General features: G+C 35.5%; 2 protein-coding genes across 5 annotated transcripts; one reads left to right on the forward strand and one right to left on the reverse strand.

Moving 5' to 3' along the window:
• Window positions 1-30,773: 30,773 nt before the first annotated feature.
• Window positions 30,774-66,129, reverse strand: MS3_00001809 (uncharacterized protein; the record flags this gene model as incomplete). Of its 2 annotated transcripts, XM_051209301.1 has the most annotated exons (10): window positions 30,774-32,936; window positions 35,899-36,068; window positions 37,052-37,182; window positions 39,340-39,472; window positions 41,983-42,062; window positions 44,177-44,476; window positions 45,857-46,132; window positions 47,033-47,396; window positions 47,439-47,554; window positions 66,045-66,129. In XM_051209301.1, 10 exons carry the CDS (start codon window positions 66,075-66,077, stop codon window positions 32,782-32,784), a joined length of 1,758 nt encoding a protein of 585 aa, XP_051074743.1. In that variant the 3' UTR covers window positions 30,774-32,781. The 2 variants fall into 2 exon arrangements, with proteins under 2 accessions (XP_051074743.1, XP_051074744.1); XM_051209302.1 differs by lacking the exons at window positions 44,177-44,476; window positions 45,857-46,132; window positions 66,045-66,129 and having other exon boundaries at window positions 31,751-32,936.
• Window positions 66,130-74,787: 8,658 nt separating this feature from the next.
• Window positions 74,788-100,713, forward strand: ADD1_5 (Alpha-adducin; the record flags this gene model as incomplete). 3 transcript variants are annotated; one of them, XM_012939770.3, is made up of 11 exons in its annotated part: window positions 74,923-74,977; window positions 75,012-75,260; window positions 80,334-80,488; window positions 82,376-82,475; window positions 86,291-86,421; window positions 89,580-89,882; window positions 90,183-90,613; window positions 90,696-90,951; window positions 92,070-92,529; window positions 93,742-93,836; window positions 95,203-100,713. In XM_012939770.3, the coding sequence occupies 11 exons, from the start codon at window positions 74,923-74,925 to the stop codon at window positions 95,305-95,307; spliced, it is 2,340 nt and encodes a 779-aa protein (XP_012795224.2). In that variant the 3' UTR covers window positions 95,308-100,713. The 3 variants fall into 3 exon arrangements, with proteins under 3 accessions (XP_051074745.1, XP_012795224.2, XP_051074746.1); XM_051209304.1 differs by lacking the exons at window positions 74,923-74,977; window positions 75,012-75,260; window positions 80,334-80,488; window positions 82,376-82,475 and having other exon boundaries at window positions 83,342-86,421; window positions 90,696-92,529; XM_051209303.1 differs by lacking the exons at window positions 86,291-86,421; window positions 89,580-89,882; window positions 90,183-90,613; ... (2 more) ...; window positions 93,742-93,836; window positions 95,203-100,713 and having other exon boundaries at window positions 74,788-74,977; window positions 80,334-83,287.
• Window positions 100,714-144,179: the final 43,466 nt, after the last annotated feature.

The following is a 144,179-nucleotide window of genomic DNA, read 5'->3' on the forward strand; positions in this document are numbered from 1 at the left end:
CATCTTAATAGCCAAATTTGATAGTTGGTCCCCGTCAATATACTCAAAATTCGCAGCACTGAATAAGTCCTCTAGTGTTTCTCGAGCAATTACGTGAGGCTGTCCGAAAAAACGTTTTAAAATCTCCCTTGCTCTTTTATAGCCAGAGGATGTCTCCATCATGACGCAACCTTCAATAGCTGTTTTAGCCTTGCCCTTACAGTAGTGTATCAAATAGAGCAAGCGCTGGCTATCATCCGTGACTCTTGATGCTACATACGTCTCAAATTGCCTTATAAACTTCCAATAACCTCTTGGCTCTCCATCGAAATAACTCAGTTCAACCTTTGGTAGCTCTGGGCCAACAACATGAACTATAGGCGACATGCTCCTTCCTAGTAATTCAGGCCTTTGCTACTCCTTTAAACTAAGATTTTTTACATCATCTGACATCGAATTAAGGCTAGAATCACTGCCATGATAATTAACCCTATTTAAGTCTGAACCATGACCCTTAAAGACGTCAAAAGGCACTTGCTTGACAATAGGGGATTCTTCGTTAACATCAACGAACTTTGAGCATGATCTCCTTCGACGATTAACTGGCATTATAAGCGAAACGATCAATTATTTCCAGAAAATCCGCGAACGATTACCAAAGGATTTCGGCCAAGTAATACTTGTTTAGAACTTTAGGGAAACGACCAAATATTTTCAAGAAGGATAACCAAAATCCACGAAACCATTGCCAAACGAGTTTGACCAATTAATATTTGTTTAGAACTGTAGGATCCAAACCACGTTTGGACTGCTGGACAGCTGCCTGGATAAGTTGGATACGCGCCCTCGCCCGTTTGAAACCAAAACAAGGTAATTGGGTAAGATAGCGGTTCTATAATTTATCATAAATTCAAGTATACATTATTACCTAAACAAATATAACCACACAGCTATCCAACCAATAATTGTTTAATTGATCAAATCTAAACTACAATAAACAAGAAAGTTGATAAAGAATGCAAGAAAAGTACCAATCACCACAAATAAATTTTATTCTATCCTGTCTGGATAGATCACGTACAGATTCGTTCAAAAGGTAATAATTGGTCGCTCTATAACACAGAGTGTTTTCAATTCTGGAAGAGTGCTTCAATTCACAATCAAAATGCACAATTCCAGTCAACACAGGTCAAGCAATCAAAAGCAGGGATAAACCAAAATGGCTGCCGCCCAGACTTAGTATAAAGTAAAACAACATAAGTGCAGTTCGGGAAGAAACACAAACCTAGTGAATGCGTAATAAAAACAAAAACTATAGCAAAAAATACAAATATTAACAGTTCAAATGTAATCAAAATACAACAATGTACAACTAATGTGATCAATAGGAATAAAGTACAAGTATATACATGGAGGGATTTTCACAAACACACAAGGCATTCAAAATGGATCTTACACCCCATAACTGGTCAACTAGTTACTTTTAAAGAGATCCATTTAACAGAAAGAGAAGGATTTCGGCAGTTAGGTTGACGACCTGGGATGACACCACTTATTTACAACTCTGCATCATCATAGATCAAATAGATCATAAGAGGTTCCTACAAATATTACAGTTACACAGTATCAGATAACATGTTCCAGCAAGTGGCGTTTGACTGCTATTACGTCTAAGCCAATTTCACACTTATCGTGATGAACTATTCATCTGAAAATTTTTCTCATCAAATTTCAATAAGTAGCTGAAAAACGAAATAACTTTCGCTTCACATAGAGGATGCGTGGACGTTCACCATTTATTAAAATGTTTCTGTAGTTATAACTTTCTTTTACGTCTACATATTTCAATTAGTATCCGGAAAACCTGATTAAACAACTAGTAAGTAGCTTGTTCGCGATCTCCACACTGATCATTTGGCTCACACGTTTTGACTTTCAGCAAGAATATGAAACGGTAGTCACCAATCAGTTGACAGATGGTATGACATGAAACCTTCATTCTCATGCTTTGCTGACAAACAAACTCAGGAGGATTTTTATATTCAAAAGCTTGTAAAGTGAGTACGTTTCAATTTTCTCATTGTCAAAGTACACTGTAAATAATGCGCATTCATGGTAAATGATTACTGAACTTCATGTTTTTTAGGAGATTTAATTGGTGACCTATCCGAATGAAAAGAATGAATCAAATTCATGTAAAAAGCTCATATATATTTTAACATAAAACGAGCATTACAACTGAACAATAAAGACACTGAAATTGTGAATATTTTAAATTAGCCGAAACGTGTACATTTTCCACAGAAAGTGAATTGAAGTGAGTGAACAATGTTAAGTGACGTTTGAATTTGGTTTGATTATTCTCATGGTAGATCCTTGAGAGTCTCATCTGGTGATGCTTTTCTTCGGGATAATGACAAACTGAACAATTTCAATATAGTCCTCAGCAAAAGAATTTAGGCCTTCAATGATCTACCCAATGGAGAGGGAACTACTATGGAGAGCAACTGCAAAGGGATCAAAGAAGCAATCACTTCAACATATCATGAGGTTCTGGGCTACAAGAAGCACCACCACAAGGAATGGATCACTGTTGATACACTATATAAAATTCAAGAAGGAAGGAACAGGTAGGCAGCAATCAATTCCGGCCGAACAAGAGCAGAGAGAGCCAAGGCACAGGCTGAATACACAGAAGTAACGAAGTAGGTGAAGAGGAGCATCCAAACCGACAAACGTAAATATGTGGAAGATTTAGCAACAACGCCGGAAAAGGCTGCAGGAGAAGGAAATATGAGAGAACTGTATGACATAACAAAGAAACTCTCTGGAAACCACCCTAAACCAGAACGACCAGTGAAAAGCGAGGATGGCAAGATAATGAGCAACACTGAAGAACAACGAAACAGGTGAGTAGAACACTTCAAAGAACTCTTGAATCGACCAGCCCCACTGAACCCACCCAATATCGAAGCAACACCCACGAACCTCTCAATCGATGTTGGCTCACCAACAATTCAAGAGATCAGCATGGCCATCAGACAAATCAAGAGTAGCAAAGCAGCAGAACCAGACAACATTCCATCAGAGTCACTGAAGGCAGACGTAGCGGTAACTGCAAGGATACTCCACATTCTCTTCAATAAGATTTGGGATGAGGAACAAGTACCAACAGACTGGAAAGAAGGACTTCTGATCAAAATACCGAAGAAAGGCGATCTCAGCAACTGTAATAACTACAGGGGCATCACTCTTCTCTCAATACTGGGAAAAGTCTTCAACATGGTATTGTTAAACAGAATGAAGGACTGCGTAGACGCCCAGCTTCGTGACCAACAGGCAGGATTCCGTAAGGACCGATCGTGTATAGACCAAGTCAAAACACTACGGATGGTTGTGGAACAATCAATTGAATGGAATTCATCACTCTACATCAACTTCATTGACTACGAAAAAGCATTTGATAGCGTGGACAGGACAACACTATGGAAGCTTCTCCGACACTACGGCGTGCCTCATAAGATAGTCAATATCATAAGGAATTTTTATGATGGATTTAACATCAAAATCGTTCATGGAGGACAGACAACAGACTAGTTCAAGTAAAAAGCCGTTGTCAGGGAACTTTGCTTACTCCCACCCTTTCTCTTTCCTCTGACGATCGACTGAATCATGAATACGTCAACATCTGGGGGGAAGAATGCGATACAGTGGACAGCTAGGATGCAGCTGTACGATCAAAACTACGCAGGTGATCTGACCCTTTATCGCACACGCAACAACAGGTGCAGGAGAAGACGACCAGTGCAGCAGCAGCCTCAGCAGCAGTCGGTCTCAACATACATATATATTATCATAGTTATTTCACTGTGTTTTGTTGGAACAGTAAAGTATTATGATGAAATACACTTACGCGAAATGATTTGACGAGTCCAATCAAAATACGATAATCTTTCTTGTTTCAAGCATTCTGAATGGAAAAGTGGTAAATACGTCTAAGGTTCCAATCATTCCACTTTTAAATAACGAACAATACATATATTGATCCACTGTTTAGTATCTCAAAGAAATTTGCACTAAGGCACTTAAATATCTACAAAATTATTTACCTTTGTTGAAGGAGAACCTTTTAGTTTTATCATAATCGTAAAGTACGTTTCCTTGATCTATAAGAATTTAAACAAATCGAAATAGAAGTTAGACTTTGTGGATTTGGATATTTAGTTCTGTTTTGTTAAATGTCATCAATGAAGGTTACATTGTAAGTTTTAGTGAATAGTATGACTGATAGTTATGAAGTATCTATTTGTCGTAATGAGAAATAAAACATTCATCTACCAATTTCAAAATCGAACATTTTAACCATTTATTAGTAAGTGGTTCTCACTGTTTTGACGTAAATCTATACACATAGTTCCCATTTCATACTCTATTTCACTATTGTCCTGATTAATCTACTGACAAATCTGGTCAAATCATAAATAAGACAAAAACAACCATCATGAAGTCAACTTAGGAATCGCTCATCTATAGATCATGCTTTATGTTCTCATGAATTGTGTGAATGAGCACACTGTTTTAAAGGTGGTAAAATGTCGTTTGCTCAAAGTTGTATAAATAAAGAGTAAGTTTACTTATATATTAACCACCAAGACACAACATACAGTGTTGACGTTGCGTATCAACTTAGACTTCACGTTATTTATTTAAGTGCTGTTCTACTGATTCTAGAAAAAAAAGGTACTGAGGAGAAGAATATAACAACGAACGTTTGGTTAAGTTGAATAGATACTATGTTTTGTACATATATAAAGATAAGTAATATCCTTTCATTTCAATATCAGAGATATCACGTAGACATTTTTGAGGTGGCTTTGGAATGCGTTTTGTTGTTATATTCTGGAGGTAACGTGTTCAAATATCACTATCAAAATTTGATGTGACTGAATGGAGCTGAGTATTGCAGAGTGTTCTAAGCAAGACCTCTTATTTCCAGTATTTACTATGTGCATTGTTCAACAAACATTAGATCCCAGCATGATGTAGCTTAGCTACGAGCACACATGTCAATGTATGATGTGCCTCCTACCAGTAAACCACAACTGATGATAATTAGTTGTTTTCCCGCTCAACATATTTAAAACCGTGTGTCAAATATCTATCACCAGTAACTTCCTTGTTGTATAAAAACTCAGGCCAGTTCTATATGATATGCTGATTCATCATGGAGCCATGTGTAATGTTGACCTATTAACAAAACTGATAATGTAATTCTAGGACACTCATACAATGTTCGAAAACAAAGAATGTTAGACCAAACAATCACTTCCAGTAACGTCATCATCAGGCTCGACAGTTATGAGTCCATAAGTATTGTATTACAATGATGGAAATAGAGAATTCTGAGGAACTGGTAGTTCGTCGAATTTTCGCTGCATATTAAATCGAATAGTGGCATTTTAAAAGGATGTGATACGTTTAACAGCAAAAGTCAGTGAAGTCAGTAAACAACAAATTAAGTAAGGGAACATTGTATTTTTGACGCTGAGGAAGTGAAGCAAGAGTTACACTACTATCTGTATACTAGGCAGTAGATCAAATTTTTAGTGTTTATTAGCTCGACAGAAGTCACTGAATAACGGATGAAAACACAGATCACATCCCATCATCATAATATCTCCTACATGTTTTCACCTTGACTGATCTGAACACCGCTGGGTGTTATCTTTTAACAGTTATAAGGACGAGCAGTATACGAATTTTAAGAATTCTATCTAATACCGACCGCCACAGAATTTGCGAACACGTCGGGACAAACGCAGCACAGTTTTGTACGATTCTATCGAAATATGAAAATCAACCTAATCCATCTCGATACGTATTATTTCTTTAGGTTACACTTACTATTGTGGATTATTATTATCGTATTTTCATTACATGACAAATATTACGTAAACACTGTCGCAGATATTTTGTTAATATTGACAACCACAAATTTCATGTACATAAATGTTATACTGCTACATTTTAATACGTCTGCTCTGTGTTGTGACATTTACCTTTGTTATTAGCGTTATTACTGTCTATCCAATTTCTTTTCCTTCATATATAAGTTAGTTTATCTTGTGCACTTGTCATTGTGTATAAACATGTCAACAGACAACAACACAATAAGCCTTCCACAAACGCCATCCCTGCAGTCCCTTTATCTTACTATTCCTCCTTTTAGGGTCACCGATTCACAACTTTGGTCTGTAAGGTTTAACAATTATGTTTAGGCTAAGCGTATTCACTTACAACGACACAAATTCGGCCACTCAAGCTCACTGACTGCGGATAAAGTAGCGGACGAGGGGTTTTAGCTGAACCGGATGCCGAAAAGCCAAACGACGCATTAAAAAATGATGGGATAAACCAGTTTTGTTAACCAAATAATAGGACGCCGAGCAGCTTCTTAGTCAAGTGCGAATAAGAGACAGGACTAGATCACAGTCAAGGAATTACTTGAGCAGCATTTTAGGGGACACGAGAGTAGGTAGAAACATGTTTTATCATTCGTGGTTCCGTCAACTCCCACCCAAACAGCAGCAGATCCACGCAGTTGTAGATGGTAATGCCAAAAAGCACAACATAGCTGAACTGACTGATAGGAAAGATGAAAGAATGAAACACACGATTCCGCAAAGGAGTAACACCACAGTAGACGGTAGAATCGATATGTTACAAAATGAGATTATTAGTTTATGCCAAAAACTGACGAAATTGAATCAAGAGAACAAATGAAGGAGATGGTCAGAGGCAGGTCGAGAGAAAGTAACCGACCACGCTGTAGGAGACGCTCAACTTCTACAATGTGTTCGTATCATCAGACGTACGGCGACGGAACTGGGAAATGTAAATCGCAATGTAGATCTAAACGAATACAACAAGGAAACGGTTCCGCTGATTGCCAGTAACGACTGCTACAGCTGACATAGCCTCTAGAAACAGTCGCTCCCTACGAAACCAGCTCATACACGTTTTTAGCTTCACTGAAAATGCAGTAACGGAACAGTATAGACATTATGATCATCTGTCACCGATGGATTTTAAGTTTAATATGATATTCCAGCAAGACTTTTGTTCAGTAAGTAACATGAACATTCCACTTAGGTTGAAATCACTACTTGAAACACTACAAAATGTGAATCTACTCACACGATAATACAAACCAACAGTGTAATAGTAGAAGAATTGTTTCCGTCCTCATTTATGGTGATCGAACTCAAAATAATCAAAATTTCTATGTGTTTTTATAGTGTTTATGGTACCACAATTCTATACAAAATTTCAAATGAAGTTCCAAAATGTCACAAATATTTGTATGATAATGATATAACAATGATATTATAATGTGGAACGACTAATTATTTTGACTACTAATTGAAACGTTCTTTTAATTAAAGATCGGAAATTTCACAAATGACAGCGGAATAGAAAAAATGAGTTTTGTTTTGTGAAGATTTTTTTAAAGCAAAGCACAATTTAATTGGGATGTTTTCTTTGTTGGTAACTGTGTTATGTCTTCTACACGCACATTGCGTCCTAGTGGCCTCATTCAGTAAATAAGAAAAATGTCAGATGCTTTGCTAATAATATAAACTGGGACGTCAGGAACCTCAGTGAATTATAGAGACTTGAATAATCTCAACTCGAATAATAAATGTAAACCATGTGATTTAAAGATGCTTAACCTGCAGAATTATTGCCACTTCGAGGTTCCAGATATTGTCGATAGATTCGTTCATGACTGAGATCAAATTAGTCGTCCGCATTTCAGAACACATTTGTTAACTAGAATGAAAGAGTGTTGTGTTAAATATCAAAACATATTGTGATAAACAATCAAATAAAGGAGTCATCGTCAGACAAACCAGTGATAAAGGATACATTCATACTACGAGCGTTAAGTAGCACTTCGAAATGGATGATCATTTACAATGGTTGAACGAGAATGAAAACTGTTTACAGACTTGCAGAAGCAAAATGTTTTGGAAGTCACCTTATGCAACGAGGTCCAAGGTAGCAAATGACCTAATTATAAAGTTCTCAGTCTGAGGAATGATTTTGACCTTGTTATCATAGACAAAACTGTAGACATACGTAGTCGTATTTTATGGCTTAACATGTATCAAAATCTTCAGTGTTTGTCACAGAATCAATGTTTCCATAAAAATGGCATACACGTATGTTAGCGCGTGAATATCCGCTTGTAGATGATTGTTGAAGATCCTTATGTTTATTTGTCGAGAACCGTATTTTTCTCGCGACGTCTATAGTTGACCACTTCATATAACACGTTCAGTTATTATTAAGTTCCATGTTCCATGAAAATGCGCGAATGATATAATTTGATCATATTTCAGAACAATATCTTATGAATGTAGAATATTCGTCAAAATAAAAATCGGAAACTGCCATTTAGATGATGATTCGAAGTGTTCGAGATGATGAGGTAACTGAGAATCTGCGAATTAGAGCGATTTCAGGCAAGTGGAACTAGATAAGAACAAATGGAATCCGTAAAATGTGGGCGATCAAGTACAAAGGACTCACTATTTCTGACGACACCACAACAGCCACAGCTTAAATGGTAGTCTTGATCTCTCTAATCCATTGTATTTTTTTGTTTAAGATTCATCATGTGTGTGTCTCAGTGTGTATTGGTTGTAGACTCAGCATGATCTAGAATGTACCAGTTTGTTCAGAACTAAAAACGGAAGTTGGATTAGATATGTTCGGTTCCTGGAATTGCACTTGACCAACATGACAGTTGTGTGTACGTAAGATATTGCTATCTAGAATCGGGATCACACATTTTCCAACATACTTCACCACAATCTCCTTCCATGGTCGAAGATCATTTCCACAAAATACGTAAATTCCGCAGACTCTAAACACCTTATGTTCAAACGAAGAGTCCTTTCTTTTAATATTTTTGATGCAATCTCTTTCTTCGCAGAATGTCCAGCATATCATCATTGCAGTAGACATGTATCTACACTCCTCTGCAGCTAATCAAATGTTGAAGCAGAACAGATGTCCACACTTTTAACCATCCACTTCTGTAGCGGAATGAAGGTCACTATCAGTCGCTAATACTATAAGAACTGTTTCGCGGCAAAAAGCGTTTCTCAATGCTCGAATTGCGAAGTCAGAATTGAATGAGGTAGCGAAAAAATGTAAGGACACATAAGCAAGACATTAATCACAATACGTGCATAGTACAGCAACTCACGTGAAGTTGAGTTTGTTCACATTTCGATTAAGTCATTCTGTTAGCTCAATAACGAACTGAGTCATCCATACAACAACAACTCATCTATATCATTGTATCTTTATTATTGTTGCGAATGTATAAACATGTATGCTTGAGCATTGCTTACTGCCCATGCATTTATTCACACTGCTAGCCATACTATTAACCGCTTAATTCATTCGATGAATAATTCATTTCACTATGTATATGTGTGTCCATGTTATTCATGTTGATTGCTCTCTCTCGCTTATCTGTAATCGCTTATTCGTACTCGTATTCATTGACTCAACCACTCGCTTGCTCGCCTGCTTACTTTTCGGCACAACTCATTCATGATTGCTTAACGCACCTGTAATTTTGCATATCTGTGTATGGTCTCATAATAAACGTATTCAACACTTCGTATTCGCCTTCTGATTAATATACCGTTGGGGCGTTATCTGGTGTTGCTTATCAAGGCAAACTCTATGCGAAGTTTAAGGATAATATTGAATACTGACCACTACAGTATTATTGACCAAGAAATGGAATCAATTAGTCTGCAAGAAATCTCTGACAGGTTTCGAGTGACACTTGTCGATGAGTACATTTTAAAGGATGATTTATTGACTGACAACATCTTCCTCAAGTGTTTGCTGCACGACATATATTTGCATTTATATCCAGCCAACAAAATGTGATCCTTTACAAAGAACTTCATTTCACCAACATCTTAATTACGACCATGAAGATCTTTATAGCATATTTACGTAATGAACGATGAATGACAACACTAACTTGATCTCAGTCATGAACGAATCTATCGACAATATCTGGAACCTCGAAGTGGCAATAATTCTGCAGGTTAAGCATCTTTAAATCACATGGTTTACATTTATTATTCGAGTTGAGATTATTCAAGTCTCTATAATTCACTGAGGTTCCTGACGTCCCAGTTTATATTATTAGCAAAGCATCTGACATTTTTCTTATTTACTGAATGAGGCCACTAGGACGCAATGTGCGTGTAGAAGACATAACACAGTTACCAACAAAGAAAACATCCCAATTAAATTGTGCTTTGCTTTAAAAAAATCTTCACAAAACAAAACTCATTTTTTCTATTCCGCTGTCATTTGTGAAATTTCCGATCTTTAATTAAAAGAACGTTTCAATTAGTAGTCAAAATAATTAGTCGTTCCACATTATAATATCATTGTTATATCATTATCATACAAATATTTGTGACATTTTGGAACTTCATTTGAAATTTTGTATAGAATTGTGGTACCATAAACACTATAAAAACACATAGAAATTTTGATTATTTTGAGTTCGATCACCATAAATGAGGACGGAAACAATTCTTCTACTATTACACTGTTGGTTTGTATTATCGTGTGAGTAGATTCACATTTTGTAGTGTTTCAAGTAGTGATTTCAACCTAAGTGGAATGTTCATGTTACTTACTGAACAAAAGTCTTGCTGGAATATCATATTAAACTTAAAATCCATCGGTGACAGATGATCATAATGTCTATACTGTTCCGTTACTGCATTTTCAGTGAAGCTAAAAACGTGTATGAGCTGGTTTCGTAGGGAGCGACTGTTTCTAGAGGCTATGTCAGCTGTAGCAGTCGTTACTGGCAATCAGCGGAACCGTTTCCTTGTTGTATTCGTTTAGATCTACATTGCGATTTACATTTCCCAGTTCCGTCGCCGTACGTCTGATGATACGAACACATTGTAGAAGTTGAGCGTCTCCTACAGCGTGGTCGGTTACTTTCTCTCGACCTGCCTCGTGACCATCTCCTTCATTTGTTCTCTTGATTCAATTTCGTCAGTTTTTGGCATAAACTAATAATCTCATTTTGTAACATATCGATTCTACCGTCTACTGTGGTGTTACTCCTTTGCGGAATCGTTTGTTTCTCTCTCTCTCATACAAATGAGTGAAGGAACAATCCTTCTGTTATTGCACTGTTGGCTTGTGTTTTCCGGTGAGTACATTCATATTGAGTGATGTTTCAGATTTTGATTTTGACATAAGTTAAATAATCTGGTTACATACTGAATAATCTGTTGCTGGAACTTTATGTCAAACATAACATTGGTGGAAGCATCATTTCGCAATCAATAATGAATAGAAGTTGATGGATGACACATGGTCGTAATGTGCATCCTGTTCCGTTACTGCGTATTCAGTGAAGTTGGAAACGTGCAGGGGATATTGTGATGATGAAATTTGACCTGTGTTTTTATCCGTTATTCAGTGACTTCTGTAGAGCTAATAAACACTAAAAATTTGATCTACTGCCTAGTATACAGATAGTAGTGTAACTCTTGCTTCACTTCCTCAGCGTCAAAAATACAATGTTCCCTTACTTAATTTGTTGTTTACTGACTTCACTGACTTTTGTTGTCAAACGTATCACATCCTTTTAAAATGCCACTATTCGATTTCAGGTGTAGCAGAAATCCGCAAATCTTATGGTGAGTATTGAAAATGACTGAATCTATTTTTTCTCTGTTTTCATCTGTTTCGACAAACTACCAGTTCCCCAGAATGCTCTATTTCCATCGTTGTAATACAATACTTATGGACTCATAACTGTTGAGCCTGATGATGACGTTACTGGAAGTGATTGTTTGGTCTAACATTCTTTGTTTTCGAACATTGTATGAGTGTCCTAGAATTACATTATCAGTTTTGTATATAAGTCAACGTTCAATATAGCTTCCTAGTGGATCACCATATCATATAGGACTGTCTTTTGGTGTTATTTAACAAGGAATTTAATACTGGTGGACATTTGACACATGATTGAGCGGAAAATCAAATGAATACCATCAGCTGTGGATTACTGATAGGATGAACAAAATATATTTTCTTGGGTTTTCCTCCATAAACTATTTCATTCTGGATTCTAATGTTTGTTGAGTAATGCACATAGTAAATAATTGAATTAGGTGGTCTTGTTTAGAATATTCAGCAGTACTCAAGTAATAAATATCCCATAGAATCCACCAATTTAAATAGCCCAATATATCAATTTTCATCCAGAAAACTTTAGTTTACATGTTTCAGTTACATTCATTCACATCAAATACAGATCATGATATTTTAAAACGTCACTTGGAGAACGCAACAAGAAAACACATTCCAAAGCCACCCCATAAATTTTAACACCATATCTCTGGCATCGAAATGTTGTATATTACGTATCGTTTATTTATATACAAAACCTAGAATTGCTTCAACGTAACAAGAGATTTATTCTATCTTCCTCTTCTCAATACGTTCTTTTCCAGAATCAGTAAAAGAGCACTTAAATAAATATCGCGAAGCCTATATTGATATATTATATAAACACTGTATGTTGTACTTTTGTGTTTAATGTATGAGTAAACTTATTGTTCATACGATTTTAAGCGAACGAGATTTTACCACTTTTAAAATAACGTGTTTATTCACAGAATTTCATGAGAACATAAAGCATGATCTATGGATGAGCGATTCCTAAGTTGACTTCATGATGGTTGTTTTTGTCTTATTTATGATTTGACCAGATTTGTCAGTAGATTAATCAGGACAATAGTGAAATAGAGTATGAAATGGGAACTATGTGTATAGATTTACGTCAAAACAGTGAGAACCACTTACTAATAAATGGTTAAAATGTTCGATTTTGAAATTGGTAGATGAATGTTTTATTTCTCATTACGACAAATAGATACTTCATAACTATCAGTCATACTATTCACTAAAACTTACAATGTAACCTTCATTGATGACATTTAACAAAACAGAACTAAATATCCAAATCCACAAAGTCTAACTTCTATTTCGATTTGTTTAAATTCTTATAGATCAAGGAAACGTACTTTACGATTATGATAAAACTAAAAGGTTCTCCTTCAACAAAGGTAAATAATTTTGTAGATATTTAAGTGCCTTAGTGCAAATTTCTTTGAGATACTAAACAGTGGATCAATATATGTATTGTTCGTTATTTAAAAGTGGAATGATTGGAACCTTAGACGTATTTACCACTTTTCCATTCAGAATGCTTGAAACAAGAAAGATTATCGTATTTTGATTGGACTCGTCAAATCATTTCGCGTAAGTGTATTTCATCATAATACTTTACTGTTCCAACAAAACACAGTGAAATAACTACGATACTATTTTTGTGAACATTTTACAATACTATGTCACAAATATAAATCATTAGTAAATATGGGAAACAATGTATTCAACCACGTACACCCAGAAAATATGTAATCTCGCTTTATAGCATCATTTTCAAATATAATGGGAATCTACGACTGCACATAGTTTGTCAGTATACATAAACGTTTTAGATTATCAGATTTCGTTTCAAAAGTTTACGAGTTTATAAATTCTCGGTAACACTATCTTTTCTGTATAAACACAACCATGAGGTCTTATGTTGTACATTGATGGACAACTGAGTACTTGCAGCAGGAAAACCACTGTAGTTTTCATTGTGCAAATAAGAAGAGAAATACTTGCAGATAAAATTTCAACTCATCCATGGACTTCAGTCTAAGGTACACAATCTAGTTATTGATTATACATTGCTATGATGATCAGTTAACAAAGATTGTGCACAAGAGAAATGCACAGAATTATTACAAAAATGCATGCTGTATATCATGCTGAATAGGGTTCCAAATAAATCACTACGAAGAACATCATACAAATTAAACGTTACATTGAAATCAAATCGTTGTCATGTTGAGTAGATCATCGCACTATAAACTGGACGGATTTTATTCTAAGAAGGTATCACACTGAATCAGAAGTGCTCTTTATCTAGTAGCTCACTGGATAAAAATGGTGTCCTCAAGTTTATAACCTGTCCTAACACTGAATGTTCCAAATATTGTCTGATGTATTTCGAAATTCCTGAGTAGATATTCGTTTTTGACATCAGTCAATAAACTGAATCTATTTTGCTTTTACAGGTTATGGAATCGAGGATGAACAGGTTGTTCAACGTATTGAACGTGAGTCTCGTGATATAGCTTCCATTAAATTTGCGTCGTCAGCAAATGTAGCGTTTTTAAATAAAAATAAATTTGAAGTCGGTCTAGGAAATGTTTATTATAATCGCCATACATTCACACAAAAATTGCAAACAAATAGTTCAATTAGTCTGCTAACTCAAATGGAGATTATGTAGCCCACAGCGAATTTCCACATTTGTCGACTTCACTTCCAGCGACATAATTCAGCATCAAGTCAAAATACAGTCGGCTAATCACACCTACTTGATCTTTTTATGTTTAGTACCTCACTACTGAATATTACTAACCAAGTAATATCTTCTGAACAGAAATGTGGTTCGAAAGGCTTGACAAAGTTTACGATATGGATTGAATCATGTAACAACAGTATTCCATCACTTGCATTTATCTCCTTGGAAGATCTGTTTGACTCATGGGCATATAAATTAGAATAGTGATTCTCTCAAATTGTTCGTGTGTTATCTTCAATCAACATACCATCATTATTCTAAATACTCTTAATAGTACAATTTTAAATGTTAAATATTGGCAGATCCATACTATTTCAGCTAACTTCGTTGAATCACTGATTAATCTTCATGAATTCCATATACAACCAACCTCAACAAGTAAATTGCGTAGGGAACTGATCGAAAACTAACAAAACCGAATAAATACACGGACTATGGATGTTTAATAGTCAAAAAGAAATTGATCAATAACATGATGGAGAGTTCAGCGTGATAAACAAAAATTGACTGGTAACATTAGGCTTATGTGTTCCAAGGATCAAACGTTTGTCATTGACGGCAATACACTCCTTTGTTAGTCACATCTAATCAACACTTTGTAGTATCACATATAAATCCCATCAAATCTTACCACTTCATTTGAAACCAAAATAATTCGCCTTTACCTAAGTGGTTGCTCGAATCCAATTTGATATGGATTTATTATTCACCAAAACACCTGGAACACAGTGATATGAATGCTTTCTCAGTGTAATGGTTTATATCATTCTCCATTTTTTGTTCGTGTTCACATCCAGTGTCCTTAGAATAATACAAAACTTTAATTCTATTTTGATAACAGATCTCGAACACTCGTTTAAACAAAGTTTACAGTCCACTGTACCACTCGAGAATGATAATAGTATGTTTTGTTTATTTATTATGACATTTATTGAGCTGATGCATAGTGATGTCTTGGTATTTTCTATCATACATTATTTAGGCAAGATTGTTCACCGTGTTATCCATTTATTTCTCAAAATAATTAAGTTAGCAATGATGCCGACATTCTTGTCAAAATAATTTTGCCGACTGAACGTATCAGTCATTTACTCATTCGAAAACCTTGTAAGTAATAAGAAAGTAATTATAAAGTCCAGTTCAAGTTGATAATTGAAAATGCCACTTGCTGCTTTAAATGGTCGGAATTGTCAGTTGTTCATTAGCAGTATTATGCTATTGTAAACACGTTCAGTTGGATGGACTATCAGATATCATTCAATATTCATCAACACTAAACATTGTTAGGATGTACGATTACCATAATCTATAGTTTCATTTCATGCGGTTGATCATACGATTTTTAATCCCAATTATGCACGTAAATACACTTACGATGTAACAGAGTTAATGTTTTCAGTGAAATTACAATTTTGTTTTTGGAATCAGTTAGTATATCTAAAATTGATGACAAACTCAACTTAATATTCAAAATACGGATTCGTAGATATTAGTTTCCATTGAGTGTGAAACCGAAGATAAAGAAAACGACGTCAACAAAACATTTCATTGGAGATAGTTTGGTACAACCCCTTTTAACATGAGCACTCTATTTTCATGTTGATCTACGTCATAACGTAGTAAGTCACCATACGGCTAAATTCTTGGTATTGACAACATAGTAACATGTGTGATGTAGACAGATATTGTTGAACTTTATTTCTTTCTATGTAGTTTGCTGAATATTTATATGTATTCACTACTTTCTGTGGTTTACAGTTCTTCGTAACTTGACTTCATCTATTTCCAAGAAGTGGGAAATCAGGGAGAGACTCGTTGATGCAGAAAGTTAGTGATTTATCCCATTCAGCGTTTATCGCAACTTATGCGCAGGTCATATTTCAGCCACCATATGTTGATTTGTTAATTTATGAAGGTTATATTTTTTGGGTACATGATCATTAACATTCAATAGTTCAGTGACAACTCTCCGTTCAATAGAAACAAACGTTTCCAGCTTGTTTGTATTACGATGTGTGAAGATAATGGACAAGCTGAGAATCAGTTTTTCAATTTAATCCGAAGATTTACTGTAATCAGATATTTAGTTTGTATGTACTATCTGCTCATAGCTAGCTTAACAGAAACTACTATCAGTTGACCGAACGAAACTGAAATATCATAAACTATTCTATATCCACAGGGTGGACATGAAATAAATATCACAGCACCTGATAAAGTTAGTAGTCGGATGATTTTATTTTAGTATTCCACAGAATCGCCAACCAATATTCCATTTTTATTGGGTTTGTGTAAGGCTTTGTGTGGACGTCGATATATATTGTTGAGTTACTAATGTATAAGTCTCAAACATGAAGAAAATAATTGACATTTTGTTTATACGTACAGTATTACACAGAATCTCCAACCACTCTTCCATTATTATTTACTTGTTGTGAGGCTTTGTGGGAAAGTTAAAATCTTGTTAATTTATCAATGTATCAGTCTCAAACATAAATCCAATTAATTGACATTTCGTTTATACCTACATCGCGCGAACGTGACTAGGATTCATAAATCGTGATAATACTCCAGGGTACACAATTGTAAACTAGTCTCCACGACTTCTGACCATCTCGTTATATATTACTCACCATCAACCACAGTTAAAAAACTGGACTACGTTAACCGTGATGAGAAGAGGTCGTTCTATTTGATTCAATGACATATCACAAACTACAAAATTTGTGCATCACTACATTGCTAGAGGCAATAATCATGATCATAACTAGGTATTTATCGACTTCTTGTTCATTTCAAAGTATATTTTACAGGACACTTGAGACACCTGGATATCCACAGTCGCTTGGCGATTATGATCTTATGACAGATTGCATTTTTTAGCTCAGAATATGTATTTCCGCACTTTGACGATTGACGAGAATTGGTACAACTGTTTAAGAAAAAGAGAAATCAGCGGAGAAAATTTACTTTTCGACGAAAACATCTACTTAAGCTGTACATTTGTATATGGAAAATGTATGTCTATAGAAGGATAGAAAGGATTGTATCACAAAATGGACTCGAGAATAAATAACAAATGAGGTTAACGTACTAATCAAGGGGTAAGGGAGAACAGAATTTATAGGTCAGATAATAGTCCAATTGACAGATTGAAGAAAAACGACAAACAACAAAGGTCATAATAATAAACTGAATGATAATCAAGAAAACTTGTATAAGGTAATAATAATAAATGATTAGAGTTTAAAGTGCAAAATAGTGATTAAAAATTTTTTACCGACAATAATTAAATAAAAGTGCAGAAAAAACAACAACAAAAAACACAGTAACATACCCATTAAGGGAATAAGGGCCAAGGAAGGATGAGAGGTTGGACAAATCGTTTCTGCATGCGAAGTTCAGGCTTGTGTTTAAATAAACCAATATTAGGATTTAGATGTTCCACTTTACAATGTTACTCCTCGTTTGTTTTTCACTATTGTAGTTCAGTACCTTAGAGAAATACGAGAAATCCATGAACCAAACCGTGGTATGTTCAACATGAGATTTGCTTCATTGTAATCCATACAACAGTCGTTTATACAATCATGATATCTGGACACTGTTTGAATACAAATTGGTCGATTATTTCGAGTGAATAATTTTACAGTACTCATTTGGATTTATTTCTCCATATATTATAAGTTACACCAAATACACTCTATATCCACGCCACTGATCTCTTAGTGTAAATATAGATCGACTAACCGAAACTGCATTCGGCACATCTACGAATTGAAAAGTCTGAAATGGTTACAGTTTATATCTTTAAACTGAAATCGAATCAAACTTCATAAAATAAGCTTTAGGAACCTCTCAAATTAACTGTATAACATTTATTTCAATTTCGGGAACTAGTAACTCGTATGAAGTGATATTCATACAAATTACTCAAAATCGGGTGGCTGCGGAGCTATCCATCAGACTATATAACTTACACCACCAACAGAACTGTATATCTAGACTCGGAGTAGCACAGGTTTGCATTAACCAATAACGGATAACACTTTTATCTGTCATAAAATGTAAAAAAGAGGTTTCAGTTACCGCTTTGATATACATTTTCAGTGAACGTAAATTTTACATCCAAATGTGTGATCTTATCAACCTCTCATTTGTAGAACTCGAAAGAAAACTGAAGGAAACATCAGTGGTTTTAAGCAATATGATTCGAAACGTAAAAGGTTTGTTGAACTGAATGCAGAATTGTTTTATAACGGATTGCATGTAGAATTTAAACGGTGTTGTTCAAATGAGCGTATGAAGCCGATGGCTTTCATTACAATATTTCATTTCGATTACAGTAACACACAGTTTGCCAATATGTTATCTATCTAACCTGTTCATGATCCCTATAAAATTCGAATGCTCACAACCAACACAAGACAGATAATGTTGCATAGTGGCCCTAATTAAGTGATGTTAAAAAACAAATATACATATTTATGTAAATACAAATACATTGACTATTTGGATAAGAAGCAGTCAATAAGTTGAGACGTGCTACAATGAGAAATAGGTAACAACACGAGTTCACGAAGATGAACATATATTGAATAACTGACCAAAAAATTCAAAAATGGATATATATCTAAATCAATTACCATCTATTTGTTACGGAAAACTAAGCAAATTGAAATGCATTCAGATGCACAAAATCACACAAACTGACAATAAGATATAGCGAAAGAAATTCGAAATAATTGTTCACTTACCACAATGCTAATGTATTAAGTGAACCAATTAAATGACTGAAATAAAATTAATTGAAAAACTAGAAGAAAATGGATGAGACACTCTTCAAAATCTCAGAACAAGAATAAAAAAAGATGTCGAACACTATAAAGCTGGTTTCCGCAGTCAACATCAGTCCACTCAGGGTTATATGTACGTGTTCCTGATACAGATAAATAAGTGGCACAACAACACTGTTTATGGATTTATAAATATTATCGCGAACATCAAACATTTGTTTGTTTGTAACACGTAAACTTGTGGCAATTTATTTCGGTTATTTATTCAATGTGAAGAAACTGCTACATCAAGTCACGAATCGTCAGAAATACAGTTTCTCTACTCATTGAGATATAACAAAAATATATTCATTATTAACTTTCTATCGAATGCTCAAATTATCGACTCAGACCATCGAGCCCGAACATGGCATCGATACATATCAAATGTTTAAAATATTTCCACTATGTTTCATCATCTCGTTTTGCAATAGAATCCACTTTGTCAATCTCTATTAGACCGTTGCTTAGTCAAATAATATTTGTGTTCACTTTTTACATTATTATTGCTTTTATTACGAAGAAAGTTACACCGCGTCGTTAAGAAATACACGTCGACCAGATCAAGGTTGGTAAAATGATTGATATTATTTATTAAACAAATTTACAATGTTTCAGATATCGCGAACGTTTAGTTGTTTTCTATTTTGAGAAGAAATACATCCACGGTTTTTATCACAATTTATCACTGTGACAACAGTTTTGTGAGATGATATTCAAGATTACCGATAAGCGGAAATTGAAATTGTCCTAGTATCTGATTAGTTTGCAAATAGAAAATGACTAGAATATAGCAGTTGTTGTGTGGATCAATCCGAAAACAACTAGTCCATTATCCATGATCAGCCACTTGTAAACATCTCTGTACTACAAGAACAGAGAGATGTTGTCAAACACTATGAAGCTGGTTTCCGCAGTCAACATCAGTCCACTCAGGGTTATATGTACGTGTTCCTGATACAGATAAATAAGTGGCACAACAACACTGTTTATGGATTTATAAATATTATCGCGAACATCAAACATTTGTTTGTTTGTAACACGTAAACTTGTGGCAATTTATTTCGGTTATTTATTCAATGTGAAGAAACTGCTACATCAAGTCACGAATCGTCAGAAATACAGTTTCTCTACTCATTGAGATATAACAAAAATATATTCATTATTAACTTTCTATCGAATGCTCAAATTATCGACTCAGACCATCGAGCCCGAACATGGCATCGATACATATCAAATGTTTAAAATATTTCCACTATGTTTCATCATCTCGTTTTGCAATAGAATCCACTTTGTCAATCTCTATTAGACCGTTGCTTAGTCAAATAATATTTGTGTTCACTTTTTACATTATTATTGCTTTTATTACGAAGAAAGTTACACCGCGTCGTTAAGAAATACACGTCGACCAGATCAAGGTTGGTAAAATGATTGATATTATTTATTAAACAAATTTACAATGTTTCAGATATCGCGAACGTTTAGTTGTTTTCTATTTTGAGAAGAAATACATCCACGGTTTTTATCACAATTTATCACTGTGACAACAGTTTTGTGAGATGATATTCAAGATTACCGATAAGCGGAAATTGAAATTGTCCTAGTATCTGATTAGTTTGCAAATAGAAAATGACTAGAATATAGCAGTTGTTGTGTGGATCAATCCGAAAACAACTAGTCCATTATCCATGATCAGCCACTTGTAAACATCTCTGTACTACAAGAACAGAGAGATGTTGTCAAACACTATGAAGCTGGTTTCCGCAGTCAACATCAGTCCACTCAGGGTTATATGTACGTGTTCCTGATACAGATAAATAAGTGGCACAACAACACTGTTTATGGATTTATAAATATTATCGCGAACATCAAACATTTGTTTGTTTGTAACACGTAAACTTGTGGCAATTTATTTCGGTTATTTATTCAATGTGAAGAAACTGCTACATCAAGTCACGAATCGTCAGAAATACAGTTTCTCTACTCATTGAGATATAACAAAAATATATTCATTATTAACTTTCTATCGAATGCTCAAATTATCGACTCAGACCATCGAGCCCGAACATGGCATCGATACATATCAAATGTTTAAAATATTTCCACTATGTTTCATCATCTCGTTTTGCAATAGAATCCACTTTGTCAATCTCTATTAGACCGTTGCTTAGTCAAATAATATTTGTGTTCACTTTTTACATTAATAATGCTTTCATTAAGCAGGAAGTATTAACAATGGGTTAAGATTTAATCTTCAACCTTATAGAGGTTAGTAAAATGATTGATATTATTTATTAAACAAATTTACAATGTTTCAGATATCGCGAACGTTTAGTTGTTTTCTATTTTGAGAAGAAATACATCCACGGTTTTTATCACAATTTATCACTGTGACAACAGTTTTGTGAGATGATATTCAAGATTACCGATAAGCGGAAATTGAAATTGTCCTAGTATCTGATTAGTTTGCAAATAGAAAATGACTAGAATATAGCAGTTGTTGTGTGGATCAATCCGAAAACAACTAGTCCATTATCCATGATCAGCCACTTGTAAACATCTCTGTACTACAAGAACAGAGAGATGTTGTCAAACACTATGAAGCTGGTTTCCGCAGTCAACATCAGTCCACTCAGGGTTATATGTACGTGTTCCTGATACAGATAAATAAGTGGCACAACAACACTGTTTATGGATTTATAAATATTATCGCGAACATCAAACATTTGTTTGTTTGTAACACGTAAACTTGTGGCAATTTATTTCGGTTATTTATTCAATGTGAAGAAACTGCTACATCAAGTCACGAATCGTCAGAAATACAGTTTCTCTACTCATTGAGATATAACAAAAATATATTCATTATTAACTTTCTATCGAATGCTCAAATTATCGACTCAGACCATCGAGCCCGAACATGGCATCGATACATATCAAATGTTTAAAATATTTCCACTATGTTTCATCATCTCGTTTTGCAATAGAATCCACTTTGTCAATCTCTATTAGACCGTTGCTTAGTCAAATAATATTTGTGTTCACTTTTTACATTATTATTGCTTTTATTACGAAGAAAGTTACACCGCGTCGTTAAGAAATACACGTCGACCAGATCAAGGTTGGTAAAATGATTGATATTATTTATTAAACAAATTTACAATGTTTCAGATATCGCGAACGTTTAGTTGTTTTCTATTTTGAGAAGAAATACATCCACGGTTTTTATCACAATTTATCACTGTGACAACAGTTTTGTGAGATGATATTCAAGATTACCGATAAGCGGAAATTGAAATTGTCCTAGTATCTGATTAGTTTGCAAATAGAAAATGACTAAAAGATAGCAGTTGTTGTGTGGATCAATCCGAAAACAACTAGTCCATTATCCATGATCAGCCACTTGTAAACATCTCTGTACTACAAGAACAGAGAGATGTTGTCAAACACTATGAAGCTGGTTTCCGCAGTCAACATCAGTCCACTCAGGGTTATATGTACGTGTTCCTGATACAGATAAATAAGTGGCACAACAACACTGTTTATGGATTTATAAATATTATCGCGAACATCAAACATTTGTTTGTTTGTAACACGTAAACTTGTGGCAATTTATTTCGGTTATTTATTCAATGTGAAGAAACTGCTACATCAAGTCACGAATCGTCAGAAATACAGTTTCTCTACTCATTGAGATATAACAAAAATATATTCATTATTAACTTTCTATCGAATGCTCAAATTATCGACTCAGACCATCGAGCCCGAACATGGCATCGATACATATCAAATGTTTAAAATATTTCCACTATGTTTCATCATCTCGTTTTGCACTAGAATCCACTTTGTCAATCTCTATTAAACCGTTGCTTTGTCAAATGATTTTGATTTTCAATTTTTCATTTCTACAGTTTATTATTTTCCAGTACCCTCTGATGATTTGTTAAGAACTACACGTCGACCAGATCAAGGTTGGTAAAATGATTGATATTATTTATTAAACAAATTTACAATGTTTCAGATATCGCGAACGTTTAGTTGTTTTCTATTTTGAGAAGAAATACATCCACGGTTTTTATCACAATTTATCACTGTGACAACAGTTTTGTGAGATGATATTCAAGATTACCGATAAGCGGAAATTGAAATTGTCCTAGTATCTGATTAGTTTGCAAATAGAAAATGACTAGAATATAGCAGTTGTTGTGTGGATCAATCCGAAATCATCTAGTCCATTATCTTTATTTGACCATTTCATATCATTTATCAGTCCACAGTTTATCGTCATCTATTGATTTGATTGGTTTCCCGTACTTCATACACTCTTTCAATAATGATCAAAAAATTGCCGATTCTTAATTTTTTATAACGTTTCCCATAAGGCTACTTTCAAATGTTTTTTATGTATTCACACATATCATTATAAAAATTTTTATTATTGGTTTTTGTTTCTTTAGTAAGTACTAACTATCACATAGATCTTTGTACTATTTTCATTATATCTCGACCTATCAATTATCGCCAGACATAAAAACTTTTATTATTCCATCTACAATGCTGTGCAGTCGATCTACTTGAAGAAGATTATTTGAGTTGATTTCTTTCACATTAAAAACTTGTGAGCATCATTACCGTTAATAAACGCTTATTCACTCACTACCGGTTTGTCATATAAAACGTGTTATCATTAAAAACTGATACATTTATCTTATTCTATAGCTCTCCTAGATCACACCAACAGATTTGGAGAAAGTGATAAAGAATTGGAAACCTTGAGACGTAAGTGAGATTTTGTGAGTGAATGTTAAATTCAACATATTGTGCATCGAACAATCCAAAATAAACAGCACTATTACTATCGCACAGATAATAGTAAAACCTCGTGATGTATCGGGATGACAGGACTTCATATGCTTAGATGGATTCAGTATCCATCCACAGTGTGGGTGTATAAGAGTCACTCAGTACTACGATCCGCAAATGTCACTCCTCCAAAATAACCTTGAATATTACTCTTTAAAGTGTCATGAAACGAATTAGTATTTTCCACATGTCTAACAAACCATCGAATCGATACATTGAATGATTACCGTAATTTAACGTTCTCATACAAGTTTCACTGGACATACTCGAAATTACACATGCAATCTGTATTCCGATTCACAGCACACTATATTCACGGCATGTCAACTGTTGTTCATTTCACCAGTGAAATCTCTGTAACAAGATTGTGTGGTATTTTCTCCAATGAATATGTTCTGTTAAATTATCTCACAATAATGGACAAATGTGTAACTGACTGAACAAACGACTCTCCTGGAACGACATTTAGCTATCCAAACTAATTTAATAAGTGCAGCTCATGTGAAATTACACTTAACAACAAACAATGTTTTTTTAATAATCATTGAGGCTTCCTATTAATGTATATATCTGTTGAAATTCGGTTATTTAACATGATAGAATGTCTTAATTTGTGCAGTAGTATAGGTAGATATTTTTCACTTAGTATATAGCTCTTTTACTTACATGCTATGCTTATGTAAATTAGGAACTATATTCATCTACAAAATAACTACAACTTCAAAATACTTTTGTGTATCATGGTAACCGATGGTTTCTGTGTGATTTAAAAGCCAGAATGTTATCGCATAAGTTGTGTAATCCTCCGTACTCATACCCACAGTTTGTTGAAAGTACAATAAATTCAGTCACCGACTTTCAGGTTCACTCACCAATGTGAGTAAAGTTTGTGTGATAAATCAATGTACCTATATAACTTAAATAAACACAGTTACCCAAAATGAATATTCATTTTCAAATTACAGAAAAATTGGGAACTTTGATAAAGGAATGGGAACTTCAGAGGTTCAAGATTATGAATGGTGACTTCATATATCCAATACTAATTTAGGTTTTTAGAACAAGAGTCAAGTAAATGGATACCAGGATTACTGAAGGACTTATATGACGAAATCGAATGTTAATTATGTAAGTAATTTCATACATTTGAAACTCAAATGACACAATTCACCAATTTATAGTCCAACAAATCGAAACTCACACATATATACTTAAAAACAGCAATCACAATGAACAGTACACCGATACAGATTTTTAGAAAACTGCTCTTTAGTTCATTTAGGATTTTCGCAATATATTGGTGAACTTGGAAATAGGAATTTCACCATTTGTAAGACATTTAACAAAGAACATCTCGCTGTGACCAACTCAGCAGTCATCATCGATTTTCACGGACATAGTAGACGTATTCCATTTTAGTAATCTTACAGCGTGCGAAAGGCAAACACATATCGGATGCGAAGTATATCTTGTCGTAAATACAGTGGATTACCTAATTTAGCCCAACAGTTTATCAGAATAGAGTGGCTTAAACATGAGTTTAGATATTCATTTTAACTAAGCTGGATTAGATCTAGTGACCAATAGAATCCACACAAATTAAATGAATTTGTACACATAATTAATATGACTTGGGTTATTTTCTTAAGAAAGTAGAGATTATTCACCTTAAACTTCGAAGACAATCTGAGCATGAAACATCATTTATAATGTGATTTGATCCAACCAGTTTTGAAATACACACAGTACCGATTACAACTATTTAGAGATTTGTTTTCTATTTACAATGTGATAACTGTTTTACTGAACTTATTTTTCTTTCAAGCGATCACCAAATACCCAAACAAGTCTTTGTTGGAGAATACTTATAATTTTGTAGTTTTTAGATGGACAGTAATATAATTTAACTTAACTAACAGTTTAAAATTTTAAAATGTTTTTATTTATATAATAATAACGCTTCTAACAGCATTTCATTCTACTATTTTCCTTAGCATATGCATGGGCATTGTGATTGATAAATGACTTTGTTTACTATAAGACGTTTTGATGTACTTTGTGTTACTCAAACAACTAATCAACCAGTTCTCGTGGACAGACAGATGAGTTTGCTCAAACAGAGTATTCCCACTAGAGACTCATATAACGTTGCTTCAGATTATATCTGCTTGACTGAAAATGTGGAAATTTCCATTCCAGTCTTGTTCCATTTGGCACATATTTTTAAAAGTGGTAGCAAATGTTTCACCTAATAGGCCGTAACGATCAATCATTCGAAAAGATGAAAAAGGTTAGCCCGTATAGAAGATAAATGATACGCTACACTTACAGTGTACATTGACACTACGAAAGGTAAAACGTACTCACTTTACAATCTTTTACATACAAAAATCATCATGAGTGTGTTCGTCATCATATCACGAGAATGAATGTTTCATCTCATTCCATCTACCAGACGACTGATAAGTCTAGTTTCCCACTATTGCTGATAGTCAAAAGGTGTAGTAGTAGTAGTAGTAGTAGTAGTAGTAGTAGTAGTAGTAGTTGTTGTTGTTATTGTTATTGTTGTTGTTGTAACGAAATCAGATATGCCTCTTTTGTCAGAAGCTCCCTCGAAATGCAGCCGTCTAGCACTCATTCTTACCATGTAGACAGATGAATATTAACCGAAATTTGTGTAAATTCCTGTAAACCACAATCACAAATGCAATAGTTCGGCTGATCACAGTAGTTCATGGATGCAGAAATTAACTGGTAGATGTACACTGATTTGTCACAAACCGAGAGTTTATCCTCCAAACCACTACCAATCATAGGCGGACTAGAAAAAGTTAAGATGAACTAAAAAATAATGGAATACTTTTTTCAGTGATCCTAAAAGTATGTTTCTCTGAATTTCTGCCGTACTAACTTCTTTAGGCTACACTACAACAAACTTTCGATTACCCATGTGTTAATATCTTGTATTTTGCTATGACGAAAGTACAACAAAACGTTCACTATAAGTATTCAGATCCTTTCATAATCGGTAAAATAAATTGTCGTCAAACATACAGTAACGAAAAAGAATATCTAGGAATTACACCGTTCCGAATACCTCCAACTCAATAGAAATGATACGTTGAGAAGAGAAATGAGCACTAATTCCACGGAATAGATGTTCTTCACTCGCATTTAATGCATTTGTCATTTCTAATTAGAAAAGATAACCTTCAGTGAAACGTTTACATTCTTTTAAATCCCAGTTAATGTTTCGACATTCGTTGTTCATTTCGTAGACCATATATGTAACGAAATGACCACCAGCAAATGCAGGGCCACGAAGTTTGGACCTCAAAATATTGAGAATAGCAAAACAGGAATTCGTTTAGTTAATGGAGCTAAGCATTATAAGGCTTCCTATCAACTCTCATGTGTTGCCGTTTCACTCGGCCATGAAAACGTACAGAGAAGCCAGGCCTTGGGACGATTATCGATCTCTTAGCATGTAAACGTTAGGTGCTAAATATGTGATAAGACACATCCACGACATCAGCAGCTACTTCATTTGGTTTATATGAATTTCTGCGCATGCCATTCACATTGGCTAATGCAGAGCAAACTTTACACTGGTTTATTGATCAAGCTCTTAAAGGTTTGCTAGGGGTATATACGTATGGTATCTCAATCACCGTTGAGAAGTGTGCCTTTTGAGATAGGTTCTTGCAAATCTGGCGTCAAATCGTAACTTCTCAAAGTATTACAACAGTTCCGGCAGACGTTGCTGCTATTTGCGGCTATCAGTTTACGATTCGCAAAAAATATCGACGGTTTCTGGGGCTAATACATTATTATAGACGATTGTTGTTGTAACCACTGACGGACGTCACACGAGGACATGTCGCGACATTCCATCTTTCAGCAGAGACTATACAGGCATTCGAGAACGCCATGTGACTTCCGAAGAATATCGGCTTTCACTATGATGCATCACAATTCTTCCTTCAACTCGGAGGAAAGATTTTAAATGGTTGAATTTTTTATTGTGATTAGCGTTTTCGTAACAGTTATGTTTTCTACCTGATCGGACTGCCGACACCATGCCCAACCCTCCTCCATTACCCTTCTGCTGATACTCTTTGAACGAATTTTAATATTAATCCAATACACCAACACAAAATACTTTTTTTCGAATGGATGGTAACACTGATCTGCAAACTCAGAATATGATGCCCTATACTATTACCTATGAAGCTGTATAATTGTGTATAAGCATGATTTTGAAGTGATAAAAACCATCAAGAATGTAAACAATAAATCTTAATTATAACTAAATCCTTTATGCAACATTATATGTCGTTTACCATGTGTGTCCACTAGAATAACGAAGACAATTTTTTTGGTTCAAATGCACGACGTACTTTATAATATGAACAATATAATCCGTTGAAATAACTGTATCTGGTTTTTTAAAGTTTAATCAACCGGCGGCCTGCTTGAATATCTGGGCTACCTGTTCCTCCGATCTAGATATTTCATCAAGTTATCTGTTTTGTTGTTTGTTTTAGCACATCACTATGTCTATTGTGCGCACAACCTATTCAGGCGCGTTTATGAAAAGTTTACAACCTTTCGCTGTACGGGATACAAAAAGGTACAATCACCGACATCATGGTGGCTGGCAATATGCATTGAAACAAATGAACAGTAATCAAATATGGATTACCGAACTTCTAACATCTAACTGGTCATCATTCAAAATTTATCGTCACAATCGATCAAGGTATAAGAAAAGGAAACTTGTTGAAATACTTTATGCTGAGAATTCTATGTTGTACCAAAAATATAATGTTGAATAAAGCTTCTAATAATAATACATCTGAATTATAAACAAAATAGATAACATTATGGTACAGTGATGTAATTGCCAAGAAGTTAGTAATTTTATGGGTATATCACCATAGTAAAAAGTTAAAAGAATAATAGGGTTGAGTGTCATTAAACAGTTGATGAGTTACAAGTCCGATGGACTCTACTAAACAATGATCACATCTGTTATGACTGCATCATAGCTGATTGTTATTTCAGAAATACATGTTACTTATACTTGTAAAACGAGGAACCATTCCAGTTACAACGACATGAAGTAAGAACACCAAACCTGGTACAAATGAATATTTATTTACCGCAAAACACGACGACCCTAAACGAAAATACACTCATCTATATATTGAGTGTACAACCATTTGGATTAATAGTTAGGATGAAATCACATAAATACTCAGAGTTATCTGTTTTGAATGGGTTTTGCACCCGTATAGTCTTGTGAGATGTTGCTAATGTTTAGGTTGTTTTCTGATACATCTAATTACCCAAACGTTCTGTTCTGCTTCTGATTATCTACGCTTTCTAAAATGACATTGTTGTTAGATACCTCTTCTGATAATAACATTCCGTATAATCAAAGGCAGAGAACCAGAGGTTTAACTATACAGGTTTTTGATGACATTTCTCCATGGACTGATTGATACTTTCATCCCTAGGTAGTTCTTCAATCTTCCTAGTGGTACTTTCTTTTTACTACCGATGTTATGTAGAAATACACTTAAAAAATCACGATTAAACTATTCATCCAGAGAGACTAACTTCATCAAAATCGTTTTCCTGAGCTGCAAATATATACCACTGTTTAGTGAATTTACGAGTTCTTTAGTAACAAGTACACAGAAAGGACTGAGAACCTATGTTCCTCAAAACTTATATTTTGAGAAAAGCAGTCTTCACAATTAGGACAGCAAGGTATTTCACACATAGTGGAGACATTTGTGAAAATTGTTGAGTTTCCACAGATTACATCGAGTGGGGTTTTCGATAAGCGCTGATTTTGAGTCTTAAATTAGGGAACAAACAGTTGTTCGATACATTTTGTTAGAATTTGTGAAGATAGCGGATATCCCTGTCGTGTTTAAATAAACAAACGCTGTTTTCATTTCATTACTAAAATACCATTGAAATGAAATAACTGCTAATTGATCTATGATAATGGCGAGATATCTTTTTTTCCCTGATAAAAATAATTGTGACAAATAATCTTGACAAAAACAATCCTAAGTATAACAATTAATGCTCTGTTTTGGGTCGTGTTCCTATCCTTTTGAATTTCTGTCTCATTCTATAATCTTAATGCATTTCTTCAATATGCGAGTATATAACATAGGATTATATATATATATATATATATATATATATATATATATATATCCGAGTCCTGGTGTTAACTTCTTGGTTCCATGCTCTGTTTCGTCTGCTTCTAACATGTTATAGGCTCTAACACGATGTGGACTGGAATTACATGACATTACGCCATCGAATTTCCCTCTGAGGAACTTTGAGACTAATCTGTCGATCAAGAAAATACTGCAAAATACTACAAACACTACCTTTCCTATGGCTAAACAAAGTCTAATAATCAATTAAATTTCGGAATCGTTATTTATTACTGGTATCAGTAGTACATCATTACACTGAAACACTAACTATGGGCTACAAAATTGAACTCTGATGTTAATTAGTTTACTTCAAAAAAATTAATGAACCATGGAACATTTCGATGCACTACAGTCCCAAATGGAAATACTGAGGACAAAAACAGTATGAATAAACGAACCGAGCATATTAATCCCTAGACCATTTCATGTATCTTCTAATAGGTAGAATCTCGAATATACCATAACGAAACGTATTTGATGATATATTCATACCACCTTTTTATTATATCTGTTTATGTTATCATTTGTATTTTATTCACTGAAGATATCTCTAGGCTTACGAGATTAATATTCGCCATAGTATCATGTCAACCAATAATGGAGTATTGTGAAGTGGCTTCACTTCTACTTACATGTCATGAAAACATTTCATGTTTTATACTATTAACAATTAAGTCACATAAAGTCAGCTCGAAATAATAACAACTTTCCCAATAATATATCCTTATTTTCATTACCATTGTTTATTAATTCGTATCGACCTATTGTCACCATCTTCCTAAAATGATACTATTGTTTAGTTGTGATATCAGTGATTTATCAATGATTATATACAAAATAGACTGCCTAAATGATAGACATTCTTATGGTGATCTAACAAAATGTTCTCTTCACATTAATCCACATCCATAAGTACGGAGACAGATCTGACTGTAAATCTGTGAAAAACTATTTCTTGCTGAGTTGTGAACTGAAAAGAAAATAGTTTTAGAAATAACATTCGTTGGAACAGACAATGGTCTTGAGTCACTACTGCCGGGCATCCATATTTAAATTCAAGAACAATTAACTTAGCCGTCATATAAACAACAAACGTAGTAAAACCATTTGTATAAATCTTGTACTAAGAGAAATCCAAATACTTGGATTAGGGTAAACACATATGTTTTATTAAATAACTACAAGGTGAATTGAAGGCTACCATGCCACTTACCAATCAACAGATGAGAAAGGCGTTAGTATCTAGCATAACTGAAACACCAATATATATAGTATCCTCTTTATATGTAGAAAAATTAATACATAAAATATACAACCACACAATTTACCAAATTACGTCAGCTAAAATTAGTTAGGAAAAAACAGACAAAAAGATGAGAAAAACAATGAAATCAAGTAGAGGTTCGCAAATATGATGCATTGAAAATAGATTCAGCAGTTAGACATTGAAGCAAATAAATTGTTGAGTGTCATACCTGTTTTTAAAATCATTTTATTGTTCATAAGTGTATGTTGTACAAGAATTAGGGTATACCGTTTTTGAATAAAAGAAAATAATAGAAAACGGAATACATATTAAGCAAACCAAATCTTGCGAAACATCATTATCAACATGTTTCATAAATGAAAAAATAAATAAATGAATACAAGCTTAATGATTACGCAATAATAGGAATGAACAAATCGGATAAATTATATTGGAAATATTAAAGACTAGATGATCAATCAATTAATACCACTAGTTGACTTTTATTTAATGACATTGGAATACAAAATCAAACTGAATGTTAACGATAAGGTGACTTTCGTTTTTAGAAGGTGAACATTATTGAAAAGAAAAACAATGAGATAATACAATCATAACATCAATCAGTAAGTTGCAGTGAATCATGAGTAAAGGCACTAGTGTGTTAAGTGTTCAAGGTGTTATAAATGATTAATGTATTGTACATTTAACATTTATTGTAATATATGTGAAAAGTAACTGGTGTACAGAGGTGGAATTTTCAAATAATTAAGCTGATTGTGTAGACTTAAAGTCAACTATTAGAGAATAAGAATAGTCATACATAACAGTAGTGATAATAATTGAAAATAATAAAGATTAAAGTGTCAATAATTAAGTCAGGGGAGTGAATGTACAAACCAATATATTATTTTCAATATTAATGAAAAGAGGAAAATACTAATTCATTCAACTGGATGAGCTGTAATACTCATATTAACAGTAAATTGAATTGAGAATTAGGGGAAGGTGGAAATGACAAAAATTAACAAATTGATAAAAAGTGACAATTCAATAAAGGGTTAAATTGATGTAACCAGTTGGAACAAAACCTTGACGTGTTCCATCTTCAGATACTACAGCTGTCCATCCAGAATTAGTTGAATCTACTTTTAAAACATAATATAATTCTCCGGGCTTTGTTGCTAAATATGTACTCCCATCACCTGATCGGAGGGAAAATGTGAGAAAATAAAATTTTTCACTACCTTGGGGGTCAGTTGATTAATTGTTTATGATGAAAATATCGAAATGTATATTGAACTCATTCATATGATTTTATGTGGGAATTTTAAACGATTAAGAGAAATACATGTGAGGATTGTATCTTGTATGTTGAAGCCAACATACTGGACTTACTTAAATATCTCTCAGTGGTAGGAAGAGTCATTCTATGCATTTGAACTTATCGCATAGAATCAAAATAGATAGACAGCCAAATCTCATCACATATAGTAAAGCACTATCAACGTGATATGAGATATCGCTTTCCATTAGTAGTCTAAAATGTATTTTAAAGAACCTTGACAAAGAACTACCACAAAGTCATATCGACTTTATATTGGTAGAAATAATCAACACCCGACCGTTGTTGCTACCTTGACGTGGTGGTCGGGCTTGCCTATCGTGATGAAGCAACCGAGCTATACTGGCTGGAACAACCGTTCCTCAAGGTCCTACCATGTCAGACAGGTCGGTTGAAGAGCGGTAAGACTAAAAGCAACAAACCCAAGGTCCGAAGGCGAAGTCGTACTGCTGACTGTACAGAGGTGTGACTGCAGTAAGGTGTTTCCTTCAGACAACCAGCATGACAGCGATGCTGCCTTCCCACAAGGAGGGGTGGGGTTAGAAAAGGTCGACCCTAAAAATGCACACCTCGCCTTACCCCCCGGATATCCGTCTCCGGCGGTAAGATCTCAACAAGTACGGAGCTAACACAAAAATCACCCATAAAAAGGTCGTGTGTGACCGACCTCAAGCAGTTGCCCCTTGGGCACTGTGGTCACGCTCTCAGGTCACTAAGACCACCTCTAATCCAATTTCCTTTTCAGTGTTGAGTCGGCTTCCGGAGAACTTCAACGGAGCCTCTAGAGGCCCAAAAGGAGCCGAAGGGTCCTAGCCAATCAGAGTATGATGGAACGTTCGAGAATTCCAGCGTGGCGTGCTACTATTGGTCGGTAGCATAATATGACGTTAACGGATTGGCTGAAATATGATGTTGATTTAACAGACGCCAACATCTATAAATACCCTTGATTTTCTGTACAAAAATGAACCTTAGGATAAAGTATTTTCTCGCATACTTATGTCTTCTTTCTGGTGTTCAAGTCGCTGTGTAGTTCTAGACTGCGGGTTACCGGAATAGCTTAGGGATCGTATATAGCGTTTCATCGACAAGACGTATCATTCAGGTACCTCCAGAAGAACCCTTCCACGGTGTGGGCAACCGGGAAATCATAACCGCCCTCATACCTCTAACAGCACTCAAGACCACTGTACCTCATCAACAAACAATTAAATTTTGCTTTCAATTTTGGCTTTGAATAGTTTACAAGTAATGCCTCAACAATCGTCACTCATTGTCTAATACGTTGACCTATACGGAGGAACTGTATCAGTATTACCGTTTGATCATAAATTTGTTGTTCTTTTCTTTTGTTACGTTAGAGCTATTGATATAACCCATTTTTGAATCAAGACAATAGGAGCTAAATAACTGCTGAGAATAGTTAGATGAACAATGGATAGCTATCTTAACACATTCCTTTTCAATTATTGCACAACGAAACATGAAACTCGTCAATGCTATGTAGATTTCCGAAAAACAACCTCCATTATATTTGTAGCAATTGCAGCTTTCAATCCACATTATACAGAGTAAAATTTCAATTTTAACAATATATTGTGTGAGATCCATCAAAAGATTTCAGTAATTTTACAAAGACAAACCATACTGACATTTTCTATGCACACAGAAGACATAAGAAGAAAGCACTATCTTGACTAGCCTAATATTAAAATAATATTAGTATTCCTCTGTATACAAATAATTCCGATATCCTTGTGGAAAATCAAAAGGTGGAAATAAAATGGTCGCTTTTGTTATCCACGTTATTGATTTAACAAGCTGATAATCAATGATCGCATGTCAATGGTAAATAGATTAAAATAAGGACTCTAAAAAAGCTGTACAACTAAATGTTCCCGTTTGAAGCACTTACCTAATATCCGATTTCCTCATGGCAATTAGGCAGAAAACCTTTTAATAAACTTTTTATATATTGTTTGAGTATTTCATCTAGCAAGTTCTCAAAAGTATACTTATAAAGGGCACTATTTCAATCCTGCTAGTATGATTTGACCTTAGTTTCCTATTTTGTATGTTAATTTTAGGATGTAACCACCACACTTTTGACTATCGCAATATCAGAATAAACTAAGACATATGATCAGTAATGTATTTACTGCGACTATTTTTATGGAGATTACACGTGTTGACGTTTAATCATAGACATTGTGTCGATAAGTTGAGCAAATTCAAAATCAGATATCTCTTAACAGGGTGGACTTCTTTAAAGCTGTACGAGTGTCTGAGCTAAATTTCCATCAACTACGAGAGTCATTAGGTTGACGTGAGAAATAATTTTCCAGCCACGGACTGACCTATCGGAAAGATGAGAAATTTTGAGTAAATCGTTGCTGATATAATATCTAACTAGTCTTTTTCTAGTTATTACTCATTGAGTGGTAGTTTTCTAACAGATAATCTGCGTGTAACACTGTATTTACGTGTTCTCAAATAGTTATTCATTGTGAATGTAACTGGTTGTACAGTTTCTGAGTTTTTCCTATGGAATATTTTCACGGTGTGAGATAGTGCAAGACGAGTTATCTGTACAGTATAGTAGCAAATATGATTGGATCATTTTGTGTTTTGGAATTTCACAAATACTTATATGATTTTTAAACGACCAAAATCTGAATGGGCATAATTACAATAAACAGACTGGAGAAAACTATTTACAACAACTATAATTACATCATTCAGAACAAATGTGTAATGAATATCGGTATTGTGTAATACATCACAAGTATAAAATGATTTAGATTCCTTAATATTTTATTTACCTTCATATTCGTAAAGAGCAGAAGCATAGCCAACATATCGAGTTCCTGCGTGTAGATCCGAACTGCTGTTTACAGTACTATCATCTTTACTGTTATTCGTAGCAACGTCAGCATCCGAATCAAATGAATGATCACTTTCATCATCATCATCATCTTCATCATCATCAAGACTGTGAATTGAGACAAAATAATGCATTTAAAAGTGAACAGGAAATCAAGTCAATAGAAATAGGATCAATGTTTGCACATAGATAACAATATACAACCTAACGAAAAGCCTATTGCGTTGATGACATTATTAATAATGTATTAACACGGTCAATTTGTTGATGGTCATTTAGTTGCTAGCAGGTGGATGCTCAATCTCAATATGCAAAAGCTTGTTAGATAACGAAAAAATAGGTTATGAGAGTTAACAATCGTGCAACGGCAACTGAGAACAATAGATCGAAGTAACTCAGCAAACTATGAGTACAAGTTTTAATGAAAACCAGTTATATCAAGATTTTGCTTTGATATTTATAAAGAATATTCCATTAAGACTTTCGCCACTCACTTGTCTTTGTAGATTTATTTTATTTTATTACAATGTTAGGCGGTCTAGAGGTATATGGATAGTTAAACATCAATACCAGTGTGTTGGATGCAATTCATTCTTGAAGTATTAAACTTCACAGTGCACTATAGTTACTTAACTACCATATGACATTATTGCAGTCACTATATGTAACACAATGAATTGTATCCATTATATTTTATGTTCAGTTGTTACCAACAAGCAACATATCTTCCAAGTCAAACAAACGGACAGAACTGCTCATTTTTTAAAAAATTCCTATTATAATAAGTTCAAGACTATTTGTGCACTTTTGTAAGAATGTATTTGCTTGTTTTTTAAAAAAAAAAACCACACTGGAGTTAAGAAATAAAAAGTGTTGACCTTGAAACTTCTCAATTAATGTGTAGAGTGAAGAAAGAAATAAACTGATTAAAGTACCATCGTAAAATAAAACAAACAGAATTCATCATATTCTAGAGAAATTGACTAGTTGACAAAGGATTAATAGATAGTTATAGTATAAAATAATTAAAACTAGGTTGGCTAAATACAAAAAAAAGCAAGAGAAATAAAGCAATAGACTGATCAACTTACGATTTAGTATTTACAGATCGAACCTTAGAAGTATTTGTGTTGTTATTGATTACAGCACGTGAACTAAGCTTTTCAGCTATTGATTCAGCTTTTGTATAAGCTAGATCACCACCTAGATTGTTGAATTTCACCTAAAAATGATCACATTTTTTTAATGAGCAACTTAATCATAGTTTCATTATAATTAATGATAGAAACTTAGAGAACTCAACATCTATAATTCAGATCAAAAGGTATCTAGAAACAAGTAATTAGTGGTAGTATTTTCGTATGCTCTAACTCTTAACTAAAATGTTAAAGATGTGAACTGATAAACCAATTAATAGCCTAATCCCACAGATTTCCATTCCCAGTGGTAAAATTTCAAGAAGTAGGGAGCTAACACAAAAATTACTCACGAAAAGCCGTGCTTGACCGGCCTCAAGCAGCTATCCCTTTGGCACTGCAGTCATGCTATCAGGTCACTAGACCAACTCAAACGCGATTTCCTTTCATGGTACCTCTAGAAGAACACTTCTACGGTGTGGGCAACAGGGAAGTGATAACCACACATACTTCCAACAGCACTCAACACCACCAAAACTGAAAAAAACTCGCTTGGCTTCAAAGTTGAAGATCGAATCCACTTAGTCGTGCATTTACACAAGTAAATGTTTAAGAGATATTCGGATGACTTGATTCTCTGTGTCACCAACAATAACAAGGCTAAAATTAACGTTCGGTGTACCTAATATTATTATTAATTTTATTACACTAAAAAACTCAGCATCAATTATCTAGTATTAAAGAAAACTTCCCTTTAATTTACACTCAAACTCTAATTATTCAAAAATATATTTTATGTTTAAATAGTCAGTGTCTGTCATTCATCTTTAATGGAGAAAGCTTTCTACCAGTTCAGCTAAGACAACTATTCACTTTCGTCCACCATACATTAGATGCATGCATTCTAGTGTAACTGACTGGTAGTTTCCTCAAAAGAGAAACAAAGAGGAGAATATTCCATTAAATATGGTGTCAACATTTACGTTTTCCAGCAAGCATCGCGGTAGGTTGTAAGCTTCTTTTTGTAAAAGCACGTGAGTAAGTATGCTCAGCATTCGTAATTATTTGGCCGAAACAAATCTGAGACACGAAGGTTTATTGCAATATTTGAATGTTTTAAGAAACTGGTCTAAACGATTAAGAACCCCTTGAATACTCAGTATCAGGTGGTATTCGTCAAATTTTCTCAGTCACTTGAAGATGCAGACTTTATGGTCGAGATAAGTAGGTAATTCGTAATCCATGGTTAGACGCATTAGGTGAAGTTATAGCTTGACGTTAATCACAGTAGTTTATATCTTTATCTTTTTCTAGATGTTAAATTGGAATGTTAGTTCATAAATGTATTTTGTTCACACATTAACCCGTTATTTTCAAAATAAATGGAATGCTCTCGTTGTGTTTTCATTTCGCCATCATGAATCTTATTATTAATATCATTATTGGGATTCTTATGATCTTTTTATCCTATTGATTTTTTTCTTTTGTCATCACATTCAGATGTGACAACTTGCGTCCATACACATGTGTGTCATATTCTACGTCATTTATGACTGATCACTTGATAGATATACGGTTGAAATATATTTGTTTATAGTTCCCAATCACGGTCTCGAATAAAATGAGCAGATTAAGTAATTACATAAACACTAATGATTTTTTAGCTAGTTTATCAATTTATCTATCGGTTTACATCTTACTTTTTTCGTATGATATATCTATTCAAAGCATGAAACATACAACTTTAACTAACCAAGATTTTTATGTTTTAAAACGTAACTCTTTGTTGATTTCTCATTATCTACCAAGTGTAAGTTTATGGTTCACGCTACAACAAAAGCTGATTTTAGTATTAGTATTAGTTAAACAAAATACGAACTCAAATAATTGTCATGACGAATAGTGAGCTAATATTTGCTAAACCATAATCTAAACAAATATTTACCGATAAATATTATATATCGATATATACACTGATTTCCGAGAGAATAGGAGAGCAAAACTTTAAATAACAACTTCAATAAGACTGTTTTGTTTCTTTGTCATTAATTAAAGATTGAGTGAACTTCTATTTAAGGTATGACAATTTTCTTCTACTTAATTATTCACATTTACAGTTCTACGTATTTCCATACATGTATTTGCAGGTAGAGTAAGGCAGATTAGTATATTTGTCATAACTAATATCTGATATTATTTCTATAACAAAGAAAAACTATTTACATCCACAGGAAGCATGTTACCTCAAGTTCTTTAATGTGTTGCTTTAAAGAATTTAAACGTCTACTGTAAGTAGCACCTGCTCGAACTAAGCATTCCATATCTCCGAATTTAGGATTTGTCCGACAGGATTCAATCATACGATCGGTACTTCGTCTTTAAAAATAAAATAAAAATGTATATATATCCAAGCTTGTAATAAAGCTACAAAATAACTATAGAAAAAAGTAAACATTTTACAGTTAGATAAGTGCGCTAAATAACCTAGATTGTTAATTACACTTCACCAAGGAACTGTTGATACTCGTCTTTGCTACGATGGAACAACTAATTGGTAAATTAATGAAATGACTGCGAGTTCATAATCAACTGACTGACCTGCTAAAGTAAATAGGTGACCTCAGAGGTAACTGCCAAATCTTGAAAAAGAATATCATGAAATAATACGATTGATCAAATGAATATGCGTATTTTGGGAGAAATTATAATGCCACTTATGCGTGAATCAGTCAATCAACGTGTTATAACTATGATTTACTTACCAAATAACAAGAAAGCAATATGAGTTGAAAATGATTACCATTACACAGAATCGTATCAATTGTATGGAACGAGAGTTGAGTAGAAATTACAATGCTGTGATTTTTCATGAATCACAATTAATTCATACTTTAATCACATTTGTATCACTATGATCATGTGAATTCTGATCTAGGTATTCAGGTATGCTATGCGCAAGTATAAATAATACATATCACTATTGTTTCAATTCTATTACATTTCTAAATCCCTTATAGAACGTCATACACTTGAAGATATAGTTTCTTACTTAAAATATAAATCATATTCAAATTGACAGTTTAGCGTGTGTTAGATGGTGAAACAATGGAAAAAAAACAGGATTTGTATTAGTGAAAATGGAATAGAGCCAACAATACAGTGAAATATATTAATACAAATATACGTCAATCTGTGAACTAATAGTTTGAAAGAAATTGGCACTGAGTATAATAAAACACATGGTTTATGAAAAATTATGATTGAAATAACAGTAGCGGTCGAAAGTCAAATAATTCCAATGTTTCATCCAGCAATCTTGTTTGGACTTCTTCAGGGTAATTATCAAAATCAAAATTGTCAAAGAATATATAATGTATAACAACCAAATCTACATTAAAAGCTTATCCGATTATATTAAGATAACGAATTTAGTAAGCAGAAAAATATGAGTCAGTAAAATGTGAATCATGCGAAAATTTCACAAAGTGAAATGAAACTAATGTATGTGTTTGTGTAACCTGATGTTGTTAATAGTCGATAATCGGTGCAAATTTGTTTATTTAAGGTAAAAGTGTAAATTTAAAATGTTTTTGAAACGTCCATGTGTGCGAAATGAGAGAAATCAAATGCATAGTTGAAATAATAAAGAGTTAAAATTAATTTCTATCAGAATAACGGTGTATATGAAATAAACAGGTACTGTAGAGATCAATCACTTGATAATGATCATTTGGCAAGAGATTGAATATATATAGTTACATTATTCTAGTGGTAACCAAAAAATTTCCAATGCTTTACACTATGAAGTGTGGAATATTAAGGCAACTAAAAGGAAAGGTAATTAGTGCTCCTAACATTTCAGATAACTGAATGGTTGACAAAATAATCCTTTATAAGATGGTACGTTTAAACGTTTTTTTATTCTTTAAATGCCTTTACAGATCATAGATCTGTAAAGGAATGACTATCAAGTAAATAAAACTATTACCATTATTTTGCCATTATATTAGGCTTCCTCGGTATACTTAAAGAGAAGGGATTATAACTGATTACTCAGAATCCACTTCATATGATACAATCATTCAAATTAGTGTAATTAGCGAGTTTACAAAAATGGATTTAACAGGTTCCCTGACTGTTTCTTTGTGTTTTCTTATGGTTATAATCAAATAAAAACTACAAAAGCATCTTGAGAGAAAAATAATGGATTTTTTTTAGTTTTCAGGGATTAGAACTACCCTCTAAACCCCTTAATACTTAAAGAAAAAAGACACTTTAAGCAAATGATATGGTAGATTTGGAGAGTTAATAATTGATCGCCTTTGAATATCTAGCATAAGGTGACTACATTACTGATTTTACGCGTCCCAAACTCTCTTCGGTCATATTTTTCAACTTTCCAATATTAACCAGACACTAGAAACGTATTCTTCTTAGTACTTTTAAAGAAAATTATTATAGTTTACATCACGGATTGATCGTCGACAACCTCTGAAAATCACAAAGAACTGGACAACTGCTTTGTCTAACCCAGCATCTTCAGGTTTCGTCGTGAGTGTTTAACCTTTAGATCATTGGATCGGCATCCCATGGTTTACATATCTAACTTCGATATTTGAGAAATTGTCAAGTAAAGCAAACACCTTTAAGATTGGAAAGAGAATTAGTTAGAGTCCATAGATTGACAATTTGATGAAAAAATGTTTTGCAATGGTCTAGAGCATTATTTAATTAAATCATCATATGTGAAGTATCAACTTTAACAACAACTGGATACAATCCAACGAAAATGTTGGAGAACTGAAATATTAAATTTGACTATTTCAATTACCGTTTGAGCATATCACTATTATTTATTCAAAGAATTTTTACAATAAAGTACTTACAGTTCATTATCAGTCTTCATAACCAAGTCCCTTAGTACTTTTATCCGGTCAGCAACTTGTCTGATAGTTAAATCTGTATTCTTGAAATGAAAGTAAAATTACTGAATAAAGATAGTTAACTTACCAAAATTATTTAAGAGATAAAATAAAAAAACATACAATACTTTTCACATGTTTTTATTTGGACTATATAAGTATGTAAATAAAAAACCAGAGCCACGACTTCGTTATTTTATTATGGAAAGGCATAAACCAAAAAACATACTGCAAAGTCTGACAATGATTGTTTGTACAGCTTACGATTTATAAATTACACATCAATTCTTAATTGATATATGTCAATGATTTAATAAGCACTACATTTAAACATCTACGAACATTTCAGACAGAACAATGGTTTGCTGAAAATCTGTTACGCATATTTGTTCATGTCATTTTTAACATAAAATCAGTCAAATGAACGGAATAGTTCATCACCAACCCTAAACTGTTCGAATTTCGCGTGCGGGATCGTAAATGCGCGCTGCTGTGAAGTCCCATACTAAAATGAAACGGCTGTCCAATGCTTCCAGGTTTTCAGTGGTGGTCTAGTTTAGACTGACTCGTGAATTCAACTGTGAAAATATTACAATCTTCACAAATCCCCATAATGAGAGATGAGAGTAAAGTGTTCAAATTACTGACCCATTGTTCAACAATTACATTTAGGAAAGTTATAATTCCACACAAGGTTGATATCATCCATGAACAGATCAGTGTCCACAATTAATAGCATATCAATGAGATTTGGTTACTTTAGCTTCGCCAATTCATGATAACCATATAAACATGTTAACATTCACCAGAAGAACATGAAAATACTAAGAATATTGAAATATCAAAAGCATTTTATTAAATGAACACAAATCATCAAGAACCATATCTTATCTTTGAAAATTTTCCACCCATGCAAATGAGAAATGAAAAGAACATTACGGTTGAAATGAAAATACGTAGAAAAAAGTGTAAAGTAAGCTGAATAAAAGAGTTTCAGGGTGAATATATGTCGAAGTTCGACCAGTCCAGTTTAACACTAGCACCTAATTTGAGTCGCATAGGTAGGTGTGCTGGGGTAATGCCTTTGTATTGATAAACATCAATGGTCAAAGACTAAATGCCAATCAGGATGTTATAGATTCACTTTTACTATATTCAATCATCAGTACACTGGCTTGTCATTTACATGTTCACTACTAGTTACGCCACTTTACCCATGTAAACACATTCCCACAGTTGTAGAAAGTATTGACCAATGCACTTCAGAAACAAATTTCATGTCATTGTATTTGTCTGTGGGTCTATTATGATGACAAACAAAATACTACTGAGGAAATTAATAATCATATATAATGGATGTAATTATACTTCAGATTGTAACTCTATAAAAGTTATATCGTAATTCGATCACTGATTGACGGCTACTTACACCAATTAACATAATCGTTTGTCAAATCTTCAGTTACTCTACAAGTTTTGAGTCAAAACTATTAATGGTGTGGTACAGTGGTCTAGTTCAAACTTTTCTGGCCACATAGATAGATCAATTGTGACCCCTTAAACTTTAAACAACTATTCAGAAAATACCAAGGTGAGAAGCACTACAATTGAAAGAAATTCGACCACATAAATATACTCATTACTCATGACTCATAATAGAGTTATAATATGATTTTCAACGTAGTTACCATTATACAGTGGTATCGTTTTACAAATTTTGAAGACGATGAAGAAACTGATTAATGTCAGTTTAGTTAGTGCCTGGTGAAGTCAGTCGGTCAGCCATATGCAACATAGACGAATGAGTGCATCGGTTCAGGTTGTCACACACCTCATCTGCACGGTGAAATGAAATTCTCAAAGCAAATACTAGAGTGTTAGATGCAGTAGCAATCTTAGAAAGGATAGAAAAGACTAGGCATTGAAGATATTATTCGAGAAAATACAGATTTATGAAATAAAAAAGGAAAAACGTTTTTATGAGGTGATTTGGAAACTTAGAATCCAATATGACAACCAATGAGTGAACTTGTGTTATTGTGAACGATTCTGAATCATGTCGCCCAGTCTCTAACCGCAGTTATCACCCAGATCCGAACCAGGTAGTCTGTACTTGTGGAATAACGTACATTTATAAAAGTACATTTTTTAAACTTACTTTTATACTTTTTACACTAATGCCACAAATAAATGGTGAGCGTAAACTAAGATATTCATCTTTTGAATTCTTGTGAGTAGACCGAATGAGTCCACTCATCATCCCGCTTCCTGAAATAGCACTTCCTGAGTTATTTAACTGATTTGAACATTCTGCTGACTCGACACCAAGTATTAAAGCTCCCAGTTCTGAGACAGAACCATCCAAAATACCTGGAGGACATTTATCCAAATCAAGGAATGGTAAATCAGCAGGAGGTTGTTCATCTGTATGCAACCTCTTTATTACCTTAGCTGAGTCCTGTAAAAGGATAAGTCATGTGAACAACACAAAAGTTTACATAATACACATAGTGAATAGATAATAAGTTTATATATATATATATATATATATATATATATATATATATATATATATATATAACCCAAGTTGTTTACTGTAAACACAGTTCACACAATCAGATACAGGAACCAATCGACTAACCAACATTTACACTTTAAATAAATGTAGGTACTATAACAAATGCCCCCAAATGCCCTGGTACGGCCGAGAGTGAGGAGAGTCCGCTCTCCGTCTCGAAATGCCCCCACATGGCCAGGCGTATATAGCCTCTGCCAGAGAAGTCCTACTCACTGCCTTCTCGTGGCGGGGGTGTTGTTTACGAAAATGAGAGGACGAAAAGTGAATGTCCAGCGCTTTAATTGGATCCCAAACCAAATCAGTGGTGCACATGAGCTCCAGTATCCTGCGGGAACAAATGGCGTATGAACCAATTGTTGGTCACCGGCTTCCATGGGACTGCATCTCCTGACGATGCTCCACTGCCTTGTGGATCAGACCTTCAGGTCGAAGGCTCCGGGTGTGGCCCCCTAAGAAAACCACGTGCTTCGGTTTGGCTACCCGGGCAGTATCACAGCCCTCACACATATCAAATGAGATTTGTGTGGCGCATATGAATTTGGCGCCTCTTTGTACCATTATCTATGTGTTGAAATAGATAAATAAAAACTATAACAAATGTTACTTTTCTAATTATGTGATTTAGTAGTGATAAATTACACGAAAAATACTGTCGTACAAAAAAACCAGAATGTTTAGTTTTAGAAGATTAATTTACATTGGGAACATTCATAAGTAAGCTATCATTGTCTGATATATCCGAGATAAAAACTTTACGATACATTATTATATATTTTATGACATCAGACCATGCATTTCGATAAACATCAAGCACAACTCAAATAATTTTCTAATTTCTTACTGATATAAACATTGTCGTGATTTTTTTATAATTTGTTCTAATGAATCAATTTAACATAAGTTACTAGAAACAGCAGATGCCTATGTAAATCGATTCTAAATTGTTTTAATATACACAGAATAATGTGTAGGAATACTCTGTGCTAACGTTGGCGGAATTTGTAATATTTTTTACAAACTTCCAAATCACAAAATAAATTGCTCCATATATTTACTGAAGATCTTGTAAATGGATGCATAATTTCAAATTCAGATGGCATATTCAATGGATTACGTTAAATAAACCTCGTGAAATTTACAATAAAAAACAAGAATATTTTGTAACAGCGTAGAAAAATTAAAAGACCAAACATTTGCTGGAATTAATAAAAATGTGGTAAACTCACTAAAAGAAACAATTTTTTTAAAAGAAAAACTTACATAGGAGGAATCAAGAGCAGAAACAGCCTCAGAAATCAGCTTGTTGCAGCTAGTAAGTTTGGAAATTGTTTCTTCATTAATGCGGGTGACCATCAGTAAAAGTTCACGAGTACGATTATTTCGCATACGACTTGAACATTCCATATCATCTACAAAAGTCACTATATCTGTGCTGAAGTAACGTCGATTGGCTATATTGTATTTAGCTAATTCATCGACGTAATTTCTACTAGCTTGATCAAAAGACTGCATTTTACTTTGATAAAGAGCTTCAAACTAGACAAAAGTGGTAAGACAACCAATACAGAAATATTGTGAGCTTAAAAATAACTGTTTGGTATTAATATAATCCATACTGTGTTCATAAAATCCATCTAATTGTACACGCTATCCCAGATTAACACTTCTATGTTACTTTCACGTGGCATCAGATTATAATTTACCGATTACCTATTATAATTACGGCATTTCAAAAATGCACTTTAAACGATGTTACAAGGTCATTGTATGTTAATGAAGCAATAATAAATAATGTAACCCATCTGGTAAGTATAGGTTTCTGTTTTTAGCTTTATGCCACATGCTGATGTGAAGACTAACGATACTATCCGGTTGTCCTAGTCAAAGTAGCTAGAAAAGGCTTCGAACCTGTGATCTAATGGTTGAAAGTCGATTATCTTAACCAATAAGCCACTACTAACGAAATATGCAAAACATATATTTAAAGCTTTAACATCCCATTCCGAACAGTAGCATGTGAAAATAAGTCCTACGAAAACTATACAAAGGAACTGACTGCCAGTTACTAGCAATTAACTGAAGTATAGGACATGCATTTGGATGGCTCATGTACCACAAACTGGTGGGTATTCTGATTTTCATGATAGGAAGCAAGGAAATTAAGTCTTTTGATCACGTCACAAACAAAAGATTTACTTACTCGAATGGCCTAAGTGAGGGTCAATTACTCAGCATTTGTCATGGTATTAAACTTATAACATCTATAAGATATTTGTGCTTAGTAATCACTCGAATTTTAAAAATATGTACACACATCACCATGGACTACAACCAACTTTATAGGAAAAAATGAAATATAACACCATACTGACAAAAACAAAACTCTAGAGTGTGGGTCAAATTTACCACCGATGTAACAATAAATAATAAACCCACCTTCTGTTGATCGACCCGCGCTAGTTGGATATCGTTTTGAGCCTTTTCCGAAACCTCATATGCTTTCTGCCTTTCTTTGAAATTGGTTACATACTTTTGCCAGCTTAATTCTAACTGTTTACGCGACTGTTCTATGGTCGCGTTTAGCTTTGACCAATGAGAACGCTGTTTTTCCAAGGATCTCTTCTCATTTTCGACTTGAGTTTTCAATGGATTGACAACAGATTCATTAAGTTTTTTGGAACTAGCCTCATGTGTTACACCCATTTCAAGTATCTGTGGAACGATACTTGAATATGTCAGAACGGAAGATAATTCGTCAACATCGGGTTTCTTCCTCGGTAAATATACAGAAACCGTTTTCCTATAGAAATCGAAAATGAATGGTAATAAAATGTTACTTTACCTTAGTTTCTTTCCAAATTCATGCTGTAACTTTTGGACATCGGAGAAAAGTTTGAAGTAGGACTCAGTTAGCCCGATCTGATCGATTTCATGTTTAAAAAGATTCTCTACTTGATCCTAGAGTTACAAAAAAAAAGCAAGTTCAAGAGCATAGAAACCAACTTTTCGTATAAAATGATATGTTCAACAAGCAAGTATTTTTGAATTTGTACTATAAACATAATATTTTGTGTGATTATATTTCTTTGAATAACCATTCATTGCCATTCCCTGTAAAAACTTAGTTTTATCATTATTATTATTATGTACTGACAATGTGTGGCGCATATATATTTGATGCCTTTTTGTATTAATGTTTATGTTTAAAGAAATATACTCACGATATGAGACTCGCTTTCGAAGGTGAGCATTTTCGACAGATTGATGGCGAAGCTATGGGTAGTCCTTCAGGATCATTGTTGGTCGATATGTGGATAGTCTAGTTAAAGACTCAATTCAAAAGATGTGTTTGTATAAATGGTACGTGGATGACATACTAGTCACAGGTGATAAAAGTGAAGCTGTGAACCGCTTGTTCAAAGAAATCAACACAAGTCAAAAGCATATTCCTCTAAAATGCGAAAAAGAGATGAATAACCTGCTCCCTTTTCTGGACATAATGATTAGTAGAAGAGATGATGGCTTGATCAAACGTTCTGTACATAGAAACTCGACATGGACAGAGCAATCTCTTAACTTCCATAGTTATTGTCCAACCCATTACAAACGTGGATTAATAAAGGGCTTACTAAATGGGATCAATCGTGTTTGTACTAGTGATATTATTGAAGGAGACACGAAGCTCTAAACTGGAAACTTAATAACGGTTATTCATTCGGGTTTACAAACCGTTGGTAGAAATACGATGAGACCCATGACGTTTCCGGCACCCGGAAAACGAGTCTACCACCTAATCATTTAGAGGTGACTCAAATAGTCTCATGTTGAAGCTTAAATTAGCCATCAACGGGACATCCTATGCACTCTAACTCGTCATTATCGAATAATCAAAGTATATGTTTCACTGAAAACCCAAACAACATGTAAGCGACATCATCATATCCCATTGCGTCTATTACTTTACATATATGTGTGGACACATGTAAATAGGGAAGACAGGTCGTGAGCTGCAAGTAAGGGTGATTGAACACATACCCAAGTGACTATAGAAAAAAATGAACTCCAATGGTCAAATAAGATCGCAGGATAGACAAACATCTTCCTTTAATGTGAAAAATTTAATTGAAACCGGTCATAATGTTGATATCAATCCAGCCCTTATAGCTTTGTACAAATGTATTCAGGGACGTACACTGAAGTTTACTGAAGCCTATTATTTATTTATTTGAACACATAAATATTGGTACAAGATGGCATCAAATATATATGCGCCACACAAATCTGTTAATCGAAGCAAGTATAGTATTTTCCGTAAGTATTGTCATTTCATGCTGTGTATGGGGTGTAATACTGCCCGGGTGCCCAAACCGAAGCAGGTGGTTTTCTTAGGGGGCCACGCCCCGAGCCTTTGGCCTAAAGGTCTAACCCACAAGTAAATGTATGATCAGATTTCGAAATATATTGCGCAAATATATCACATAATTTTGACAACCTTGGTTTTCTCATCACAGTATTCGGAAAAATCCTAAATACAATTATTTTTTTAGGATTTCAGTTGTCTCAATTTTATTACATTGCTACAGTTAGTACATATATATAATTTGTGTGAAATGAACTATTTTGTCATTTCGCTAGCTGATAACATGATGAAGAGAGGTATAGATTATGGATAGGAAAACCGCATTTGTGAGAAAATAACTTGATGATCGAGCTGGTTGTTGAAATATGACAAAACTTCTCATCTGCTTAACTATGACTATAATCTAGTTGTTCTCCCAAATTCTAATCTTCTGAATTCTTCATGTCCCTTTTTTCCTCTTTTCAAGTTTATTTCACTGGATTATACTCTTTGAATAACATCTTCAAAGCCTAATCTTTCCGGTTACTGCTTATACTTTTACTACCTCTACCACTACGGGATTCGCATTGACAATTGCGTATCTGTGCTAATGTGGTATGGCAATTCGAACTAATATACGTACGTACGAATTTTTACGTTGTTGATGACTGGCTGACTGATTGTTCAATGCGGAGCAGTTGGCTTACAAGTATTCTTTAATTAAACGTAACTTTCACTACCCACAACCGAAGATTATCCGTTTAAGGTGTACGTCATACACCCAAAAACAAAATGTTGACTTAACCAAAACAAAAAGGATGGGGTTTAAAATACTTTATAAACCTTTGTTTACGGTTAGATTTTAGCATAAAAAGGCAGGTGAAATAAGTATATTAACTGCAATGCTGGGCAGTTATATTTTATTGAGTCAAGTTAAAAACGCAATGATTTCTTATTTAAAATTATAAACAGTGCAGGGTACTCTCTAGGGTAACTGCTCAATTATGGCTTCAGGGTATTTTGATCAACAGCTTGATAATTTTATCAGCATCAAAATCACGAAGTGCAGTTTATCTAACAACCATAAATCTGTAAAACGTAGATTACCCAGATTTACTTTCCGTGAATTACTTTATATTGATCAGCACAATTGAAACTGTCCCATTTTTCACGACGAAAACGTCGAGTAACTTAAAAGCTCCGAAATTCATCCTAAGAGGCCCGGTGATCAGAACATACTAGGCAGCAAAAGTTGGTGCATGTACCCATTAACAGCTGTTCCGGATCACCTAATCTACCAGTAAAAAACTTGAAGCTTCATGAGCTTTATATCTTCCTATCTCTGTGTTTTTATTCCGGCTGTAAAAGGTCGAGTTTACATCACGTTGGTGAAAACAGACCTGCCCTATACTTGTGAAACCTGAACCTGCGAGTTGAGTATTTTTTGAGGTTCTGTGTTTGACCGTTTAGATCCAATAGCAGAACCGTGTCATTAATGCCATTCGGATGGCGACAATAATTCAATCAGTCACCCTCTTGAAACACCGACTTTAGTGGCTTAATCTTGCTTTACAAATGTAGCCCAGCAACTTCCATATTGTGAATTATCGAGACTGTGTATAAAAAAAGAGGTCTGTTTACAACATGGCGAGCGATATAAAGGGTATTTGTGTGGGAATAGCACCTACAGGTCTATCACGACTTGTTGGTTGATTTCCTACACACTGTGCAACTCAGAGGCTTGAGACGTTATCAGGTATGTCTTAAAATACAAACCAGAGGCGGGTCTGCTGAAGTTTTCTATAGAACTATAAAAGTGAAATGAACTCAGTTGAGTTTACTTTTTGCTATGTTTTTAACTGGATCTCATCTCTCAATAAATACTATTATTTATTTGTTTATTTATTCTACCATTCTTCACTGTATTATTCGTTCGCAATATTGCGAGTTTGTTTGAAATGCCCTGGTATGACGGAGAGTGGGGTGTGCCCGCCCTCCTTCTCGAAATACTCTCACACGGCCACGCGTATACAGCCTCTGCCAGAGAAGTCCTACTCACTGCCTTCTCGTGGCGGGGATGTTCTTTACGAAAATGAGAGGACGAAAAGCGAATGTACGACGCTTTAACCGGATCCCAAACCAAATCAGTGGTGCACATGGGCTCCAGTATCCTGCGGGAACAAATGGCGTATGAACCAGTCAGTCAGTAACAACGTAGAACTTCGTACGTACGTACATCAGTTCGAGTTGCCACACAACATTAGCACAGAGATGCAGTGGTCGATTCAAATCCCGTAGTGGTAGAGGTAATAAGAGTATAAGCAGTGATCGGGAAGATTAGTGTTTGGAGATGTTACTTAAAGAGTATAATCCAGTGAAATAAATTTGGAAAGAGAAAAAAAAGAGAAAAGGAGGAATAAGGAGATCAAAATTTGGGAGAACACAAAGAGTGTATGCACCTGCGCCATTGCAAACGATTTTGAGCCATGTCATTCAGGGTCTCTAACCATCGGTTGCTATCATCTCGTGGTCCCCAACCAGGTAGTCTACACCTGCCAACATGACTCAGTCCACTTGTCAGTGACTTCATGGACTTGTGCCATGTTTTGGTTTGGCCGCCCCTAGCTTTCTTCCAATCTACTCCTATACCACTGAACATAGCACGTCGAGGCAGTCGGTCGTTGGGCATACGTAACACGTGTCCCAGCCATCTCAACTGATCAAGTTTCACTACTTCATCAATTGATTTGCCATCCTTACCTAGTACCCGTTTCCTAACAACTGCATTACTTACTCGATGGTCCCAGGATATACGAGCAATATTTCGAAGACACCTATGATCAAATACTAGTAACCTACGAATATCCTCTACTCTTACCGGCCATGTTTCACTGCCATAAAGTAGGACGGAACGAACTGCTGCACAGTAAACACGTCCTTTGGTTGATAGACGGATATCTCGCCTACGCCATAAATGACGCAAGTTGGTAAAAGCTAGTCGAGCCTTCTGTATCCGTGCTGAGATTTCGTCACACACCAAACCACAAGGGTTGATGAGACTTCCAAGATAACTGGTGCGGTCGACACACTCAACTACTTCACTCCCTATCACTAGTTCGGGTGTCAATGCAACCCAATCCTGAAGCAACATTTTGCATTTCGAGGGAGAGAATCGCATCCCGAACATGCTTGCATTGTTGCTTAGAGTGGTCAGAAGACTGTATTTTGTCAGCGTCTTCACCAAATAAAACTATGTCATCTGCATATTCTAAGTCAACAAGTGAACCTCCTGGTAGAAGTTCAACCCTTGGAAATTTAGATGAGGAGAGTGTTATCTCTAAAAGTACGTCGACCACAAAGTTGAACAAGAATGAGGAGAGTGGACAGCCCTGACGAACACCTCTTGAGGTAATCAATTCTGATGACAGTTCGCCATAAGCTGTCACTCTACCAGTTGTGTTCGAGTAGAGAGCCTTTACAAGGTTAATGTACTTCTTTGGTACTCCTTTCAGTGACAAACACTGCCATAGAACCTCACGATCAACAGAGTCGAATGCCGCCTTAAGGTCGAGAAATACTACCATTGTGGGGCGTATGAACCAATTCCTTGGTCACCGGCTACCATGGGACTGCATCTCCTCACGATGCTTCACTGCCTTGTGGGTTAGACCTTTAGGCCAAAGGCTCGGGGCGTGGCCCCCTAAGAAAACCACCTGCTTCGGTTTGGGCACCCGGGCAGTATCTCAGCTCGCACACAAAAACATGATAAACTATCTACTTATGAAAAATATTCCTCTCGCTCCAAATAACAATCAAGTGACTCGCATTATTACTATTATTATTATTATTATTATTATTATTATTATTATTATTATTATTATTTACTACGTCATTATTCACCCTCTGCATATACCTGCATGGCCTAGACCAGAAATTAGTGACTTTATGGACTGATGCCACGTTTCAGTTTGGACGCCCCTAACTTTCTTCCATACGTCTCCAACACTAGTCAGCATTGCGCGTCGTGCTAATCGGAGTTCAGACATATGTAACACATGGATCAACAATCTTAGTCGATGAAGATTTACAACCTCATCAACTGATTAACCATCATTCCCTAATAACCTGTGTCTCACCTCACTAATGCTTACCCGGTGATCCCCAAGCATCCTGACATTGTTGCTCAGTGCCGCCAAAAGACTGCATTTTATCAGCGTCTTCACCAAACAGAACTATGCCATCTGTGTGTTCAAAGTCGATAAGTGGACCTCTTGGTAAGAGATCAATTCCTGAAATTTCAGTCGACGAGAACGTTTTTTCCAGCAGTAGGTTCCCCATAAGCTCTGACTCAACTGGTAACGTTCGAGCAAAGAGCCTTCACAAGGTTTATGTACTTCTGAGGTAAGCCTTTCAATGACAAACACTGCCACAGAACCTCTCGGTCTATATAATCAAATGCTGCTTTTAAGTCAAGAAAGACCACCATTGTCGGATGCCGATGAGTATGCCTATGTTCTAGAACCTGACGAATGGTGAATATGTGGTCGATGCACCCACGACCAGGTCTGAAGCCAGCCTGATAATATTGGTCAACCTAATCGATAAAACTGGACCACCATATTTAAAGACCTCTGGAGTTCATCCATCTGGGCTAGCTGATCTTCCTCATTTCCGATGTGGTAGAGCTAGAGTGGGAGAACCCACTTCAATGCTCCATTCAGGCTGTTTTAGAATGGTGGGTAGCTGTAGAGTATCTGAAGGCCAGCTGAACTGCTTCCTAAAGTATTCCGCCCAGCGTTCTGAACAGTATTTCGCGCACTAGAATCGTTGACCATGGTGACACTTTAGAGTAGATAGTTGAGGTAGGAAGAATAATAGGAATCTAAGAGGGAAATTAATTATAAACACAGTGGTCTTCATTGATGTTAGAGGTATGAGGGGAGCTATCAATCACCATTTGCCCAAACCGTTAAAGGGTTCTTCTGGAAAAACGAAATCGAGCTAGAATTGGTCTTAGTGACCTGAGAGTGTGACCGCGGTGCCCAAGGAACAGCTGCTTGCTGCCTGTTACACATGACTTTTTTGTGTTAGCTCCATACTTGTTGGAACTTTTCCGCCGTAGACGAAAATTCGTGAGATAAGGTGTGCGTCCTTAGGGTCGACGTTTTCTAACCCCACCCTTCCTTTTTGGGAAGACAGCATCGCTGTTATGCTGGTTGTCTGAAGGAAACACCGTACTGCAGTCACACCTCTGTACAACCATTTGCACGAAGTAGAAATCAAAATAAGTAAAACGCCTTCAAATGACATGGTACGGCCGAGGGTGAGGAGCCAGCTCTCCATCTCGAAGTGCTCTCACATGGGCACGCGCATACAGCCACTGACAGGGAAGTCCTACTCACTGCCTTCTCGCGGCAGGGGTGTTGTTTGCGAAATCGGGAGGACGAAAGCGAATGTCCGGCGCTTCAACCAGGTTGGTGGATATGGAGGATCCACCTAGGGTAGTTGGAAAACCCTGATTCCAAACCAACGGTGCACATGGCCTTCAGTATCCTGAGGAAACAAAAGGCGTACGAACCAATCATTGATCACCAGTTACCATGGGACTGCATCTCCTAAAATTGCTCTACTGCCTTGTGGATTAGACTTTCATGTCAAAGGCTCCGGGTGTGGCCCTCTAAGAAGACCGCCTGCTTCGGTTCGGACGCCCGAGCAGTATCACAGCTCTCACACAAATCAATGATAACTACTACTGACCTCATTTTTATTAGGTGGCGCATATGCATTTCGTGCCTCCTTGTACCAACGTTTGTGTTCGAATAAATAGTAAATAAATAAGTAAAACGTCAATATTTTTATAACATTTACGCAAGAATATTCTAGTCTTCTCCACGTATTTGCTAGTACACATTATTTATGAAATGGCTAACCAGCGCGCCGCAGCACAACCCCGCACGGGACATTCTTCAATCCAATTTACAACCGGATAACACAGTCACCACTTGATAGTCGTCATATATGCTCTTTAGGAGTAGAGAACTTATGTTGATTTGGAATAGTTGACTATTCACTTTTGAAAATGCTTAAGGATGTTTGGACCATCAAGAAAATATTACCATGGGTGAGTTTCAGCCCGTCACCATTAGCGTAGAAGTTGGGGTAGATACGCGTTGCTTGAGTTTGTGAAGCTTTATCGACCGAAATTGACTGGAACCCTTAATACGTATTCTTAAACGCTGCATATTCTGACGGACTATGTTGACTTATAAAGGAGTAAAATGGAAGAACCAAAAACCGTCGGATCAAAACACGGGATCAACTAATACAACCGACTTATTTTCAATCATGTTAAGAGGTGCAAGTTGGCGAGGTTAGCGTGGTATTTTATTTATCTACTTGAACACATATTGGTACAAGGGAGCAAAAACTACAGATAGAGGTCTATCTATCTGAAGTTTGTGCTGATGATGTCGTTCAGAAGAACGATAAAAGCTCCATGACCAAACCATCCAGCTCAGAGAACAAAACTTCATCAAAAACGACACCATGTCATAAACTGACCACCTCTCCGCTTCTTCCAACCAGTCCCAGCGTCGGCAAATAATGCACGACGTGGAATTCTCTGGGAAGATATTCGTAGAACATGTCCAAGCCACCGAAGTCGATGTTTCAAGATGGTGACACCAATTGGATTATCGTCACTGAGCCCGAACACATGATGCCAAACCTCTGCATTACTAACATGGTGTTGCCACTGGATGTCAGCAATCCTTCGGAGACAACGATGATCAAACAGAAAGTCGTCTAACATCCTCAACTCGGAAATGTCAGGTTTCACAAGCATAGATCAAGACTGCTCTCACCCACGCGTTGTAGATCCGACCTTTTACAGCCAGACTAACATCACGAAGGCGCCAAAGATGATCTAGATTGGCATAAGCCGCTCTGGCCTATACACATGCGTGTCAGAACTTACTTATTTGCATGCAGTATATACATGTACTTGTTTTTTATTACGGTTATTTTTAGATATATACACTTTTGCAGCAGTTTAAACATAAAATCAAACCGCTAGTAAATGCTGGAAAGTGAGTTGATTCAAGATGTAACAATCCAAGACAGTAAACACCAGCATGACAGCAATGCTGCCTTCCCACAAGGAGGGGTGGGGTTAGAAAAGGTCGACCCTAAAAATGTCACACCTCACCTTACCTCACGGATTTCCGTCTCCGGCGGTAAGGCCCTTTGAAGAACGGAGCTAACACGTCAAAAACCTTCCACGAAAAGGCCGTGCGCGACCGGCCTCAAGCAGTTGTCCCTTGGGCTCTGCGGTCACGCTCCCAGGTCGTCAAGACCAACACTAATCCAATTTCCTTTTCAGGTTCCTCAAGAAATACCCTTCCACGGTGTAGGCAGCCGGGAAGTGACATCAGCCCTCATACCCGTAACAGCACACGAGACCAAGTTGGTCACATTCAAATCCTTCCTACACCTCCTAATACCCCTCTTATCTCCATGACTAACCCTCCTCACGTCTCTTTATCACCTCGCACCGCTAGGGCAAACGATTCGAGTACGTGGAACGCCATTCCTGGTCTCCTGAAACCACGCTCTAAACTACATGTAGGAGCTTTAAACGTACGAACACTTTGCCAAATAGGACAGCAGGCTTCCTTAGCTAAAACTCTAGAATCTCGCGCCATCGATGTGTGCTGCGTCTCCGAAACGCGCATACAGGATCCAAGTAGCGTCATTCATCTGACCTCACCATGCCAAAATAAAGAACCGACTCGATTTACGCTTCGTGTATCTGGAAGCCCTGATTCTGCTTCCCGTGGCCTCGCCGGCGTAGGTATGGCATTGAGTCCTAGGGCAGAACTAGCTCTCTTAGACTGGATCACAGTAGACAGTCGTTTGTGCGCTGTCCGACTGAACGGAACAGTAAGAATCCAGAAAGATAGGGACACTCGTCGTTGCCTCTTCGTCGTCTCTGCCTATTCTCCCACAGACTGCAGCGCAGATGATGTAAAAGATGAGTTTTACAGAAAGCTTTCCGACCTTCTCCGAAAAGCTAGGCACTCTGATGTAGTAATAGTGGCCGGTGACTTTAATGCTCAAGTAGGTAAACTAAGCGATAGGGAAAGACACCTAGGTGGATCTTATGGTGTCGTGCCTCAAAGAACAGATAATGGCGACCGTCTGTTGCAGCTATGCTCAGATAACCGCCTGTTCCTGGCAAATACTAACTTTAAGCATAAGGAAAAACATCTTTTAACGTGGAGACCCCGTAATTCGTCCCAACGTTGAACCCAAATAGATCACATCGCTATCAGCCACCGATGGAGGGGCTCGGTAGAAGACTTTCGCTCATTCTGGAGCACATGCCTAGATTCAGATCATGCTCTAGTGCGAGCGCGTATTTGTTTGCGTCTTACTGGACGTAGGAAAGACGCTGCAAGGAAACCTCTTAGGGGCCTACTTAATGATAGTCAAGCTAAGAGTATATTTCAGGAACAACTAGGAAAACAGTTACGCAGCCATGTATGTGATGCCTACCCCGATGCAGCATGGAATGGTATCCGAAAAGCTGTGGAAACAGCAGTGATATCTGCTAGTAAGGTAAACCAGAAGGTTAGGGAGCAACACTGGATCTCAGCAGCATCTATCGCACTGATAGATGCTCGGAAACTCATTCCACCTGACTCTGAACATAATGAAGAGCGAAGTCAGCTTAAGCGCAAGCTGACAAGAAGTCTACGCAATGATCGCGAACAGTAGTGGGTAGCGAAAGCAAGAGAGATGGAAAAGGCAGCGGCAATAGGTAATAGCAGACAATTGTTCAGACTCGTTAAGGAAACCGGAATTAGGAACCCGACCGTTAGTGCAACAATCTCAGAGAAATATGGACATATTATTCATTCTCAATCCAGGAGATTGGATCGATGGGCAGAACACTTTAGGGATCAGTTCAACTGGCCTTCAGCCACACTTCGGTTTCCCACGATCTCTAGTCAACCTGAATGGCAAGTTAATGTAGGTCCCCGACCGTTGTTGCTACCTTGACGTGGTGGTCGGGCTTGCCTATCGTGATGAAGCAACCGAGCTATACTGGCTGGAACAACCGTTCCTCAAGGTCCTACCATGTCAGACAGGTCGGTTGAAGAGCGGTAAGACTAAAAGCAACAAACCCAAGGTCCGAAGGCGAAGTCGTACTGCTGACTGTACAGAGGTGTGACTGCAGTAAGGTGTTTCCTTCAGACAACCAGCATGACAGCGATGCTGCCTTCCCACAAGGAGGGGTGGGGTTAGAAAAGGTCGACCCTAAAAATGTCACACCTCACCTTACCTCACGGATTTCCGTCTCCGGCGGTAAGGCCCTTTGAAGAACGGAGCTAACACGTCAAAAACCTTCCACGAAAAGGCCGTGCGCGACCGGCCTCAAGCAGTTGTCCCTTGGGCACTGCGGTCACGCTCTCAGGTCACTGAGACCACCTCTAATCCAATTTCCTTTTCAGGTACCTCCAGAAGAACCCTTTCTCGGTGTGGGCAACCGGGAAGTGATAACCGCCCTCATACCTCTAACAGCACTCGAGACCACTGTATTCATAATCAACCTTCCTCTTCAATTCCTATTATTCCTCCTACATCGACTTCATACTCTAAACTTCTTTTTTCGGCTTCCCCCTCAAGTGTCACCATAGCCAACGATTCTAGTGCTCAAAACACTGTCCCAGGTCTACTGAAACCTCGCTCCACACTATACATTGGAGCCTTCAACGTACGCACCCTATGTCAAATCGGTCAGCAGGCTTCCTTGGCTAAAACCCTAGAGTCTCTTTCCATTGATGTATGCTGTGTCTCCGAAACACGCATACAGGATTCCAGTGTGGTCATTCACTTGACCTCACCTCGGCAAAACGGAGAGCCAACGAGATACACCCTACGTGTATCTGGTGACCCGATGGCCAGTTCTCGTGGACTGGCAGGTGTAGGCATAGCACTAAGCATGAGGGCGGAACAAGCACTGCTAGAGTGGATCCCCGTCAACAGTCGTCTATGTGCTGTTCGGTTAAACGGCTCCGTAAGAACTCGGAAGGATAGGGATACACGTCGTTGCCTTTTCGTCGTTTCTGCCTACGCTCCCACTGACTGCAGCTCAGATGATGTGAAAGATGAATTTTACAGAAAGCTTTCTGAACTTCTTCAGAAAGCTAAACGCTCAGACATAGTACTCATAGGGGGTGACTTTAATGCTCAGATAGGTAGCTTAAACCAAACAGAAAGGCATTCAGGTGGATATTTTAGCATTCCGGCACAGCGAACAGATAATGGTGACCGTCTGCTGCAACTGTGCTCAGACAATCGCTTATTTTTAGCAAACACAAATTTTAAGCATAAGGAAAGACATCGTCTAACATAGCGACCCCCTACACCAAACCAACGATGGACTCAAATAGACCATATTGCCATCAGTCATCGTTGGAGAGGGTCGGTAGAAGATTGTCGCTCATTTTGGAGTACCTGCTTGGACTCCGACCACGCCCTAATACCGGCACGCATCTGCTTGCGCCTCACTGGACGCAAAAAAGCCACAGTTAAAAGACCCATTAGAACCGAACTGAGTAGCGAGGAAACCAAAAGTAGGTTCCAGGAACAACTGAGGTCACGATTAGGTAGTTCTGAAGACGAGGTTGACCCAGTTGTTGCTTGGAAAGCCATACAAACAGCTGTGGAAACAGCAGTGACATCTATCAGTGATTTAAACCACAGGGTTACAAAGAACCAGTGGATTTCTTCAAAGTCTATCACACTGATGGATTCTCGCAAACTCGTCCCATCAGGTTCCGAACATGATGAAAAGCAATAACAAATCAGATCTAGGTTAAGAAAAAGTCTAAGAAACGACCGTGAGCAGTGGTGGGCAATGAAAGCAAAAGAGATGGAAAAGGCGGCGACTATAGGTAACACAAGACAGCTTTACAGACTAATAAAAGAAACTGGAATTAATAAGTCAAGTGTAAGTCAGACTATTTCGGAAAAAGACGACACCCTCATCTGCTGTCAGTCCAGACGTTTAGAACGATGGGCGGAACATTTCAGAGAACAGTTCAACTGGCCTTGAGCTACTCTACAACTACCCTCCATTCCCAGACAGTGTGAATGGTACATTGAAGTAGGTCCCCCAACTCTTGCTGAAGTTCAAAAGGCTATAGTTAATCTGAAGCGAGGAAGAGCAGCTGGTCCAGATGGACTGGTTCCAGAGGTCTTTAAGGATGGTGGTCCAATTTTAGCGATTAGGTTGACTAATATTTTAGCTAAGATCTGGGAGTTAGACGTTATCTCACCTAACTGGTCGCAATCGCTTATCGTCCAAATATATAAGAAAGGGTCAAAATCATCCTGTGACAACCATAGAGGGATTAGTTTAACTAATATAGTATCTAAAATACTAGCCTCGATAATTATCGGACGCCTAACTAAGACTCGTGAACTGCAAACACGAGAAAATCAGGCGTGCTTTAGACCTGGTCGTGGGTGCATCGACCACATATTCACCATTCGTCAGATTCTAGAACACAGGCATACTTATCGGCGTCCGACAATGGTGGTCTTTCTCGACTTAAAAGCAGCATTTGACTCGGTAGACCGCGAGATTCTGTGGCAGTGTCTGTCATTGAAAGGCGTACCACAGAAGTACATAAACCTTGTGAAGGCTCTTTACTCAAACACTACTAGTCGAGTGAGAGCTTATGGAGAACTGTCATCTACTTTTGCAACCTCAAGTGGTGTCCGTCAAGGCTGTCCACTTTCCCCATTTTTGTTTAACTTCATCATAGATCTACTGATGGAAATAACTTTCTCGTCCACTGAATTCTCGGGTATTGATCTCCATCCAGGAGGTCCACTTATCGACTTAGAATACGCAGATGATATAGTCCTGTTTGGTGAAGACGCTGACAAAATGCAGAGTCTTTTGGTAGCACTAAGCAACAATGCCAGAATGTTTGGAATGCGCTTCTCTCCCTCTAAATGCAAGTTGTTGCTTCAAGACTGGTCTGCGTCAACACCTGAACTAAGGATAGGGAGTGAAGTAGTCGGACGCGTCGACAACTTCACTTATCTTGGAAGTTTGATCAGCCTTAATGGGTTGGTATCGGACGAAATCTCAGCACGGATTCGAAAAGCTCGTTTGGCTTTTGCCAACTTACATCACCTACGGAGTAGGCGAGATATCCGTCTATCAATAAAAAGACGAGTATACTGCGCGGCAGTCCGTTCTGTTTTACTTTACGGCTGCGAAACATGGCCATTAAGAGTAGAAGACACTCGTAAGCTACTAGTATTTGACCACAGATGCCTTAGAAATATTGCTGGAGTCTGCTGGGATCACCGGGTAAGTAATAGTGAGGTTAAACGCAGGGTATTAGGGAATGATGGCAAATCAGTTGATGAGGTTATGAATCTTCATCGACTGAGATGGTTGGGCCACGTGTTACGTATGCCTGAACACCGACTACCACGACGTGCAATGCTATCCGGTATTGGAGATGGTTGGAAGAAAATTAGGGGCGGCCAAACCAAAACGTGGCATCAGTGCTTGAAGACACTAACTTCTAGTCTGAGCCATGTTGGTAGATGCAGACTACTTGGTTGGGGTCCGCGTGACTTTCGTAACCAATGGTTGGAGACTCTTGGTGACATGGCTCAGAATCGATCACAATGGCGTCGGTGTATACACTCCCTGTCTTCCCTTAAACTAAGAGATTAAAATCACTTCATATCTTTCTTTCTACGAACCAATTCTTTCTTCTTGTACTATATCTCTATATGCAATCTTTCTCTTATATATTACCACCTTTGACCTAACCACTGCTGTGAATCCGGTGTTCATCTTGTTGTGCTGATGCGGTATGGCAACCTGGACCGATGCACATATGTGCCTGGTCCTACGTTGTAGCTGACTGACTGACTAATGTAGGTCCTCCGTCCCTTTACGAAGTTGAAAAAGCCATAGGAAATCTGAAGCGAGGGAGAGCAGCAGGCCCTGACAGGTTTACTCCTGAGATTTTTAAGGATGGTGGTCCAGTATTAGCAGTGAGATTAACTGAGGTCTTAGGTAGAATTTGGGAACTGGACGTAATCTCATCTGACTGGTCTCAATCACTGATTGTGCCAGTCTATAAGAAAGGACAAAAGTCCTCTTGTGACAATCACAGAGGAATCAGTTTGACTAATATAGTGTCTAAAATATTAGCTTCAATAATACTTCGACGCCTAATCAAAGCTCGTGAAGAGCAGATTAGAGAAAACCAGGCCGGTTTTCGACCTGGACGTGGTTGTATAGATCAGATATTCGCACTACGCCAGGTTCTAGAACACAAACACACGTCCAGACGCCCCACAATGGTAGTATTTCTCGACCTTAAGGCGGCATTCGACTCTGTTGATCGTGAGGTTCTATGGCAGTGTTTGTCACTGAAAGGAGTACCAAAGAAGTACATTAACCTTGTAAAGGCTCTCTACTCGAACACAACTGGTAGAGTGACAGCTTATGGCGAACTGTCATCAGAATTGATTACCTCAAGAGGTGTTCGTCAGGGCTGTCCACTCTCCTCATTCTTGTTCAACTTTGTGGTCGACGTACTTTTAGAGATAACACTCTCCTCATCTAAATTTCCAAGGGTTGAACTTCTACCAGGAGGTTCACTTGTTGACTTAGAATATGCAGATGACATAGTTTTATTTGGTGAAGACGCTGACAAAATACAGTCTTCTGACCACTCTAAGCAACAATGCAAGCATGTTCGGGATGCGATTCTCTCCCTCGAAATGCAAAATGTTGCTTCAGGATTGGGTTGCATTGACACCCGAACTAGTGATAGGGAACGAAGTAATTGAGCGTGTCGACCGCATCAGTTATCTTGGAAGTCTCATCAACCCTTGTGGTTTGGTGTGTGACGAAATCTCAGCACGGATACAGAAGGCTCGACTAGCTTTTACCAACTTGCGTCATTTATGGCGTAGGCGAGATATCCGTCTATCAACCAAAGGACGTGTTTACTGTGCAGCAGTTCGTTCCGTCCTACTTTATGGCAGTGAAACATGGCCGGTAAGAGTAGAGGATATTCGTAGGTTACTAGTATTTGATCATAGGTGTCTTCGAAATATTGCTCGTATATCCTGGGACCATCGAGTAAGTAATGCAGTTGTTAGGAAACGGGTACTAGGTAAGGATGGCAAATCAATTGATGAAGTAGTGAAACTTGATCAGTTGAGATGGCTGGGACACGTGTTACATATGCCCAACGACCGACTGCCTCGACGTGCTATGTTCAGTGGTATAGGAGTAGATTGGAAGAAAGCTAGGGGCGGCCAAACCAAAACATGGCACAAGTCCATGAAGTCACTGACAAGTGGACTGAGTCATGTTGGCAGGTGTAGACTACCTGGTTGGGGACCACGAGATGATAGCAACCGATGGTTAGAGACCCTGAATGACATGGCTCAAAATCGTTTGCAATGGCGCAGGTGCATACACTCTTTGTGTTCTCCCAAATTTTGATCTCCTTATTCCTCCTTTTCTCTTTTTTTTCTCTTTCCAAATTTATTTCACTGGATTATACTCTTTAAGTAACATCTCCAAACACTAATCTTCCCGATCACTGCTTATACTCTTATTACCTCTACCACTACGGGATTTGAATCGACCACTGCATCTCTGTGCTAATGTGGTGTGGCAACTCGAACTGATGTACGTACGTACGAAGTTCTACGTTGTTACTGACTGACTGAAGCATTAAGGAAATTAGAGTAGCCAAAACATCTCTCAAGTCAATACAAATGTGTGGACAGGAAAAAAACCATGGATTGATATGAAGTAACAAAGTTTTAAATCTGTTTTTGACAATTGGAAGATAATAAACCACATTCCAACCTAAGGCATATCTAGAGTAACTGAAGTTGTACTAAGGGAGGCAGGAAGCCAATCCTTTGACGGTCTTCACTGCCTTGTAACAACCAGATAGCAGCAAAACCTTCAAAATGCACGTAGTGTTAATCTTACGCATAGTTTATAGACCTCCATTGGTCTCTTTATTGAAGCCAGATAGCATCTAAAATACTGGCCTCAATAATTATCGGAAGCATAAATAAAACTCGTGAACTGCAAATACGAGAAAATCAGGCGTGCTTTAGACCTGGTCGTGGCTGCATCGACCACATATTCACCATTCGTCAGGTTCTAGAACATAGGCATACTCATCGGCATCCGACAATGGTGGTCTTTCTTGACTTAAAAGCAGCATTTGATTATATAGACCGAGAGGTTCTGTGGCAGTGTTTGTCATTGAAAGGCTTACCTCAGAAGTACATAAACCTTGTGAAGGCTCTTTGCTCGAACGTTACCAGTTGAGTCAGAGCTTATGGGGAACCTACTGCTGGAAAAAACGTTCTCGTCGACTGAAATTTCAGGAATTGATCTCTTACCAAGAGGTCCACTTATCGACTTTGAACACACAGATGGCATAGTTCTGTTTGGTGAAGACGCTGATAAAATGCAGTCTTTTGGCGGCACTGAGCAACAATGTCAGGATGCTTGGGGATCACCGGGTAAGCATTAGTGAGGTGAGACACAGGTTATTAGGGAATGATGGTTAATCAGTTGATGAGGTTGTAAATCTTCATCGACTAAGATTGTTGATCCATGTGTTACATATGTCTGAACTCCGATTAGCACGACGCGCAATGCTGACTAGTGTTGGAGACGTATGGAAGAAAGTTAGGGGCGTCCAAACTGAAACGTGGCATCAGTCCATAAAGTCACTAATTTCTGGTCTAGGCCATGCAGGTATATGCAGACTACTTGGTTGGGGTCCGCGCGACTATCGCAACAAGTGGTTGGAGACTCTGTGTGACATGGCTCAGTATCGATTACAATGGTGTAGGTGTATACAGTATGTCTTCCTTTTAGCTATGAGATTAAAATTATTTCATTTCTTTCTTTCTAAGAATTGATTTTTTCTTTCCGTATTATATTCCTACATAAAATCTTTCCTTTATATATTACACCACTGAGTTAACTGCTTCTATGAATCCGGTGTTCGTGTTGCTGTGCTAATGAGGTGTGGCGATTTGGACCGATGCATGTATGCGCCTGGTCTTACGTTGTAGCTGACTGACTGAAGCTAGACAATAGTAGAAGCAATAGGAATGATGTGCACAAAAAATAATCTGAAGATTTGGGTCCACTTAAATAAATAAAACACTAGACTGTGTTACGACTCACTGAAAACCTGGGAAATAATTCGTAAGAAGTCAAAACTGGGGGCTTTACAACCAAATATTGCCAGTATGAAACAGTGCAAGTGGCTCAGTTTAAACACAAACTTACAAGCCCAACTAAAAAAGAGCTAAACCAAAATATTGGTTATCCTGTGGTTAAAACATTGTGTGTAGCATTTTTACTAAGAACAAAAAGGGTCGGCGAGACTCTAATTTAGGGACGAGCCAATCAGAAGCGTTTGAGCAATTTCAATTATTAGTCAATCAGAAGACAGTATAAAGTAAAAATATATTACAAGAAAGTAATGAATTACAGTGGATATTCTTCTTTTACATGATTAAAAAACTTGTTAAGGTTTGATAAAGGCTCAGAAGTTCTGAATTCATAATGCATACGATCTTCTCACCAGTAGACGAAGTTAACGACTGAATGAACCAAATAGGTTGTCGCAAAGGTATTATTATGCGCAGCAACCTAAAGTTATCACAATTTTCCATAGCTTTCAAAATCTGTTAGATTAAGTAGCTTCGTTAATCCTAAATTTAGGATTACCAAGATTATAAGCTTGATAACAACACGAACTGGATCTCAGTTTTTGCGTTAGCCAACATGATTGCTACTAACTTATTTAGTAATATCGTGTGCTGTTGGTGACTTTCCTAAAAGCAAGAGTCTACTACCAAACACACTCCAGTAAATAATTGTCTCACCGATATGTAACCCGTATGGATGTACGCAATAAACGCAAACCATAAGTGTGACTGAATACATGGGAGTGATTATACGGTTCGCAAGGAACTAATTTAACTAGTAAAAAGTCTACGTACCCAAAGTTCAACACCCCAACTGAGTTCATCCATTTCTGTGACGAACAATTTGAAAACACGCGCTCAAGACAAAATCATAGCTTCGAAATAGTGGAACATGGTTCTTCGTGGTGGAAATATACAAATTATGATATCGATTCCTCAGGAGCTTTAAGCAGTAAAGCATTACTCATTAGCAAGACATGAGCGAGACAGTACATAAGAAATAATAAATGGGTATTCTCTTCGGAAATAATAATTTTATTGGATAAAACTAGCTTAAACCACACTGTTGAGCATACACGTCAGCTCTTCCAGTAATAAAAGGCTCATCTTTTAAGCTACACTTGCTACTTCCTAAATTCTGAGTTGTTAACAGAAACCTAATTTGTAAACAATCTTTAACAATGTTCCCGTTTCTCATAGTTTCAAATAATTTGCACATTTACTGTTACCGGCTCCAAAAATGTCGTTTAAAATTGACCACGAACTCCCGTAACTACTTTGTCCTCTGCTCTCATGAATTACTGATTATTCCTCATAAACACACATCTGCACATACAATTCTCGTTCCCACGTGCTAGCTGCCGTGATATCAGACCTCTAATATAATTACTATTTATGTTAACATTCCACACTGATTTCCCCATATGTGATTATCTCGGATACTTACGTATAGGCAAGTATATCCCAAAACTATATAGTTCAGAAAGTCATCGACAATGTTGCTGGCCACATTAATTTACTGGAAATGTCCTAACTGAAGGCAATCGGTCAAGCATCCACACCAAATCATGAGTGGGTACGCTATGCTACGCATCCCTTGTGACTACTAGCTAGCTTAGACCAAACGCTTATTGCAATGTCGACAAATTTGAAAATATATCTTAGAACTTTATCATTTGTGACTTCTGATTTGACTGAGTCGGTATCCTCTGATTACAAAGGTGTTACCGAACAAGCGTTTTCAAACCATTGACATTTCGGCGGTGTATTAGATAATTTACTGTGAGTCTATTCCTTGTTGTAACAGTATATATCACTCATATTTACATATTTTGATAAATCTGTACTCTCAGATTTTTTCACCCACTAATATGTTTTGCCCAACAAAAGCCAATGTGATCCGAAATCAACTCATATTGACAGCATATTAACACGAACATTGGCTTTCTGACTTGAACCAAAGTAAGTACCAGCATTATTATCTCTACAATGTTGATTTTTTATTCATGAGTACAGGATTCTTGTACTGCTCATAAATTAAGTGGCTAACCGACGGTTACTCATTTGCATCGTAATGTGACTTGCTAAAATACCTATGCACTAAGTGATCATTCATTATTATGATCCCTCTTTACTTGACGTTTGATTAATGTTCACGTAGATTTTCATTTTAAGCGTGTTTGGCATAAAACCAAACATTCTGGAATTTTAACACGTATTTCTCGATCAGTTGCTGCCATCTTTTTGATTTATCTCTGAATTTGTTAATACCTGGAGGATTCTTATTATTCCTTTGATAACCTCTGACGCGCAACAATCCTACTCGATTTAGCATCGAACCAACATCATCTTGATTCGGATGGATGGGTAATGTAGTGGTGTTGGTTCCAACCACACTATGCTCAAAGCTGAACATGAGATAAACAAGAAAATTCCCATTCAACATTTAACACGGAGGGAAGGTCAACGATGATGAACACGAGAAGAATTGACTAGGGTGGCATGACTCCGTCTTGCAGGTGTGGTCACCCCACGTGACCTCTCCCTTTTTATGATGAATATATTACTCTCCTCCCGGCCCAAATGTTGTCCTTCAAAAGGGCTAGACATCATATTGTTGAATGTAACGTATGACGAGTCAGGTTAGACTATGATGTGACTTCTACGTAAGATCTTATAAATTAGATAGTGGGATCATAGCAAATCTACAATTTCGAGATAGTAGTAAATGTACTAATATCGAATTGACACAGCTATTCTGCAAGGCATTTGAAAGCAAACTCCAAAAAATGCCTAACAGTTTGTAGCAGAACAAAGATAGGATAGGTTAGCAGATGAAGCTCATACTAGTTGCTATTCTAGAGTGAAATATCATTATAGCCTTCATGTAGAAGAAAACAGTAACGAAGAACAATGAGTTGTAATATGTAACATGGTGGAATGGGTTCAAATGTTGAAATATAATTCTAAATTGGAGTAAGAAAGGATGTTTATTGAAATTCAAACTGAATCGAAAGATCGTAGATTAATAATAAGCAGTAATAACAAGATACATCACGATACTTTAAAGAGGGTGATCCTCGGTCGGTAGAACCTAACCGACAAAGGTTGGACCAGCTTTTCCTCAATGTACAATCGCAACACGGCTCAGCGACAGAGATGTCGTTGCGTACGCAGAAGGTCATTGGTCAACGGACTATAGACGAAGGCACTCTTAGACAATTACTCATAAGTAAGTCTCACCCGACAGGCAGAAGCACTTCTCGACTCATTTCAAAATAACGTTGCAAACAAACTGGCTGCATCTGGAGATCAGCAGAACCCCCTATTGCATCGAAGTTTGTTCTGTCAAAGGAAATCCCCAAACGACACAAAATAACATTGCGTATTTCTATGACACTCAATAGTTGTCATAACACTGATCATAGTCGTTGACCCTCTCGAACTCCTCGAGGAACATCATCACGATAGAGATGTGCCCCCAGACTACGAAATAAAAAACGCTCTTGATTGATGATAATACCACAACAAGTATGGTAGGTTTTCTAGAAATTGCAGGAGACCCTGCAGTTTTCCAAAACTCAAACCCTTCGGTACACAATAAAGGCGTTCGTAACCGGTGGACATAGCCGCCTGTTATACATCACTGATATGATGACAAAACTTCGCTGCCTTGTCGACACTGGTTCAGAAGTAGGCGTCCTTCCCACGAATTCTAACGACTGTCTTCATGGACCGGTTTTAAAACTTAAATGGGGTAAATTAAAAAGTGGTTGCCATATCCGATAAGTGTTGTGTTTATCCTAACATGGATTTACGCAGACCCATTCACTGGATTTTCGTTGTTGCAGATGTTCTTATGCTAGTGAATGGCACAGACCTGTTTCAACACTGCGGTCTACTCACCAACCCCAGAAAACGGAGGTTCATGGAGGGAAATACTAAATTTTCTGCATCTGAAACTTCATCTTCTGGCTGTAGGTTAGGCCTAGTTCCCGTCAAACAAAAGATTGATCAACACTTCCAACAGACATTCCACACGTAGCCAGAAATTCACAAGACACTACCGGAACTGCTGTGTGCGACCTGCAATGTTACACACAGTGTCGTTACTAAAGGCCCACCTGTATTTCTGAAGGCGCACCAACCAGCTCCTGAAGAGCTGAGAAAAACCAAAAACTAATTCGAGCGCATGATGAACTTGGGGATGGTCCGGTCGTCGAACGCCTCATGGGCATCTCTTTCTCCCACTCCTGACCGCTACCCCTTACCATGCATCCATAACCTGACAGAAACCTGGGAAGTTACAACAGCTTCCTCATAAGTCCATCTGGCTAACGCGTATGACCAAACTCTCATGGCTGCAGACGACACCCCTAAGACGGTTGTACATCCTTCTACCTTAGACTCAACAAATATTCACGCTTACCTTACTGACTTATGGAATGATACACAGAGTTTTCAAAGATTCATTGATGATGTATTCAAGGGTTTCAACTTCGTACCCGCATCTGTGGATGACTGCTTGATAACATGTCCCGAAAGAGAATCTAGTTTCCGGCATCTGGACCTTGTTTTCAATCAACTGAAAACGCGGTATTAGTGTAAACATTCAGAAGTGTTAGTTTGAAACAGACTCCCTTGACTTTCTCGGACATACTGTGGACGTGTAGAATTATGGTCTACTTCGTCATTAATTTGAATAATCCTTCCCGCCTTCTTTATTTTGGGTTATTCTCTGCATTAAGCGTTGAACATCTACTCCAGTCGTTTCGTGTTCAACTTTGAGGATTGTTTCGTTAGGGCTCGATTCCACTACGAACGCTCAAACTGTTTTTCCTCTGCAAAAAAGTGGCGGCCAATGTGGATTACCCACAATCGACCCCAGTTATGTAATTACGCACGTTAAACGGCCTGGTAACACCTGAAAACCCTTGAAGCTCTTCTTGTGACAGTTGCAATACACCAAATTGGGGTATGAAACCCTCAGCAGGGAACTCCTATCCACGTGTTGTGCTGTGCGGTACCTCAGACACTTTGTGAAAGGACGAGAATTCAGTCTGTTTACCGACCACAAACCTTTTACTTTCCCTGCAAGCTCATCTTCAGACGGGTATTTCTCTCAAGAATCTCGACAACTGAACTGCACCTCGTAGTTTACTCCAGACGTACAAAACATTTTTGAGGTGAACGGTGTAGTAGCAGACGCCTTGCCTAGTATAATATCCTTAAACAGTTTCCGAAGGATCGCCATACCAGATTCAACTGGATACACTTATCTCAATTTATGTAGACTGTTTCACCCAGTGGCCAGAAGCGGTACCCAGCAGGGACATTACTCTTGAAAAAGTCACACACGCTATCGTCGAACGATCGGTAGCAAACTTCAGATGTCTTTCAACTATCAATACAAACTGTAGACGGCAGTTTGAATCTGGACTTTTCCGTTGTCTGACTACATTATAGGGAATCGCACGATTCTAAAAGGCCGCCCAACGCTTTTATTGGCAGCTTAAAGCTTCACTCTCGGATGCAAACGTTTCACAGCGGACTGACGCTCTTCCATTGGCTTTACTTCTCATTAGCAATGCCGTGAAAGCTGAGGTTGGATAAATTGCAGCACTAGTTTACGGAACGACACTCGGACTTCTGAAAGCATTCATGGATCAATGCATACAAATCCACACTCTTACAGGATCAAGATTACAAAGGCCATGTGTTTAGTTAAACCTGTTTCCATCCAGCAGTAGTCAAATGATAATTTCGTTCAACCTATCCTACAACATAGTACACATGTTTTTGTATGTCACAATCTATTACAACGACCACACGAAACGGCTTACGAAGGACCCTTCAAATTCCTCTTTTGCCAAACCGAATATTATGCCATTGGTAAAAACAAAATCAATGGTAAGGTCAGCATCGAACGTCCCAAAGCCACTTATTTACAAGGAAACATTTATTATACTCTCTTTCCCCCCGAATAGTCGAACAACACATGCTTCATTGCTATGATGTTGCCTACGATAATTAACGAAAGGTAATGTTTCCAGGACACTTGAACGACCACTACATGAAGGATACTGTGTATGTTTTTTTGTTTGCGCTCGCATCCCTTGTCCCACAAAAATATAGCCATATCCTGAATTTCTTTTTATATATTATCGTGTTGAAAACAAAAATGCTGTTTTATTTTAATATGTGCTCATACGTGAATACCATTTTTCACAAGCCAAAGTCAGGTAGCATGGTTGCGCCAAAATGATTCACGGCGTCACATGGCATATATCCACAATTATTCTAGTTTTCATGTTTTTCTTCCTTACGCAAGTAAAAGTGTATTTAGACATTCATTTATATTTTCTTCCTTTTTTGGACGGCTGGGAAAGATTAAAACTCGAAAAAGAATACTATGAATTAAAGTTTCTGTTGTACGTATTTTAATTGTTGCACTGAACCGCATAGCCAAATTATATTAAAGAAACGCGAGCAGATGCTTCTGGAGTAGCAAGCTACCAGAAGTTTGTTAACCAACTTCAAGCTCGTTAGGTCCTAAATTATGACTGGACACATCTCAGGTTCATCGCTACCTTACGTGGGGTCAAAGCGCAAAAATGGTAAATAAATCTACAGAAAATATGGTTCTGTAAGTCTTCGACTGGAATTCAAACTCAAAGTGTCTGCTCTGTAGCTTTGCACACCAGGGCAAAACGAAATTCCAGCTGAGCTGACTGTTTTGAAACCTGATATTGCAGCGCCTGCGAGAATCCTTATTGTTCTGTAACAGCCTGGCTGGCTGGTCAAGAGTTCACCTCAAACAGCTAAGCATATATCAAAACAGTATAGTCCAAGTATTTATTCACTACCTTATTTTGTATAGGAGGTCAGTCTAATCAGCACAGCAGTTAAGGTAGTTGAAAAAACTTTTTCGGGCTACTTTACTACGTCACATAAAACCTTACAATCTGTTAACGCCTGAGCAACGCGAGTTTCTTAGTAAGCATTCGTGCTTAAACAACTTGCTTATTGCAAGAGAAAATTGGACAGCAGCCAATTTAACAGTTTTTCTGTCTGTGTGATATTCATAGATTTTAACAGAGCATTTATTAATAGTTCTCACTCAGGTATTATGCAGAAGCCCTCAAGCTTTGGAACACCAGGTGCCACATATGAATAGATAAAAACGTCACCTAAGGCCGAAGACAGAGAGTTAGTGTAAATGGGACACTTTTTGAATGGAATCCTAATGCATTATCTTATGTTCCTTACTTTTTCTTCTCTACGTCAACGAATTACTGAGACTGGTGAAGCCATCGTCATTATTATTTACAGACGATGTCAAAATCCAGAGACCAAAAAGTAGTAAGACTGATTATTTTCACGTCCTATTATAGATTCTAACACACTTGAGCGTGTTCGGAGGGCGGAAACAAAATTAATAGAGGGTCGTTCCAAACTCCCGAACAATGAGTGCCGAAAAGTCGTGAACCTTTTCTCCCTATCGTGTCGTAGAACTCGAGGTGACCTTAGACCAGCATCCTGCATCGCCGACAACGATTCAGAAGTGATCATCTCTGAGACCATAGCAAAAAGGCCCAAATGCCGCGATCTCAAAATCTTATAGTGGGATTTCGTTTCTCGCGTCGAGTAATTAATAACTGGAACTCCCTAACAGCTGGAAAACAAGCTGTAAAGGTTGACACATGTCCAACAACCTATTGTCCTTATTAAAGATTACCGCAGGCTGAAGACCATAAAATGACTGTGCTACATGCACTACATGACGGCAAATAGGTTTGATGTTGCGTTGCCTTTTAGAGGTAGAGAATGAATTAACAAGTATTTATTGTCAGTTCTGACAGTATACATTACTCCCAACATTCATCGCTTGAATGGTCTGCGTGGCTACTTGTTGGCCATAAACTTCCCTTCATCCCAACAACATGTCTTCAGAAAAGGTCAACCTTGTATAACCAACCTGGACAGATGAACAACCATCACTGATCTTATGCGGAAAGTTGACGTCACATGTCCCGAGTTCTACAAAGCCTTTGATACGGTCAATCATATATGCCTTATCAATAAGGTCAAACGATTAGGCATCAAACCACTATTAGTTGATTAGCTCACTTCATATCTAAAACATCGACATTTCAAGTTCAGGGTCACTATTTAAGGATGTGGTGTCTCACAAGGCTCCACGCTAAGGCCTCCTTTTTTAGTTTACATGAACGATCTTCGACAGCAGGTATCGTCAGATTTATTACTTTTCGCTGATGTAAAACCTTGGAGAGAGATACGCAACCAGGAGGATAGACGGACACTTCAGGAGCATCTGAATCGACTTCAAAGTTGGGCAGACGACAACAGATTTACCTTTGATACTTTAAAGTGTAAAATAGTTCATCTGAGACGTTTCAAATAACAGCTACAAATTAGATCGATCCTCTCTAGAGGCATCCTCAGTTGAGAAAAATCTAGCAGTGTTGGCAGCCCACTATCTGATGTCCTACGCTAGCTGCGAGAAAAATGCCTTTCGAGCAAACTTTGCATCGGGAGCATTGAGGCTCATTTTTGACCTGTTTGACGGTAGAATTTTCCATATAATCTTCAACAGTTTTATTCGTCCGCACATAGAGTACGGAAGCATAGTATTTCCTTCCTCACTCCAAAAGGATAAGAATATTCTTTAAAGTATCCAACAGCGAGCGGCGAAATCAGTTCGGGGAATCAAACTGAAGCCTAATGAAGAGCGCCTTCAATCACTGAATCTATACCCATTAGAGTATAGACGTCTTAGAGGTGACCTAATGATTTACAGCATCCTAGACGCTTTTGGACATCCTCTTAAACACCTACTCAAGTTTAGTTTCGACAAAAACCTTAGCGGTAATACATAGAAATTGGAGACGCAACACAGCAGAACGGACTGTACACAGACATCCTACCCCTTAATAGTAGTAAAATGATGAAATTCGCCCCTGTATGTGCAGGAGTCCTTTAAGAGAAAACTTAACACATTCTTGAGAACGAAAGATAATGTCTTCCTACGATTCGCCATTTTTCCCTTTCCTCTCTTATCAAAAATATACCTATTCCGCTGCTACTAGATACTACCACACAACCCTTAGTGAGAACTAAGCTTTAGTACTGAGTTCAGGCTGCAAGCCCCTATTTAAAAGGTGACTCAGATATCTTAGAAAAAGCACAGAGGGCAGCTACCCGTGTAATTCCGGAACTCTGAGGTTTACCATACAAAGAGCGGCTTGAAAAGCTGAACCTCTTTACTCTGTCCTATCGCAGACCAAGGGGAGATCTAATTTTGATGTACAAAATACTGAGAAATGGTTTTGGACCTAACTTATCCTGTCTTTTTCTTCCCGTTAGATCTGGAAGTCTCAGAGGAAATACCAGGCGAGTAGAAAAGCCAAGAACGAACAAAACACCCATGACATACAGGTTGTCACGCCGAGTCATCAATACTTGGAACCTGTTACACGAAGCGTTGGTGTCCGCACCTTAAATTGACTCTTTCAAGAGAAGACTGGAGACTCACAGAAGCATACTAGAAAAGGAATAAAATGGCCGTAGGCCGTCTGTCCTAACTACACAAACCAGAATCTGAAATCAGAGAGAGCGCTTACATCAGATTATCCGTTACGTTCTTGTGGCTATGGCGGTTGATGTTCATAAAGAGGTTTCGCCTGCAAAATTTATTGATAGAATAGGTACTGTATTTTCTGATTATGCTGAGCGTAGTAGATATAAATAATGAAGACTACATTCGGGAATTATTAAGACCTCCAGATATCAAGGAGGATGTGAAACTAATGCAGGAACGTAGTCGCGTTTCACTCATCTTACGTTCTGCATATTTTCGGAAAGAATTGGAAAAGATCGTGGCATCATCATTAAAATCTGGGTGTCTTAACTCTAATGTTATCGCTCTTAAGCAAATAGTTGAGTATCTGACACCACAAACTCGACTAGGATCTTCTGCTTTCACAAGAGGTACGCCATTGTTTCTACAGTTTTGTGTTGCATGGAAAGTTAGTTTTACACGCAGCTCTTGTATGTACCGTATTTAAGGTATTTATTTTGGACCCTGATTGGATGTTATGTTTGATATGACTGGGAAGTTCCATTCAGTCTTAAGCCAGACTGTCACTACTTAGTAACTCATAAACAAATACCTGATTTGACTGTTTAATATGACAAGCTTTTTACCTGGGACTAATGTGTCAATTAAGGGTGAATGTTTATGATTCAGGGGTTGATTTACTAAGTGTAAGACTTAATGAGTTCTCGACTGACCCCAATTTCGCGAATAATTAACCCTATCTTTATTTTCAGTGTTGTCATTCATGCATGTCTCTTCAAACCAAGAAATATCAAAATACCTAACAACTATAGAGTCACAGCAGAAGGTCGGCAGTAATATCAATCCCGATGAGCGCAACGTTTTTCGAGATCCTGCTTGCAATATGGTATATGTTGGCTCTACTATCCCGATGAAACAAACTTCACGTAATCCTATTTCGTATACTGACCACCGTAGGGTTTTGTCTGAAACTTGTTAGGGCAAGCCTTCTAATTACTTGTTTAGTTATACACAACAGTGGCACATTTATCTGTCCAAGTTTCTATACCACAAGGCTAGCGCGATAAAATTATCATGTAGTAAAAGTATCATCAGTAAGAAAGATTGGGTGTAGAAGATGCAATACGGAAGAAAGAAAGAAATCTGTGGATCCGAAGAGTCTAAGGTATTTTTAAAATTCAGGGTGTAAGGGAATGTAAGAAATAACTGCATCTACGCCATTATTACTAATCCTAAGCTATCTCACCCTTAGTTAAAAGACATAAATACGGTCTTAGGTGAAACTGATCACTTTAGACTTATAATTATCACAGACCTCGTAGAAATCATGACGGTGCATTAAGGGTATGAACCATTTGCTTTACCAACTACACTACTACAAAGATCAAAGTATAACCATGGAAATAGTTGCGTTATGCAGTTAACATCGATTCCGACCGTTGCTGCTATCTTGACGTGGTGGTCAGGCTTGCCTATCGCAGTGAACCAGTTGAGCTATACTGGCTGGAACAATCGCTCCTCAAGGTCTCACCATACCAGACAGGTCGCGTGAAGACTGGTAAGAATAAAAGCATCAAACCCAAGCACCGAGGGGGAAGTTGTACTGCTGATTGTACAGACGTGTGACTGCAGTAAGGTGTTTCCTTCAGACAACCAGCATAACAGCGATGCTGCCTTCCCACAGAGGAAGGGTGGGGTTAGAAAACGTTGATGCCGGGAATGCACACCTTACCTTATCTCACGGATATCCGTCTACAGCGGGAAAGTCTCAAGTATGGAGCTAACACAAAATAGTCCTGTGTAACCGGCCTCAAGCAACTGTCCCTTGGGCACCGCGGTCACACTCTCAGGTCACTAAGACCAATTCTAACTCGATTTCGTTTTTCTAGAATAACTCTTTCACGGTTTGGGCAAATGGTGATAGATAACTCCCCTCATACCCAGCCCTAATGGGTTGGTGTCTGACGAAATCTCAACACGGATTCGAAAAGCTCGTTTGGCTTTTGTCAACTTACGTCACTGACAAAGGTGAGATGTCCGTCTATCAATTAAGAGACGAGTATACTGTGCAGCAGTGCGTTCTGTCCCACTTTAATTTGCGAAACGTGGCAATAAAGGTTGGGGGATCCTCGTAAGTTACTAGTATATGACCAAAGATGCCTTAGAAATATTGCTGGCGTCTGCTGGGATCACCGGGTAAGTAATAGTGAGGTTAGACACAGGTTATTAGGGAATGATGGTTAATCAGTTGATGAGGTTGTAAATCTTCATCGACTAAGATTGTTGATCCATGTGTTACATATGTCTGAACTCCGATTAGCACGACGCGCAATGCTGACTAGTGTTGGAGACGTATGGAAGAAAGTTAGGGGCGTCCAAACTGAAACGTGGCATCAGTCCATAAAGTCACTAATTTCTGGTCTAGGCCATGCAGGTATATGCAGACTACTTGGTTGGGGTCCGCGCGACTATCGCAACAAGTGGTTGGAGACTCTGTGTGACATGGCTCAGTATCGATTACAATGGCGTAAATGTATACGGTCTTTGTCTCCCTAAACTGTGAGATGAAAATCACTGTATACCTCTGTTTCCACGAATTAATTCTTTCTTTCTGTATTATATCCTTATTCACAATCTTTCTTTTATATATTACTACTATTGAGGTAAATACTTCTGTGAATTTGGTGTTCATTCTGTTGTGCTAATGAGGTGTGGTAATGTGGACTGATGCATATGCGTGCTACGTCCTAAGTTGTAGCTGACTGTCTAAGAGGTCTTTTTCTCCCAATTCACGAACTAGCTTTTTCAATTTTTATTCATGAAATGTTCCGTTTCTGTGGCTTATACTTTTCTTACCTTAATTTTAATATTAGCTTGCCGACCAAGTAGCATGTATACTGCAAAGCAGTCCACTCTGTTCTACTGTATTAGTAAATCTATCGCGCGTTGTGAAATAACCGAGTAGACAATTTTGAGGTTAGGAATAGGATAATTGGCAAAGTTTTCAAATCGATTGATAAGGTGGTGAATCTTCAACTGAGGTAATGAGGATATGTGTTACGCATACCTATCCACTCCTTATCCCTTTACACGATGCTTTTTAGTGCTGGAGTAGGTTGGAAGAAAGGTAGGGGTTTAGTCTTTTTTCCTGTCACTGTTACTAGATTATTTTTATCCCTTGTTATTTTCATCTCGTCGTACTAACCATGTATGACAGGTTCTATATTGATGATATATCTAACTCAGCAAATCACTTTTCGTCAGCAGTTCTTAATTTAAAATCAACCTTTGAAAGGGTTTGAGGATAGACACTAATGATTTGCAAATTTTATTTCATAGGTTGTCACTCCTTTTGCCTCTGTTAGAAATAAAAGAAAGTTTTCAACGTCTCATACTGCAGTTGAATATTGAGTAACCGAACAAATCAATTGTTTTATACATCATTGCCTGTTTATATACCTTTTCTCAACTCACTTTTCTTGACTTTGATCGCACAAGTCGCTTTTGAAGCAGTTGTTTTAGTAAACAAAATTAGCTAGTCAGCCGCTGTTTTACCTCAGCGTCCTCATTTTTTTCAGGTATATTTTAAATCGTCACTAAATATTATCGTGTAGCATGAAAGTGCAAATGTTCGGTAGTAATAGTGTTTTATAATTGATTAAATCGACTCATTGTTCGGGTTATATTTTATCTAACCTGACAGTTGTACACAAATTTGTTGGTTAGATTGTGGAACTGATATATATTAGAGGTATATAACTTGTCAAATCGGGGATCGGATTCCATTGTACTGTATGCCAATCTTTCAACCAGTAATAATTAGGTCGAATATATCCACATATACCATACAGCGCCTTTGTACTCATTCATCCAATCAGGTTCAAGATATAATCACATAATAAACCCAATATACTCTACATTATCAAATGAGACTGAAAGTATGTCTTCTGTAATTGTGACTTTAAACAACACAGATGCAAAGTTATCGGTTGGCGAATACTGTTAGTGGTTGCATTGAGTGTTGATCATTTTGTGATATTTATTGTCATCAAAGACAAAAATACGTTTCTGGATTAGGTACGATAAAGACCCTTCTTTAGATAATGAAGCATCCTTCATACCTTAAAATTTTAACATTTCTCAAGTCGGTCACTTTAAATATCAAGTGAATGTTAAATCCTTCAATCCAACATGCTCCTTCATAACAAATTTGGGTTTCTATAACGATACCACATGTTCTGAATAACTGACTACAGTAAGTGACATCAGTATGTTGTGAAATTATTGTTAATACCCTTGGCTCTCAATCACTGAGTTACTTAGTTATCTCACTTAATTTGGGGATTCTAATAGTACTATGATTTACCAAGTACATATAATTGTAATTGTGAGGAATGACAGCACTGTTTGACTGTCTGAACTGAAGTAATTGAGTTGGAGTTTGGACCTACTGTCTATTGTTAAAGGTCGCGTGCTGTAAATACTCGGCCACTGGGACTGCGTAGCGTCACTAACCTTCAGATACTTGTGTCTAAAATCGGAGTACTTGATGAATGAGTCACATTTTCTTATGTAGTGCGCAAGTATCCATTACCTTTAAAGCTGTACTTTATTTCCAATTCTCGCAAAAGTTCTTTATGGTTGGTCAACTGATTAATCGAACTTTTACGTCCTCCACGAAGCGCTTATAGTATGTTTCGAAATCAGTTATAGTTACACAAATGTACCCATTTTATGTCCATCCAAACTAAAATGTAAATACTAGGGAGTCAAAATTGTGGCCTAGGGATTTGACGTATTCTCTATGCCAAGTAAAGTGGCTTCAGTCGAATCTTCACTTTTATTTAGTCAGTCAAATAATTACCTTATTGCTATGGTAAGTGAACACCGGTTAGAAAATACTCACAAGAGAAATAGTCTCCCCTTAGGTAATATACGATATTTGTTTGTGACAACTCAGCAAATGAGCTAGCATTATGAACAACCCTCTTCTTATAATTTTTTTCAACTATTACGAGTTTAATTTTTAAAAAACGTAGTGAAACTATAGATCAACAGTAGAGTAAATCATTTTAAAAGGTCAGCGTCAGTTGTGAACTACTCGAACCAAGTTTTAGGTGGACTTAAGCAAATAATCATTTGGAAAATGTCTTTTGCGCCTGAGATTGTTATGTTGTAAGTAAAAATCAGTTACTAAGCTGCTTTTTTAACATCCAACCAAATACTGAATTACATCGTTTATCTTTATTTTAATTGTTTTACGGAGGACTGTACACTTAGAAATCGTAACTATCATATTCTATAAAAGTTGGCCATATTGATAAAGAGATAGTAGCTCTTTCCTCTAAAACGGTGAAAATAAGACTTACTGATAAAATATTTGGTATATTATTTTTGATAGGTTATTATTTTTATGGATGTATTTTGGGCATTACATTGCAACAAACTATTTTGTTTCATTTATTATCTTTATTAATCTTCAGGTGCCACTGTCCCTGTAGTACCAATTAATGATTTACGCGCTGTTCAACTTGGCAGTTACGTTAAAGGGGAACGCCTTATACGATGTAAATTGGCTTCTGTCTACCGATTAGTTGACATCTTTGGTTGGAATACAGGGATCAATAATCATATTACGGTCAGTTATATTACTTGTCATGATCTCCCCTGTATTGCGAACATTGTATGTTTGTGTAAATGTCTGTATTGAGACGAGACGGAATTGAGTCAAAGTCACTACCTCTGGCAGTTACCGTCCTATGTACTGTAGCAATATAAGCTTTCCATAAGCCATCAATTCAACAATTTTTAAAACAGTTCTTTAGGAACTTAAGTGTAGACACAATTATGTAAACAATTTCGTAGGCAATAATCGGTTACAATATTAGTTTCGAAGGACTTTAATGATGTGAAGTATTAGTAGGTATGTTTATGGTCAATCAATTTCTCATCAGTAGATCTTTCTTTTAAAAATTAATTTGCTTGCCAAAATATCACCGCTTGTAAAGTAATTATGGTTTTAGAAACTAACGGTTGAGTTGAATTTCTGCCTTCGTAGTGGAATTCCTGTTTATTCTTCCATTCCGTAGCAAAAGCGGTTGAGAAATATGAATATGTCGTTTTGTGTTCTCGACACTAGATTTCCATTTACCGTGTCTCTGACCCAATTACCCACCAATATTCTAATAGACTGATATTGTCACGAGTCCTCACAATTATTGTGGCTCATTTCACATACCATAAATTTGTATTTGTTGAGTCGCGCGGCTTTTTTCGTTTTAAACATGCCAGTTAATAGTCGCAAGCTACAATCTTTAGTCTGTCAGTGTACGCTACTTCCGTGACTTTTGATAGATAGTGAAAAAATTGTACATAAAGTGGCTGTGAAAGCTGAACATAAAGCAGTTTATTGGATGGACATTTAAGCTGTACTTTGGGCCTTGGGATGATGTCGCAAACTAGTTTTAATACTACTATATTTTATAAATTGAATAGTTCTGAGATGATATCAAGCTATCTAAAGTTGACATCGAAGATACCTATCGCAAAACATTCTGGTCGTTTTGTTATTTGACTATCGAACGCTTCTTTTTGCTGATGTTTGTATCCATTGTAATTTTTACGAGATGCTTTATTGGGTGTCACCCATACTTTGTAAGCGACTAGATATCGTATAATAATTGTCTTCAATTTATTATATGGTAGTGAAAGCCACTTGTCAGATGATATCTAATGTGTCTAGAATGATTGAATTAGTTTGAATAATGTCGTATCTGAAATGTTAATATACATAACCATCTGATGTTTAGTTGTAGCTGGTTTTAGACTTGGGCATATAAATTAAATATATTCACTCTTCCAGTTTCGGAATGTAAGGATACTTACCGACACTTGAGTATAGTTGTTTTATTTATTTGCTTTCGACTGTTGATAAGTCAGTTTAATATCGGTATTTGTCTCTAAAAGGTCTACCAGGGAAGTACATAAGCCTTTTGAGTACTATCTACTCTAATATTTTAGATTAAACCAAGGCTTATGGAGAAATGTCTGAGCTGGCTGTCTACGTTAAGTGGCGTATGTCAAGGTTGCCCATTATCTCACTTTTTAAAAATTTCGTCGTAGATGTCCTTGAAATCATACGCTGTAAAATATGACTCACTGTAGACAATGTAAAATACGACTCAAGAAGCTAAACCATAATAGATTTAGTACTTTTGTCTTGTATCTGTTGTAAATAGATATGAGAGTTAAGCGACTTCGTCAATGACTTTAAAATATTTATTGAAGTATCATTAACGATTGATATTATGTATATTACGAAGGAATATATGAGTTGTGTTTTCATTTAATCTGTTTAGTTATTGGTAGTTGTTCGAGTAATCTGAATAATCACCTACCAGTCTCCATCGTTTTCTAAGTGAAATATTTATAAACCAAGTTAATAAATGGATTTGATTAGTTTTTTTTTTCTATAAGATGTAAATATCTGATTTCATTAAGTTGTCACTCTAAACTTTTATTCTAGGCTCGGGTTTCTCGAGATGCTGACGAATATCTGATCAATCCCATTGGTTTACTGTACAACGAACTAACCGCCTCTTCTCTCGTAAAAATTAACCTTGAAGGTAAATGATATTAATGAATTTTAGACTGATCATTAAACTACTAACAATTTTAAAGTCATTTTCCTACCATATACTGTGATTCGTTTTACTTAGCCCTTTCAAATATATTTGTGTTTTATATTCTACCTGATTTAAATATGTATTCAGGAGTTATCGTAGGTAATTATGATCAGTAAGTAAAAAACAAACGGAAAGATGCTGCTAGGTTAAGGCGTTAGGTTAAATTGTTAGTTTGTAAGAAAATCTATAAATACTGGAGAAAATTAGCGTTGGTTTCGTTTTCAAGGCAGGTGTCTCTAGTTATGGACTATGAGAGTTATTGACGACTAATATGTAGAAATATTTTATCAGAATTTTACTCCGCCCAAACCATTTCCCTTGTTTTTACAAAAGTTGTGGGGTTTTAATGTCAAAGGTTCACATTCCTCTCGGTTGATTCATAACAGTTTACCGATCGGCACATAACTTATATATCATAAATTATACCTATAATTTTTCAACTTCATCTGTTCTTTTTTATGTTTGGTTCATTACTACTACTCTTCAACTTTTTTGGACTTAATCTCATTAATTTTCCCTCTCCGCTGATATGAAGGGTAGCAACTTGTACAAACAAGAAACTGTTCTATGTCTTAAACTGTTGACGGCTAGACAGATTTGGAACTATTCTTGCTGCTGGTTACAAACTTAAATTATGCGTGCTTCTAGTAAATTTGATTATGTTATAAACTTGAATATGTTATTAATAATATTATGACGTACATATTCACAAATATGCTTGGTCTGTTAATTTCAAGTATTGATTACCTCGTATATATATATATATATATATATATATATATATATATATATATATATATATAATCCCATTTATTGTTATTGTCATCGTAATTCAGTAAAATTAGGTCATTTTCAATTGTTTTTAAATCTGCAAGCTATTTAGCGAACGCAATGTCTTGTTATGTATATATAGTAAGTTCACTTATTCCTTGATTTTTTCGTATTTTTTTATTTGTATCAATAATGTACGCTTCTTATATAGTAATAATTTCGACCTCATCTGAAACATCGGTCAGCCAGTCAGCTGCAACGTAGCTGAAACATGGATGTGATTGTGTTGGCCTTTAGTTAAATTAAAAACAACGGCAGATTTATTTATATGTTGAAAGGAAACATTTACACAGAATTCGGTAAAGCTAGTTTGTTAGTTCCCCGTCCTAAAACAGTATTTTTTAAAAATGAGCTACGATATGTCCAGTAGATATGGTTATGTATGGTCGGATTCAAATTGATGATCCATAAACACAGCGACCAATTGCTCCGTATTCTTCTCTGAAACCAAACCCCTAGCAATTCAGAGATTGTGTAGTCATTCTTCTGAAGTCTGGAACTATGGAACGGTTATATTACAGATATGTTTTGTAACTGCTATGTTTGAAGAGATTACGATATCACCTGAACCGGCGAGCGGAACGAAGATCAGCAACACAACAACAGGACAGGGTAAACTATTCCACTACACTCCAGCGCAGCTAACTAGAGAGAGAAAACCAGATTCAGCCGAGAGGAAATGTACATGTATTCCACAAGCAACTCAGAGGCACGAACGAACAAACAAACAATACATGCGTATATATATAGCACAAAAATGTCACTGGAAAACGTCACAGAATAGCGTACTGAAAAACAAAACGAACCAGTGATACTTAGAGTCCTTCTAAGTAGTTGATACAAACTGCAGGTAAAAGTGGGGCTTTTGGTGTGAAGATGAGAGATTCAAATTTCTGAAATAAAATTACAAAAAATTAGACGTTTACCAAGTGATTTCTGGGGATCTAGCATCACCAACACCGCTTTTTAATAGCGTATGTTCTTAGTGTTCACCTGCATATTTGACCGTTTGTCACTGTTGTCGTAGTGACTACTTTCTGGAACGTAGATCGGTTTTTTGTTGTACTTCTTGCGTAGGGACTGCGGGTGGGTTGAAGGTATTCAGCAAAACTTCGAGCGGGAGACTTCTGTTTCTTCATGTGTGATTTGGGGCAAACTGTCTCCTTAGCTGATTCCAGTGTCGAGTCTACCTGTCTCTTCCCATCTCTACTTCATACATTACTTGGCCTAGCCTTTCGACCACATGTGCTTCAATTCAAAGGTCATAGTTTGGTCTATAATCTTAAGCGAACACCGAACATCCAGCCCTGTACGTTAGCAGCTCCTGCGACTTAGTTTTGAGTAGTGGTGGTCGTTTGATTCTCAGAAGCATCAGGTTTTGGACCATCCTCAGTCTTCTTCATATGAAGATCTCTGCTCTGAACTTCTGTTCTGATAACGTATCATTTGGTGTCGTTCGATAAACAAATAAGAAATCCTGTAGTAATTCGACTGGCATCCCCTCACTTTTTGACTTGAGTAGGGTCTTCTTAAACGTGTCCACAAGCCTTTCTGCTTGGCCATTTGACTGTAAATGGTAAGGGGGAGAGCGGAACTGATTGATGGCTAGCCGTCGGTAGAATTATTTGAACTGGCTGGAAGTGAACTGCGAACCGTTATCCGATGCAATTAAATCCATTCTCCGTCAAGAGCTGTTGAGTTCTGGTCGTCATTGGTGACACGATGGGGAGGATTTCTTGCCTTTTCAGAAACGCATCAACTACAACTAAATAAGTAGTCCCGTTGATTGGGCCAGTGAAGTTGACATATATCGTGCACCAAAGTTATTCAGACTGTGGCCATGAAATTGGCGGCACTTTAGCGTTAAATTTCGCCCCTTGTTAACACTGGTAACATTCCGCGTTGTCTTCTGTCGAAAGCGAGGCGATAACCTTGTCTCCTACCGTAGAGTGTTCACTGACAAGTGACAAAGCGTCTGCCTGACAGAAATGTTGAGGTCAAAACTCAATAGTACTAAGGCCCAACGCTGGAGACGATTTGCAGAATGGAATGGAATAACAGATTTTGAACTGAAAATCATAAGAAGAGGCTTGTGGTCTGTTAGAAGAGTAAATCTTTGACCGTATAAGAACTTATGGAAACGATGAACCGCAAAGACAGGGGCCAGTGCCTCTTTCCCTACTTGGCTGTACTTCATTTCTGCCGGAGTTAACGTTCTTGTTGCATGCATTTTAGCTTTTTCTGTCCCGCCCGGAAATTGATGTGAGACGACGGCACCAAGTCCAAAAGCTGAAGCAACCCAGCCTCAATGATTGGCATGGACGATTTTACTGAAACAACCGACGATGGATATTAACGGTTAGCTGTTCTCTCGATTATTCAGCAACTTCTGCCTGTAAATAAACATCAGCATGGTCCAACTTTACGAACTTCTCACCATTCAGTATAATATTTCCAAAAGGTCACTGGGTTATCGTCCATCTGCATTCCGCATGACTAATGATAACTTGAAGTATTTTGTTTTCCCTTTGTAATTAAGATATTTTTAGGTATTCTTTTATTTATTGTTTATAAGCTTTACGGTTCTGTCTGAATAAATTATGCCTGAATATAATTTTTTTCACATCTCTTTTAAAAGGACAAAATTGAGCTAAACCTAGTTATGTCCTATGTACGATACAGGAAGTGTTGTCATCAATGTAGTCATGCTTTCAGATATATGTTCCTATTTTGGATATTTTACAGTAACACCATGTCATGTGTAGCTGTTCTAAAGTTTGTTGCAATAACCCATGTTTTCACATGATTAGTTATACACTTACCTTTACTAATGATAGTTAAAGGGGAGAAGAATATTCAATGGTCATCTAAGATAAGTCAAAGTTTACTTAGTAGCTAATGTGTAAATATTTTTTTCACCTTAGGATCTATCTTGGTTCAAGGATCTGTTGATCTAGGCATCGATAGGCAGAGTTGGATGTTGCATGCAGCTGTTCACAGTGCCAGACCAGATGTCAGATGTATTATTCATTTAAGTACTTCAGCTGCAGTAGCAGTAAGTTTATTTTTGTTCAACAGTTACAAACACTTCACATTTTTATTTCTACATAACTCAACCTTCTAGGAAGTCGAGGTACTTCTTAGCAATCAGCTTAGCAATGGTATATTATGTGAATTCTTTTTTTATAAGAATGGGAATTTCGAATCCGTTAGGTTCCCATGGTAACATAAATAACTACAAAGCGAACACGAAAACTACTACTGTTAGCAAAATATTTACAAACTTAAGTTGTCGGGGTGTTAGATGTTTGCTGTGCAGTCGGTTTTTTTTCTTGTCATCAGTTATTTGTGCTACTAGTAGTAACTTTTCTTAGACCAAAAAATGCTAGATTCAATTCTATTCTCTTTTCCTATATACATAGGTAAACTGATTCTTGGTAATTGGGTTTATGGACAGGGTTGTACTAGATCATCATGTTTTTTTATTTGGGGTTCGGTAATAAAATTTTAAATTATGTATGTTAATTAGCGATATTTATTGGGTAATTGTCAAGGAAAGGTTCTGAAACTATAATTGTTGGTCGAACTAAAATTATTTTATTGAAATCATGAACCGATGCAGGTTAAACCACCACTGGCAACCTGTAACGACTATTTCATCCTAGTATAGAACTCAGTTGTGCACATCCATGATCCTTCAAGCGGGAGTTGTGAACGCCTAACCACTGAAACGCAATCGTGGATGCGCACTATTGAGTAGTCCTATACTAGGACGAAATGGTCGTCCAGTGTTTCCAGGTTTCCAATGTTTGTGTAACCTAGGTGGGTTCATGATTTTAATAAAATCCAAAATCCTCTGCAACTCCATACTGAAAATCATTTAATCTAAAATACATGAAGTTTCGTACATTTAAATCGGTTCATGATATTCACTTAAATTTGATTGGGTTTTGATTTATATAATCTAATTTACGGAAATTGCACCCAAGAGTATTTTACAATAATTTTCTAAATTTATTTTAATTACACATTATTCTGCTGTCGCGTTTTTTATGTCCTCAGGCAGTTAGTAATGAGCAATGTTGGACCTTGGACAAATATTTATTGGTTCAAGCTGCCACATCACAGCATAACAAGATAGCAGTAATAGTCGTATTCATATTATTAATAGTCATCAAGATTAGAAATATGGTTCAATAAAAACGAATGAAAGTATTACGTAATATTGAAAGTGATATAATGAACTAGGGCTAGTGAAAAATCAGGTGCATTTACACCGCTGACTGATTTTGATCCAACCAGTGATCACGATTATAGTGATTAGGTTAACTAATATTTTATCTAAAATCTGGGAGTTGGACGTAATCCTATCTGACTGGTCACAATCACTGATTGTCCCAATATATAAGAAGGGATCAAAATCATCCTGTGATAACCATAAAGGGGTTAGTTTGGCTAACATAGCATCTAAAATACTGGCCTAAATAAAACTCGTGACCTGCAAACACGAGAAAATCAGGCGTGCTTCAGACCTGGTCGTGGGTGCATCGACCACATATTCACCATTCATCAGGTTCTAGAACATAGGCATACTTATCGGCATCCGACAATAGTGGTCTTTCTTGATATAAAAGCGGCATTTGATTCTGTAGACATCAAGATTCTGTGGCAGTGTCTGTCATTGAAAGGCTTACCTCAGAAGTACATAAACCTTGTGAAGGCTCTTTGCTCGAACGTTACTAGTTGAGTCAGAGCTGATGGCGAACTGTCATCTGACTTCGCAACCTCAAGTGGTGTTCGGCATGACTGTTCGTTATCCCCATTTCTGTTTAACTCCATCATAGACCTACTGCTGGAAAAAACGTTCTCGTCGACTGAAATTTCAGGAATTGATCTCTTACCAGGAGGTCCACTTATCGACTTTGAACACGCAGATGACAGTCCTGTGCCCAACCACTTCACTCCCTATCATTAGTTTAGTCATTGAAATGGAGCAATCTTGCAACAACATTTTATTTTTAGAAGAGTGTGAAACTCATCCCAAACATGTTTACGTTGTTACACAAGGCATTTTAAATGCTCTTCTGACCTTTTTTACTATCATGGTCGATATATATATATATATATATATATATATATATATATATAATGGTCCTCATAGCCCCCAAATGCCCTGTTATGGCCGAGGGTGGGGAGAGTTAGCTTTCCCTCTCGAAATGCTCTCACATGGCCACGCTTATACAGCCACTGACAAGGATGTTCTACTGATTGTCTTCTCGCGGTGGTGGTGTTGTTTAAGAAATTGAGAAGACGAAAAGCGAATGTCCGGAGCTTTAACCGGGTTGGTGGAGACGGAGAGTCCACCTAGGGGAGTTGGAAAACCCTGATTTCAAACCAATGATGCACATGGGCTCCAGTTCTTTATAAGAACTAATTCTTTCTTTCTGTACTATATCCTCACATGCAATCTTTCCTTTATATATTACCACCATTGACTTAACCACTCCTACGAATCCGGTGTTCATCTTGCTGTGCTAGTGCTGTATGGCAACTTGGACCGCTGCATATATGTGCATTGCTCTACGTTGTAGCTGACTGAATGACTGATGGTCTCCAGTATTCTGAAGGAACAAATGGCTTATGAACTGATTGTTGGTCACCGGCTACCATGGGACCGCATCTCCTGACGTTACTCCACTGTCTTCTGTATCACACCTTTAGGTTGAAGGCTCCGGGTGTGGCCTCCTGAAACAACCACCTGCTTCAGTTCGGGCACCCGGACAGTATCCCAGTCCTCACACAAATTGAATGATTTATGTGGCGCATATCTGTTTGGTGCCTCCTTTGTACTAATATTTATGTGTTCGAATAAATAAATGTTTATATAAAACAGTTCGCATATTTTGCCAAGATATTCTGTAATTTTGTATTAAAATACATTGGTTGTCCCCACCTGTTTTCGTTCACTACACTAATACTACTTCTACAAATAATAATAACTAAAAATAGTGGTAATGACTACTACCACTATTGGTAACGATCGTAATAACAGTAATAATAATAATTTTTTCAATTGTGAGATTCCTCCGGTTGCGGCTGTTTATATAAATAATTTATGAATTCTGTTCAGGAAACATTTTCTTTATATAATTGTTTATTGCGTGAATAAAATTTATGGTATAACGATTGAAATTTTACACTCAATCTTTTCAGGTATCATGTACAAATGCAGGTCTTTTACCAATCAGTCAAGAAGCCATGATTTTGGGTGAGACACCTGTTTACGACCCGTTAATTGTTTTGAATAATCTTCAGCAAAATGGGGAAGAAGACTTAGACTCTCGTAAAGAGCGTCATTTTGATGCACAAAAAGCAGAAATATCTCGGATATTTTCGGAAAAATCTCCCAGTTGTATGGTTTTATTGGTTCGTAGTTATGGTCTCTTAGCTTTGGGACAATCGATTGAGGAAGCATGGTTTATTGCATTTACATCCATGTTAGCGTGTGAAGCACAGGTCGGTTTGAAATAATATTGGGGGATTGTTAGAATCTCATCGCTTACTCTTTAGTATTTATCAACTTTTTTTGAAGTATTTATTCACACTTAGATTATATTTTAAAGTGATTTTTGTTCTACTGTTTATTATTCTTGCGATTATTTGGAATTATATAACCACATTACTCCACGAGTTACGGTACCCTTTTAATTCCTGCTTTTTTACTGATTTATAGAGATTTTTTGTGGTGTATTGTTCAATGTCATGATATTTTCTTTATGTTTGCACTGTTTGATGTATGCGTCTTTGTTGTTATAGTTACGTTTGGCGAGCATCAGTTTGGATGAATTGGTTATCCCTACCAAAGAAGCTCAAGAAGCCGCTTACTCCGTAGGACGTACTCCCTCTGCTGTTCAGTTGCGAGTTGGCGAAGTCACTGGTAGTTCAGGTTGGAGGCGTGGAGAACTTGAATTCGAGGCATTAATGCGTAGATTAGACTCTGCTGGATACCATACAGGTTATGTTTACCGACTAAGTCAAGTACGCCAGGGTTCAACTGCTGCATCGACTCTCCAGCGTCCGTCGGCAGATTTGCTGGATAATGCCTCCACTCAAAAATCTCGTGATGCCACAGCCCATGTTCGTCGTGCAGCTAGTCTTGGTCGTGGTCTTCGTGGCCTCAAAGATGTAGAGATACCGCCTACAGTTTCATCTTTTGCAACTTCATACTACGGGGATGAGGAAAGTAGGTAAGTAGGAGACAGTACTTATTTTCTTCTATATTGTTTGTTAGCCATATCACCATAAAGATTTGTTGAATTCTTGTTTCAGAGCTACTGCTATTGCTGAAATGAAAGCCAAAACACTTTCACTTTCACGTGCACATTGGCTGAGTACACCAAATGCGTACCTTCGGGAAGAGATTGAAGAAGTGGGTACTCCGAATCCTAAAAAGATAACCCACTGGACAGAGGGGTCAGATATCAATAAAACACGCACCGGTGGAGTAGCTGTCCCGCTGATTGATCCCAATCAATTTGCATTGCAGGGTTCGGATCCACAGGAGTTTAAAAATCAACAGAAGAAGGTAATATTTCAAGTTAAAAAGCATTGACAGGTTTATATACATATATTGTTCGGGAGCACTCAAAACAAGGTCATCTTGATTGCTGTTAGATGTTATAAGAGCGATGTTCAGCTCCTGTTTACTCTACTGTTAAAGGATGTTCCTTCTTAAGGGACTCTAATAGGAAACTGGACTGAAGATGATCATAGGGGTCCGAAAACGTGACCTCAGAGCGTAAGCGTTAATCTCTTGATTCCGGTCACACGACCAGTTGGTGTTTGATGTTTAAGCACCTTTTATTTTCAGGACTTACTACCGGCATTGTGAATTACTGATCCCATGTAGGTTATGCAGTTTTTAGCTCCGATATTTTCTAACCTCTCCCGTTGTGAAGAAAGAGGGTCACTCCTAGTGGTCTAGTGAAAACACCTTATTGTCTTGTCTTTTCACCACAGTACAGTCGTTAGTACAACTGTACCTTCGGTCCTGAAGTTTTCTCCTTTTTATTATACCGCTCTTTAACCAACTTGCTTGTATTGGTAGGACATAAAGAAGCGAGTATTTCAACCAATGTAGATCGATTGAGTAATCACTAGGTGAACCCAACCACCACATCAAAATAGTAGTTACAGTCTGGTCAGGAAGCCTTGAATATTCATGAAGTGAGACAAATTTAGTGGTTTAAATATGCTGTATTTGATGTGCATTGCCAAGCACACATAAACTAGGACGAAATATCTTTACAATACTCCTTGTTTAACATTGGTTCTCTGATTGATGTCATTTCTCAATAAACGTTACCTGCAAAATAAATAAAACCACTTCAGTTAATTTACAGTATTGTTACCTTAGTTTAAACAGACACTTAACAAGTTGTTATCAAGTTACGTACATGACAGATGTGCATTCGATGTGTAGTGATATTTTAAATTAAGTGCTATTTGTGAAATTGTTTGTAGAGAACATAATTTTGAAGCACTGCATCTAAAGATGGTATTATTTTTACCCATTATATCGTATTGGCTGTTCAGTTCATTTCTGGATCTACCGTTTCAGAAGTATAGAAGTACTCATCTTTGCTTTATCATTTAATGTGTTCGAAACTTGAAGTTTACAGATTGTTTGTCATATTATTCTAGGTGAAAGATAAATATTACAAGGATGTAAGGTCTGCTGGACCAAAATCTCGAATTTTACAAGGTATTGACTTAGAAGATGAGTCAGATGAAACTGATGGGGGGATCGCATCACCTAAGGTTGTCAGTCCGAAAGGCACACTACTTCGATTGGATCCTTCCAACCCTCCGTCTCTGGAGCCTGGACATGTTGTTGTGGTTGGGGCAGCTAGTAAAGGTATCATAAATCGTAATCAGAGACACAATGTTGGTGTTTACCAGTCTCTATACTCGCCAAATCCATTCGATAGGATGACAGACGAAGATCTTGAGCGCTACAAAGAAAATGTTGAACGCAAAGCTAAAGGTTTACCCTCATTAGAGGAGGAAGAGGCAAGAGCTCGCATAGAGGAAGCTCGGCAGGCTGTGGTGGTGGCACGAGAGGCGATGGAAGCAGCCTCTCGTATGGGTACAGAACAAAAATGTAAGCTTTTCCATTTGTTGAAAGTTATAATGTTTCTAAATTTTTTCGTAATTAGCACTGAGTCATTTCATGTATTATGAGTTGTATTTTTTTTGGTGTCTATCTCATTGAAATGGAGTAACTGGGAAGAATAATCAGAGGATTATAATCTCATTTGATTTCTGCTTTTAATACACTGAATAGAAGTCCATTGTAATATGTGAATTTCTAGCGCCATAAGTCACTTTAGTTGATTTTTATATACTCTTTGCTCGGCCACTTCATTTTTCCAGAATATCATAGAACCTTTAGTTTTAAGAAATTAGGGTAGGGAATAAAATACAACCAAATATTATGGAATGTCTTTTGTCAACGTAGTTTTTGATTGCTACTCTAGACAACATGTACATTTTGACTAACAATTTATTTGAATGAGTCTCCGATTTGATTTACTGACCGAAGATTACGCTGACTAAATTGAGTACTGTTTTCGCCCAAGTGCAGTGTTGTTGTACAATCAACAATGATAAATATTTTGCTAGTTTTCAGCATCCAAATATGTTTAGCAATAAGAATATTGACTCAATGTGTCACTGTCAACTTAATACTTCATACGTCCTGATCTTTTGATAAACATAAATAAACTTAGAAAACTTTAAGCTTGGAAACATTGTTGTTCTATAATACTTTCATCCCTTACAGGTTCCCGACAAATTTGTACTTATTATAACTGATTAATTTCGATAATGATATTAGAAGACGAAGATTATCAGAACTATGTGATATATTAGCGCGATACATTTCGAATAATCTGGTCACACTGATTAGTCTATTGTGCAGTATAAAAGTACTGTTCATTATTGTCTGTGGTGTCATACATTTAGCGCAACTTAATCTTCTTCACTCAGTTCAAATGTTAGGATTTCCGATATTAGCGTGATAGATATTGTCATTTGTTTCACCAATCTCAACAAATTGCAATTGTGTTATGAGATGTTAATGTTGATCCTATTTTTGAATTGAGATCACAATTATTTCGTACAGTTACACTACAAAATTACGGAGTATATGCTACATGAAGACAGTAAAAACTCACTAGACATAGTAACCTGAATATTTATACCGGTAATTCAGTTAAGGTTTATACTGATAATCTTAACTGAATTTGATTTTGAAGCTCTCGATATTCTGAAAATTGGATAAAATTTTCTCCTTACTATTTTCATATCTTAGATAATGGAGAACCTAGTTTAGACGTAAGTCGTATTCATGCAGTTCGGTCAGATACCAGTGGAGCTGAAGCTAGCCATGATGATACTGAAAAAGAGGTTAGTTATGTTTATTAATTCTAAGGCGTTCATGATTTTGAGGAATAGTTAACAACAGTTAAACTTAGAAATTATAAATACCAGGTTTATTTGTTCGATCAAAAATCAAGAGAACCTAGTGTTTCGTCACCAGTAAGTATAAAGATACACAAAATATACATCAAGCCTCAAAAGAAACTTCATTAGTTATTGATGGATTCTGATGATTCGTTTTTATTTTTCATCAATTTCTATAAGTCAGTTGCACTACAAATATGGTTTTAAACAATTATTACTAATATCATTGTAGTATTACTTCATGCATAATCGACTTATCTATCGACGAAAATCAAAATAATAGTCGGTCATTGGATAACTACGTGTTAACAACACAGACGTTGCTGTTAGATATTGAAATCTTACATAAAATTCATAAGTCATGATATCAGAAGTCCCTCTAATCCACAGTGTTACAAAGCCAGCAAAACGAAGATTCATAAACAAAATGTCCCAGTAAGATCTACGCAATGATCAGTTTACCTCACCACAAGATTGCCGGCTAATTAGAAAGTAGTATAGAACGTACTGACCAACGACTATGCAGATCTACTTGATATGAATTATTTAAGCTTGACAACAGATTGTATCACATAGATATCATTCGCAGGTATATTGTCCTCTTTGTCTTAACATTCCTATTCATTAGAGTGCACCGTCTCAAACACAATAACATTGTTGACCGAAATACACAAAACATCTGTCTGCAAGCCATCATCAAAGTCACAATATTCTATACGAGCGTCATGATAGTCAGTTCTACCATACGGAGCTGAAACTTAGAGAACTACCAAAACCATTATTAAAGAGGTACAAGTATTTATAAACAATTGTCTACACAACATACTCAATGCTCGTTGACCGGATACCATCTGCAACAGTGTACTGTGGGAGAGAACAAACAAGCTCCACTCTGAAGAGGAAATTAGAAAAAGACGTTGGATGTGGACAGGACATACACTGATGAAATCACTGATTTGGATCACAAAGCAAACCGTGACATGGACTCATGAAGGGAAAGGGAAGAGAGGAAAACCAAAGAACACAGTGTATGGAGAATTGTAATCAGACATGAAAAGGATGAATATGAACTGTAAATAACTGGACAGTATTACCGATGATGTAGTTGGATGAAGAATGCTGGTGTGTGGTCTATTCTTCTTCAGGAAGGGTAACAGGCGTAATTAAGTATTATACCGTCAAACTGACAGGATAGAAATGAGTCTATAGATACTGCCTTTGTAGTTAATTTTATTTGCCTATATGGTTTCTCAAGTCACATATTTTGAGTGTGGTTATACATTTCATATATTTTTCTTTCTCATATCAGGCTAAAAAAGATGACAGTATATCAGAAAGGAAAAAGAAGCGTCGTTTCAAAATGCCTTCATTTGCACGAAAATCCAAGATTAAAGAATCGAAAGAAAAGAAATAAATAAAATTGACGATGATATTTGGTCTACTTTTTTATATATAAGTAGGCAATACATCAATGGCTTCAACTTTTTCAGCATTAGAATCATGCGCCGAATTGAATTTAGTCTGAGATACTTTATTGTTTTTTTTCAATTGCTTCACATCAGTGCGCTCAGCTTTATGTCTGTCTGGTTACCAATTTTCAACTACGTACGCCGTTATTGTTCGGGCTTACATCGAATATAATTCACCTCGCCTTAATTTTCCTGCAATGTCGAATATATAGATAAGATCTTGATTTAATCCTCACATTTCTACGTTTAATCCCTAATCTACTAACTTATGGCTTTTTGTGAAATTTCTTATTATTCATGCTGATCTTTCGCCGTGTCTGTTTGTTTAATTTTAATTTTTCTTGCTTTGTTAGGAATTATGCATTCATTGTTCTTGCGAAGGAGTTAATAAAATCCTGATTTTGTCAATTGTTCGTTGTTACTCCTGTGTAGTTTTTATAAATGTATCTTGAAAATCGTATACTGAATCCACTATGGCTTTATTGATAATCTTTTATTTTCTCTACTGGTTTATTATTTGCATCTATAAACGTTCTTTTTTATTTATAAGTTTCAGTCTTGCTACATGAAGATTCTGATAGATTGTATTCTCCAGGATATCCATACCGAAAACGTAAAAATATTCGGATACGATTCTCATCTTGATTATGTACTGGTTTGCTTCGATCTGTCGTTTAGCAGTCAGTCAACTGCAAAGTAAAACCTGGCACATTTGTATCATTTCAAGTTGCAGCATTACATCAGCGTAGTGAAATAAAATTACCAAAAGTAGTAGTAGAGTGAGCAGAACACCCGTGGGGACAATCGAATGTATTTAACACAAAATTACAGGACTTGTTAATAAAATCTAACAATCATAAAGTAAACGCTTAATTTGCAAAATGTCCATCAATTGTCTCAAAATGACTCAGACTTCATTGTTCTTGCATCTTCATACAAATTGCATTCTGTTTCCATTCTTTACTGTTCGATCCTCTTGTCTCTCTGCTGCCAGACCTTCTGTTCACGACTAACATCATATACTACTTATGTCAATATAAGTAGCACACACCGCACTCGTTCCCCCTTTCAAGCAGTCATTCTTGCGGTGGTTCATGCTCGACGTGTATCAATAGTAGAAAATATAGAGTATAAAAAGAAAACATTTTCTAAGGAGATTTCAGTATTCATAATTTAAGGGAAGGCTAAAAGTGAGTGCATCTGTTCTATTTCTATCTATTCTGAGCCATATCATCCGATATCTCCAACCACTGATCGATAGAGATTTGTGCTGGTTACTACTTTGTTGATCCGTCTAATATTCACAGTTGTCTCGATATTCAAACTCATAACTGGCATGTTTTTATGCTAGTAATACATGGAGGAATCGTTCATCTGATAGGTTAACTTTTATTTCTTTCATACAAATTCATTTATTAACTTGAAATTACCAAGGACACTGATTAAAGCAGAATCACACGAATTCATTAGATTTCGTTATTTTCTCACCGACTGCTTACGACTAGTTATATTTCAAGATAAAGAATCGCAAATGGAAACCAGCATAATTATAGAAATAAAGTTTATCAGAAGTTAGTGTACAAATGTATCAGTATAGTGTAGTAAGAATGCATATCTTAGAAATAAATCGAAATGTTAGAATTGAAATATTATATGTTAAGATTAGTTCCGAAATATTGACTTAGCTTAGTATCAAAAGACCGCAGGGTGGTAAGTAAGTGATTCTGTAATGAAATACACGGAGAGATATTAGTGATTGTTGAGAATAGGATGAGTTAGCGTCAGTTCTGTTCAGGCGTGTAGTGACACATTTATGCTCAGTGTCACTGGATAATCGTATGATCCGTCACTGGTTGACCATTTTGATATCCACTCGCAGTGAAACCTGGTTTCAGATTCTATCAGTGGATTAAATGTAGGCGTACTCTACTTTGTCAGAAGCTAGGCCAAAATACTTGTTTATTACTTCCTGATTTTCGGTGGTTTTTTCAAAATAGAACTAATCTCTTCAGCTAACCAAATGGACATTAGAGTGCTTTGATTAAAAATAGAACAACAAAAAGTGACTTAAGAAATCATGTAGACAGTGCCCATAGACACATTTCTATTCTGTCAATTTGACGATACATCGTACTATTAAAAGAGAAGTGGATATTCTTCGGGTACATAACTAGTAGTCATTTGAAATCGGATCCTAATAAAGTTAAGAGATTAGTATTTCGGTCAACAATGTTATTGTGTTTGAGACGGTGCACTCTAATGAATAGGAATGTTAAGACAAAGAGGACAATATACTTGCAAGTGATATCTATGTGGTACAATCTGTTGTCAAGCTTAAATAATTCATATCAAGTAGATCTGCATAGTCGTTGGTCAGTACGTTCTATACTACTTTCTAATTAGCCGGCAATCTTGTGGTGAGGTAAACTGATCATTGCGTAGATCTTACTGGGACATTTTGTTTATGAATCTTCGTTTTGCTGGCTTTGTAACATTGTGGAGTATAGGGACCTATGAAATCTATCTGAGGTTTCAATTTGTGTGCTTTGAAATTATCAGGGTCATCTCTACAATTTGGATTTCTTCAGCCTTCATTCTAATATACAGTTATATTTGTATAATATATATTTATGCTATATTTATTCAATCAGTCAAGAGTATTCATCATCGTTTTACAGCAGATGTGCATGAATTTGGAAGCTATGGAAGATGCAATTGGAAATCTATTTCTATTTTATATGATAAGTGATAGTTTGAAATCTTTGTTTTTTTTCTGTTTAACACTGATCCACAAAATATATGCTCAATAATGTAGGAAGTAATACCTATTCAGAAATTCTATATAATTGAGCATGATTTTTAAGAGTAGGGGATATTCATAGGTTACTTGTACTTGATTATATGTCTTCGAACCTTTACTCGTATTTTTTCGGGACCACTGAATGAGCAGAGTTGGGGTATTGGATAAGGTATGGAGTGTACTAAATCGGCTGATAAAGTAGTAAATTTTCGTCAACCGATGTGATTGGGACATCTTTTACGTATGTCCAACTACTGCCTATCTTGATGGACGATGTTTTTTGATGTAAGAGTAGGTTGGAAGACCATTTGGGGCGGCCAAATTAAGACTTCGTATCAGTTCATATAGTCATTGACTATTGGACCGACCAAATATAGGTAGATGAAGACTACATGATTGGGGTCCGGTGATTATCATCACCAAAGGTTAGAGAATTTAGGTGACATGTCTCGAAATTGTACGCAGGTGCATTAACTCTTTTGTCTTTCCCAAGTTCCGAGATCTCAAAATCATATCTTTAAACCTTTACCAATACCTAAACTTTTGTATTATGATAGTAATTATTATTACCGATATAGTTAGTACTACTGCTACTACTGGGTTGGTTTTGAAAATTTCATCTCACTAATGTTAATGTGGTATATAAACTTTGGCCGATGAATATGTGTTAGGTTTTATGTTTCATTATAACTGAGTGATTGATTGTATGGTGATAAGTTTCATGTCAACTTAATCCACCACGTTCTTATATATTTATACAGCAATGTTGAACTAAGTCATCAATTCATTATTTATTCTCGCTATCTTTGTATTAACAAATTTAGGATGATTTATAGTTATAAAATTAATTAGATAAATCTTTCAGGATCATCATTCGACAGTCAAATTCCATTCGTTTTAAATTCTCCGGAGCCATAGCCACCAAACACCTCAAGCCATATTTATGTATCCAAAAAGAAAATGTTTCTTCACGATGACGACGTCATCCTTGCAACTTTTTTTCTCCATCTTATTTTAATTGTATCATTTCATCCAAATTCATAACTGTATATTTAATTGACTGATGTCATCTGACGGGATGTCCGGACAATGTAGAAGACCGTGAGGACCAGTGGAATAGCAACGGAAATGAGGAGATACAACGTGACGGTTGTCAAGATTAGTGAAACCCATTAGATCCAAGCTGGACAGAAAACATCAGCTTCGGGAAAGGTGCTGTTTACCCTAATCATGAAGACAAAAATACTTCGCACACAAAAAGAGTCCCACCGATTCTGTATAAAGAAGCACGAAATGCAATTATAGGATGAGAATCTCATGGATCCAGAATCATCGAAATATCCTTCCAAACAAAGAAGAGGAGAATCACAATGAATATTATCCAATGTTATTCACCCACCAATAATAGCAATGACGACGATAAGGATCAGTCCTACCATAGGCTGCAATGGATCATAGCGATGTGTTTAGTAAATGACCTGACCATGTTGATGAGAGACCTAATCGCTAAAGTCGAACTGGACAACACCGTGTATGAAGATACCGTGAGATAACATAGACTAAGAGAAAGGAACGATAATGGAAAGAGGTTTGGGAATGTATGTGCATTCAGCAGAATGGTTATAGGCGACAAAATATTCCCTCATAAACGCATACACAAAGTAATATTGGTCTCATCGGATCACACTACAGAGAAGCAGATGGATCATATCTGTATGACTGAAACATTCAGAAGGTCAATGGATGTCGTGATAACTAGAGGAAGAGCCGACATAAATTGAGATAACCATCTGATGGTGGTCATGATGAGACTGATGGCAAAGAAGGACTGGATGACTGGAGAAGCGGCAGATACAAGTATTTATAAACAATTGTCTACACAACATACTCAATGCTCGTTGACCGGATACCATCTGCAACAGTGTACTGTGGGAGAGAACAAACAAGCTCCACTCTGAAGAGGAAATTAGAAAAAGACGTTGGATGTGGACAGGACATACACTGATGAAATCACTGATTTGGATCACAAAGCAAACCGTGACATGGACTCATGAAGGGAAAGGGAAGAGAGGAAAACCAAAGAACACAGTGTATGGAGAATTGTAATCAGACATGAAAAGGATGAATATGAACTGTAAATAACTGGACAGTATTACCGATGATGTAGTTGGATGAAGAATGCTGGTGTGTGGTCTATTCTTCTTCATAAGGGGTACTAAGTGTACGTAAGTAAGATCTCAAATCGTGCTACTCTTAATCACTATTAGTTTTTGTCCAACCACTTTATTGTTTAATCCATGATCTCTTGTAACTTCGTCTGACGATCTAGAATATTGTTTGAAATATTATATTTAGTTATATTATTATATACTTTATTACTTCACCGCAATGATACGTATCCAACTTCTCTGTTATAATTAAGTAAACTTTACAATAATTTTAAAATATTACATGTTGTTAACGGATGATGAGAACCTAACGAGTTAAAATGTGTTCATGTTATTCTGCTCATTTTTTTCCCTTTTTTCATGATAATAAAAGAAGACAAGTGTACAAAATGATAGTACCTGAATAGAACGTAATGTTTGTTTGACATTGAATGGTAATCGATAATAATAATAATAATAATAATAATAATAATAGTTATAATCTATGGACAGATTAGGAACAGATATCTTTCATACTCTTAAATATCAATAGACATAACGAAGTCATTGAATGTAAATAAATTATACTGACTGAAACTATTTTCAAAGATGACAACTTAAATGTCTATGATTAAAAAAAACAGGAATATTATTAGAGTTATTTTATGACTGTTAAGTAAACTGAAGAATATGTTCGTTAAACGTTTGAAGACAAAAAGAATTTTTATCTTCCGGATAATTTTATTTACAACATTGTTTAGAAGGAACAGATGGTTTTAGTCTATTATCATCAAAATAATATTTGTCATGCATTTAAGAAATAGGAATTTTGTTTTAATATTGATATTAATGACTGAAATATAATGATAATTTACGCTAATTAAGATAATTGTCAAGTACAATTTAACTGAGAAATATAAGACAATCGTTTCCAATGCACTAACTAGGTGATAAGTCTTGTTATTCATTGAACAGGAAGATTTTGATTTTCTTTGCATAATAATGAGTGATCATTGTTTAAAACCAAAAATTCAGTGTCTTCTGGTTTCTAGTGATTAATTAGCTTATACAAGCGTTCCATATATTATCGAGTTTTGGCTTCTAGTTGACTTCAAATGAAGTCAACTTACAAGGTATTACAACGAACGAACTGATTTTTCTGTCGTAAAATGGTATACTTATGTATTGAATGCTAAGTATAGAAGTAATGAGGTTCTTATTTAACACATAAGGGACTGTTGGATATGAGCCTCTTGAGGTACATATTCGCCAATGAAATGATGTTCTGGTTGTTGATCCTAACTAAAAGACATCATATCACTTTTTCTAAAACAAATTTTCTGATAATCAGTTACGCGGCCATTCCATATGTGTTTGTAAACCAATAAATAACAACCAGAATGCATATCAACGTTTTGTACTATTAAAACTACGAGCCTATAACAGAATGAATACTAGTATTCTAAGGTTAACACAATATTGATATTATATCTATATTGTATTGTTTATTGAACATTTCCAAATAATAATCCACATATCGACACCGATATATAGTCGAAAAATATGTGAAACATTAAATATGGCAAGTGTACGTGACTTTCGGAGAGTAAATGAAAAGTTAATCATCTTATCACGTTTGATGATTGTGAATAACGTACTATGAACGTACTAAGGAACATTTATAGACAAATGATATTTCATTCTTAACATCATTGAAGACACAAAGTTTGGTCAAATTAGCATGAATTTTTCAATGAAACTCAGAAAAAACACAATAATTTATTATGAATTAAACTAATTCAAGATAACCTGTTTGTTAAAAATCATTAACTGTTAGATAAATCATTGTACATAATGTTCAAGATTTATGATATTTCAAAGCTTCTTATGAAAGTAAACTGAACAGATTTATTTTTACTATCTACGCGAGAAAATATAACATCTTGGCATTCGCTCGAATAAATTGAGCATAAGGTAAATTGTTTTAAATAAATAATATTTTTCGTAATATCCCAATGAGCAGAAAAATTAGATTCTCTGAAGAAGTGACTTACACTAAGTCACGAAACGTCAGAAAATTTAGTTTTTCTACTCATTGGGATATTACAAATATATATTATTTATTTATTTTGATATTCTGTTTAGTTGTTATACTTGTCGGTATCCAACTATATATCTATGACCAAATCTATGAATTCATCAGAAAACTTTTATTTATAATGACTTTAATTATTAAAAGTCAGTTAAGTAATGAGAAATCGACGTTTTGATTAAGTGTCATTGGTCAAACTAATGTTAATGTATAGTTACATATTCACTAAAAACTGTCTCATTATTTTCAACATCAAATTAACAAACCAGCATTGAAGTCAGACATTAACACCGTTGGATGCCGGCCAGCTCAGTGGTCTAGTCGGTTAAGCGCCTGGCGCGAGACTGCTAGGTTCTGGGTTCGAATCCCACCAGGCGGGGTCGTGGATGTGCACTGCTGATGAGTCCCATACTGGGACGAAACGGCCGTCCAGTGCTTCCAGGTTTTCCATGGTGGTCTAGCTTCAATTGACTCATGATCTCAACTGTTGAAATTGCTACAATCTCCACAATACCCCTTCTGATAATAATAAATATATTTTTATTATATCTCAATGAGTAGAAAATTTATATTCCTGACATTTTATGACTTCATGTAAGCCACTTCTTCTTTAGAGTAAATCAATAACCAAATTAAATTAACAAAAGTTTATATAATACAAAGGAAACAATGATAGTGTTTACAATATCACTTAATTAATTAGAGATTGTTCTGATGGAATTTTGTCCTCTGAGCGGGATAGTTTGGTCGTGGAGCTTTCATCGTTCTTCTGAACGACATCATCAGCACAAACTTCAGACTTCTATCTGAAAGTTTCACAACTAAACCATTCAGCTCAGAGAACAAAATTCCATTAAAATCATCCACCGAGCTACAAATCTTCTCTATTGATCTCATAATTAGAGATTGTATTTTTAAAATTCATAGTTATGATTCCGTAAAACAGAAGTAAATTTGGTAAAATGGAAAATTAATTCTAATTTGTCTAACATAACAAACATAACAAGGAATGTATAGCTAAGTTTTAACTATTTATGCAATGATTTATTACACAACATACAATTCTTATTTTCAACTTTTATTAACATTGAGTTTGATGACAAATTGTAATCTAAATTAATTTCAAAGGAAATAATTGTAAGCTTCATATCTTATCTGAAACTAGAAAGCAAACGAACATGAATTACTTACTTACTTACACCTGTTATTCTCAACGGAGAATAAGACGCCGAACAGCGTTCTCTAACCCACTCTGTCATGGGCCTTCTTTTCTAGTTCCATCCAATTCTTGTTCATTTTTCTCATGTCTATCTCCGTTTCCCGGCGTAATGTGTTCTTTGGTCTTCCTCTTCTTCTTTGGCCTCGAGGATTCCATGTGAGGGATTGTCTTGTGACGCAGTTGGGTGCTTTCCTCAATGTGTGTCCTATCCAATTCCAGAGCTTCTTCCTGATTTCTTCAACATGAATAAGTAGATATTAATATCAAGATTTGATTAGATACTTTTAAATAAATCACTTATATTGAATAGGTTATTTATTACTATAAAAGAACATGATATAATTTGTCAATTTTTCATAAATAAGAAAAAATTACACTTCTAATATTTAACTATTTGAAGGAAGTTACACAATTTTGGAAAATGTTTTCTCATGATATTAACCATTGAAATAATTTATGTGGTTAGAAATGAATGTAGAAAATCTTAAACAAACATACTCATCGGTCTGAATTTCTATATTTGTTTATCATATTTGATCAGTCACGTTTTTCTTCTCTTTTAATTTTCAGCCCACTTGAATGGTTGATTATATCTATCTATCTATCTATCTATATACGTATATTTATCGTCTGCAGACTATTTACTAGGATTAGCGTTTTATCTATGTTCAAGAAAGAAAAGAGGAAAAGATTGATACAAATAAAATGAAACAATATTATTTTGATAAAAACAAAAATTAACCATTTTTAGAGTAACTTGTTAAATTAACATAAATTCTGAAGATATTATCATTTTGAATGATAGATCAAATTAAAATGATTCTGTTCATGAATTCCAATGAATAATGCATGTTACAGACTTAATCATTTATTCTAAAAATTTTTATTTATGATTGAAGTCGAACATTAACACCGTTGGATATCGACTTAGTGGCCTAATGGTTAAGCGCTCGCGCGCGAGGCTGATAGGCCCTGGGTTCGAATCTCTCGGGGATGCGGGATATTGAATACGCACTGCTGAAGGGTCCCGTACTGGGACGAAACGGCCGTCCAGTGCTTCCGGGTTTTTCATGGTGGTCTAGCTCCAACTGACTCATGGTTTCAATGATTGACATTACTAAAATCTTCTGATTTATTTATGGTGGTAAATTTTGCAAATTTCGATCACTCTTTGTTAGCATATATGTATTCTCTATGGATCGTCTCAATGTAGTCATTAAGACACAAATTTATATAGAATAGATAAAGGTGTTTAGTACTGGAATCCTGTTTAGGACTCGTCAGCTGTATTTCGTTGTATCCTGGAACTGACATTCACTTAGATTAATATGATATAATTCTCTATCTAATTGATTTTAATTGCAGCAAATATGTAAAGTAACTGATTCATGCAAGTAAAGATATGTGACATGAAATAGGCGGAGTGAGGCTTTCACTGGAATCTAGGAATTACATCTAGTCTTATTTAGGATAAAGTAGCTTAATGTGCTTGCATCTTAACACTGTGATTTGTAGTGTGACTCGAAGTTGGAATCTATCACTTCAGATGACAGCGAATTATCTACTAAGTTATTGAGTCTATATATTCATTGACGTGTTCAATCGCTACAATGTTTGTACGATTGTTAGTAAGGATTTGGATAATCTCATTGTTAATATTCTGGACAGGATTTTAATCAATGAAAAGTGATGTTGTATTATATAAATACATGTAAATTGACATGTTAATATTATTAAACATGTTTGTATGCTTTACTTATATGATTTTAATTTCAAATTAATCAGCACTTAATAATATTGGAACTATGAATGAACCTAAATTTTTTTTTTATATAGATGAATTTATATTTGTTAACATTAACATATAACCCTATCAGTTAAAAACTGTGTGGTAGAGTTCATTTTTATAAAAAGTCGTATAGTTCAGAAGTAAGCTACCCATATACTTCCCATATACTACCCATATACCTACGCATATACTGTTATTACAATTATTCCAGTTGCTATTATTTAATATTTATTTAGATTGTTATATTTTTGCTAATAAGATTTGGAAGATGTAGAAACTTTTACATATCTCAGCAGCATCATTGATGAACACGGTGGATCTGATGCAGATGTGAATGCGAGGATCGGTAAAGCAAGAGCAGCATATTTACAACTGAAGAACATCTCGAACTCAAAACAATTGTCAACCAACACCAAGGTCAGAATTTTCAATACACATGTCAAAACAATTCTACTGTATTAGGCGGCAACTTGGAGAATTAAGAAAGCAATCATCCAGAAGATACAAGTGTTTATTAACAGTTTACTACGCAAGGCACTTCGGATACGTTGGCCAGACTTTATCAGCAACAATCTGCTATGGGAGAGAACAAACCAGATTCCAGCGAACGAAGAAATCAGGAAGAATCACTGGAAGTGAATAAGACAGACATTGGGGAAAGCACACAATCGCATCACAAGGCAACCCCTCAATTAAAATCCTGAAAGCCAAAGGAGGAGAGGAAGACCAAAAAAACACAATACGCTGAGAGATGGAGACAGGCATGAGTAGAATGAACAACAATTGTATAGAACAAGAAAAGAAGACCCAGGACAGAGTGGGTTGGAGAATGATGGTCGGCGGCCTCTTCTTCATTGAGAGTAACAGGCGTAAGTAAGTATTTTTATTAAGATTACAAATGTTTGTTAAAATATAAGTTTCAATGAAAAGTTTTCAAATAATAAAGTATGTTCGATAATTGTTAAAATAGTTGTATTTATATTTAACTATTCATATAGAATATTCTCAAAGAGTATAGCTGTTGAATTGTTTGAAATTTCTAATAAGTATTTGGAGATAATTAGGTCTTCAAACAAAAGAAAAACAATTTCATCATCAGTTGACACTAAAATCAATAAATCGTTATATTTGAGCAATTCATTAACTATAATCTAAAATCTTTAAAGAAATATATGAAATAGTTGTTGACTGAGAAAAATCATACCGGTATGAATAGAATAAGATTGATTGGATTGGAAATTTATTTGCTTAAATGTAGCTAACAATATTTATTAACAACAAGAAATATATCAAAGGAAAATATATAATTCAATTTAAATTGTTGAAAGAGATTGGGAAATATTTTGTCTGTTATAGCACACATAGAATCAAATTGTTAGGATGTTCGGAAAAATATACCAATAATTATCGTGTTAAGTCTAATGGTGTCCTTGGACGTTAAATGGACATTCCCTATTGTTGGATTTTTATTTCACTTGTTAAATATCGTACAAATATTGTTTTCAATTTTATGGTACGATGTGGTTTGTTTGGTTGGTATATAAACAGAGTATGTTTGAAATATAACGATTCATAACTCAGAGGCTGAGATTTGTGTTCTGGACTCAACTAGCTGGGATAGACAGTGAAGCAGGGCCAATCGGGACTCTAGGTCGTTCGTGAGTGTTTACGTGTCATTGATCCGATCGATAATTACGCTGCGCATCTAAATTTGAAGTCCTCACGTCACAACACAAATATTTTTGCCAACGACATTAAACCACGAATTCGGCTTAGACATGTAGATGATACATTTGTTGTGATAAAAAGGGACTCATCACTGATCTTTTTCAAAACGGATCAGTACACTTTTATCTCACACCAAATTTACGAACGAGAATGAAAATGAACATGGTGAGCTAGCATCTTTAGATTGCTTAGTGAAGAGAAATCTAAGTGGAATTCTAAACCTATCCATCTACCGAAAACCTACGCACTCTAATCGCTATACTGACTTCCATTCAGCACATCCTTTCAGTGCCAAGATCTCGCTAGCCCTAAATCTTTTTAGAAGGGCTAACAAGATCATCACATTAGAAGAGAATAAAAACAAAGAACAAAACAATGTAATTATCATCTTACAAGTTAATAATTCCCCTATGAAGATTATTAGAAGTATTTTAAAACAAGATGTTTCAGTGCGTAATAATAATAATTCGAATGAAATACCATGGATTAGTACTGCAGTTCTACCATACCGTCATGGAACAACAGAAGAGCTCCAAAGAACCTTGAAACAACACAGAATTAAAGTATATTACAAAACAACGAACACACTTCGAAATACTTTAGTTCGCTTAAAAGAAAAAATCCCTTTCATGTCCACACAGAACTGCGTCTACAAACTAGGTTGTATCGATTGTGATGCCTTCTATATTGGAGAGTCATCTTGCGAAATCTTGACTCGTGCCAAAGAACATATTAGGTACACAAAGAAACCTCCTAGTAATCTCTTAGAAGTGGATAGACTTCAAATTAAATCAGCAATAGCAGTTCACGCCATTTTCAACGACCACCAAATCGATTTCAAAAATATCAAAATATCACAAAAAGGCTTTTCCAATTATAAAGAAAGGAGAGTAGCTGATGCATTCCATATAATGCTTATTTCTACTACTCTGAATAGAAAAGAAGGTCTTACCATACATCCTACTTGAACTATCTACCCTAGCCACCTAGTTTGATATTATTCACAATTCACACTATTATCTTACTTTATCCTTTCTCACCATAAAGGTCACATATTTTTCATCTTTAACACTGCACACATATACAAACAAATTTGCGTAGATGTCGCTTATGAATCACCTTGACCGAAATGACATAACATTGACTTGTTCAGACCTGCTTTTTGATTAATCTCACCTAATATTCTTCTGTTGTTCCTTTATACTAATTAAACTTGGATTGATTTTGATTTGGTTATTTATTTATTCTCTGAAGAATTGGCTTACACTAAGTCACAAAACGTCAAAAAATCTAATTTTTCTACTCATTAAGATATTACAAATATATCATTTATATGTCTGTAATTGTCTTATCTGGTAAATTTAGAGTAAGAGTCGTTAATATTTTCTCAATATTTAACCATACATAAATAAATTTAATTAATAATCTTCATTTGATGTACATGTATCCGAAAAATATTTGTTCAGTTGAAGTAAATAATTGTATTTGTTTTGACCATACAGGATACTATGTCAAACCTTTTTTAAAGTTCCTGAGTTTCGTTAATGTTTCTATGATTTGACGATTCATCACTTCGATCTTTTCTTCCTTCACATTCAACTTATTCAACGTCCCTAGTATATATTTAGTATTAAATTTAAATTTTAAGAATAGACTTCTGTATTTTAATTTCACGTTATTTATCTTTCAAAATTTGTGCTTCAATTTGTTTTCCCAATGAAATGTGAACAGCACTAAGGGAAATTTTGAGCTCATTCATTGGAATTGTGCATATCGAATGTACATAGTCGACACCACTAGTTTTAAAAAGTTTCCTATAACGCAAATTGGTAGTAAACTGACTCGACATGTTTTCATTTAAAATAATGCACTCCAAGAGTCACAAATAAGAATTTGATTGAGAAAACATTAAATTGTTTGATCAAGGAAAATCAAAGCATGTCAGAGAATTTCTGGAAGTATGGCTTCAGGTCAATCTGTAATTAGTAGACATAGTGATGTGGACTCAATCTATTTTTTGTATCAAAGTGGTCAACCAATCATGTAGTCAAGGATCAACAAAACAAATTGTTCAACAGAAATATATAGTAAAGTGAAACTGGCGAAATCTTACAATACATCTTTTCATTGACACACTAGTTCTGATAATCTGATATAACACTTATGGATTAGTTGCACCGACCATTTATACATGCAGTAATCGCTGATGATGTCAAACAAAACGATGACGAAAGCTTTGCAATTTAACCATCAAGCTCAGAGAAAACAACACAACTAAACTAGATAGAGTGACTAATGAATTGTAGAAATATCATATTACAATGTATCAATGTAATGCAGTTACCATTTTTAGTTTTCTGTGATTCTAATGTTGTACAACAGAATTTTGTGTATAATTATACAATTTAACTAAAATTAATCTAAAGAAAAGCTGAATAATAGAACATTAAAAAAAGTGGTTCAGTAATGATATATTATAAAGTAATCTTATTTCGTATATATTTGTAAGTGACTATGCGTTTGTTTATGAAATGTAAAGTCTTTCATAATCTTTCTGTAGACTTAGTAGTAGTTCTCTTAGCAGTACACTTATTTTTAAAACGTTGCACTTTAAAACCAGTTTTGTTCTTCCTATTAAATCATATTTCAAAGAAAAGATCATGAAGAGGAATTTCAATATCAATGCATACTGACAAAAACTAATTATCACCTATTGATTTAAAGTTTTATTCAGACTACTACTGTTGATACAACTGTTATTATGACTACTAGCAGAAAAAGTACTAACACTTAAATTATAAGTTCAAATAATAGTGGTGGTGTTTACTATTTACTATTAACATTTTTCACTGTTGAATTATTTATCTAAATACAGACAAAGGATGCTGATGATTTTAAATATTATTTCCAACTAACTAGTAACTATTTATAAGCAAAGATGAGTGGCAAGCACTAGAATCCAGAACATGTGTTTCGTTCTGTTTGGGACTCGTTATACCTGCATTTCAGAGCTGATTTTTACTTCTGGACTCAAACCCAGTAACATTCTCTTCAAACGCCATTGCGTCATCCACTTAATTACTGATTCCTGATGGTCACTTGCTTATGCAATCAGGTGAAGTTTAAATTCATTTGGTATTTTTTACTTGAATCTACCCATTGATGTTTAGGACTGCTAGCCACTATCTTTCTTTGTTTATAATGCTTGTGAATTAAGTCACTATCTAGGCAATTGTTATATTTCAGCGAGAATTATGAATAGTAACTTTTGAGAACTATTTATGGACCAATGATATACATATATTTTTTATTGTATCATGGTTAAGTAGCTAAAGTATGCATATTCGCGTTCCATTTATTATAAGCTTTATTTTGACCCAGTCTAATAATTACAGTCTTCCACATCTACAACCACTTTTGGCTAGATCTTGTACAAATGTTATTTTCTATTTTATGGTACGATGTAGTCTGTTTAGTTTGTACATAAACCCAGTATGTTTTAAATACATGATGCATATCGCGGAAGCTGCGATTAGTGTTCTGAACTTAACAGGTGGAGCTAGGCAGGAAGAAGAACCGATAAAGACTTTAGACTGCTCGTACGAGTTTACGCGTCATTGGTCCAGTCGATAAATCACTGTTCTCTAATTGACGATATCATTACGTTACACAGTAATAGAGCGCAAGGCCATAAGTTATAACAATTGGTAACTGGGTTGGAATGGACGGCTTAAGGAGCCGAAGAGTTTCCATCTAATCAGAGCACGATGAAGCTTTCTAGAATACCAATGTGGCATACTGCTATTGAACAGTAGCATAACATGCTTCCTTTCGGATTGGTTGAATTATAATGTTGATATAACAAACACTAATATCTATAAATTCCCATAATTTTCTGTACATTTTGATTCTTATTCCACAAGTACTTCTTCAGTCTTCTAATTTGTAACTGTGACGGTTCTATCCATTCGACTACCATAGTTATATACCGTATTCTGCATTAATCAAGTAACGAATTTAACATGTAGTGTCGGTTATTGTGTTAAGCCCATATACCTTATTCTAGTCTACGGACAGCCCATTCTATTCATTCTACTTGAGTCACATTCTGACCTTGTTAGTTATTCGCTTGTCAATCTTGACTGTTTTTATATGAGCACGTAGGTGTGTATACATTTCTTATCCCATTACTCATCACATGTCTGTAACTTATTTTTGTGTAACTATAGTTATTGATTAACGCTTGGTTAAATGGGAGTTGGCTTACCAGCCATCTCCACTGCGCGTCGTTTCTCCTCTCTCCATTTCATTCGCTCCAATATGCAAAATATATGTATTCAAAGGTCCATTCTTGTTATTTGACTTATCTAGGTCCGTTATTGACTAACCCGATTAAATTCGATGATTAAATACAAGGATAGGCGACATATATATTTCAACAACAATCATCATTACGATCTCCTTGAAGTCAGATCTCGGGTCACTAAAGTGGAGAGCCCTTTCCACAACATTGTTCGATCTAAATGACGACAAAATTAAAGGGCCCCGTAAACAACAATACATACAGTATACACATATATGTCAATAAGAGACTAAATCAATTGCAATCCTAAATATCAATGGTAAAATTTAATTAAATAATACTAAATGAATTTAATCTCTATTTAATTCATAATGTTTCACAGGAAAATTAATTCGTTTTTCGTTCATTTTAAATTTATTTTAATAAATAAGATTTAAGTAAATGATAATTTTGTTTTTCTAAAATAAATAAATAAATTTAACATTGAAAAAGAATTCAGTCACACACACACACACCAAGAGGGAGAGAGAGAGATGATAATAGTACCAATAAATTATTCCGCCTCATATATATTTTCTTTAAAAAAAAAGAAAAGAAAAGAAAAGAAAAATTAGAACAAAATATTTCATAATGGTATACTAGAAAAGAAAAAAAGGCGCGAAATAATTCATTGAAGAAATTTTTTTAAAAAAACATTTTTTTAACAAAAAAAACAGTAAATAAATAAATAAAATTAAAATAATGAAGTGTATCATAATTGTTATAGAATGAGTTTGTAATTAATGAATTCATATTAGTTTTTTTTGATGGGAGAAATAGGAGTTCATTGGAAAAAAGAAGCAATGTATGTCAATATATATTTATATATATTGGTGGTGCCCACCCATTTACTTTTATGCATACGCATACATACATAGAAACGTATTTTTCAATTTTATTTTGTCCTTTATATGATGACTGAATTGTCTGAAGAATATATGATTTTGTTTTGTACTTTTATCTACTTTTTTTATTACATATATTGAGTGATAATGATGGTGATGAAAATTATTGTGAATGCATTTTTAATGATTCATAATCTGGCTCAAATGAGATTGTTTTTGTTTGTTATATATTGTCAAACCTCGTATATAATTATCGACTTAGATTGCATTAGTAAATAATGGAATTAAAATAAGTCAAATACGAGAATGGATTTTTCCAAGACATATAATTTTGTATAATCGTTGATCGGAACAGATAGTTAGAGTGACATAACGAAGGAAGTGAAGAAAAGAGAGCGAAACAGCGCTCAGTGGAGAAGGTATGTGAGACAACTCCATGTAACCAAGCTTTAACCAATATTTATACTAACAGAAAAATAAGCTACCGAAATATGGTTAGTAGGATAAAAAGTGTACACATATACACTTACATAAAAACAGTCAAGGTTGATAAGTGAATAATTAACAAGGTCAAAAAGTGACTTAAGTAGAATGATGAATAGATTGGCCTGTCCGAAAGTTAGAATAAGGTATATGGGCTTAACATAATAACCGATGCTACATATTCTTTTATAGTACTGGTAGATAATGGTAAACTTGCTATAACGAAATAAAAATTGGGAGTTTATAGATAACGGAAATAATTTTTTAAATAAATTATTGTGATAAGTTATCTTCGTTATCAACCCGTTTGTAAATAGCTGAGAATCAATTGGGTTATGTCTTCCAAATACATTACACAGTTTACTTATTATTCTATTTCAGTTCCTACATACATTACGACATTCTGTGCCATGTGATGAACGATTAATTAGTTTGATATTGGTAAGAAATTTAAAAACAACCTTAAAAGGTTTATCAAAATGAACATCCCTTACACCTACAAATATGTTGCATAGTGTATATACATTCATGTAGAAATACTAGAATGTTATTAAATGAAGAATACTTATCATTATCTATTTCATCATGTGCATCAAAAACTTGTGACGAACAGATAGTGTGGAATGTTTCCAAGATTATACAAAGAAATGACCACCACATATCTGGTTTCATTGAAAAAAAAAAGATGAATACATGTGAAAAAATCGGAACAAGAATAAATGGCGTAAATTTGATAATTTTTAGGCATAAAGTTTGATATTTTAAGTCATCTCTCTGTAAAATGACGAAAGATGGCTAGTGTCCTCATGATTTTTCATTCATCATATTAAACTACTGATTAAAATATCATTGTATTTCTAAGCTTTCTTTATTTTTTTGTGGAAGTTTACTTGTTACTTAATGTAGTAACTTGTTCCTGTTAAAAACGAAAATAATATCCGCTTTTCTATCATAAAAGAGATCTGAAAATCTACAACAGTTACCCTCTAGTGATCTTGAACGTAACTGGTTTTTTCTCAAATAAGGCTTCTCCATACAGACTAATATTTTCGAATTTGCTCACACTTCATTTGTAAATATTTGTTACTGATCGATCATTATGTACTTTGTCTGATTGTCTGTTGCAATTTGAACTGGAATTCATGTTTCTTGGTAATTACAGATATATTACCAATTAAATGAAAATAAAAACATTTTATTTTTGATTTAGATCATGAACCGATTTATGTTAGACCATCATTGAAAGTCTGGAAGCACTGGATAGCCGTTTCGCCCTATTGTGGGACTCGTCAGCGGTGCGCGTCCATGATCCCACTCGCGGGATTCGAATCCAATCCCTTCAGTCTTGCGGGTGTACGCTTACCCTCTAGATCACTGGGCCCGTATCCAACGATGTTGATGTCTAATGGTTCATGATCCCAACCAAAAACTTAATAATTTCCACAAGTCCATACGGGTAAAAACATTTTACTTGAATTAGAATGTGTAATATATAAATACATGGATTTTAAATGGAGTTAAGGATATTGATTAATGAACCAGAAGTTAGAGAATTAAACTAGTCAGATTGTAGTTTAATATTCCCAGGAATGTAAAAATCTAAACAGAGAAAAATATCATGATTGAATCAGCGAATATTTTCTTCAGAAGAATATTCGTAATCATCATCACATTTAACACATATTGTAGCATATGAAACAAAAGATCAAACAGTTCTATAAATAATATGAGAAGGGGTTTTGTGGATATTATAGTAATTTCATTAGTTGAGATCATGAGTCAATTGAAGCTAGACCACCATGGAAAACCTGAAAGCACTGGGCAGCCGTTTCGCCCCGATGTGTGACTACTTAGCAATGAGGAGTGGAATTCAACCGGGTTTGTTGTAAGATAGTAACTCACTAAAGACAATGTTTGACGGTGGATCAATTTCGTGGACTGGTTGAAGTTGGACATTAGCACCATTGGATGCGAGCCAGTTCAGTGGTCTAGTGATTAAATGTTCGTGCTTGAGATTGATAGGTCCTGGGTTCGAATCCCGCGATGTAGGGTCGTGGATACGCACTACTGAGAAGTCTCACAATAGGACGAAACGGCCGTTCAGTGCTTCTAAACTTTCCATGGTGGTTTAACTTCAACTGACTCGTGACCTCAACCGTTCAAAGTTCTATAAATAGACAATTTTCAGATAACCGTAAGACTAAACATGTCAATCAGTCTCAAAACTCAGTTAAAAGGTGAATATTGCTTGTAATGTATTTTCCAAATTCAATGAATAAGAATATGTACAACAATTCTAATACTAATATAAATTGCAAAAAGACTTCATAAATTACAGCTAGGCTGAAAATATCTTTAATGGGATTTAACGTAATAGATTTAATGTTGATTGAATTTATATATGGTTTCCTATCAATAATATATTCATTCAATGAAAACATTTCATTGTATTGACAGAAGAATGAATTATAATACCTTCTTGATGAAAAGAAAAAATCTTTCCTAAACCTTTAGATAATGGCTTATCATTAATGTGAATAAAAATGCCTTCTATTAAACACAAAAATAAAAGATACTTTTTTTTACGAAATATAATGACAGTCATATGAATGAACCGAATGAATAGCAAGGAAAATAATAAGAAAACCTAATAAAAATAATGAAAAAAAAGTTTCATGAATAATGAAAGATAATATGAACAAGGAGTTGAATCACTTTGTGTTTAAACGTTTAAAGTTACTAATTACAATGTTTTCTATAGCCTTTTTCTTTTATCAAGAAACAGTTATGAGTTGATGAATGGTATTTTGGACACATGTCGCATAGAAATAAGAATTGAAATGTAGTGAATGAGTCTATAGAAACAGACTTTCATCGGTATGGAGAAGAAATATTTAGAATAAAGTTTCATTCATTTTTCTCATAATATGACATAAAAAGGAAGTTTGCAATTGTCGTACTGAACGAAATTCGCACTAAGTTGGTACAAACATATTGACCTGAATTAATGTATCACTGTAAAATAGTAAATTAATAATGTACTGATTAGAATGTTATACTGAGGAGAAAATCAATAACAACATGTCAAACTGCGAATGAAACTGATTGGTAATTATGTCAGTTTCTTCAAGAAATACCCAACATTTACAAAACAAATTAGTTTCATTTAACAGTTTTCAAACAAGGCAAATTGGTTTCTATAGATTTTGTTGACAGATGTTATCTCTATAAATAATTCATACTACAGGTGGATTCTTAAGTGTCTGTGTGCATACACTTTTCTATAGATGGCTTAGTGACCGTATTTCAAGACGCTATTACAATTTCTCAAAAACTTTGTAAATATTCTAATCCTTATTGACTTGATTTTAGGACTAATAAACCTATTGGATTGATAAGATTGATAATCAGCTCAACTCAAGTATACGACATCATTATTTTTGTTTATCATTTGGTTAAAATCGATTTATTTATGCTCTTTTAGATAAAACAAATATTAGATAATGCATTTCTCGATTATTTTCTTTACAGAGTAAACAATAGACTAATATGAAGTGAATTTCAAAAACAGAATTACGTCATATACATTGTTTTCAGGCTGATTATTTCTTTAGGAGGATAAGTTTTATGAACCAGGGTTCAATGTTATTCTAGAATTACTCTTTAAAGAAACATTAAAAATGTTTCATAAACTCAAAAATTGGAAAGTAATCATTTACAAAATGTCAGTTTGAACAGGTAAAGGCATTTTATTTAGTCAATAATTGAACACCTCATAAAAATATTACATAAGTGTTTTATTTGTTTAAACTAAGAACCTGTAATACAGTCATTCAAGTATTGTGGTGCGTGCTACTTATATTGATATAAGTAGTATATGTCGCGAGTCAGGAATTTAATGTCTGGCAGCAGAAGATGGGGAAGATCAAGAAAGGAAGAACGGGAATAGAAAGCAACTAGTATAAATAAATAATCATGAACTACTTTATCAAATATTTCCTCCGTACTAGTGTTTAACTATCTGATAAAACCAAGTTCAATTAATTGATAGTAAAGAGAAAAGTACAAACGAATGTAATTCTTTGATTAAATTGTGAGTACATTCTTTAAATATCAATTTATTTTATCACATTATCGATCAAATAAGTCATTAAATTAATAAAAGCTAAATGAATTACCTCGTGGTCAGAAAGTGATATCTGTAAAAGTAACTAGAATAAAATCTAAAACTATAAATTTGGTTATAATAAAGTTCAAAATGAGGAAGAAACACTGTAAAATTGAAAAAAAAAGATCTAAGGTAGCACTTTAGCTAATGTTCAAAATCTTAAATAACCTAATTCAAAGGTTGTAGCAGCAGGTTATTCGGGAAATAGGAGAGAGCTTTGGTGAAATAACTAGGACTTAGACGACATGATATCATATGTAATATTATCGAAGAGAGACTAAAGCAAATCACAGTTATGATTCTTGTTTTTACAAAGTATTCGAAAATAAAACTAAATTACTGGAAAAGTACATATGCTATCACATTTTATTGTTCATATTCATGTAACTTCTCATTTATGTTCTAAAAATGTTATAACAGTGAAAACTGAAGAAGAACTATCAAAGGTCGATAATGGAAAAATAAATATTATAATATCAATTGAGATGGTAGAGAATATTCGTAGCTCAGGAAGATGATTTTAGTGGAGTTTTGTTATCTAAACTGGATGATTTGGCCATGTAGCTTTCATTGTTCTTCTGATAGATATCATCGGCAGAAACTTCAAGTAGAAGTGTTAGAATTCCTCCAAATATGACTCACAGCTTGTTCTTTAAACAATGACAGGTTAAAGGTCAACAATGATTACTCAACATCAAGGTCTACAGGACAAGCTGTGAGTTATATGTGGAGAAGTTCGAATACTTTACTTCTACTTGAAGTTTGTGTTAACGATGTATTTCAGAAGAACAATGAAAGCTACACGACCAAATTAACCAGCTCGGAGAACAAAACTCCACCGAAAAACATTAATTGTTAATTGCTACTAGCTACATGAGATTTCATGATTTTTCAGTTTTTAACAATTCAACTGTTGTGTAATGATCAATATGGAAGGATGTTTTCAAAATTCGACGCATCCGGAATATCTCTAACTTAAGTTTCTGTTATTGCTTGCCATCTACATTGAAACTACTTGTTTTATACCGATTCTGTTTGTTGATCGAATGATGTAGATGAGTTGAACAGATCTAAACTATGAGCTTAAACTTTTGTTATTGCGCATACTGAAGGCCTAGTTACATTGCAGGTGATCAATTCAATTTTGCTAAGTAATGTTACTATGAAAATCATGTTTTGGAAAGAAATACTGAAAAAGTATAAAGTCAAATTATTCGTTTATTTTACTGGTAAATGTCGGTATTGAAGACAAAAGGTTATCTTGATAACAATAGGCATCATAAATATATGACTTTATAAATAGATTTGTAGCGTTGTGATATGTGCTACTGATGTCTACAGATAGAAGTAGTATGTGTCATCAATCGAAAGTGGATTGTCTGGAGAAATAGAACGAGAACAGAGAATGATCGGTGTGGAAATGAAGGAACAATGAAGTCTGAGACGCTTGATCGACATTTTGCGAATGAAGTATGTGCTGTATGGTTCTCAGATATTACTAAGTGATTCCGTAATTTTGTGTTGAATTACATTGGATTGTCCCCACTTGTGTTCTTGTTCACTACAGTGTATGCTAGTTATGTTGACAGATATAACTAATATGTAACACTAATTAGAAGTGGAATGCCTGGCAGCAGGACGTTTAGAAGATCAAATTAAAGAGGACAGGAATGCAATCGAGAGTAATTGTAATAACAACATAATTGAAAGAATAAGAACTTTCGTCTAAATTTGAACGAATAATTTCACAATAATCGGGCGCCGAGTTAATGTGAGTCATTAAAGAGGAAGAATCATGAAGTATGTAAAGGATGACTGAAGAAAGATCTACAATTAATGTATTTAATGTCTAGTTTTCATATTTAACAAAGGCATTTTGTGATTGTGCATTAAGCAATCAAATGATCTTCCCCACTTGAGTTCTTCGTTCACTGCAGATTAAGAAAAAAATGTTTCAATTAGTACTTTAAATTCTTGTACATTACTGTCTACTGTGGTGCATTTGCCAAAGCATTTAAGTACGTGGTTTTATCATTGTTTAAAGCTTATATTATAAAAGAATATCGTAGAGAACATAATTACACTATGGATAGTGTTATTTCTCAGTCTGACAATGTATCTTTAACTCAAATGTTAATTATGAGATATTTGTAAGCATCGTTTTATGCTTCTAATAACTTTTATATTTAGTACTCACAAAGGCGGTTAATTTAAATGGAATAATAATTTAATCTATCTGTTTGAAAAACTTATTACAAGAAAAAAAATTCGTATTTCTATATGATAAAGGAAATTTATTCTGAGAGTTTATTGTGAAATTCTGTTTAGTTTTCATATTTGGCTTAAATATAGTTGTTACCTGAACTAAATTAGTTACCAAACTTTGTTACATAATGAATAAAGTATATTTTATTTGAAATTATTATACGGATTTCTTAACCATCGATTTTTCGATATTCACAATAAAGTGTCATATTCAATATTTTGAGGTATCTTTTAGTTTATTCACTGAACGAATGCTGAAAACTAAAGTATAACTTTCACCAGAAATGTTATTTTAAACTATCAAAATTTTCTACATTTGTCTTCTATAAACATGTCAGTGTAATAAATCCGAAAACAAAGTGTTTTAAAGCTCTTGTTGCCATGGTGAATAACTATATTAGTTTAACTATTGTTTGTTATATAATCTCTCCATTTTATCCCACTAATATTTTCTAACGATATTGATTTTAATTTTACACTGACTAGGTGGCGTGATGATATGATTACTCATTTGTTAGAAATTTGTTTTCCATTTTATCGTTGAATTATTATTAAGGACATCACACCTATCTTTATATGACTGTATTCCCAATTTATAAATATTAAATAATAGAAAGGAATTTTTGAAAAGTTTGAATTATGCGATCCTTAAAGCTGTACATAAATTTAACCTTATTTGCCTTCACCATGACGTTATAGGAACAAACAAACAAACAGAGTGGCATTGGGATCCCTGTGTTCCTGATTGTAGTCAACTTGTTTATACCACCAGTAAAATTAAAAAAGTGGTTAGTAACCATTTTTTGAAACCACTCCTTAAACACCTAGTGAAGCATAGTATTAAAGATGTATTCCAGTTCGTCGACAAGATCAAAAACATAAACACTAAAGGTCAAACGATGATGTCCTTTGACGTAACATCACTGTTTATAAATATTTCACTCAAAGTGACCGTAGAATATATCTGTGAACTTAGAGTACTAGAAATAGACTACAATCCCTGCGGAGATAATCAACGAATTATTAATAAAATGTACTATGGACGTACATTTCGAATTCAATGCTGAAATGTATGGACAAATATATGGTGTTGTGATGGGTTCACCCTTAGGTCCCATATTGGCTGACATTTTACGTAATTTCTGATTACATTATTCTCTCTCTCTCTCTCTCTCTCCCCATGTTGATCATATGTATTCTGATCATCATTTATCTCACAATTTCACTTAACGTATAAACTAAATCAAGTTAACACTTCATATTAGTCACTCAAACATTAACGATTTTACTTTATTTTATATGACAAACAAACTTTGATTCACATGTTACGATTTTAAATGATGTGCACTGCCCTAAACTTGGCTAATTTTATGGACTATTAATTTGGATATATAATTGTAGAATCTGATGAGAAGTTATTGAAAAGAATATTTTTCGCCAGTGATATTAAACCATGAATTTGGCCCAGATATGTAAATGATGAAATGAAAAAGACACACCTTGGAACTTTTTTTAAACTGATTAATACACACCCAACCCTCATTGAATTTACTTACTAGGATGAAAATGAACACAGTGAGTTATCATTTTTAAATTGCTTAGTTATGAGAAATCTAAGCGATGCTCTAAAACTAACTATCTACTGAAAACCAACCCATTCAAGTCGCTTTATTAGTTTCAGTTCAGCACATCTGTTCAGTAAAGAAATCTCTCTTACTCTCTGTATCTTTCGAAGAGTGAAAACAAGCTTACTACATTTTAAGAGGATAAACATAAAGAACAGAAGCATATAATTACCATTTTAAGACTTGAAAATTTTCCTTTGAATGTTATTGATAAAGCAATAAAATCGGATGATTCACAACTAAGTAATGGTTTGAATGAAGTAACATGTATAAGTATTGTAATTTTACCATGAACTCTAAAGAGTCTTAGAGCAACACTGAATAAAGGAGTGCTACGAAACAACTAACACCCTTCGAAATACTTTAGTTCGTATAAAGAATAGGATCCCCTTTATGTTAACACAGAATTACGTTTACAAGTTGGGATATGTCGATTGTGATGCCTTCCATACTGGTCATCATGTGAAATTTTGACTCGAGCCAAAGAACAGCTTAGGCGCACAAAATAACCACTTAATAATCCTATAGAACTTGAAAGACTACAAATTAGATCGGCAATAGCGATGCATGCCATTTTCAATTACTATCAATTCAAATATCGAAATAATACAAAAAGGTTTTTATAACTATAAAAGGTGAGTAGCTGACGCTTTCCATGCATTGGCGAATCCTACTGCCTTCAATAGATAAGGTCTTACTATTCATTCGACTTGGACCAACTATCCGAACCACCATATCTGATTCCATTCACATCTCACACTGTTTTCATGTATAAAAATTAAACTCTACCCTTTCAAATTACATGTGTCACATTTTTCACCTATCAACACACGAATACGGAGACACGTCACACATATATCACCTTGACTGGAATGACATGACAATGTCTTGGCCATACATGAATTTGACTGATCGTACTGAGTGGTTTTGTTTTGTTTCTTTGTGTTATTAAGACTTAGGTTAATTTAATTTGTAGAGAAGTGACCTACAGTGATTCAGAAAACGTCAGAAAATTACATTTTTCTATTCATTGAGATATTATAAATTCACCTGTAGCCTTTCTAGGGTCACTTCCGGTCCTGATATGATGGGATCGAAAATCAACATTATATTCTTTTACTCATTGTGATTTTTGCTCAACATTACTTCCGTTTTAATTCAGTGTACTGATTATTCAGACTAATATTTGTTTTGTTTTCCAGAGTAACATTTTATTCGCTATAACATTAAGTTATTTCAATGTGGTGTTCATTCAAGATACGATACACTCGTATTACATTAACATGACCTTTGCTCAGCATGACATACAGCATATGATTTGTTATAACTGGGTATTTTTCATATGTGATTTCATCCCAAATATCAATCAAAGTAAGTGTACAATCAATATTTAAATGAGTGTATTTTTGAATTCGGTCGTTGTGTTTTGGGGTTGATAAATTGTCACTTTTACCAGTCTTGGAGTTCTTACTTCGCATCCTAGGAATTGGAGTGGTTCCTCGTTTTGAAAGTATCAGTAATAAGCGATTTCGACGTAACAATTAGCGACGACATGACATAACAATTGGCAACGTAGTCATAACATGTCGCAAGCCCGAATACAGGAAAAGGGTTGGGTGTGGGGTCATGAAACCTATCCAATAAAAAATAACCTTGCTAAAAAGGTGTTAGCCAGAAAAAAAAATTCGAACCATTTAAACGCTTCTCTGAGAAATGAAAGATCTTCACATACAAGAATTGTGATGCTTCATGGTAAAAGACGAGATAATTCGGATGTCATGAGACCAATATCCTTACTGACTACCAAAACAACAATTAATAAAGGTACATGGAATGTTCGAACAATTTAGGAGACCGTGAGGACCAGTGGAATAGCAACGGAAATGCGGAGATACAACTTGACGGTGTTCGAAATTAGTGAAACCCATTGGATCCAAGCTGGATAGAAAACATGGGCTTCGGGAGAGGTGCTGTTTACCCTAATCATGAAGACAAAAATGCTTAGCACACAAAAAGAGTCGCACTGATTCTGTATAAAGAAGCACGAAATGCACTAATAGGATGAGAACCTCATGGATCCAGAAGCATCAAAACATCCTTCAAAACAAAGAAGAGAATCGCAATAAATATTATCCAATGTTATTCACCCACCAATGATAGCAATGACGACGATAAGGATCAGTCCTACCATAGACTGGAATGGATCATAGCGATGTGTCCATTAAATGACCTGATCACGTTGATGAGAGACCTAATCGCTAAAGTCGAACTGGACAACGCCGGGTATAAAGATACCGTGAGATGACATAGACTAAGAGAAAGAAACGATAATGGAAAGAGGTTTGGGAATTCAGAAGGTCAATGGAAGTCGTGATAACTAGAAGAAGAGTCGACATAAATTGAGATAACCATCTGATGGTGGTCATGATGAAACTGATGACAAAGAAGCACAGGATGACTGGAGAAGTATCATAGCAAAAGTTTAATACAGCCCTTCTTCGAGATACCGAAAAACACAACAAACTCAAGATACTAGTATAGGGGTTGATCTCAATCAAAAATTCAAGATAGTTCTCAACATCAGGTTTCAAGCCTTACAAGATCTACTCGAAGAAGAAGAAACTACTATAGAGGACAATTGGAAAGAGATCAAATAAGCACTAACATCAGCGTGTCAGGAGGTTCTGGACTTAAAGAAGCATCATCATAAGGATGGATCTGTATGAAAACCCTGGATAGGATTGAAGAAAGAAATAGCAAGAAGACAGCAATGAACAACAGTCGAACAAGAACAGAGAAAGTCGAGGCACTGGCCAAATATACCGAAGTAAATAAGAGAGTGGGGAGGAGAATTTTAGTCGACAAGCAGTAATATGTTGAAGAGCTAGCAATGACAACGTTAAAAGCTGTAAGAGAAGGAAAGATGAGACAGCTATATAACACAACGAAGAAACTGGCAGGGAAATATAGTGAGCCAGAGAGACTGATCAAGGACAAAAAAGGCAAGTTAATCACTGAGTTTCAAGAGCAGTAGAGCAGGTGGGTAAAGCACCTGGAAGAACCTGCCTCGTAGAACTCAACGGACATCGAAGCAGCACACACGTAGCTTCCTACAGGTGTGACTTCATTAACGGTTGAAGAAATCAGCATGATCATCAGACAAGTGAAGTGTGGGAAAGCACCAGCACCAGACAACGTACTGGTTGGAGTACTGGAGCCAAATAGAGGTAACTGCGAATGTGCTTCACGTTCTATTTAAGAATATTTGAGAGGAGGAACAAGTGCTGACAGACTGGAAAGAAAGACAACTCATCAAGATTCCAAAGAAAGGAGCTCTGAGAAAATGTGAAAACTACAGAGGAATCACACTACTGTCAATACCAGGGAAAGTTTTAACAGAGTGTTGCTGGACCGGATGAAAGACTCAGTAGACCCCCAACTTTGAGATCAACAGACCGGATTCCGTAAGGATCAATCGTGCAAAAACCAAATCATAACACTATGTATCTTCGTTAAACAATCAATTGAATGAAACTCGTCACTATACATCAACTTCATTGATTATGAGAAAGCATTCGACATTATAGAAACTTCTTCGACACTATGGTATGAGAAGCAAGGAAGATCGTCATCACCATCCGGAATTCATACTACGAACTACACTGCAAATAGTGCATGAAGGACAGTTAACAGACGCATTTCAAGTGAGGACCTGAGTCAGACACGACTGCTTGCTCTTCTTCTTTCTCTTTCTTCTGGTGGTGGACTGGATTATGAAGATATCCACATCTCAGGATAAGATACTTAATGTACTTTTGACCGGATACCATCAACTTCATCTTACTGTAACAGAGAACAAACCATCTTCTATTTGAACAGGAAATCACGAAAAGATGCTGAAGGTGGTTAGGAAACATTACAATAGTCGTCGAAGTGCATCACGAGGCAAGTCCTAACTTGGAATCCTGATTGGAAAAGGGAACGTGGAAGACCAAAGAGCACATTACGTCAAGAATCTAAGGCAGATATCAAAAGAATGAATGGAAATTGGAAACATCTGGAAAGAAGAGCCCAGGATAAAGTTGGTTGTCGAATCATGGTGGTCAGCTCATGATCCTCCATGAATGATATCAAGTGTAAGCAAGTAAGTAAGGGATATTAAAAACACATTATTTCTATTAATAGATACGTTATTGTAAAGTTGGACACTTTAGAGATGAAGTGAAGCCTAGAATTACAATGATTTCACTTTATTTTATAAATTTTGTTACGCAGTAAATCTGTTGATATCTTATTTAGTTATCTAGGAAGTAAATAGTCTGACAACAAGGGCGGCCTGCTTGAGCATCTGGGCTACCTATTCCTGCCATCTAGATATTTCAACAAGTTATCTATTTTTGTTTGTTCTAATATATCATTATGTTTATTAATCTCATGACCTATTCTGCTGCGTTTCTGAAAGGTGTACAACCTTTCGTTGTCAAAGTTACAAAAAACTCAATAAGAGCCAACGTGGTTGCTGGCAATATACAGAGAAAGGAATGCACATTATTCAGATGTTCATTTACTGAACTGCTAACATCTAACTGGCGATCACTCAATATTTATCGCCAGGACCGACCAAGGAGAAAGAAACGGAAACTTGTTGAAATACTTTGTGCTGAGAATTCTATATTGTACCAAAAATATAATATTGAATAAAGCTGATAATAATAATAATAATAATAATAATAATAATAATAATAATAATAAAACGTTGTTTGCATATTTGTTATAACTCGTGGTCTGAGTGCTCTGTTAATGAAAATCGTGATGATACCGCCAATTAGAGAACAGTGAGTCACCGATCGGACCAATGACGCATAAAACACGTGCGAGCAGTCTAGAGTCCTGATTGGTCCTGCTTCCCGCCTAGCCCAGCCTGTTAAGTCCAGAACATCAATCTCAGCCTCTGCAATATGAATCCTTTATTTCAAACATACTGGGTTTATATACCAACTAGACAGACCACATCGTACCAATAAAATAGGAAACAACATTTATACAAGATTTGGCCAAATGTGGCTGTGAATGTGGGAGGCAGTAATTAATAGATAGGGCATAATTCAAGAATTCAGCGGCCTATGCTCCATTGGGAGTAACAGGTGTAAGTAAGTAAGTAATTCAAGAATGGTAAATTGTATAATAATAGTTCATAGGTCAAAATAAAGCTCATAATAAGAGGGATATGAATATGAATAGTTTAATTATTTAAGAATTATACGATAAAAATATACACATATTAGTGGTCCATAAATGGATCCCAAAAGTTACCATTCATTATGCTTATCGGGGAATAACAATATTATGTCTCATTAATTCATTATATCATAATAATTATGAAAACTAAGGATAATGGCTTTACTGAATACAGATTAATTGTTTCTAGGTATTTCAAATATCAACAAATTAAAGTGATTTCATTAACAATTGGATGAGAATTATTTGATAAACATTGTTTTATGCTTCGTTCAACTTCTGTTTTAATTTTGTTTTAAATACTACGTCATGTTTGGTAGAATTTAGAAATGCACAAAATTATAGTATAACTGACTCAACATTCATCTATCACTAGTAATATTTAATTAAATTTTAAATAAATAGAGATGTAATAATTGATTGAATATACGTAACTTATTTAAAGGTTTCATATAAAAGTAATGGAACATGATGAATTAATTGTATATTAGCTACTAGATTAAAGAACAAAATATTCCGAAGAAAGGAATTGAACATTATCTTGAGAGAGTTCATTGAAGTGCCTGAAAATTTTGCATTCATAGAAGCCGTTAACTCAATGGTGTGATGTATATAGGAAAGATTTTATGTAAAAATATAGCACAGAAAGAAAGAATTACTTGGTAGAAAGAAAGGTATGAAATAATTTTAATCTCATGGTTTAACGGAAGTGTATAAACCTATAGCGACTAACGTGCAAATGAGTTTAGTCTAATCTAACGCAGTTAAGCCCTTTTGCTAACTCATTTAGCGGACAAAGTTATCCGCAGTATAACAACTTATTGTACCCTTATTATTTTGTGCTTGTATGAAATACGTATCCTTGAATATTGCTTACGGCCTACGCATTTATTCACTCTGCTAGTCTTACTACTAACTGATTACTTGATTCGATTACTCATTCATTTCACATGCTATATATATATTCATGTTATTCATATTCAACACACACTCACTCACACACTCGTCTCGCTCTTGCTATGACTCTCGCTCGCTTGCTTGCCTTTCGGCACAACTCTTCTATGCTTGTTTAACACATCTGTACATTTGGATATATGTGTGTGGTCTCTCAATAAACGTAATCAACACTTCGTATTTGCCTTCTGATTAATATACCGTTGGAACGTTATATAGAACGGTTATCAAGACGAACTGTATACGAAGTTTAAGGGATATATCGAATATCGACCACCTCAAACCTACGCCATTGTGATAGATTCTGAGCCATGTCACTCAGAGTCTCCAACTATTGGTTACGATAGTCGCGCGGATCCGAACAAAGTAGTCTGTACCTACCAACATGGCTAAGACCATAAGTTAGCGACTTCAGGGACTGATGCCACGTTTTGGTTTGGTCTCTCCTAACTTGCTTCCAACCACCCACTACACTAGTCAGCATTGAGCGTCGTTGTTGCTACCTTCACGTGGTGGTTGGGCCTACCTATCGTTATGAAGCAACTGAGCTATACTTGCTAGAACAATCGTTCCTCAAGGTCCTATCATGCCAAACAGATCGATTAAAGAGCGGTAAGGCTAGAAGCAACAAGCCAAAGGTCCGAAGGCGAAGTCGTACTGCTGACTTTACAGAAGTATGACGGCAGTAAGATGTTTCCTTCAGACAACTAGCATAACAACGATGCTACCTTCCTACTGGGGGTGAGGATGAGTTAGAACAGGTAGACCCTAAAAATGCACATCTCGCCTTATCCCACGGATATCCGTCTCCGGCGGTAAGGTCTCTACAAGTACGGAGCTAACAAGATATTTACTCACAAAAAGATCGTTTGTGATCGACCTCAAACAGTTGTTCCTTGGGCATTGAGGTCAAGCTTTCAGGTCACTAAGACCACCTCTAACTTAATTTCCTTTTCAGGTACCTCCCGAAGAACCCTTCCACGGTGTGGGCAACTGGGAAGTGATAACTGCCCTCATACTTCTAACAGCACTCAACACCACTGTATTCATAATCAACCTCTCCTTTTTTATATATTTAAATATATATATATATTGATTTGTCTTAGAGATGAATGAATCGTTCCATTTTTATCTTGATTCAATATAGTTTATAGTGAATGATTTAGTTAACAAAAGCAAAATCGTTTTTATACTCTTTCACATCCATATCATCAGTATACTTATTCACTATTCGCTACTAAAAAGATATCGATTTCTTTAGAATAAATGTCAAAAAATAATTGTCAGCTATATGTAACATTTTCTTATTTGATGTGGATCATTTTTGATTATGTAAAATTCTGAAGTTGTACTGATACTATAATGTAACAGTCCATAATAGAAGTTACGATTTATATTAAAATATTACTGATATGTCAACATTTAAGTTTGCTTAACATTGGTAGAATTCAAAATAAAAAAACTCATTGTTGAATATGTCTCATTAATTGACAATCTATCACTAAGTAGAAATAATCATCGACTCAATCAATAGATTATTACATTGAAAAATGTTTTTATTTTCATTGTGCTCACAATTGATTGATCTCTGGGTGATGATCGATGTCATGGGTGTCAAATCCTTATTTAGTGCAGATCGAATGCTATCGACCATGTTGCAATGTGGTCACCAGTCTAGGTGACTCGACACTGCTTGCACTATGTTTGAGATTAAATGGTGATTGAAGGTAGTCGACAGGAAACATGGTCGATAGCATTCGATCTGCACTGAATAAGGACTTGACACACATGAAATTGATCACCACCCAGTGATCAATCAATTGTGATTACATCTCAGTCCTACAGGACGTCAGTTGCGGCTCGGACAGCTCAGTGGTAACGCCTCTGACTATGAAGCTTGGTGACACGAGATCGAATCCGCCAGGAAGCAACAGTTCCCTCATGATTACAGATAGACCTTGCTGACGAGTGCCAAGTAGCACGAAACCCGGGTCCAGGGTTTCCTGTCGACTACCTCCAACCACCATCTAATTCTCATTGTGTTTTAATCAAATGTGTAACTGTTCATGAATTATGGTCAGTGTTTTAATCGTTATTTACAGTAAGATAAATTATATAAAAGGATGAATGGTTACAATTAAGAATATGAACTAATAGAATGTTCTTATGGAATAGAGATATGTTATAGAAATTTCACTGGTTGAAATCATGAGTCGATTGAAGCTAGACCACCATGGAAAACCTGGAACCACTGGACGGCCATTTCGTCCTAGTGTGGAACTCGTCAACAAAGCGCATGCACGATCCCGCACCACACGGGGCTCGAACCCTAGACCTACTGGCCTCGCATGCGAGCACTTAACCACTAGACCACTGAGCCGGTATCCAACGGTATTAATGTCTAACTTCAACCAATCCACGAAGTTGCACCACCGTACACCATTGTCTTCAGTGAGTTACTATCTCACAACAGACCTGGTTGAAATCCACTGGTGACGGCTTCTCACTAGAACTCCAGGAGTTTTTCCTGAAGTCAGTCACTAGTGAGCAGTTGATTATTATCAGAAGGGGTTTGTGGAGACAATGGTGTACGGTGGTGCAACTTCGTGGATTGGTTGAAGTTAGACATTAATACCGTTGGATACCGGCTCAGTGGTCTAGTGGTTAAGTGCTCGCATGCGAGGCCAGTAGGTCTAGGGTTCGAGCCCCGTGTGGTGCGGGATCGTGCATGCGCTTTGTTGACGAGTTCCACACTAGGACGAAATGGCCGTCCAGTGGTTCCAGGTTTTCCATGGTGGTCTAGCTTCAATCGACTCATGATTTCAACCAGTGAAATTTCTAAAACTCTCCACAAAACCCATTCAGATATGTTATAATTATGAAAGCATAGTTATCAAGTGATAGATTGATACAGATAAGAAAACATTCAACTGTTAGGCTATACAGTTAATAGACGATATAATTTCTTGAATAATGTTGTAGATGTCAGATCCCCAAAACTCACTTGGTACTTGCCTTATTTTTTTAGATCTATTTTAAAAATTTGAATCTTCTGTTTTCGTGCCAAAAGCACCCATTTTTACTTTCATGTTGTCTTTCCCACATGAGAGGATCTTAAACGCTATTGGTTCATTGTATCTTTTAGTACGCTATTTTGTTACACTTCCCAAGGACATTTTAGTGCTGTATATGTACGCTTGACTTGTGCTTGTTATTATTGTTCGTGCTTCTGGCCGCTGGCGGAATATATTTTCCTCTTCCGAATTTGTACTTCTATCTCTAGTTAGCGGGTCTGGAACGCGTCGGAATAGCTAGCTTATTGATCATTTTGTCACAGTCTTCGTTCTGTTCTCAGATTAGGCTTTACCAAATATGCTGATGTTAGTATATTTTATTTTAGAGTAGTTAATATTTTAAGCAATTTACATATGTAACAAATTCGAAAACATTTAGTAGTCAATGTCCACTTTACAAAATTTAAAATACTATTAGAATTCAAGAAATAAGCCATGAGTCTACAATAGTATTTTAAGAAAACAAGACAACTAATTAAAATGCTATTCACAAATAAAACCAGTGAATATTATCGGATTCATTTGAAAATTCAAAATAGCTTTCTATTTAATAATTAAATTCATGAGTCATTTGAAGCTAGATCACCATGGAAAACCTGGAACCACTGGACGGCCATTTCGTCCTAGTGTGGAACTCGTCAACAAAGCGCATGCACGATCCCGACCCGCGTGATTGGAACCCAGGACCTATCAGTCTTGCGCACGAACGCTTAACATCTAGACCACTTAGCTGGCCGGTATCCAACGGTGTTAATATCTAACCTCAACCAGTCGACGAATATTTTTTCTGGCGGATTTTCAAACATTTTATTTAAATCTATGTTAACATTTTTTGTGTATTATTTAAGCGCTCGTGCGCGAGGCTGCCGAGGAGTCCCACAATAGGGCGAAGCGGCCGTCCAGTGCTTCCAGGTTTTCGATGGTGATCTTGCTTCAATTGACTCATGATCTCAACCATTGAAATTGTTATGTTTGTTAAGCTTTAATGCTACTACTGATTCGTCTTACTCGGAGCGGAACGAAGAATCAAGGATTCGGAGACTCGATAGGTTAACCTTGTCCGTTGTCCCGGACTCAGCTAACTTGATCCAGAAGTCTTGGTAAAATGCAGAAAGTGCATTCTACAGACAACCAGAAGATACCAGGTCCATCAAGCACACAAATCAAGTGTACTTATACAAAATATATCTAAACGATATTGCCATGGTAATTTTTAAACATTTAATCGGTAAGTTCGCCAATCGACTGCCATTGAAATATTTAAGCATTCAATCGATAAGTTCGTCAACTATGTGCGTGGGTGGTAAGAAATGCCCAAGCACACATCTGCATACAAGCTCCACAAAGATAAAATTACAAAATATGAGTTTTATGGATCTAACGTTCCCAACAGAAATTATTATTATTTTTGGCTAAGATTTCAGTTAATCAAGAATTTACATTATGAAAGAAGTAATGATTTATGTAAAATACTCATTTTCTAAATCCTTTTGTTTTGTTTTGTTTAGAAATATAGAAATTCAAAGTAAATGGCAACTATATGTTAAAACAAAATTAGTAGATAGTGATTTGTTTAATCATTGATTGTTACATTTCTAATAAACAAAATGTATCTGAATCGTTTTAACTCATTCAATTTTAAGAATGTAATCATAATAATAATATTTAAGTAATATGATAATTTCAAGTAGATTTATTCGAACGAGAAATTAATACAATTTGTTTCAGTAATCAGAGAGAAATTATAAGAAAAATGGAAATGTTGTAAGGAGACTATGTTAGTAGGTTATTAATTAAAATTATTCAAAAGTTTATCTTATTCTTCTAATTCACCATTATAAATAATATAAAGTATATCATCACAAGCAAAGATGGATGGTGACTAGTAGTGGAATCCAGGACGCATGTTTCATTCTATTTGGGACTCGTCAGCTAGATGTACCTTTAACCCAGGACTGATGTTCACTCCGGAGCAAAACGCGTGTCCCGGATTTTACTGCTGGCCATCATCTATCTTTGCTTATAAAGCTTGTGACTTAAGGCAATATCGAGATAATCCTCACAGTATACACATATGCCAAGAAGAGACTGCTCAATTGCAGTACTAAACAATAATGGGATGATACAAGCAAACAACACTAAGTATATCATTACTTTTACTGGCTATTAATATTCTATTGTATTTAAACGAAATAATGTGTAGCTTTTGTGACAGTTTGTGTGAGTTGGACCATCAGTAAGACCAGTGCTTATGTATATTGATATTTTCATATTTTAAGTAGATTACTATTCGCTTCATTTTGATATCTTCTGGACTTAATATTTAGGTGTCCAGTTTTTCACCACTAAAGTGTTCGATTGAGAAACGTTTATGCTTTATTGTTTACAGGCTTTAGTGGCAATAATCTCACATTTAAAAAATCAGTTAAATGATGAACTGATATTACTATGTTGAAATGATTGTAATAATTCTAGCATGACTTAATATTTTTTCAGTTTGTTACTTTTCTTTTAGTTGTAGTGGAATCTGTAGTTCCGACGATCCCATGTTTTTATACGTGTATTTAGATTAGAATTTTCAAGGACTTCGTAGTTATCAATAACACAGTGTTTAGGATTTATTGCTGGTCAACTTTTGTGGATCATAGTTGTTTTGAGGACTGAAAGACATCAGTAGGTCTATTGCTGATCTGTACCGACATGAGAAGAATGTATGTAACCGTAGAGAAAGGTATAGCGTAGCGATTATAAGCCTAAACCATATAGCACCAGTTGTAAATGTTAAAACCAAGCTATTTGGCAAACATCTAACAACATGATAAACTGACTAGAATATTTCATTCAATCACTTTCTTACTGTTTAGCTCTTAAAGTTGATTAAGTTTGATTGGTCATACTTTTGTACTTATAAACTATTTTAACTCTCAGTTGGCTCTAGACTGAGAACCTATCTTAGAAATTCTAACATTTCCATTCAAAACGTTGAAGCTATGCAAACTTTCCTTCTAAATTAATTTCACGAGGTTGATAACATATAGATTGTATAGATGAATAATTATTTTAAATCAAATTGATCTGAACATATAATAAAGCTAAAATAAATTGCATAGTACAAACAAATCGTTGTTATCTTGATGGACATATCTAGATAATGAAATGTTCAACCAAGGCCATCATGTTACAGCTAATCAATCAAGATTTTTTCTAGTTAATTATATACAGTAAGCTGGGTTTTTTCATGATCGATTACTATTAGATTTTTTCAGTGATTTCAGATTGACCGATTCTAGGTCATGTTGAAAACTATTCATTAGTGTGTCGTATTTCATTTTTCTTGATTCTAATAGTAATATTTCTTTTGACATGTTTTTATCATTATTTAACTAGTACTGTGGTGTGGGTTACTTATATCCACATAAGTAGTATATGACTGTGGTCAGACATAGAATGTATTTTAGCAGAAGATTGAGAAGGAAAGAACGGGAACGGAATGCAATTGGTATGAAAATGCATGAACAATAAAATCGGTGACAATCGACTGATATTTGCACAAGAAACAGTGAAGTTTGACACGATGAAATGATATTTTGCAAATTAACTCTTCATTATATGGTCCTCAGATTTTATTAAGATGCTCTGTAATTTCACAACAACTACATTCGATTGTCCCTACTCGTGTTCTTGTTCACTACATTACCAGTCACTTATCTATTATCATTTGTAGTGTCATTATTATTATTATTACTACCAGTGCAATTCATAAAGTTTGTTTGTTGATAAGGATATATAATCTGAGTTTTAGTTCTTAAAGGTGAAAGAAATGAAAAATAACTTCCCTGTCTAATTTAACAACTATTTCATTAATTAAAAGTAAAATTTACTGTGAGACTATAATTTATGGACGAATCAATCAGGTATGAGATAACAGGTCTCGGATTTTGGTGCAAAATTCACCCATTCATTTGGCTAAATAATGTTTTGGCATTATAGCTGATGTCAGTTCGTGATAAAAAAAACCCTAAATCTAATTCCTAACCTTAACCATCAACTGTAAATCATAATTCTAATTCATAACTCTGGTTTATAACCCTCATTTCGTCCTAGTTATTAGGTGAACACTCTCAAGGTCATTACAGTGTCGTTCAAAGGTCGTTCATAAACTATAGTTCCACCAAAGTTACTTGTTTTTTTTAAGTTTCTGATAATCCACGAATGTCTAAGTCAAAGAAGAACAATTAAAAATTATTGATTGAAGAGAAAAAGTCGGTTGAGATATTCATATTTATTTACATACATTTCAAATATGTCCTTTGTCGATTATTTGACAAGTTCTTTTTTCTAACAGAATTGTGCTGTAAATGTTTTATTGTAAATAGTAAATTGTAAAACTATGTAGTATACGTTCAATATAAGTTTAAAATGTCTGAACTACTTTCAAAACTGTTCTTATGTGAATGAACTAATGGCATTAGTACTGATTTGTACCGAACTACTGAATTGATATGGTGAAATGTTGGCATTTTTAGATATTATTTAATATTATTGTCTAAAATGGATTATATATATGACATTTAAAAATAGATGTTTTTAGTCAATTCAGATCAGAAATAATTCAGATGTACCTAAAGGAAACGAAACTTTTTGTTAAGAAAATGTGAAATTACTCGTACAGAGTTGTGAAGATTGCTGAGTTTTGATTGAGATCATGACATGAACATCGTTGAATAACGGGTCAGTGGTCTGGAGATTAAGCATTCGCACGTGATGCCGAAAGTTCTAGGTTGGAATCTTGCCTGCGAAATCCTGGGTGCTCACTGATAAGGAGTCTCATAATAGGACAAAACATCTGTTCAACGCTTCTAGCTTTTCAGTAGTGATCTAACATTGATCGATTCATGATCTCATTCAAAATATGAAATATCAGTTTTATAATGTAATAAAAATTCTATGCTAAAACAGCGTTATTGTTTTTGTAGTTACCATAAAATTTTAACTGGTCAAAGGCCATCTGTGTATCAACTTGTTATTAGGTGAGGAAATAATTGGCTATAAAATTATAATTCGATTATGAAGCTTGAAGACAAGAAATGTAATAACGCTTAATCAAAATATATATATATATATATATATATATATATATATATATTACGTGGCCAGAATAAAGCTAAATGATTTTTTAAAATGCAGTTGATGATTACTACATGTTCCCAACAAATTAATGTTACATGAAGTTAGTTTTGCAGTTTTCGGGTTTCACAACAATCTATCGCCTAAATCTTTGCAATCTAAATTAAGTAATAAATTCTAGGACAATAGCTTTCAAGATCCATACTTTCAAAAACTATCAACGGTCTTTATTTAAAGATCAGTAAGTTAATGTGTTGTACCGAATATACCAAAATGAGACAGATATCACAGATAATATTGATGATAGTCGTCTTATGTTTGGATTTGACTGGTGATGAGAATGTTAGCTATCAAACTTTGATACATTAGTCCATTAATATCGTATTTACCATACATAACACTAAAGGATCGTTTTCCGATCACTGTGACGATTATCTTTATAAATGTATGAAAAGTCATTATTTAGAAACTAAATTTTTCAACAAAATATATAGTTCGTTTACGCTTTTACTTTCTAAACTCTAAAGTTCATGGTAATGATGTCGTCCAGAAGAACGGCATAAACTCCATGTCAAAACCATCCAGCTCAAAGAACAAAAATTCATCAAAATCTATAAGTTAATATTATAAATCCCCATACAATGATCGTTTAGTACTTAATGGACTATAGATTTTGCATAATATTTACAACACTTATGAAACAATTATTATAGATATTCCCAATGGTTCAGATCATGAGTCAGTTAAAGCTAGACCACCATGGAAAACCTGGAAGCACTGGACGGCCGTTTTTTTATATTGTGCAACTCCTTAGTAGTGCTCATCCACGACCCTGCTTGCGGGTTTATAAGCCATGGCCTACAGTCTCGCGCGGGAACGCTTGACTTACTGGACCACTGAGCCGGCATCGAGCCTCGCAGGGGCGAGGTCGTGGATGCGCACTGCTGAGGAGTCCCACAATAGGACGAAACGGCCGTTCAGTGCTTCCAGGTTTTCCATGGTGGTCTAGCTTCAAGTGACTCATGATCTGAACCATTGAAATTACTATAATATCTACAAAACCCATCTGATACTATAGATATGTAACTCTACATAGGTAAGATATCAAAATATAAAATTTAGTTCCACATTTCTGTAACATAATTTACTTAATTAAAATAAAGAATGTGTAGATTGAATGAGTTGACTAATTGACTATGATATTAATCAACAAAAACAACAACAAGAAATTGTTTCATTTCGTTTTTATAACTTTTAATCCATGAATATTTTTTCTTCAATGAAACAAATGCCATTATCTTTTCTAATGCATTAATCAAATGACATGTATCATTGATTGTTATTAGCTAACTTGTATATGTATATGTATAGTTTTGTTTCAGTAGTATGTCCAAAAATTAGATCTTTATGCATGGTGTGTTACGAGACTTATTGTGAATGAATCTGTTAATCTTAATTTAAACGTCTCATTATTTGACTGAATGTTTCCCTTTTTTTCTTTTTCTTTTTTTTCTTTCTCCATAACTATTATAAACTGTCGTCAACTTAGATATTTATTCAGTAGAGAAATAAATACAATTGTTTCTTGAATGAAACCCTCTGACTGAATCATTCAAATATTTTATATGATAAGCAAATGATTATTTTTAATGATTCTTTGAATTATGTAACCATTTACTAAAGTTTAACTAGATTACTACTACTGATTATTATGAAATTTCCTTGAAATGAAGTTAGTTATGAAATCGTCTTTTGTTGTTGTTGTTGTTATAAATGATCAATAACTCGCACAATAATGATTTCTTATGATAATAAAATCAATCCAAATTTAACTGATTGTTGGTTTTTGACAAAGTTGATTAACGTTAACATCATAGGGTATGTCAAAAGATTCAGATATCTGAGATTTTTAAAATAAAATAAAAGAAATAGATCCTTAGATAACAATACTACAAAAATTCGATTATTTTGTGTTGTGTTTCAATTTTTTCAGATGGTCTATTCAAAGTTTCCTAAAAATAACTTCAATACAATACAGCTTTACTTTTATTTTATTCAAATACACTTTGAAGAAAAGATGAAGTTGAGATTATTTTCTAGATCAGTATTATAAAATGGAGTTTGAAAAGTAACCTGATATCAACAATTGGCTAGAATGTTTGGTCTAATTATCATCAATGGGAGAAAATAATAATCATTTATAAACTATGAATTTAAACTGTTTTCATTAAAGGATTTTCAACGACGTTGAAAATATTGATGGATGAATGTGAACTGTATTACTAATTAAATACTCTATTTCTAAATGACTTTAGTTTCAAACTTGACTTTGAAACAATGAAAATAACAAAAAAATGCTTGTTATGTGTTCATCTAGATTTTCGGAACATTATCGAACTAAAGAAAATAGTAATACATTTATGGTAAAGCAACTGTAGTGAAGGAGAACACAAAATTACGAAATTACAGAGTTACTTGGTAAAATAGAAAAACCATACTATGATACTTAATTTGTAAAATGTTCAATAATTGTCTCGAACTTCATTGTTCTTGCATTTCCATACTAACTGCTTTCTGTTCCCGCTCTTTCTTTCTTGATCTTCCCCATCTTCTGCTGTCAGACATTAAATTCCTGACTCGCGTCATATACTACTTATATCAATATAAGTAGCACGCACCACACGACCATTAGTAAAGTAATTATTAAGCACTTACTTGAAAACTGATGCATGCCATAATCAAATATGTACTTGAGATTTGTGTAAGCACAATTATGTAAAACATGATATCTTTTTATGAACTTTTAAAAGTGAAAACCTTAGTTTCGAAGGTAGCATACAACTGTTTCAGATTGTTTCACAAATGACATTGATTTGATAAAACTAAAAATGTGAGAAAATATTTGTTAGAATAAAGCATTTAAGATATTTAAACCTGTAGTTTTGTTTCTCATTAGTGTTTTGTGGGAAAAATCTATATTTCAGAGCAAAACCGCCTAGACAGCAAAATGTTAAGTAAAAAGAAAGTCCATATTTCGAAGTACTGATGTTCATGACTGAAAAAATTCCACATAAATGTCAGTCTATTTTAATTACGGCAACAATAGGAATAGTTACCGTTTTGAAAGAGATTAATGTTTGTAGTGGCTATTTTATGATACAAAGTAAATATAAATAGTAAAATTGAAATGTGTGAACTTCACTTACGAATAAGACGTGAGAATAAATACTAAATACAGAACAACTAACAGAGATTGCATGACTTTATAAGCAAGATTTAGATGATATCATAGTTATATATGACGAAAGCAAAGATGGGAACTGTTTGTCAAATAAATTTATTATTCTTGAATATCACATTAATCTTTCATGTGATGGGGAGATAAATAGCCGGCCTTCTTTATTCGATATATCAATAGATAGAAAAGAGTATATTGCAATAAATGTACTTATCTACAGAAAGGCTGTATGGACGGAGCACGATCCTAAGTTTAATGTTAGTTGCTGAATTCAGTATAAAAGGGGTTTGGTAAGAGGAATATTCAGCTGAATTGATCTTGACTATACAACTATGGTGGGATAGTCATGATTTCCAAGTTATGGTAGCTGAACTTGTGCCAAAATGACTCTAAAAACAAAAACCCATCTTCTTTCATTGACGAATACAGTTGAAAAAGGTCATCTGATCGATCTTAGCTCAGTTTTTACAGTTTGTATAAACACTGTCTTGACCTAACACTTAAGTTTGTTGAAACCTTAAGCATCTGAAAGCTCGAACACGTTGAATGTTAAAAAAACAATTTGTACTTTCACCATATCTTGTAGAATTAATTCCGATTTTGTTAATTAATTTTCAAATTACATCTACTTCATAAATGAATATTCATGAGAAATATGTATCTATCACCTATTATCATCTTCCAATACATCTGTTATTTTCAGAAGGGGTTTTGTGGAGATTTTAGTAATTTCAATAGTTGAAATCATGAGTCAATCAAAGTTAAACCACCATGGTCTAATGGTTAAGCGCTCGCGCGCGAGACTTGTATGTCCTGTGTTCGAATCTCGCGGGGGGGGATCGTAGATGCACACTACTGAGGAGTCCTATACTAAGATGAAACGGCCATCCATTGTTCCAAGGTTTTCCATGGTGGTCTAGCTTCAATGGACCATGACATCTACCATTTATTTTTCTATTATTCTTGTCATGGAATCGTACAATTGCTTTAGAATCCGTTATTTTATTCACAAGTAATAAAATACTGTAATGATTAAATTTACAATAGTACAGTGATTGTGTATCTTTGTTTGTTTGTTTATTTGGTTTTTTCTTTCTCTATTTGTAATGGTACATCGCACCTACTTTGCATATAATTTGTCAAAGAAAAACAAATAATAAGTTAATTTTATAAATTATTCAAATGATGTTACATACATTCATTTATTCCTAATTCGTTGTTATGCAGTAGAAAAACACGTTTCCATACGAAAAAAAGAAATTTTTTTTAGAAAAAAAATTCTGTAGTTTGGATCATTGATTAAATTTTTTTTTGTTTTTTTTTGTAAGACGTATTGCCTTGGGAATTGTCGTTAAAAATCCCAGTTAGAATATACAATTCAACATATGATTACTACAATTGTTTTTATTCTCAACAAAATGAAATATAAACGAATACTTCATATTGAAGTGTTAACAATTACAGGCAAAATAATTTAGGTGTATTTATTTACGTTTTAGCATATATACACATAGTCAATTGTCTAAAATTGTTATATATATTAAAGTATTGAAACATACATCATAATATTCAATTGATATCGATTAAATGTAACTTTAACAAGAGCTGATCTAGTGTTACTACCGGTTATAAATCCAGGTAAACAAGAAGGGTATGGTGTGCAGTTGGCAATTCTACCTCATCAAAATGAACCTCGTTGACAAAATGTTAACTAGAAAGGATTATTTAAATTATTAAAACCCAATGCAAGGAATTAAAGGTCGTGATTATCCGGAAGTTTCTAGGTTGATATCGCTTCTTGCAACTACAACGACAAGTAAGTGTTACATCAAATTTCCAGGCAATGCCAAAGACTCAGTGGGTTATTCGAATAGCCATAGAATTTAAAAGATATAGCCTGGCTCTGTTTGGAGGAATTAAAACTAATTGGACTTGAGCTAGACAGAAAAATTAGCTTCAGGAGAGCTTCTGTTGTTATATTTCGTCCATGAAGAAAAAACTTTACCACATAAAGAAAGGTTTCATCAACGATGTGCTAGGGTTGAAGCTATCACGAGTTCATTTAATCTGCGAAAGAGAACAAGACTCGGTGACCAAAGACCAGTAAGCTAGCTATTGATGCGTCACAGCCCCACTAACTAGAGGAAGAAGTTCAAGCTTGGAATGGGGAAGTATATTCTGCAAACAACCAGAAACGAGTGATAACAACAAACACAATTCAAAACGTATATATACAGTACAAAACCGTCCTTGGGAAGAGTTGCCAAGCAGCATACTAAAAAACGCAACGGACCAATAGCATTTAAGATATTTTCCCACTGGGTAATACGACATGAAGGTGACAAGAGCGCCTTTGACGCGAAAACAAAGAACTTCAAATTTTCTAAAAATAATTACAAAATTAGGTCCTTTCCCAAGTGAGTTCTGGGGATCTAACGTCCCCAACACGATGTATAGAAAGTTAAGGGAACCACTTATTAAATGAAAAATTCATGGTTTCAATTAGAAAAGGATTAAAGAACAAGCAACTTCACTATGTATGAAGGTGCTTGGTCTCAGTAAGCATCAGAATAAAAAGTGGATGCCTATAAAGAGCCTGAGCAAGATTCAAGATAGGTAACTAAAGGGAACAGTAGTGAAAAACAGCCAAATTTGGGTAGAGAGATAAGATGAACAGGCTGAGCATACAAAAGCAAACAAGCATGTCAAGAAGAGTATTAGAGTTGGAAAATGAAACTATCTAAGACCTGACACATGTTGTAGAATAAGCCGTAAGTGATGAAAATATAGAAGAATTGTCTGGAGCAATCATAAAGCCAACAGGAAAATCGAGGCGACCAGTCAGAAACAAGAAAGGAAGAGTTATCACTGTTGATAATCAAGAGCGGCATACCAGGTTGGTAAAGTCATTTGAAGTCTTCTCGACCACACTAGTGCCAGTGAACCAGGTCGTTATATTCGCGTCGCTTATTACGTGTACTGGAAAACAAGGAAACATCATAATCCTCACAACGAGAAGTAAGAATATGGAAGACCGGTACAAGTGAAGATGTATTCACCCTAAAAATACAACGACGTTAATCGGTGATGCACACATTTATATATTGATTTAAGTACCCATAATCACTTAGAGAAATTCAGATTATTGACCCTACAACAAAACTAAATGCTGCATGTCATACTGAACATAGTTCACGTTAGTTTAATAAATTGAATAAATTGAATCACACTGGAATAAAACAGTGTTATAGTGAGCATAATATCACACTGAAAACAAAACAAATATTACACTGAGTAATCATCATATTGACTTGAAAACGAGAGTAATATTGAACAAGAATCACAACGAGTTAAGAACGTAATGTTTCCTTTGCATCCTGTCACATCACTGGTGGATATTAAAGCAGAGCACTTTGACCTTTCTACAGTTGTTACCTTGCTAAAAATGCAAGAAATTAGCAAAACCGTCAGACAAATCAGGAGTGGTAAAACAGTAGGACCAAATCGCACACCAGCTGATTCATATATATGGATGACTGCAAATATGCTTCACGTACTTTTTGGAAAGATTTAAGTGAATCGTTGCTGAATAACCAGTTGAATAAAATTTGTTACCATACATTAGCTTCCTTGATTATGAAGAAGATTTTGATGGATTAGATAGAAGGATCTTGTGGAGTCTTCGATATTATGAAATGAGAGGTAACAAGATCGTCTGTACTATGCGGACATCTACAGTATGTATACCTTTTGGTAGCAACTGCAAAGTTTACTCTAGGAGGGAGTTTTCTAGAGATCCTAGTTTAAAGGTTCATGCCACAATACAGATATTAATTAATTGAATGTTACTGTGCAAAAGTTTTTTATCTGTATCAGTAATGAAATTGAAATGAGTCAGTCATAGATGATAATGCATTCATCAAATTTAAACTGTCAACAGTCGTTAAGTCAGGGTAATAAAGATGTCAAAAAAAATAGAAATAATTTAAAATTAAACTAACCATTTATGATCGCGACAAGGGAAGTCTTGCAATTATTCTTCTCTGAATAAACTTTAAATATAGACTGGTCTTATTATATCACTTCAGTTATATGGTTACTTAGTGAACGAACATTCAAATCCACTGTTTAATGCATAGTCACACAGTGGTTTAGTAAAATATGGAAATCTCACATCAAATACACCATTTGTACATCTTTTTTAAATAGTCTCTTACATGCTTCGTTGCTCATTCATTCCTGCTGTTATACTGATTTTCCATGTCTCTTCTCTTCATTTCAATCTTCTCAAACATTTACTCGCAAACATTCGGCTTCCGATTGGTGTTACATACTACTTATATCTGCAAACACATGTAACATACACCATAGCTACCCTGAAAATTATACTACTAATAAAACTACTTTATTACGTTTTATTTAGAAAATTATATTTTAGGGGATAAAATATTTTTTAAAGTCCTATAATAAAAACAAATAAATGAAAATGAATTAAAAGTTTTTTTCGTAGCTCTATTGTTTTTACATCAGCTCTTTGTTCGAATGTATAGCTTAAATTCTTAATACATCTAATTGACACATAGAATTATTAAAGAAGTACATTAAAAGAGTACTTCAATTAAAATAATTTTTTTCACTAATTTCATTGTTTTTCAATCTTTATTTAAAAGTATGATATATTGAAATATTTGAATAAAAACAATAAATAATATAGTGGAGAAGATTTATACCTCAAGTGGATGATTTTGATCAAGTTTTTATTCTATGAGCTAGATAGTTTCGTCGTGGATCTTTTATAAATCTTTTGAATGACATCGTTCTGCATAAACTTCAGACGGAGGTGAAATGTTATAATTTCTCCACATATGGCTCAAAACGTGAACCATCCAGTTCAGAGAAAAAAACTCCATCAAAAACAATCTCGCGGGGTGTGGGATCGTGGATGCTCACTGCTGAGGAGTCCCATACTGGGAAGGAACGGCCGTCCAGTGCTTCCAGGTTTTCAATGGTGGTCTAGCTTCAATTGACTCATGATTTCAATAATAAAAAGCTTAACAATCTCCACAACACCTAACCTGATAAAAACTATAGTTTTTTTATAATTTACACATCTATAAAACGAGATAAAACAATATATATGTGAATAATTTTTCAATGAACTTTCTTCTTCAATATTAATTTTTCTTTTTATTATTCACGTGTAAACAACTAATTCATATTACTTTTTCCATTGTTTTATATAATTTCGTTTTCTGAATATTAAATAATTGACTACAAGTGATTGTGCAATATGTTACAATTATTTAAAGTGTATATAAAAGAAATTAATCAGTTAACAAGAACAGAGAGAGATATTTGTGGAAATTTTAATAGTTTAATAATTGAGTTCATGAGTCCAGTGAAGCTAGATCATCATAACAATCCTAGAAGCATTGCCTTAAAGCCGTTTCATCCGATTATGGGACACCTGAACACTACACATCCACGATCCCGTCCCGTGGGATTCAAACCCAGGACTTTTCGGTATCGCGAGCAATAGCATAATCTCTAGACCACTGGGCTGTGCATCCAATGGTGTTAATGATTAACTTCAACCAAACCACGAAATTGAGCCACCATCCACCATTGTCTACACTAGTCACTGCTTCCCACATAATTTACTATCAATTTTAGTGGATATTTC

This window comes from Schistosoma haematobium, chromosome 1 (assembly GCF_000699445.3).
Source record: "Schistosoma haematobium chromosome 1, whole genome shotgun sequence".
Classification (NCBI taxonomy): Eukaryota; Metazoa; Platyhelminthes; class Trematoda; order Strigeidida; family Schistosomatidae; genus Schistosoma; species Schistosoma haematobium.